General features: G+C 32.6%; 3 protein-coding genes across 7 annotated transcripts; 1 reads left to right on the top strand and 2 right to left on the bottom strand.

Moving 5' to 3' along the window:
• Positions 1-35,056: 35,056 nt before the first annotated feature.
• LOC143065245 (ADP-ribosylation factor 2) lies at positions 35,057-47,479 on the bottom strand. Of its 2 annotated transcripts, none has more exons than XM_076238698.1 (5): positions 47,321-47,479; positions 43,109-43,310; positions 39,557-39,667; positions 37,414-37,538; positions 35,057-36,596 (listed from the first exon to the last, which is right to left on the bottom strand). In XM_076238698.1, the coding sequence occupies exons 2-5, from the start codon at positions 43,254-43,256 to the stop codon at positions 36,435-36,437; spliced, it is 546 nt and encodes a 181-aa protein (XP_076094813.1). In that variant the 5' UTR covers positions 43,257-43,310; positions 47,321-47,479; the 3' UTR covers positions 35,057-36,434. The 2 variants fall into 2 exon arrangements, with proteins under 2 accessions (XP_076094813.1, XP_076094814.1); XM_076238699.1 differs by having other exon boundaries at positions 47,334-47,476.
• A 6,811-nt stretch (positions 47,480-54,290) lies between these two features.
• LOC143065241 (RING finger protein nhl-1-like) lies at positions 54,291-71,655 on the bottom strand. 2 transcript variants are annotated; one of them, XM_076238693.1, is made up of 3 exons: positions 71,548-71,655; positions 58,418-58,519; positions 54,291-57,759 (listed from the first exon to the last, which is right to left on the bottom strand). In XM_076238693.1, the coding sequence occupies exon 3, from the start codon at positions 57,748-57,750 to the stop codon at positions 55,120-55,122; it is 2,631 nt and encodes an 876-aa protein (XP_076094808.1). In that variant the 5' UTR covers positions 57,751-57,759; positions 58,418-58,519; positions 71,548-71,655; the 3' UTR covers positions 54,291-55,119. The 2 variants fall into 2 exon arrangements, with proteins under 2 accessions (XP_076094808.1, XP_076094809.1); XM_076238694.1 differs by lacking the exon at positions 71,548-71,655 and adding an exon at positions 61,630-61,923.
• A 221-nt stretch (positions 71,656-71,876) lies between these two features.
• LOC143065239 (mitogen-activated protein kinase kinase kinase 20-like) lies at positions 71,877-125,801 on the top strand. Of its 3 annotated transcripts, none has more exons than XM_076238691.1 (21): positions 71,877-71,922; positions 76,655-76,828; positions 77,086-77,173; positions 82,507-82,605; positions 83,111-83,176; positions 84,707-84,735; positions 85,612-85,695; positions 86,157-86,210; positions 89,114-89,200; positions 89,709-89,838; positions 91,772-91,823; positions 92,403-92,538; positions 92,930-92,974; positions 93,487-93,514; positions 94,227-94,363; positions 95,656-95,718; positions 96,174-96,272; positions 107,361-107,486; positions 108,715-108,789; positions 118,291-118,534; positions 119,391-125,801. In XM_076238691.1, the coding sequence occupies exons 2-21, from the start codon at positions 76,682-76,684 to the stop codon at positions 120,578-120,580; spliced, it is 2,979 nt and encodes a 992-aa protein (XP_076094806.1). In that variant the 5' UTR covers positions 71,877-71,922; positions 76,655-76,681; the 3' UTR covers positions 120,581-125,801. The 3 variants fall into 3 exon arrangements, with proteins under 3 accessions (XP_076094806.1, XP_076094805.1, XP_076094807.1); XM_076238690.1 differs by having other exon boundaries at positions 71,895-71,979; XM_076238692.1 differs by lacking the exon at positions 71,877-71,922 and adding an exon at positions 72,569-72,653.
• The last annotated feature ends 18,378 nt before the right edge of the window (positions 125,802-144,179 follow it).

The following is a 144,179-nucleotide window of genomic DNA, read 5'->3' as shown; positions in this document are numbered from 1 at the left end:
AAAACCTTGCACGTGATTTTATACGATAAAATGTATTTTGTGCACAAGAGAATGAATCAAACAGTCCTTACTGGAACTGAGTTGCCTCGACCTTTATATTCTAAAAATAGATTTGCGTTTTTGTATGGCTATGTTTTTGTTTTCTGTATATATTGAGAAAAGGATTAGAATAAAGAATGTTTTCTAATACTCAAATATAAATTGGAATAATTAGAAATTACTTATTAATAATATCTTACTTGTACCTTACTGGTGTCGTTAATGACTAGATAAAATGATCCAGGAGGAGGGGGCTTGCCCCCCCCCTTTCGTGGCAAAAATTTGTTTGATTATATAGGGAATCACTGAATGCATGGATGGAGCGCCCCCCTTTTATGAAAAGTTCTAGATGCGTCACTAAACTAGTACACGTGCTTATGGCAAAAATGAGTTCAAAATTGTGTTGATTTCTCATTAAAATAATTTTTTATTAATTAAACTATCTTTTCGATCATTGGAGCAAAATTTTTTCATAAAACGCAACACACATTGTAAAACCATCGATCTATCTTTTTCCTTATATTTTGTCACTGAACTTTTTAATAAAATTGTTGATTATATTAATTACTTAAAGAATAAATATAAATTTTATGACACTAACGAAAACCATTTTTTGAGTCGAAATATTTATCATCACGATGTTACTTCATCGTGTTCGCTTATTATTATCATTATGTCACTAGATATTGTTATTACATTAATATTTGTAAATATTGTCGCGAGTAAAATTGTGTATTGCACATGCCTGGGAGTAGTATAATATAATCTACGAGGAGTAATGTTAAACCAATATCCATCCATTAATCCTTTTGTCGTACAGCATTGCCAAAAAAACTTCATACAACACAGCGCATTTTGTTCACTGATAACGGCAATAACTTGACGCTATATTTACACTTAGTCTAATGCAATATGAATATGTCTTTCTAACTCTTCGTAATGTTGTACGGAAAATACTATGTTGCTATATAATGTCTTTTCCACCATTGAAAACTGATTTATGGACTCAAAATTAAGGATTATTTTCATCGGTTGGTAAAGGTTTCTATGTAATTTGTTCAGGTTTATATGTACTAGTATCATGAATACGATACTACTTAAAATAGATAGCTTCAGTTTTTCTGAGTTTTCTCTCTCGGCTAACTGCGAATAAGATATATGAACAGTTGTGTTGTTTCTAAAATTCATATAGTATATTGATTTTATGAGGGTTTTTTTTTATAAAGAAAAACTTTAAGCCCGACGGTAAAGATATCCATTGACTTAGGTTTTAGACCTCACGCGTACAGACTGAACAACGATTTGGTTTTATATTAGTTTTGTCATTTTTCTTTTGTTATTAAGGTCAATTTATTTTGTTCAAATTCATTTTATTTGATCATGTTTTCTAAAAACTAACCAAAATGAATACAAAACTTTAACATTTTACAATGATACATAAAGTTATTACAAACAAAATTTATAAAGTTTTAAATTTGTTTTGTAATTTAGCTTCTTTGTATCTATGTAGTTTCACGGGGAAATAACTCTTAACTATAAACCTTTCGTATCAACGGTTACTTGCAACGGTTGCTTGAAAGCATAATCGAGTGCACACACTATTGTTTCCTACGAATACAAGAAGAAACCACATGAAATTAGTCCCAAATTACAGCTAAAAATTCTCAAAACAGTTCTGCATATGATTCCTAAAACATGTGTTGATATAAAGTGTATGCATCAATAATTTTCAAAAGTTAAATGACGGCTCCCACTTCGTACTACGGTTGGTACGGTCGCAAATCTGGAAACCTCTAGTAAGAGCGTACTAAGATCGTAGTAAGATCGAAAAGGTCGCTGTACCATCGTAGCGAGAGCGTAGCGAAAGCGTGATTCTATTCGGAGAGACTGAGCTACGATCTCACAGCGACGTTATTACGACCTCACTACGACCATCACGTTCTCACCACGACCAAACTACGCTTCCACTACGACTATACCACGCTGTTTACGACAATAGTACGTAACATCCCGCATAGCCAGAAGCTCCCTAGATTTTGTTAGTCTGTATGTAATTATCCATTTGCTCTAACGGACCAACCATGCTTCTCGTTTTTATATAGATTAGACCGTTGTTTTTCCGGTTTAGATGGTTTTAAACTAGTATTTTTGGGGGCCTTTATATAATGATAGCTTGCTGTTCGATGTGAGCCAAGGCTCTGTGTTGAAGGCCGTAACTGGCCTATAATGGTTTACTTTTATACTTGGATGGAGAGTTGTCTCATTGGAAATCATACCACATCCCCCTATATCTATTGACACATCTGTTTCATCTCTGCTATCGTTCACTAAAATATCGTCATTTGAGCTTTATGGACAACCAATAGATTGTAATTAGGTTGAATTGATCAGGATTCGTTACCTTGCTCTCTCTGCCTCTACATCAACCTCTAGCAACACGCCCACGTGTTCTAGTAGATTTTGGTGGCATAACTGTATTGTTTCCGAGAAATCTACGTATTTTAAATCAGAAATGAAGGAATTAAGCTGTATTGATATGGAACACGAATCGATATTGACGTTATTGCTGGGAATGTAGTAAGATCGCGGTATGAACGTAGTATAATCGTGGTAAGATCGTGCTGCAATCGGATAACTCGTGGTATGGTCGTAGTAAGAACGTGAAGAGCGTAGAACGATCTTGATAAGCGTAGTACGTCGCAGAATAAGCGCGGTGAGAACGTGGTATAATCGTAACGGGATCGTTGTGGAAACGTAATGAGGACGTCGTAGCATCGGGAAATCAACGAACATTTGCATTTTCATGCCGCTCATACCGCGACCTTATTTTAGATCGAGGTGAGTGTGGTGCGATCATGGTCTAGTGGGAGACCATATTTCTATTCCCTGTCACCCTCGTGAGCGATTTGAAATAAAAAAAAAATGCCATACGATAAGGTTTATAAGTATGAAGAATGGTACTAAATTTTAAGAAGCTTTATACTAGTATTCAATTGCTGAGAACGTGCGAAAGGTATATGATACACACAGACAAAGAGATAAATGTAAAACAGAGGTAAACTAGTATCTCCCTCTTTTGGGGCAGAGGTATCAATAATTGATTAACAGCTTCCGGAAAGTGAATAAGTTATTTTATTGTCACCATATATACTTGTAAAACCAGAAATGACGCAATTATATGCAGCCCTCTGTCTTTTAACTACGGAATTTTCTGTCATAATCATTCATATTACACTTTTCGTTGTATAACGATATGCAGGTAAAATCCGACATCATATTAAAATAGATTTCTTTTATGAATCATACCTTTTAAAATCAACTAGTTAATTTTAACAAATATCAAACAAGAATCTATGTTAAAATCCTGTTGATCTATAAACATTTTCTACAAAATTCACGAACGTTTACTGTTCGTGTTTTCATGTTGGCACGACTTCCTAGCAACGAATGTCAACATATTCAAATGACTGACAAGTTTACCTAACTTTTTAATTCTTGGTGACGTCTTGAACCCACCAATCGAAAGGTGGCGCCCCCTTGTGCGTTGCTGACAAATGAATACTGATGCGCTATTGATTAGAATGCTTTTGAGGTTACAATAACAATATTAACGAGTAATCGTATTCAATTAGCTAGTTTATAAATAAACATTACATTAAAACATTTGTCTTTCTGTTTTGAGGTGGTTTGCACAACAGACAATTTGACGAGAGTGTGTATATTTCAATTTATATAGATATTGTTTTAATGTATATATTTTACAGACTGACCGTTTTAGAATATGGACTATGTATACATCTCTGGGAGTAGCGTTTGATTAAGAAGTAGGAGAATGACTTTGCAGATTGGTGTATGCATCAAATTGTCAACCCTAATATATATATTTATGCATACTTATGAAATTGCATCATAAAAAGTCCCGTAAAGCGAGGGAAAAAAATCTTCATATGAACATTTATAGATAAAGGACGAAAGCGCTAGAAATATGAACACGCTAATTCTGTTAACTAGATTTGAATTTTTTTTAAATATATATAACCCTTCGGGAACACACACTACGACGGATGCCACTGATAGAAAAGAAACTGGTTACCCTTCGGGAACACAATACGTCGGAGGCCACTACTCAAGCATGAACGGGTGACCCTTCATGAACACACAAAACGACGGAAGCCACTAATAGAACAGAAACTGGTTACTCTTCGGGAACACAATACGACGGAGGCCACTACTCAAGCATAAACGGGTGACCCTTTAGGAACACACAAAACGACGGAAGCCACTAATAGAACAGGAAGGGATTACCCTTCAGGAACACACAATACGACGGACGCCACTTATAGAACAGAAACTGGTTACCCTTCGGGAACTCAAAACGACGGAGGCCACTACTCGAGAAGGAACAGGTTGCCCTTCAGGAACACACAATACGACGGATGCCACTAATAGAAAGAAACTGGTTACCCTTAGGGAACACAATACGACGGAGGCCACTACTCGAGAAGGAACGGGTTACCCTTCAGGAACACACAATACGACGGAGGCCACTAATAGAACAGAAACTGGTTACCCTTCGGGAACACAATACGACGGAGATCACTACTCAAGCAGGAACGGGTTACCCTTCGGGACACAATACGACGGAGGCCACTACTCAAGCATGAAAAGGTTACCCTTCTTGAACTTCGGAGTATTTCACATTTTTTATAGTGTTTCACTGAATTTATATTTGGTCCAAGCCAGTTTTCTTTTTTTTTTTTTTGTCATGGTGTTGTTCATTTTTCTTCGACTTTTGATTTTCCATTGCCCATTTTATATATCTTATCTCATTTTTATCAAAATCCATGTTTCTTCATGCGTTTACACACTTTTTATGAACGTGTGCATAGATATTAAAAGATGTTTTACTTATATATATATTTCTAACGACAAATCATTTTCATATTATTAATTTATGTTCTAAAAAAATATTTTAGGAGTATCCATTGGAAAAATGAATTTATAACAAGCGATAATGAATGTTATTTTGCACTCGATAATGTCCGCGTATTTATCATGTTTATAGATCGGTTACAATCCCAACACGAAAGTTACGTAATGGAAATATGGGCAACAGCAATACACCGGAATGCCATCACGGTCATCCGATGTAAAAATTAGTTTTACGGGTGCAAAAAAGTATTGCACTGGTTTTGATAGATTATTGTTGTTTTGACAGTGCTCATTGGCAATAAGTTTATGCACAATCAGTACGAGAACAAACGAATAAGAGTGAAATAAAAATGAAGGGTAGGAATTCCGACTGTAACTGAAAAAAGAGGACATTCCGATCGGACGTGGCAGCGTATTTATACATCCCGTACAGCAGATAGAGGGTATATTTTGGATACATGGACAGACATAATAACCTGCTACAGATCTGCTTGCAAAGTAATCGAAAAGTTCTTGAAATCAATCTTTGACGTGCAGAAAGCCTTCATTTAGCATACATCTGAACTAAATTGGTTTCTCATAGTGCAAATATTGAGTGCATGTTCAGGACGAGAACAAATTAACAATAAAGATACAATAGATATGTCCGGTAATATAGGGGTCGTTCGGGATGAAGGTCGGGGAAATTTATACTACACCTGGTAAATGAGAGTATATTGGATATTTACAAAAAGATGCAAGGGTTTTTAAGGTGCAGAGAGCGTGGCAGTCTTTCTACACGATACATCGGATTTACCGTCCCCATTATGACCGGACGTAGCTGCGTACTTATATATCCCGCAAGCCAAACTAACGCGCCACTTTGGTAAGCATTTTACAGCCGATCGGAAGAAGACTTGTAGTTACCATATATTTATTCCTCACTCACAATTGGGAAATATTCTACGTTGTAACAAGTATAGTTGCTGCACGTTATTTGTTATTGGTAACATATATGTTTCATTGTAATAAGTGGTTGTTGTACGTTACTTAAACTGGTATACTGGGTAAAATATATAATACATTATAATAATTAGTTGCTGTACGTTATTTGGTATTGGTGACACATATATGTTACATTGTAACAAGAAGTTGCTGTACGTTATTTAGTATTGGTGACACATATATATATGTTACATTGTAACAAGTATTTGTTGTACGTTATTTGGTATTGGTGACATATATATGTTACATTGTAACAAGTAGTTGCTGTACGTTATTTAGTATTGGTGACACACATATATGTTACATTGTAGCAAGTAGTTGCTGTACGTTATTTGGTATTGGTGACATATATGTTACATTGTAACAAGTAGTTGCTGTACGTTATTTGGTATTGGTGACACATATATGTTTCATTGTAACAAGTAGTTGCTGTACGTTATTTGGTATTGGTGACACATATATGTTACATTGTAACAAGTAGTTGCTGTACGTTATTTGATATTGGTAACATATATATGTTACATTGTAACAAGTAGTTGCTGTACGTTATTTGGTATTGGTGACACATATATATGTTACATTGTAACAAGTAGTTGCTGTACGTTATTTGGTATTGGTGACATATATATTACATTGTAACAAGTAGTTGCTGTACGTTATTTGGTATTGGTGACATATGTTACATTGTAACAAGTAGTTGCTGTACGTTATTTGGTATTGGTGACACACATATATGTTACATTGTAACAAGTAGTTGCTGTACGTTATTTGGTATTGGTGACACACATATATGTTACATTGTAACAAGTAGTTGCTGTACGTTATTTGGTATTGGTGACATATATGTTACATTGTAACAAGTAGTTGCTGTACATTATTTGGTATTGGTGACACATATATATGTTACATTGTTACAAGTAGTTGATGTACGTTATTTGGTATTGGTGACACATATATATGTTACATTGTAACAAGTAGTTGCTGTACGTTATTTTGTATTGGTGACACCTATATGTGTGATAAGCTTTTATTTAAAAAGAATAATAAGCGATTACAGACCATTCTTTATAAGTTTTCGATAATGGGTGGCATTTCTTTTTGGGTTAATAGATCTATGATTAGCTCTCAGTGACTACACGGATCCAGTGATATTTAAGTGTTACATAATGTTGATATTCTTCTCCGTTTTTTTAATACTTATTTTGTACAAAAACATTGGTCTGGTTATACGTACGTCATGAGAGACTGTATATGGCGGATCCGTATGTCCTTTATAATAATTGTTTCTCTGTGCTTGATACGGCACTTCTTAAACAATTACAGAACATGGATACACAAAATAGTAATTATAAATTACCAGTGATTTACTAGTAAAATTTTACAAGGTACACTTGATAGAAAAGAAGAAATTGGATTTTAATCTTTTTGTTTTAGACAAAGCATTTTATGCAGACATCAGTTTAAACACTGGAGTCATTTTAAGTATTTTAAATTGGGTTTTCAATTGCTGTGAAGAGCTGTTACTTAAATATTGGTTGGATGTAGGCCCCCTTGTGTCTATCTATTTTCATATGTGACATTACTGTTTACATTTTGTAAATTTAAACTTTTATTTGATTATGTAAAGGTAGTTTAAAACATAACAATATATTATATATCGTTTTTCAAGTCCTTAGAATTGAATCCAAATTAAATTTATCACTTGACTTTTTTTATCAAGCTGCTTTCACATCATGCATGTATTTGTTCTTTTGAGGACCATTACAATTGTCAAGTTGTTTACAGCAAATACTTCAATTAGAAATAAATTGATTGGTTTGATTAATTGCTGTTGCTTAATTTCTAGTGGCAAATATTTTAAGCATGAATATTCAATTCGAGAGTAAATTAACAATAGATCCAAAAGATAAGTTTTACAAATTTGAATTTCATGGAACTACGAGTGTCACTGAAAAAACAGGGATTTGTTAGATAGGGTCAGAAATTTTGTTTTGCAACCAATCACCAACGGACCTTCAACGAAATATTGCAGGGGTTCCTGAACGTGAAGAGAAGAGAATGCCTTACATTACACGGTTCTTTGAAATCAACATTCCCATTCTGATTTGAAGTAGATGGGTATTTATACACCTCACTCAGCCAAATTGAAGCAACCTTTAGCATGGGGTTTAAACAAAAATCGTTAATGTGCGACTATAAAGAAGATGTCCACACGTACATCATGTGTTCCCTCTAACAGCGTTTTCTCTTGACACTTTGTTGAATGTTAAAACAATGCTATAATTAATTTTCCTTTATTCTATATAATTCATTCTGTAAGTTAAAACGAATATTATCGTGATATTCAAATGCTCTACAATATTTTGATACCTGTATCTTGCATGGACACGGTCATGTTTTTCTCTGACTGTTTATGATGTCTTTACACTAAATCCATTAAATGTTGGATGTGTTACTGATAAATAATTTAGTCTTAGATGCATGAATTTTCATTAGTTGTTATTGTCCTTAAACTAGCTGCCAGTAACTGCAAATACTCTCAGATCTGTCTTTTAGTTGTTTGGATGTACAAGTACACGGGTACTTCCACTCTGTGTTTTTGTTAGAATAATTCTATTTGTATCCATCTGATAAGTTAAGCCTTTTTCAACTTATTTTTATAGTTTTTTCTTTTGTTGTACTGTTAAAACCAATGTCTTGGGTTAGGAGAGGGTTTGCGCCCACTAACATATTTAACCCTTCCACATTCTTGTTTTATGTGCCTGTCCCAAGTCAGAAGCCTGTAATGCAGTGATACTCGTTTGTTGCTGTGTACATATTTGTTTTTTGTTCAGTTTTGTACATTTATTAGACCATTAGATTTTTCTTTTTAATTTTTTTTACATTTGTCATTTCGGTATGGGCTTTGCTCATTTTTGAAGGCCGTAGGGTAGCTTATAGTTGTCAAATGTCACGTGGTCCCTTTCCAATTGGCATTCAAACCACATCTTCTTTTTTTTTATAAATACTGTCATATTTCTTCCAGTGGCATTAATATTTTATGGCAAAGGAACTTCTTTTTCATGACAAAGACACAGGAAAATATCCCACATTCTCTACACACTACAATATAAATGTTACAATATAACAATAAGCTACAATATAACAATAAGCGACAATATAAATGTTACAATATAACAATAAGTTACAATATAAATGTTACAATATAACAATAAGCTACAATATAAATGTTACTAAGTAGCAAATATCGGCAATAGAAATGTCACACTATAACAATAAGCTACAATATAAATGTTACAATATAACAATAAGCTTCAATATAAATATTACTATATAGCAAATATCGGCAATAGAAATGTTACAATATAACAATATGCTACAATATAAATGTTACTTTTAGGCAAATATCGGCAATAGAAATGTTACAATATGACAATAAGCTACAATATAAATGTTACTTTATTGCAAATATCGGCAGTAGAAATGTTACAATATAACAATAAGCTACAATATTAATGTAACTATATAGCAAAAATAGACCACAGAAATATAACATTATAACCATAAGGCAGCAACCATTTGATTTTCTGGGGTGGGGGGAGGGGGGGCTATGGTTTTTTTTGGAAAAAAAAGTTTGTTTCCAGTTTTTGGAGAAAAAATAATTTGTTTTTGATTCTGAGAAAAAAAAAATGTTTGTTTCACCCTCAGCTGCCACTATATGTAATGCTAAAATTGAAAGAAAAAAATTGTTTTCGACTTGTCGTGAAAAAAAATAGATTGTTTTTCGCCGCAGGCGAAAAAAAAAATTTGTCCAGAAAAAAAACCATAGCCCCCCCCCCCCCCCCCCCCCAGAAAATCAAATGGTTGCTGCCTAAGCTACAATATAAGTGTTACTATTTAGCAAACATCGACCACAGAAATGTTACAATATAACTATAAGTTACAATATAAATGTTACTGTATAGCAAAAATTGACCACAGAAATGTACAAAATAACAATAAGCTACAAGATAAATGTTACTGTATAGCAAACATCGACCACAGACATGTTACAATATAACAATAAACTACAATATAAATATTACAATATAACAATAAGATACAATATAAATGTAACAATATAATAATTAAAGAACCTTAGTGAGCACGCTCACATACCCCATGTCCCCACATTGTCATTGGAGAAATTAAATAAGTATAAGAAAAAAAAATTGTATAAGAAAAAATACTGAATAATAATTTCCTGTTAATATACACATCTACATAGTATGTCCTAATTATCTACAAAATTTCAAGAAATTCTGTTGTGTGTTTTCAGAGGAGTTGAGATGACAAACTGTTGCAGAAGTACATTGAAGCAAATAAGTTCAAAGGGGCATAACTCCTAGAAAAAAAATTGAATCGTAATTTCCTGTTGATATGCACATCTACGTAGTATGTCCTTATTATCTACAAAGTTTCATGAAATTCTGTTCTGTGGTTTCAGAAGAGTTGAGATGACAAACTGTTGAAGTAGTACCTTAAAGCAAATAAGTTCAAAGAGGCGTAACTCCTAGAAAAAAAATTGAATCGTGATTTCCTGTCGATATGCACATCTACATAGTATGTCCTTATTATCTGAAAAGGTTTCATGAAATTCTGTTAGGTAGTTTCAGAGGAGTTGCGATGACAAACTGTTGCAGTAGTACATTGATGCAAATAAGTTCAAAGGGGCGTAACTCCTAGAAATAAAATAGAATCGTAATTTCCTGTCGATATGCACAACTACATAATATGTCCTTTTCATATAAAAACATTTCGTGAAATTCTGTTGTGTGGTTTGAGAGGAGTTGCGATGACAAACTGTTGCAGTAGTACATTAAAGTAAATAAGTTCAAAGGGGCGTAACTCCTAGAAAAAAAATTGAATCGTAATTTCCTGTTTATATGCACATCTACATAGTATGTCCTTATTATCTGAAAAGGTTTCATGAAATTCTGTTGTGTGGTTTGAGAGGACTTGCGATGACAAACTGTTGCAGTAGTACATTGAAGCAAATAAGTTCAAAGGGGCGTAACTCCTAGAAAAAAAATGAATCGCAATTTCCCGTCGATATGCACAACTACATAGTATGTCCTTAATATCTGAAAAGGTTTCGTGAAATTCTGTTGTGTGGTTTGAGAGGAGTTGCGATGACAAGAAACAGGACTGACGGACTGACGGACGGACGGACTGACGGATGGACGGACGGGTCAAAAACATTATACCCTCCGCAACTTCGTTGCGTGGGGTATAATAAGCAACAATGTAAATATTACAATATAACAATAAGCCACAATATAAATGTTACAATATAACAATAGGGTTACAATATAAATGTTACTAAATAGCAAAAATCGACCACAGAAATGTTACAATATAACAATAAGCTACACTATAAATGTTACAATATATAAAAAATCGACCACAGAAATGTTACAATAGAACAATAAGCTACAATATAAAATGTTACTATGTAGCAAAAATCGACTACAGAAATGTTGAAATATAACAATAAGCTACAATATAAAATGTACTATATAGCAAAAATCGACCACAGAAATGTTACAATATAACAATTAGTTACAATAAATGTTACTATATAGCAAAAATCAACCACAGAAATGTTACAATATAACAATAAATTACAATATAAATGTTACTATATAGCAAACATCGGCATTAGAAATGTTACAATATAACAATAAATTACAATATAAATGTTACTATATAGCAAACATCGGCATTAGAAATGTTACAATATTACAACAAGCTACAATGTAAAATGTTACTATATAGCAAAAATCGACCACAGAAATGTTACAATATAACAATAAGCTACACTATAAATGTTACAATATATAAAAAAAATCGACCTCAGAAATGTTGCAATAGAACAATAAGCTACAATATAAATGTAACTATATAGCTATAAAATAGTTTGATAAATCTAGATATTTTTCTTTAACACCAAAACATAAATTGTGACAAGCGCATATGGTTTTTTTGAAAGAATGACTTGTACAAATTATAGTACTTTAGAATGAAGGACACGATTAAAATGGTATATCATTTAAAAGAAAAAAATGACGAATGTTTTGTCTTTTTCACTTACATATCAATCTATATAATATATTGATATTCTAAATACATGGTTCGTTTGGTACGAATCACTTTGATTAATTTATTGTTTTTGAAACTTCTATTTCCCCTTGCACTTTTTAACACGTTATATATTTATAATTGTCACCGAAGTGAACCAATTTACATAACTTCCTGAAGTAAACTTAGTGTGAGAAACGATACAAATTTTCTGTAAATGGCTTTAAATCTTTGCCTTGTTTTCGGATGTTCTGTTGTTTTTTTCTTGACATACAACCAGTGCTAACTCCAACATCCTGCTTTTTTATCAAAAAACAATCAGTTGTAGAACTTCAACATATTAATAATCATTGAATAGGTTTAAACCAGGACCTGAATCATAATTTGATCATTTTTTTCTGGAATGATGTATCTATCCTCCTCAATACAGCAATAAACATATATTTCCTAAACTAATCCATTCTTTTTAAAATGTTCGATTTACGTTACTGTATGTGTCTCATAATCTAGTACAAAAAACTAGTAAAATATCAGCGTCCGATTAAATGAAAAGGATCAAGTTACCATATCCTTTTACTTCGGGTGCATATCAAGTTAACAAAAAAAATTAAATTGAGTATGGAAATGGTGAATGTGTCAATGAGTCAACAAACCTTGATTGTAAGTATCTATATCTGAGTTGACAATAGTCGAGGCTATGCGTTTCCGATGAGGACTTCCTACAGATGGAAGTCATCTTATCTAAATTTGTAAGGACTAGTAAATTAAAAAAATTACTATGAGGAAATATGATGTGATCTGATTATTAAGACTGTAAATTGATTCCTATTTATATAAATGTCTAAATAGTGTTAATATTCGCATTTCACATTTCGATAATAATGTGTTTTTGTTAGTTGTTTGGATTTGAACCAGCTGTCAAGTTACTGCGAGTACTCTCAGATCCGTAATTTGTGTCTTTTTTATGTAAGGGATGTATAAGTACGCTGCCACGTCCTGTCTGTTAACTGTTTTAATGCTTTGAATAGATATTATGAGTTGAGCCTTTTTTAACTTATTTTTATAGTGTGTTCTCATGTTGTGCTGTAACACCTTTGTCCAAGGTTAGGGAAGAGTTGGGAACTCACAAACATGTTTAACCCCGCCACACTCCGTACGTGTCTGTCACAAGACAGAAGCCTGTAGTAAAGTGGTTGTCGTTGGTTTATGTCTGTCATATTTGTTTATCGTAAAATGCTTTGTTATAATTAGGCTGTTAGTTTTTCTCAATTTTTTTTTATGTCGGTGTCTTTCATAGCCGATTATACGGTATGTTTTTCCTCATTGTTGAAGGCCGTACGGTTAATAAATAGCTTACATCCACATCATTTTACCTATTGTGAATAGGTGTCTCATTAAATATGGTTAATCGTACCATATCTCCATATCTTTATATGATTGGGATTTCCTCTTTACTAGGAAGCTTTCAGTATAGTTTTTGTCTTTTTTGGTCTATGACTTCCTATTTTGATTATATTCTTGAAACCTCTTTTCCTCTGTTTATTACAGTAACAAAATGTATCCATTTACTGTAAGAATCACTTAAGTTGTTTTTACCCAACGCGTATTCTTATGAAATGCCTGTAAGAGTTTGGTTTACTTGAACCTTTCCTCCTATGTTTAACCTTTTAGCCGAATAAAGTAGAATATGACCATTCCTATTTCATTATGTATCCATAGCGCTCAAATACATTTTGTGTTGGCTCTTTTATTTTGAAATGCCATCCAAGTGCACATTTTATGTCAGCAATGTGCAACGTCATTAAGTGTATGAAACTATGAAGATATGTAGTGCTGAATAAATAATTTCCTCATCGAATTAACTTTTAATGGACAAATAAAAGAGTCTGACGTTTTTCAACAAATATCTTTTCTTAACACAATATTTTCCCGACGGATTATGTAAGAACATATCAGCTATTAACGCAAAAAATGACGACGTTTGATCACCAATCACAGGAAAATAAATCAGACGAGGTTTCTGATAATTATATTCGGCGTCAAGAAGATCAAATTGTACAAAACCTACACGAAAAAATATAATTGCCATAGCCAACGTTTGACAGCATTCTGATAAACACAGCCAAAATTATGACAAGAGTATTATGACAAAATTACAGATATAATGAGTGTAGCAGAAATTAAGTAATTAAGATTATTCACATGGCGACTTAATATGTTTGTAAACCATTGCATTGTGAAGTTCACATGCACGATTTACCCTTTTAAATGCTTTACATTAAAACACGAAGAAAGAAGAAGAAAGACCGTCGATGTAAAATTAAAGGGAATTTTATTTGCATTCATAATCATTCAAGATGTGAAGATAAACGGTTCAACGATGAAAAAAAAATACTATGACACACTAATAATCTACAGTATAGATATCTTGATTACCAAGCATTACCTATGAACTAAAATAAGATATATAGCTAACTCTAAAAGTTTCAGGGTACGAACTGCAAAACTTTTTATTATTATTCCATAATGCTTCGCTGTTGACTAAGTGCCTCTAATACACGAATGTCGATAGGTCTGATATTACGTTGTACTACAAACCACTAATCTGTCCACGATTATTTTTATAAGTGGATACTTTGCATGTATTATACATGTATATTGATTTATTTATATTTATTGGATACCAATAACCTGGATTTCGTATATAGATGATACCTCATGTTTTGATACCAGAAGAAATACACAAGTGACGCAACCACAAAAATCAAATTACCTCGAAGTAGCACGAAAAATTATAGCAAATGAAAAAAATAATCCTCGGTTGATAATAATTTTTTTTAAATAGGTAGCTTTTCTACATTTGCAATAAAGTGTCTGCCATACAACCTAAGTAACTAAGACTATACTATACTATATATATTCCGACCACCAATAAGTCAGTACTAAAATATTTGCAGGATTCAAATAATAGATTTTCTCGTAAATAAATGGAATTGAATGAGTAAGGAAATCATGATAGGAAATACAAGTCCGTTAATATTGTATCGATTGGGAGATATATACTCCGTTTGCAGGCGCTGCTGGAATGTTTCTACATTGAAATGGAAAGTTCATAATTAGGAAACTGAAATCAAATCTTTTGTCGTAAAGTTTTATTTTCAACCGACCCTCATTGTCAATTTCTAGATGTAAGTCAAGATATGAGGTTGACTTAACTGTATCTGTTGTATCCTTTATCTCTATTTCGATGGGGTAGATTCGTTCAACATAGTCACTTATTTCCGAATTATTTAGTGAGAGATCATCATCTATATAGCGGAAAGTAAAGTTAAAGAATATTGCAAACTTCATACTTTCTTCCTAAGAAGTTCCTATATGAAGTCAGCCTCATAATAAAAAAGAAACAAGTCGGCAAGAAGAGGGCACAATTGGTTCCCATTGGAATTCCAACAGTCTGTTGAAAAACACGTCCTCCAACGTAACAACTATGTTATCAATCAAGAAATCAAGCATCTTGATAATGTCAATTTCAGGGAATCTTGTTTGAATCAGAGTGATTCTTAACAAAGTAGGATTTACCCCTCCCTAAGGCAAGATACTTTTATATACGTTTGCCATTTTTTTTTATGAAACAAAGCAACACCAACTCTTTCAAGTTGTCTTTTAGTTTGGATTGGGGAATACTTGTGTCAAGTGTAGACAAGTCAAATGTTTTAATACTATTGCAAGATAAAAGAGTCTTAGATTGTATGTACTCTAACAGATCTTTTGAATTTTTAAGCATCCATTTGATTCACGCCACCTCTAGTATAGGCAGTTTAACAATAACTTTAAAGCCCAGCTTTGATTGCTAATAAAATTGATGTTAATAATTTAGAAACAGGTTTCGTGGAGCATTTGGAAGACCTAGCAATATACCGTTGTTTGTAAGGACACTGATGTAGTTTAGGAATTCAATAAAGTGATGGAAGATCCAGTTCTTCATCTTTGGTTGAAATTCAAAAGGAACATAGAACAGACCTATGATTATCCAGGATTTCCTCCTTGGTAAGTGTGGTGAGGGTAAATGTTGAGTTTCCAAGTGCATTGTCAATACCTAATTCATTTATCAATCAGTTTATGTAATGAGATTTACACACAAAAACGATGTTGTTTGGGGCTTTATCTGCGGGGACAACATATTTGTCATGGAGGTAGGATAAGTGTTTTGCAACGTGTGGGTCCTTAAAGATTTACGTAGCATGGGTATTGATAGACCCATTCAGTTTCTGATTTGTATCAACGAACTCACAGCCTTTGTCCTTTCGGAAAGAGTATTTACGTCATCTTTTCTGCGTTTAGCCCATTGCCTAGCACAATCCTCGACTGAACCCATCAGTGTTTTGAAGTTGTATTTCCAATTGACGGATTTTGGCTTATGATATTTCAGACCTTTGGATAACACATTTCGCAGGGAAGTGGTATTGAAAATGTTGAGGTCACCGGTAATAACGTGACAAGTCGTGTTATATGTGAATTGGGAACTAGCACAGGTGCAATCAGGAGGTTTAGACTTGAAGTCGTCAATACTAAAATCCTGCAAAACGTGTTTGTAGTTGAAAATTTTAGTTGCAATAAGTTTGGTATAGGAATAAGAAATGATTGTTACATACTGATCTTTAAAATATGGACGTATTTTCGACAGAACTTGTTTATGATGAAGGATATTGCTTAAGTTGACGCCATCGATACCTTTGTTGGCAAAGGAAATTTTTAGAAAAGATCGTTTCATCTTTTCCAATGCGAACTGGTTCAAATAGTCTGTGACTTGCAATATCCGAAATGATAGCTTTAAGTTTGTATTGATTTGAATGAGGGTTCGTAACAGTGGTTTTCAAACATAAATTGAACAATTAATAGAGTTGTGAAAGGGTAAATGAATAAAGTTTCGTGCGAATGTGGTGAATACCTTTTTAACGGCTTTTGTTTAAATGGCAGCAACTCATCAATAGAGACATCATGCAGAGTAGGTGATGTACAATGACGATGACCATAAAAAGGAAGATGTGGTATGATTGCAAATGAGACAACAATCCACAAAAGACCGAAATGACACAGACATTAACAACTATAGGTCACCGCACGGCCTTCAACAATGAGCAAAGCCCATATACATGACTGCATCTACGTCGTCATTGAAACCATATATGGTGTCGCAGTTCCCAATTGTCAAATCCAGTAGTCCTCTTTTTGTCTACGGAGAGGTGTTGCAAGATGAGAATAGTTAGTCCTGTGGTATATTTTTTTCGATAATGCAAGATTGTCGCATGCATTCGGGTTGATGTCTGATCTATGCCTATCTATACGTTTGTTTAGCCTTCCATTCGTTTCAGCGACGTATACCAAATCCACATACACTTTTCGTGACATATAAAACGTGTTCCTAAAGTAATTAGGTCCTTACTCATATTTGGCTTTCATTTTTTTTGTGTAGGTGTTTCTTGTGAATCTAGAAAGACGCATTGGACGAAACAAATTTATATTGTGTTATTCTTTATAAGTCTTAAAACTGTAATGTACAATTTACTTAGGAGATGTAAAGAAATTTCTATTAAGTAATGACCAAAATACAAATTAAATTGAGAATGGAAATGGGGAATGTGTCAAGGAGACAACAACCGGACCAAAGAGCAGAAATCAGCCGAAGGTCAGTAATGGGTCTTCAACACAGCGAGAAAATCCCGCTGAATATTCAGTGCAATTAATGAACAGAAGTGTATCCGAATCATATACTCAAGCGCCTGTGGATATAACATTCCTAAAATGTATTATTTTATGAATACCACTGAACGCCTCATGTAGTATTCAAATAACAGCTCGAACAACATTGAAAATACAGGAGGACAAGTATAGTAATAATTCGTCTTAATTTTTTTTCAACGACGAAAAAAGTAAGTAACTATCGAATCAATGCAATACTTTGGAATGCCTTAGTTTGCCACAAGATGTTTACATGCACATCGTAGTCGTTGCAGTAAAACTGTTCAACCAATTCGAATATTTAATTGATGAAGATTGATCTATATCACAAAATCATTATCAATTTGACATTCTAATGTTGTATTGTCGTCATTAAAATAAAATTAGTCTACCACAATGAACCATCCTTTCATGATTTTATTTCCGCCTCCTTCAACTGAGAAACTGTTTTTGTCCGCCGGGGTAGCGCAAGTAGCAATAGAAGAAGATTCAGTTTCCCTTTTTTCGGTATGACAATTCAAATCAGGTCCGTAATATAACTATCCTTGCAAACATAGATGGTTATAATGTTAATGACGTTATTGATTTAGATATTTCGGTTTTAAACGGGAAACTGCACACTAAAATTTACGACAAAAGAGACGATTTTTCGTTCCCTATTGTTAATTTTCCATTTTTAGATGGTGATGTTCCTTTGGCACCATCTTACGGTGTTTATATTTCACAACTTGTTCGCTTTGCCCGTGTCTGTTGTGATGTTTTTGATTTTAACGAACGCAACCTATGTATTACTGATAAATTATTAAACCAGGGATATCGTTACCATAAATTACTTAAAACCTTTACTAAATTTTTCCATAGATATAAAGATTTGGTTTTGAAGTTTGGTTGTACCTGTAGAAAACTTATTTCAAACGGGAGAGCACATCCTCATTTTTACGGAAATGTTGTTAACCGTGCCCGGAAATTTAGAAATGATCCATGTAAACTTGTCGCTCCTTTAAATAAACTTATTCTAAAAGGTGACCTATTCAACACTGTAATAAGATCATTGAATATTGTTTTTATTGGTATAAATATTGATTTTGTTTTCAGTAAATCAAAAGCCAACTAAATATTACTAGTATGTTATATACATATACATATTCATGGATCTACAATCTGCCGATACCTGTAACTTGGCATTGCACAAGGTCATGTTTTTCTCTGGCTGTTTATGACGTCTTTACACTAAATCCATTGGATGTTAGATGTGTACGGATTGATAGTTTAGTCTTAGATGCATGATTTTTTTATTAGTTGTTAGTGGCTTTGAACTTGCTGTCCGATAACTGCGAGAACTCTCATATCTGTTCTTTGTGTCTTTTTGTGTCGGGATATATAAGTACCCGGCCACGTCCACTTGTATTTTTTGTCCATCTGATGAGTTAAGCCTTTTTCAACTGATTTTTATAGCTCGTTCTTATGTTGTACTGTTATACTACTGTCCCAGGTTAGGGAGAGGGTTGGGATCCCGCTAACATGTTTAACCCCGCCACATCATTTATGTATGTGCATGTCCGTCATTATGTTCAGGAGCCTGTAATTCAGTGATTGTCGTTTGTTTATGTGTTACATATTTGTTTTTCGTTCATTTTTTGACATAAATAAGTCCGTTAGTTTTCTTGTTTGAATTAATTTACATTGTCTTATCGGGGTCTTTTATAGCTGGCTATGCGGTATGGGCTTTGCTCATTGTTGAAGGCCGTACGGTGACCTATAGTTGTTAATGTCTGTGTCATTTTGGTCTTTTGTGGATAGTTGTCTCATTGGCAATCATACCACATCTTCTTTTTTATATATTATTGATGCGGACAGAACAATTTTATACATCATATTCTTACACATTCATTTCTTTTCGTTTCCTATATTGTCAAAACACTATTGGTATGAATGAATTAATCTGCGTCTCTTTTAAATATAGTTTTTATCTGATATGAATATTACAGGCCACGTTGATTTTGAAGTGTATATAATATCTGGATTTTTTTTAAGTATATCAAAAATTTAAAATGCTTGTTGCTAATGGTCAAAGGGAGATAAGACATGGAACCATTTCCGAGAAATGGTTGCATTATACCATTTAGTCAATCTTTAATTAAACTGCAATGTTGTCTTTTTCTTCTTTCTATATTTAGTTTTAACATGAGTATAATCAGTCATAAAATTCAATGAAATAGCATTTCTCAAAACAGTTAGATACACAGTTTAAGCCGAGACAAAAAACAAAACACTTTAATGTTTAAGCAAAAAAAACAAAACACAATTAAAAACAAGTCCATTTACTGGTGGTTTAACATTGTGTGATATTGACTTTAATCTAACTTTTTCTATCCCTCGATGATTGACTGGAGTATAGAAATATGGTCATCCTTGCACATTTCTCATCCGACATTAAAACTAAAAGAGGTGTATCTTTAACTGTGCGGGGTGTATGAATACGCAGTCACATCAGATCGGAATTTAAACGTCTAATCCGATGCCTCGGAAAGGGAGTGTGTCACATTTTCTGTGTTTTTGAAAACCTATGAAGCCACACTTTCAGGGGTCCGTATATTACCTGTTGAAATGAGGAATGCCTTCCTCCATTCATCATATCATATTCACTCCTTTTGTAAAGAATAGGGGATCGGATCGTAACCTTTGTCCATCGAAGATATCCCCAATGCAGCATGCCCTCTTCATATTGCAAAACCTACTTTTCTATCAATTTACACCCGAACTGAATGCACAATAATTGACCCAGAATAGAAACATGAACATGTTGGGAAGTAATATCTGTTAGTTATATAATTCAACCCTCATCCTTTTAATCTCGACCAGGAGAATACTAAGCAAGAAAGGGTACATAAAACAACCATGTTGATTCGGTTCTGTATTGTTTGCATTTTTTCGTTGTCGATTTTCTTGTTTCTATAGGTCAATGTTTGTTTGTCCAATTTATGAAAAGGTTTTCATCTTCGGTTCGTATTAACCTCTCTTAACGATAATGTTATTACCAATTATAAATATTTGTATTGTAATGACCTATAATGACTTTACTAGTATGTCATGTCTAAAGGTTGAGCACCTTGAGTAAGTATTTGAAAGACATTTTATGGTAAAATAATTTTGTTGAATAAAGTCTCGTCTTCACATATGAATACGTAAGAATTATTTATGGCGTGCCAAGAGTTTCTGAAGTTCTTAAGTTGATTTTGTTTCAATGAACAATTTCAAAGGAAATTTTAGTGTTATATCACTTTTTAGCATGTTTTACCAATTGACCTTCAATTTGTATTATTTTCAAGAAAGATTTAATTGCATTATTCTTTTATCCGGTACACACGGACGTATTTGCTAAACTGAATGAATAGTGTACCCATCATTTTTGTATCTTTGTATACTTTTGTCAAGACATTCCTATTTTAATCTCATACAGATACACATATTTTGCTTTGTTCGCTTGATTACTAGAGGATTTTTTCACCAACTTCAGACATGATGCTACAATACCTTAAACTGATTCAATGTAACATTGAAAGTAGCTATAGTTCATCTTTGTCAAGATTTTGTATGTCTGATGGTTATAGTGTTTTTTTAATTAAATCACTACACACAAATGTTGTTATTAAATTGTATGCAACAATATAACAATATACGTTGCCGTTTTAGGTTCTTAGTCAACAAAATGATTAGGGTTAAGATGATTGAGTGAATATTTTTAAGGTCTTTCCCCTTCGTGAGGAAAGACCTTATTGTTTTTCTTCCGTTTTTTTTTCTTTTTCTTTTTTTCTTCCAACATTTGTTTGACATGCCCGCCTCTTGTTTCTGTTGAAGTTATTAAGACCAAATATGAACCATCGCTAGACCTCACCAAGATGTATTACCAAATGACCCTGTTAAGGATTTCATCATCCCCTTTAGGAGTTATCTCCCTGTTATTGATTTTTTTCAACATGACCCCCCCCCCCCCCCTCGTTGGTTTTAAAGATATCATGACCTTAATGGAACATAATGTAGATCTCATCATGATGTATTACCATGTGAGGCTGAATAGGATTTCATCGTCCCCTATGAGAGTTATATCCCCTTGAAACAATATCTTTCCTTTGCATTTTTCTCAAAAAGTATAAGAGATAGAATCGATTTGAAAACGGCAACATGTACAGGAACAGATGGCAATGTTAATGAACATGTACAATAATTTTGTTATTAACCCTTATAAGGAGTTATTCCCCTTGAAAAATTGTACATAATTTAAGAAAAATTGTATTTCGAGAACCAGAAGTCGTAGAGACTTGGGACCTTCACCAATAATCTTTGATTCATGTGACCTTTAATATGCGGTCAAGGTCAAAGGTCACTGAGTGCAAAAAAAAAATTACTCTGCAATTTCAAGCTTACATATTAGGAAAACGATAAGACTTTGCTGCATACATACAGCGTATAAATTGTTCCTCTCGACGAGCTCTACATTTTATATGATAAGTTCAAAAATGTCCGACTGTCTGTTCAAAAGTTACAACGGGATGATTCTTAAAAGTATAGTATTTTGTGTATATCTTTTTAAAGGTAACAGATATCAACCTACTATAAACTGCAAAGATGATCAGTAATTCAAGACCGTCAATTTGAGGTCAATGTCAGGTCATGATGACATTTCTCCTTGACCTTAACAGCATACTATGACCTTGACCTTGTGATATTTGAAAGGTCAAGTGGTCCAGAGTTGAATGGTGCTAGTCCCATGTCTCCACGACTTCCGGTTCTCAAGTTTGGTATTGCATCATATATTTGACGATTAATTATGACCTTGTTAAACTTTGGAATTGTCCCAATTCTTTTTCTATAATGTTGTTTTTTAACTGTAGATCATTTACCATTTAACAGATTTGAGATATCTATTGTCGTTTTAGAGATAATGCAGTTTGAAATTTTGCGAGCGGCGGGATGTATTTCTGAATCGACAACAGCTGACCACTTAAAATGTTTAAGAAATTGAAGAGGTTAACATAGTTATATGTTTGACCAAATACCAAAAACATTCCATTTAAAAAAACACCAAAAAATAATTTTGAAATTTTCATGTTTTGCATTGACTTTGTAAGTTTCATAACTTCTATCTATATCGTTGATATTGCATCATTTTTGGCACTTTGTCAAATGGGGTCATCTGATATATCAAATTGAAGGTCTCAATAAACTCTACTTAAAAATGAAAATTTTAAACCTCTTTTTCATCCCAGGGGAAAGGGTGACCGTGAGGTCATTTAGTGCAAAAATTCAAATTTCTCAGATGGTAAGGTTGTCGCATATCAAATGAAAGAACATAAAGCGTACATTTCAAATTTCAAATTGACGTCCCCAAAAAAATGGTTGGATGGGGTCATTGAGTGCAAAAAATAAATTTTCTTTTACGATAGGGTTGTTGTATATCAAATGAAAGGTCATGATGTGTACATTTGAAATATGAAATTCCCGACCTCCAAAAATTAGTTGGATAGGGTTATTAAGTGCAAAAATCAAACTTTCTAAAACATGGCGTTGTCGCATATCAAATGAAAGCTCATCTACTCTATGTTACATATATCATAATTCCGATCTCAAAAATGTAGGCGGATGAGGTCATTAAGTGTTAAAGCGAAAAGTTTCAGAAGGTATGCTTGTCGTATATCAAACGAAAGGTCGTTCAAAGTACATTACAAAAACATCACTTTTACAGGAAAGACCTTTCAATTGTTTTACAAACAATTGAGATACTAGTTATATTTTAAGTTATTAATGATTGTGCAAAGAGGAGTAACTCAATATTGATTGATGAAAACCAAAATAATGGAAAATTTTACTGTATTTATACGACTGAAGAAAGTACACACCAATTGAAAAAAAACAGTCGATTTTTTTTCTAATCTTTATCTTACAATCAAATGAAGATATTTAAGGCATGGAATATACCTACATATTACACTAAAATCCACCTCAATTAAATCTAACACGTCTCTTGTTGTGTTGTAATTTGCCAGTTTTGACAAAACTGTGGACGTTTATTTGGCATAATGCATAAATATGTTAATAACAAGTTGGCATCTTCCTAAATAGTATAAACATAAATTTTATTCTCGTTTCAGTTCGAGGGTTTACTTTTCAATTTGGATAATTTCAGTTGTGAAGTATTATATTGGCCATCTATTTACAGTCTGAAAGACTAGGTCTTAGATGCGTGATTATTTATATGAGTTGTTAGTATATTTTAACTAGCATTCAGTAACTGACGAGTACTCTCAGATCTGTACTTGTTGTTGGGATGTACAAGAACCCGTCAACGTCCGCTCTACGTTTTTGTAAGATGTATATCTATGTGTATCTGAGGAGTTTTAAGCCTTTTCAACTGATTTTTAAAGTTTGTACTTATGGTGTATTGTTACACCGCCACATTCTGTATGCATGTTCATGTTCCAATTAAGTCAGGAGCCTGTCATACTGTAGTTGTCGTTTGTTATTGTTTGAATACAAGTATTTGTTTTTTGTTCATCTTATGTACATAAATCAACCGAAAACACGACAAGACAGGCATAGTAGTGTAAAGGGTTTGGTATAAAATTAGAAAATTAAATTTTCACAGCAATTAATGATCAAAAGTATATCTAAATTCTGTACTCAAGCGCCTGTGGATATGATATTCTCAATATATTCTATTATGAATACCACTTAATTAATTCCTCGTGCATTGCTTAAATAAAACATTGAAAATGCGACATAAGTCAAGCATAGTAACAATTTGTATCTATTTTTTTATAAACCACAAAACAGGAAGTAACTATCGAAACAATGCAACGCTTTGGAAAGCATCGGCACGCCACATGATGTTTGCATGCATCGCAGACGTTGCAGTAACACTTTTTAACCAATTCGAGTATTTGATTGAATAAGATTGATCTCAATCACAGAAACAGTATCAATTTGACACTATAATCTTGTACTCATCATAGATATAAAAATCAGTCCATCACAATGGACCATCCTTACACAATTTCATTTCCGACTCCTGTACTTTTAAACTGAGTTTCGAACATGTGTAGCACATGCAGTAGTCGAACAAGACTCCCTTTTTTAATATTGTATTTATCTTGAATGAATATCAACATCCACTTTTATTTTGAAATACTTATAACATCTGGTTGGTTTTTTAAGAAGTACTTGTTGTTAATAGTCTAAGGGAGACAAGCCATGGATCACATTTCTGAGGAATGGTTGCATAATACCATTCAGTTAAGGTATGTCCTGTCTTTTACGCTCCGTATATAGTTTTGAAATAAAGGTTATGCTCACGTTCCCTCCTTCAATAAATAAAAGGGGAACGTACCAATTGTCAGTGAAAATATCCCCTATCCAATATGCCATATCCACATTGCAGAACCTACTAATTGTATTACTAGAAGTTGATGATTTGTTATCGTACCAAATGTGCATGATAATTTGCAACTAACGTAAAGAAAATATCAATTAATCAATTTATGTTCCTCTAATTCAGATTTGATCCTTGTTGTAAGTGTGTAAAGTAAGATGATTATTAACTGATGTTAGTCGAGTTTCATAAGTCACGGTATAACACGATACACACAGAGAAAATATTGATAATCTTTCCGAGGCCTGAGTTTGAAAAGATTTGTCGACAGAGAAAGTATGAACAAAGGTCGATTTTGATATTTCATTGCGACAGCAACCAAACTTCTCAGAAAGGTTAATTAAAGCATCTAAATATCAACAATAAAAATTCTTACAATAGAAAACGGTTGTTCATACCATATACGAAGCTCTAAATTGTCCCGAGTCTATTTAGCACAATGTGAGACTATCCTTGATAGTCATCAATACCAAAAAACAGCAGATGAAAACATGATGCATTCTTAACATGTAATAGAAGACAATATTTTCCTCGGAACATATATACACGTGATTATTTAACATTATGGACAGTGAGACTGGTTATTTATTTATTTCAACCCTCAGCCTTTTAATGTCGATCAGTAGAATTAGAAAGGGAACATAAAAAAAAAACAAGTTGATTCTATTCTATATCATTTGCATGTTTGCGTTTTCAATTTTCTTTATTCTATAGTTATAAGGTTTGTTTGTCCAATATATGAAAAGTTTTTCATCTCTGCTTCATATTAACCTTCTTAAAGATAATGTTATTACGAACAATAAATACGTGTGTTACAATGACCTAGAATGACATTACTAGTATGTCATGTCTAAAGGTTAAGTACCTTGAGCAGGTATGTAAAAGTAATTTTATGGTAAAATAATAAAGTACGAGGTGGAAGGGCATTGAGGACCAAAAATTCCAAAAGGTTTTGCCAAATACAGCTAAGGTAATCTATTCCTGAAAAGCCTTAGTAGTTCAAAAATTCAAAGTTTTGTAAACAGTCAATTTTAGTTATAAACATATCAATGTCAATGATAACATGCCACGATAGCTTAAATTGATTAGTTATAACATTACAAGTAGCTGTATTTCATCAAGCTTTTCTATGTCTGATGGTAATATTGTTTTCGAATAAAATTACAACATAGATCGTTATTAAATTGTATGCAACAATCTTAGAATATGCCATGCCGTTGTATGTTTTTAGTCAAAAACTGATTAGAATTAAGATGAGTGTATTAACTTTTTTTTTATTTGTAAAATGTATGTACAAATGTTGTTAAATTTTGTTTGGACTCGAATATGCTCTCTAGATGTGTAACAATTGTGTATAAAAAAAACACGCCTCATTATAAGCATTTTAAGGTTGAATTTTCAAAGTTATTGGTGACTAAATGATTATTTGTTTACAGATTGGTATCTACAACTGTTGTAAGATTTTGTGAAAATTGAACATGTAACAATTAGGTATCCAAATATACGGTGCCTCCTTATAATCAGTTTTTAAAAACTACTTTTTTAGATTCAAATGTTTTACCAGTGTGTTGTCAAACTTTCAAAGACATAAATGATTTTACAAAGCGGAATAACTCAATATTGATTGATGCAAACAAAAATAATAGAAAATTTCCAAGATTTATAAAATGTAAAAAACAATTGATTTTTCCATTGCCGACAATAGTAATGTTTCTTGCTGTACTGATTTTATTGAGTTGGTTTTTATTATAAAACCTTTTTTAAAATAAAGAATATTTATTGTGGTAACATATTTCATAAAAAAAAAATGATATGGACGCGTTGCTTTTCTAGGTGTAATTTACAGTTGTCAAGGGTGGCCGTCAATCTCGCACAAAAATAACAATAAAATTTATGCATTCAACAACAGGAAGAAAAACAATTCTCAACTATTTCTGAAGGAGGAATCAAATTTTATTTTTGTCATTGCTACAACCAAGAATCAATAAGGTTTCAGGGAAAAAAGTATTAGTTGTGGCATACTCCACCCAATCAAAATCTGCCATGTTTTTGTTTCTGAATACTATGTAAAGCTCATTTTCGACTGGTCACAAAAGAGCTAATGGTAGATTATAACCTAAAATTATACGAATGAAGACATTACAAACTAATTGAAAAAAGTCAACATTTTCTTTTAATCTTTATGTACACACAATCAAATGAAGATATAAAAGGAATGAAACCTACATATCACACTAAATCCATCCCAATTAAATATTAGTGGAGTGACCAAGCCAACGAATTTTCAACTTTAATGGACCACCCTTCCTGCAGGCTAAATTATGACTTTTTGGAAAGAGAAATGTTTATTCTTTAAATTTTGCCTGGTCGTAGATTTGAAATATGGTGCAATTTTTTTTTTAATTTTAGGTCAAAGGTTAGTGATTGAGTTTTTCACCATTGTCAATTTATTTCACAAGAGGTTATAAAAAGTCTCAAAATAATATCTGAATTGTTACTAAACAAAAAACGTATAATGAAGTAAACTGTGACACTTCTTTTTCCATTTAATTTAAAAAAAAATAATAAACCACCAAATGCACCTTTTAAAGAGAATTCAGACTAGCAACAATAAGAAAATAGAAAATGGAACAACCGACTCTAAATTCATTTTTTTTAAATCGCATGTACTGCTAAAGATATATTTCTGAATTTTACGGCTTGTTAATAAAGAATCGAAGTCAATTTGGTTTTTGCTTTGATGTATATTTATTGCCAATCACAAATATTTCACAAAGCAATCGAATCAAATGAGTTTAATGATGGACTACAGTTTCAGCGTATATTATATCTCTATGAACTTTTTAGGTTTTATATGCCTTTGCCTTACTGAAATACAAATGGGCCTATCAGAAATCAGTATGGGATATTTTAACAACCAAAGAGCATGACAGCTTTCGAAAACTCCGACATAAGTCATCGTTTTCATCGTCGTTTTCTTCCAATATTGCTCGGTGAATTTAATAATTTCTACAACCATTAGACCCTTCACATGAAAAAATGTTGGTATACGTTGATTTCTGTTGGTTGCATACACAGTTGTTATTGCAAGCTGTTTTTCACTGCCCGTACGGATACGTATAAACAAAGTTGTGAAAGGAAATCCACTGAAAAGGTCCCTCGAAGAAAACCGAGAGCAAACCGTGTTTGCCTTCTTGCGAACCAGATTCTTAATACTTGTGTTGCAATGACCTAGAATGACATTACTAGTATATCATGTCTAAAGGTTAAGCACCTTGAGCATGTATGTAAAAGACATTTCATGGCAAAATAACTTTGTTGAATAAAACCTCATCTTCAGATATGAATACGTAATAATTAGTTATTACATTCAAGACCTAGACTTTCCTGTTTTTGGTAACACAGAGAATTTTTGTCCCAGGAATGGAAAACCTTACCCGTAATTGGCACAACGTTTTGGAATTTTGGGTCCTCATTGCTCTTCAAGTTTGTACATGTTTGCCTTTATAACTATTTAGATCTGAGCGTCACTGATGAGTCTTATGAAGACGAAACTGGCGTATTGTTATTTATAATCCTGGTACCTTTGATAACTAATTAGAGGTTATAAGTTGAATTGTCTGAATCAACAGTTCCAGATAAAACGTTCATGTTCTATCACTGAAATTGTCACTGTTTTAAATGTTTCAGATCGATCTGTAGAATGTTGATGTTGCATTAATGATGAAGTTAGGTTTCAAGAAGGTTTGAATTGCATTACGCATTTTATTCGATACTTCTTTGAAGTTTTACATAGTTTGCTTTCTTCGCTTGCGCACTAAAAAAATCATCAATTTTAGACATGATGCCACGATAGCTTAAATTGATTCCATATAACATTGCAAGTAGCTGTATTTCATCTTTGTCAAGCTTTTTGTTATGTTTCAAGTGTTTTTGAATCAGTTGACAACATACATATTGTCATTAAATTGTGTGTGACAATCTTACAATATGCCATTCCACTATTGTTTTACTCAACAATATGATTTTAGTAAAGATGAGTGTACTTTTTGTTAAAGATAAGTATGTACAAATGTTGTTACATTTTGTGAGAATTGAACATGCTCTCTGTCAAAAATGCGACGCCTCATTTTAATCAGTTCAAATGTCTTATCAATGTTATGTCTAACTTTTCAAAGTGATAAATGATTGTACAAAGCGGAATAACTCAATACTGATTGATGAAAACTAAAATAATAGAAAATTTCACTATTTTTCAAAGATTCTAAAAATTATACGACTGAAGAAATTGCACACAGTGTATATGTTCAAATGAAGATAGTAAAGGAATGAAATATACCTACATATTACACTAATATCGATCTCAATAAAATCTAACACGGTTGTATACCTTTCTTCGGAATTTTGAATAGATATGTTAAGAACAAGGTTGCAACTTTCAAGATACTAGTAATTCAAACATAAGTTTTATTCACTTTGCATTTCGAGGTATTTACTATGCTCAACCTATTGTATGATAATTTCAGATGTGATGTATCATATTGGTCATTTATTTACAGTCTGACATGCTTGCAAATGTTTAGTTTTGTATTTGTTAACGTAAAATTGATATCGTCCTGTCGCAATTTACATGTGCCTAAATTGTCTTGTCTTGACTTATAAATATTGATAAATAACATCATTCATATTAAAAGTGTTATTTGCAGTATTTCATTTATAAGATCACAATAGTCGCAGACAAAAGTATTTAGCAGTATATAGTATATAAACTCATCATGAATTGAAGATTTTACTTTATAAAATATTTTGGTTGATAACCCATATATGTTTTTTTTGTTTTATATCAGTGTATGTAAACTATCTTGTTGAAATTAAGCTCTTGCTCATATATTATTTGACAAGAATCTATGTGTAGAACAACCTTGACTATACACATGCTGGTCTTGCGCGGCTCTAATCATATCTCCTCCTTTTATGTCATTAAAACGGAAGTGATAAAAGCAATTATATTTCAATTTCAAATAAAATTAAGTGCCAGGACAGGTTTTCGGGGATGACTATTTAAGTTTGAAATGCATTATTGGTCAGTTCTACTTTATTACTTAATATTATGATATACATAAGGAATATAGTAACGATACTGTTGTCAAGTGATTAAAGATGGCATTTAAAGAAAAATATTGATTCGCTCATAGTCTTTGAATCTGAAACAAACATATTTATTCTAAAGCAAGTTGTCGGCAAGATACAGGTTATGTTATTCTCATATAATTTTGATGGCATGATACTAAACTCCAAACGGGAAGGATTGAAGTTAATTTATATATGATAAAGGCATAATCTTTCGATCAGTTAAATTAGGGCTGAAGCTTGCATGTAAGTAACTGCTGGCAGTTAGGTTGTGTTGATCATTTTTCTTAGTTACTTCTGTAACAAATGAGCAGAATCGGCTTTAGAGGGGAGCCTAGCGAACCGTCCTTTCTTTAGTGGAAAAATTTGATTGATTATTTAGGAATCACTGATACATGACCGGAGCGGGGCCCCTCTAAGGCATACTAATAGAATATGGTAACTTTTTTTCAATAGATATGCTCAAAAAACTATACTCAACCAAAACTTTAACCTAACCTTAATCAAAACTTGAACATATCCCATACCAAAGCTCCAGCCCTATACAAGATTGACGGAATAATGCACATAACAGAAAAGCATAATGACCCTCTACTATTGATGGCCGGTTGATCGCTCATGATACCCCCACTTTTGAAGTATTCGAAAAACAGAAAATTTGAACTAGAAAATTGGGTCTGAAACGCTGTACACGGGAAAGCATGTTCACATGAAGCCTGAAAATTTTTTTTATGTTTGGCTTTTTTTAATATTTTGATTTGAACGTCACTGGTGAGTCTTACATAGACGAAACGCACGTATGGTGTATTAAATTATAAGCCTGGTACATTTGATAACTATTAGACTGTCGAAATGTCCTATTGTAATGTTTATTTGTGGATTTATTTGTCCTGAATGTTCTTGGATTTATTTGTACTGTAATCCTGTCATGTAATGTTGTCATTTTAATATTATACTTAACATTGCCATAAAAGCGCGAGGTTTGGCTAGACGCAAAACCAGATTCAACCCACCTTTTTTTTTAATCGAGCATCACTGATGAGTCTTTTGTAGACGAAACGCGCGTCTGGCGAAAATATAAAATTTCAATCCTGGTATCCATGTTGAGTTTATTTCTTAAAATGTCCTGTACCAAGTCAGGAAAGTGGCCATTGTTATATTATAGTTCGTTTCTCTGTGTGTTACATTTTAGTGTTGTGTTTCTGTTGTGTTGTAGTTCTTCTCTTATATTTGATGTGTTTCCTTCAGTTTCAGTTTGAAACCCGGATTTGTTTTTTTCTCAATCGATTTATGAATTTCTAACAGCGGTATACTACTGTTGCCTTTATTTATGGCGCTCATATTTGTAGGTCCGTAGAAAAGTATAACAAAAGTTGCATCAATGGCCATCATGTGTTAGCATGTATTCAGTTATTCAGAAAACGGAAGTTGATAAGAAATGAAACTGAAAACTGTCTCACACAGTGTAGCATATTAACATGAAGATTGATAACAATTTTCCGGAAGCTACTATTTTGTTCTTTCCTGGGGAAATGCGACAAACATCTCATACATAGCCATAATATATAGAATTTGAGTATATGTAAACAGAGGTCAAGGTAAGATAAACCAAGCCAGACAGACAAATGCAACTAACAATCATTATGTTGACCTGTTACCAGTAAACTTAATAATGGTCAAGGAACCCTTAAAATGAGGTCAAATTTAGTTGAACCCTGCCATACAGATATGTACACCTTATAGTCGGCAATCTGATGGACAGCAATACTGATCCATAAAATGAGATTGAGGTCAGATGGAACCTGACGGACATGTTGACCTTGCAAAATAAACTTATACACCAATCTAATTATCGCACAACTCATAAATGAAAGATGACGAAGTAACTGCACACAATAGTTTAACTAAAATTAAGCCACTGCTGCTGAATTGTAGGGTAGACAAATGGAATTTAAAAAAGAGAGACGAAAGATACCAGGGGATAGTCAAACTCATAGATTGAAAATAAACTGACAATGCCATGGCTAAAAATAATAAGACAAACAGACAAATAATAGTACAGAAGACACAACATAGAAAACTAAAGACTAAGCAACACGAAACCCACCGAAACATGGGGAGGGGGTGATCTCATGTGCTCCGGTAAGATAAGCAGATCCTGCTACACATGTGGCGCCTGTCGTGTTGCTTATGCTATTACAAATCCGGTAAATAGTCTAATTCGGTAGGTCACATTCATGAAAAGGAGACTATTGTAGTTACGACATAAGGAACATATCATATCTGATATCATCTGTGAAACGGTTATTCCGTAACGGTCAACCAACTCGTGATGGTGTTCATAAAATTTACGAAGGAATGATTTCAACTTCACCATTTGGAACTCTTGGTTTAATAACTTCCTTGTGAGCAGCAATCCTCTATCAAGGAAATCATGATAGGAAATACAAGCCGGCGGGAATATCGTATCAATAGGGAGGTTTTTACTCCGTATGCAGGCGCTGCTGGAATGTTGCTACATAGAAATGTAAAGTTCTCTATTGGGAAGCTGAAATCATTTATTTTGTTTTCAACCGACCCTCATTGTCAATTTCTAGATGTATTCAAGATATGAGGCAGACTTAACTGTATCAGTAGTATCCTTTTTCTCCAGTTCGATGGGATGGTTCGTTCAACAGTCACCAAATTGTGTATTATTTAGTGAGAGAACATCATCTATATAGCGGAACGTAAAGATAAAGGATATTGCTAACTTCTTGTCTATCTTCCTAAGAAGTTCCTTATGAGGTCAGCCCCATAATAATAAAGAAACAAGTCGGCAAGAAGAGGGGCACAATTGGTTCCCATTGGAATTCCAACAGTCTGTTGAAAAACACGTCCTCAAAACGTAACAAATATGTTGTCAATCAAGAAATCAAGCATCTTGATAATGTCAGTTTCAGAGAATTTTTTGTTTGAAGGAGTGATTCTTTACAAAATAGGATTTATCCCTCCCCAAGACAAGATACTTGTATCTAAGTTCGCCATTTTTTAAATGAAACAAAGTAATACCAACTCTTTCATTTTGTTTTTTAGTTTGGAACCAATGGGTAATACTTGTGTATAGTGTAGGAAAGTCAAATGTTTTAATACTATGGCAAGATGAGAAAGTCTTAGATAGTATGTTCTCTAAAAGATCTTTGGAATTTTTTAATATTCACATCCGATTCACGCCACCTCTAGAATAGGCAGTTCCACAATAACTTTGGAGCCCGGCTTTGTTTGCTGATAAAATAGATATTAATAATTTAGAAAGAGGTTTCGTGGAGCACTTGAAAGACCCAGCAATATACCGTTGGTTGCAAGGACATTGATGTAGTTTGGGTATCCAATACAGTGATGGAAGATCCAGTTCTTCATCTTTGGTTGAAATTCCAAAGGAACATAGAACAGACCTATGATTATCCCGGATTTCCTCTTTGGTAAGTGTTGTGAGGGTATAGGTTGAGTTTCAAAGTGAATTGTCAATAAAAACTTAGTTGATGACCAACTCATTGTTGAAGGCTGCAGTCACTTTGACCTTTAGTTACTTACATCTACATCATTTGCTCTCTTTTAGATACTGTGGATTCATTATGATTTGTTGGATAACAATTTTCTTGGATTTCGCTGGTACAGGTGAATCACAAATGTTCTACAAGGTTTACTTTATGGTTAATAAAGATATCACAGTACTGTATTCGTTTGATGATACTACTTTTTTAAATCAGTTTTCCGTCTAGGTACAGTAAATGCACAAGGAATGAAGTCTAACCTAAAATCTTGTATTAGTAATGTTAATTATGTTAACACAAAGTTTGACAAAGTTAGATTAAAAGGTGTTTGAAATTTCCTGAAGTTTTGTCAATGGGGGACACATATTCACCGTTTTTACACATCTATTTAAAACCAAATAACTGCAGCTTTATATAATATTTATCAAATAAATTACATTATAGATGAACAGCAGACATTTCAAAGGTGTAAATACAGAAATTTAGGCCAATCAGTCAAAAAAATGCTAAGAAAAATATCTATGAAAATCCTGTTTTTTATTCAGGAAATTGACCGAAAATCGTTGTCCGTTTTTCGATCTTTTGCAGTAAGTGCCGTAATTTTATTCAAGTTTAAAAAATAATCATTTGTTAAAAAATTATAATTTATTGGCATATTTCTTCCATTTCAGCCATCCTTTGAAGTGTTTACACCTCAAAATCATAAAACGGCGAAATTGTGTCCACGGCGAATATGGGCCCCCACTCTAGGTCAAATATTTTACATTTTATCCCAAATATAGACATACAAATTGCGACTTGGATGGGGAGTTGTCTCATTGGTATTCATACCACATCTTCTTATATCTATATACATGTACTGTTTAGAATGACAGAAATAATTCCATTACTATTTACTTTTACAGCAGATATATCAACATCTTCCATTGGTGAAAAATGTCTTCTTTTTATCACAAACTTCAACTTACTTAGGTGGAAGAAAAGTTAAGTAGCAAAATATGTTGGTTGGGGAAGGGAACATAATATTTGGGCATCACATTTTCAAGAGAAATGATTTAAATGATGTTTGCCTGAGAGGTGTGGCAGTATAACACCATTTACACTAATGGCCAATGATGTAGGATGGCCATAAAATTTAATATAAATGTCTGTATTGGTATCCATGTTTATTTTCTACAAAATACATAAACAGTTAACATATCTATGAGATTTCCACTGTGATATTAGTAGAAGTTTCATGGATATTACATATCTGATCAGTGAAATATCCACCATTGATGACTGTGGTGGAAACACCACTAATTCTACATAACATTCACTAGATAAATATACAAAACTCCCATCAGAAAATCTCATCATTACAGCTTCATGACAAGCAGTGTTATTAACATTGTAGATTAATGTAGGCTAAATAAGAAGACATCTTTTATTAGAACATACTCAAAATGACAATTCAATTTTTAAATACAACTGTATCTGGTCTGATATTGACTTCTATTATTTGAATTCTGCAGTGTATATTCTCAACTAGACATGTGCTTGATGGAAGTGAGGCTATCAATCAAATTGTATTTCCATTTACAGTTCTAAAACAATTAATGGGAACAATGGCAGTATATTCAATCCATCCTTTGTAAAAATGTTAACTATAGAGTTCAAAGTTTTACATCAAATTAGAAATTAAATGCATGCTATGTTCTTAATTCATATAACCTTTACAAAAAATATTTTGACTTTTTAACAATTTATCTAATTAATAAGTTGAAAGAAAATATTCCCAAATGGATTAAGCAAATTATATGAAATATAAGGGATAAATAGTTTCACTTTAATACAGTTGTGTATTAACATACATCATTCATCCACTTGTAAAATGAAAACAAAAACAAAATGATAAATAAATGAATAATACAATATAAATCAATTTCAAAACTCAGTGAATAATGTCACAATACAGTATGTACATGTTTAACACTTCAGGTCCAGAACATGAAAGATTTTGTTCACAAATACTATCATTTGACTATCTCAAGGTAAAATAAACATATGTTTTGTTTTTTGCTGAATGATAATGTACATGAGGAAAAATTGCACACATCCAACAATTGTTTGTTAAGAATTATATCCACTAGCAATAACAAATCATTGGATTTCCTTTATCTTAGTGTCCTGTATTTTATTCTGTTCTTGTACATATTTGCTGTGTGAGAAATATTTAATATTTGATATAAGCAAATCAAAGTAGCAAACAACATTTTAATAGTAAGTGAAAGGGCATCCTGAAAAACTTTTCAGTACAATTAGGAACACTGAAAAGTAAGGGCCAACACCAATATTCCTTGGAATGTTAAATCTTTGAGGCTGAAAAATATTTCAGTTGGTTCTAGTAGAATATTGATAAGTGATAAAAACAAGATTCTTAGTGACCCTTCATCAAAACAATTCTGTCCATAAAAACACCTTGAAACATACTTATTATTTTATCCTCAACAAAAACTGATAATAAATTATATTATTCCCGACTGTTCATTTTACATATTTTTTTTTAGTGTATTTGATAACCAATCAAGTCCTTCGTATAGTCCGTCACCACTTGTAGCACAGGTTGCCTGGATGTACCATCCCCGTTGACGCAGACTATGGAGACCTAGTTTATCTGTCACTTCGGCAGCATTCATTGCATTAGGTAAATCCTGAAGAAAAAATGTTAATATGATATTTAAATGATCCTTTGTATTTCAACAAGACCTTTCAGGTCAGGTGAGCTAAAAAGCAAATTTACCTGTGTGTAATGTGAGTTATCTTTAAGGTCTTCAGATCTTTTAATTACATAAATTTGTTGTCAAGCTAAATACCTTTGACATCAGAAATTATTTTTCATGAAAAATTAGTTAAACCGCCAAAACATGACTTTCAATTCATCGGGCTTTGCATTAGCAAAAGCCAATTTTGTCCGGTATGGAACCAGTCTATGATTGACAAAGGGAAGTTTTTTGTTTAAAAAGTGTGTAATAACAGAATCCAATTGGTAATTGTTAAATGGACCATTTTAAACGACAATCACATTCAGATATATATAATATATATATATCAATATCAGACAAAATTATTGATTCTGACCTTTATATGGATTTTTTTTAACCTTACAAAGCTAAACAAGAGTTGTGTCCCTTTGTCAAACTTCTGGTAATTGTTTGATTAATTTAAAAGGATCTTAAAATATTTCTATGATATGATGAGAGTGGACTATAATAGTGTTTAGAAAATATATAATGGTGGCCGCAGCAAACTCATCAACAACAATGCAGAACTAAACATTACAAAATCTGTTTTTTTCCCCTTTAAATTCTTGATCTATATTGTATAATCGGCATCCCTGTCTGGGTATTTATTTTTATTAAGAGGTGACATTGAGGAATTTTACTGAAAATCAAGGTTGACATTAAAGCTTCTTTATACAATGTCTGCATAACTAAGAGGATAATACCTCTACCTTTGAATATTACCCACCTGTTTGTTACAGAAGACTAATAAAACAGCATCCCTAAGTTCATCTTCTTGTAACATTCTGTGTAATTCTTCCCTAGCTTCATTAATTCTTTCCCTGTCATTACTATCTACTACAAATATCAAACCTGAAAGAAGAAAAAAACAGGTTTCAATTCATTCTGATTTTTTTGCAATTATATATCGATTTTCTTGCACACATTTAAATTGATTTAAATTAGTGATCTGAAATTGCATGTTTGTGTACATGTATATAATGTCTGCAGATGTTAAGCTAACAAACAACTATCAAATGTTAGCTTGTAGTAGCACGTACAACCAGGTGCTCTGCAGGGCGCAGCTTTATACGACCGCAGAAGTTGACCCTGAACAGTTGGGGCAAGTATTGACACAACATTCAAGCTTGATAGTTGATACAGCCCTGAATTTGGATTGCGACCAAATTTTTGACCTTATATGAGTTTCTGACACAAAACAAATGTCAAGATCTTACAAATATATTGCGCAATATTGTGCAATTAAAGATTTCTTCTTTTAACTTTTCAAAAATTTGGAATTTGAGAAATTTGAAGAAAAAAAATTGAACACAACTACCCCCCCCCCTTTTTTTTGCAACTAGTTCAAAACCTGATATTTCTTTATACATAATATACAAGTAGTGTAAGGGAGATAAATCCAAAAATACCCAACATTGTATGTTAAATGTTTTAGAATTACCTCCCTTACACTGCTTTTTAAATTGTCTTATATTAATTGTCCATTGACCAGAAATACCTAGTTTTTCCCCTTTTTTGCCCCTAATACCTAAACACTTTGAGCCATAACCTCCCAAATTCAATACTAACCATCCCTTCATGGTATGGAAACTTGTGGTTTAATTTCAAAGAGATTCATACACTTAAACATAAGTTATTGTTTGAAAACTACAAAAAATATTATTTAATGCCCCCAATTCCTAAACTATTGGGACCATAAACCCCAACATCAATCCCAAACTTCCTTTAGTGGTATTGAACCTTCATGAACATATTTATAGAGATCCATACACTTAAACAGAAGTTACTGTCTGTAAACTAGAAAAATGCTTCTTTTTGGCTCCTTATTCCTACATATTCGGGAAAACAAACCCCAAACTATATCCCAGCCTTCCCTGTGTTATATGGAAAATTGTGGTACAATGTCAGAGAGATCCGTACAGTTACACAAAAGTTATTGTCTTGAAACTAGAAAAATGCTTGTTTTTGAACCCTTTTTGGCCCTCAATTCCTAAACTGTTTGCCCAATAACCCCTTAAAATAAATCCCAACCTTCTATTTATGGTATTAAACACTGTGCTACAATTTCAAAACAATGGAAATACTAATACACAACTTTTTATCCTGAAAGTAGATAAATGCTGTTTTGGCCCCTTTGGGCCCCTAATTCCTAAACCTTTGGGACCATAACCCACAAAATCAATCCCAAGCTTTCTTTTGTAGTTATAAACATTGTGTTTAACTTTTATTGATTTCTTTTTACTTATACAAAAGTTATTATCCGGAATTCTAATATGACGTTCTTCTTCAGGTTTGGATACAAAGCCATGTTCTAATTCCAATAAAACACGGGCTGCACGTGATTGACGTCACAATCGAAATTGCAACGTCAGATGCATTTATAACAACAACGGAGATCAAATTTGACACTTTTGTTAGTGTTGCTCGCTAGGAAATTAAATAAAAACATTTCTAAAAGGAAGTTTGAATGTTTCTGTTCTTATTTTTTATTGTTACTGTTGATTTTCTATAAGGTTTTTGGTTCATCAAATCAAAATGGCCAACGCTCGGTATTAAGATACATGTATTGACAAATATAATGACTACCAATGTTAAAATGAGCATAGAGCATGGCATGAAAGAATTATTTCTTAAACCATCTGTCTTCGGACAACGCTGACTACAACGCAGACGAGGACATGAAACCAATATATGACCGAATTTTTTAAAATTTTTGCGGTCGTATAAAAAGTAGGAATAGAAAAGGGGGATAATTTTTCATATTTTAGGGATATCATATTTTAATTCACACAAAATTGTATGAGCTGAAACCTATTTACTTTTTAATGTCATCCCAAATGATATCTTATTCACACGTTAGTTGTACATACCTTGTGTATTTTGGAAATAATGTCTCCATAAAGGTCTGATTTTGTCCTGCCCACCTACATCCCACACTGTAAAACTTATATTCTTATATTCTACCGTTTCTACATTAAAACCTGAAAAATATACACTTTTATATTATACATAGATTTTAAAAATAAACTAGAGGCTCTAAAGAGCCTGTGTCGCTCACCTTGGTCTATGTGAATATTAAACAAAGCAAGAAGATGGATTCATGACAAAATTGTGTTTTGGTGATGATGTGTTTGTACATCTTACTTTACTGAACATTCTTGCTGCTTACAATTATCTCTATCTATAATGAACTTGGCCCAGTAGTAAAAAATGTTTGTAAAAATTTACAAATTTTATGAAAATTGTTAAAAATTGACTATAAAGGACAATAACTCCTTAGGGGGTCAATTGACCATTTCAGTCATGTTGACTTATTTGTAAATCTTACTTTGCTGTACATTATTGCTGTTTAAAGTTTATCTCTATCTATAATAATATTCAAGATAATAACCCAAAACAGTAAAATTTCCTTAAAATTACCAATTTAGGGGCAGCAACCCAACAACGGGTTGTCCGATTCATCCGAAATTTCAGGGCAGATAGATTTTGACCTGATAAACAATTCAACCCAATGTCAGATTGCTCTAAATGCTTTGGTTTTTGAGTTATAAGCCAAAAACTGCATTTTACCCCTATGTTTTATTTTTAGCTATGGCAGCCATCTTGGTTGGATGGCCAGGTCACCGGACACATTTTTTAAACTACATACCCCAAAGATGATTGTGGCCAAGTTTGGATTAATTTGGCCCAGTAGTTTCAGAGAAGAAGATTTTTGTAAAAGATTACTAAGATTTACGAAAAATGGTTAAAAATTGACTATAAAGGGCAATAACTCCTAAAGGGGTCAACTGACCATTTCGGTCAAGTTCACTTATTTGTAAATCTTACTTTGCTGAACATTATTGCTGTTTACAGTTTATCTCTATCTATAATAATATTCAAGATAATAACCAAAAACAGTAAAATTTCCTTAAAATTACCAATTTAGGGGCAGCAACCCAACAACGGGTTGTCGGATTCATCTGAAAATTTGAGGGCAGATAGATCTTGATCTGATAAACACTTTTACCCATTGTCAGATTTGCTCTAAATGCTTTGATTTTTGAGTTATAAGCCAAAAACTGCATTTTACCCCTATGTTCTATTTTTAGCCATGGCGGCCATCTTGGTTGGTTGGCCGGGTCACGCCATACATTTTTTAAACAAGTTACCCCTATGATGATTGTGGCCAAGTTTAGTTTAATTTGGCCCAGTAGTTTCAGAGAAGAAGATTTTTGTAAAAGATTACTAAGATTTACAAAAAAATGGTTAAAAATTAACTATAAAGGGCAATAACTCCTTCAGGGGTCAACTGACCATTTTGGTCATGCTGACTTATTTGTAAATCTTACTTTGCTGAACATTATTGCTGTTTACAGTTTATCTCTATCTATAATAATATTCAAGATAATAACCAAAAACAGCAAAATTTCCTTAAAATTACCAATTCAGGGGCAGCAACCCAACAACAGGTTGTCCGATTCATCTGAAAATTTCAGGACAGATAGATCTTGACCTGATAAACACTTTTACCGCTGTTAGATTTGCTCTAAATGCTTTGGTTTTTGAGTTATAAGCCAAAAACTGCATTTTACCACTATGTTCTATTTTTAGCCATGGCGGCCATCTTGGTTGGTTTGCCGGGTCACGCCACACATTTTTTAAACTAGATATCCCAAAGATGATTATGGCCAAGTTTGGATTAATTTGGCCCAGTAGTTTCAGAGGAGAAGATTTTTGTAAAAGATTACTAAGATTTACGAAAAATGGTTAAAAATTGACTATAAAGGTCAATAACTCCTAAAGGGGTCAACTGACCATTTTGGTCATGTTGACTTATTTGTAAATCTTATTTTGCTGAACATTATTGCTGTTTACAGTTTATCTCTATCTATAATAATATTCAAGATAATAGCCAAAAACAGCAAAAATTCCCAAAAATTACCAGTTCAGGGGCAGCAACCCAATAACGGGTTGTCGCATTCATTTGAAAATTTGAGGGCAGATAGATCTTGACCTGATAAACAATTTTACCCCATGTCAGATTTGCTCTAAATGCTTTGGTTTTTGAGTTATAAGCCAAAAACTGCATTTTACCCCTATGTTCTATTTTTAGCCATGGCGGCCATCTTGGTTGGTTGGCCGGGTCCTGCCACACATTTTTTAAACTAGATACCCCAATGATGATTGTAACCAAGTTTGGTGTAATTTGGCCCAGTAGTTTCAGAGGAGAAGATTTTTGTAAAAGTTAACGACGACGGACGACGACGACGGACGCCAAGTGATGGGAAAAGCTCACTTGGCCCTTCGGTCCAGGTGAGCTAAAAATAAACATGCAATCATTCCATACACCTTAATAAAGTTGACCTACAATATATTGGTTAAAGTATCTGACACACAGACCAATTCTGACAAATAATTATAAACCAATGAACCATAAAAATATGTTGAAGTCAAGTTTAATCAGCAAGTCAAGATGCAGGGGTCGAATTTAAGCTTTTTTGTTAACTGGCCAGTCTGACCAATGGACTGAAAAATCTACTGGTCTTGCAAAAATGACATTCATTTGACAAACATTAAATTACATAAATGATAGATAATTTACTTTTATTGTCATGCTATCTTTTACATATGTTAGACAAGAAAGTGCTTTCCTCTCCTTAATTCCCGTAGATTTGTTGTGCTGTTCTTATTGTTCATGAGCAAGTACAGAATTGAACTTAAAACTTATTCTGTTACAAAAAATACATTTTTTATCTAGGTCTGTCACTGCAAATTTTTCACATGTTATACAATTCATTACATTGCGATCTGAGGTACAACAAAATGTATGGACTTGACTGCTTAAACTAAACCATCATCATTGATCCATGAAATAAGGTCAGCTTATATTATAAGATATACATATTACATATATCTCAAATTCTTGGACTTTTGTCACAGATGAAGACAAAAACCTTAATCACCTTTAACAATACTGTTTAGTTTTATATTAATTATACAAATATGAAATTTAGGGTAAAATAAGCATATGAACCAATTAAATATGCTCTTTCAGCATGGTCAGCTGCAGTCATTTATTTGGAGAGGGTTTTCTGAGAGTAAAAAATATGTCTATCGTCAGTCTTCTTTCACAAAATTAATGCATATCAATACTAGTTTGTATCAACCAAAGACAAGAGAGGAACATCGTTAACACTTGCCCTATGGCCAAAAGGTTTAATGAGTTAATGTTGAACCCTGTGTGTGCTGTACATGTACACAACATACATGTAGATTTGAGCACACATCACAAAAACAATGTTAGCAAAATGACAAAATACAATTATAGTATAGGACACAGTCACAGAAGTGACAGAACATTTCTCACTACATTGGTATTGATAAGGACACAAAATTCTTGGAAATATTTAAGGATTCATTTGCATGAATGCTATTCTTACCTATAGTTGGTATAGTTGTTACAATTTCTCCTAACTTCAACTTGTAAAGGATAGTAGTTTTACCAGCAGCATCCAATCCTACCATTAATATTCTCATTTCCTTTTTACCAAATAACGAAGAGAAAAGTTTTCCAAAAACTGACCCCATGTTGATGAATTATTTATATTAAAGCGTCTATATAGATTTCCAATGCTGTGTTAACTGTAATACAAATGTCATTATGAAATTACCATCTTAATTCTGAAAATTATAGCATCACATCCATAACATGCATTACAAAATCTATAAGAAAACCACTTCCGATAGCATCACATTTAAGATAATAGCATCACATCACCATGATGTTAAAAAGACCTGGGGAGAACACTGATATTACTGTCATAAATATCAAAAGGACATTGCTCGAGTATCCTACCGTAGTCTAAAATCGTTCATCTTGTCAGTTCGTTAGGTATTTGTGTTTGAACTTAACACACGGGGAAACTCCACATTGACGTCACTACGCTACTTCCGGCGTAGAAAAACAATGTAGAATACGTTTTTTCTGCACTTTTGAATAAAAAAACATTTCTGAAGGTAAGTTTTCATTGTTGTTCTCAATTATTGCTAAAAAATGCCAAATTTCTAATGCCTGTTTCAATCCTGACTTCCGAATGTCTAAAAACATTCTAGAACTTCACAAAATCCCACTTCCAGCCTCCATTGCTTTGTGTACATTCCATTCAGCGTCATCAATCTTGTGGCAGGCAATACAGGTCAAGCAAATCGTATTTTTAGGAATTTTAAAATGACATGCTCCTTACGTCTTTCGCGATTTTCCCGCGAAAAAAGCCCAACCAAAATGAAAGGAAAACTAATTGAAAAAACGATGCCCATGCCATTATTTTGTACAGGAATATAGAGTAGGTTAATGAAAAATAATTTACATTTATTTTTCGTAGAATTTTCTTTTTATTCATTATAAAAAGATCGATATTCTGACCATCATGACTGTAGATAAATATTCATACAGAATTCCATTGATGTCAAAAGGGATGGCAAAAAAAGAGTTTTCCTGTTGAATAAAATCCAAAATTATTGCAAACTATTTTGAAGCAATATCCCACAAAGAAATAACGTAATTGCCGTAGACTGGAAAATCCCCTAATTGACAGTAGAGCAATTTGATTGGGTAGAACGAATTGACATCACGTGATTTTGACGCCATTGAAATTTAAATGTAAACAAACAAGGTCAGAAGGTTCAGTATAGGACAGCATCGTACATTTAGTTACTGACAAATAATTATGAGTTACCAAGCTTGACAATGCATGGTAATAAAAAATGAAAGCTAAGTGTACAGAAAAAATAAGAAGAAAATAGCCTTAGGATAACGACTTATCATTACACCTGGATATAAATATATCTTGAACATGTACATTGTACCTATGTACATATAAAATGTACATGAGATACTTGACAAACACTAAAATGGTTGAAAAATACTCATTAATTAGAATTAAAAGTTGTAGTAAAGACATAATTGTGTACTGTAGATCCTATAAGGATTTACATTTTTACTGGTTATACTTAATAAAATCTTCTTAAGACACAATGTAAGATGATGCTCTTGTGTCATGAACAAATACACATGTACATGTACTTCAAAAGTCTACTCTGTATTCCCGCAACTATTGAACTGTTGTACTATGTACAGTATAACAATTATTTCGATCTTGAAATGAAAAAATTTTGCTTCCTACAGTCCCTGTCCAATATTTTTTTCCAGATAATATTGCTAATACAAAAATACAACTGTTAAATATTACATCTGATAAAACATGTACAGCATTCAGTGTTTTGGTTAAGAACCGGCCGCCGGCCCAATTCGATTTCCGGCCGGTTCAGTTGTCCTTATAAAAAAAAAAAAGTCCCATTTTTTTTATAAGATCTTTTTATATTAAAATTATGACAACGGAGTTTGAAGATTTGTGTTTATACTTTAAACCGACATGCGGTTGCAACGACGATTTTCATTGGCTGTTATTTCAGACTTCCTGTTTGACACACGTGTTTATCTTGTTATGATTGAATGAATAGTAATGAAGAGAACACTACATGATTTTTTTCACTTCAACAACTACCACGTCAAAGAGTAGAAAAGGTTTGGATTACTATGTATTTTGACAAGATTTGGAACAGTTTGAATGACGTTATAGTTTTACTGTTTAATTAATCTACAACGGGCCCCGTCGATCTGCCGGCAACTACAGAGCATCCGAAAAGGGGGCAGGGTACATCGATTGAAAAGTTGCATTGGCAGAACTTCTGGTCCCGTTCCAAATCATAGATATATTTCTGGTGATTATACTTTCAGTTGTGAGGTATGTAACCCTTTTAAAAGCTATCAAATGAAATTTAGAAGTGGAAGCTCATGTTTTCTTATAAATGAGCCTGGCCAGCACTTCTTCTTTTTCTTTCTTTACACATCTTTTCATACCACCGGGATAATGGGAAGGGGGATATTTAAAACTGCTGCGTGCAGGGGAAGTGCTGTCCAAATTTTTTTGGGGTCCCCAAAGGAAGGACAAAAGAATCTGGTTTTAAATGTAAATAGCACCATAATTTTCGTATTGTCCCAAGTCCCTATCTAAATTTTAGGTTGCCTACATTAACAGTAGTACTGTAAAAGTGACATTTTTGGAACAATAATAATTTGATGCCATGGCCAGAATTCAGGATTTTGTTTCTAATTTTTTTTTTGAAATCTTTGAGGGTGGGGGGAGTGGTAGAAATGACATTTTCAGAACTATAGTTTTATGCCAGGAATGCAGCCTTTTTGTTTAAATCTTGGGGGGGCTAGTGGTGAAAGTGACATTTTCAGAACTATAATTTAATGCCCAGAATGCGCCAGAATGCAGGATTTTGCGTCTAATTTCAAAAAAATCTGGGGGGGCAAGCCCCGCCAAACCCCCCCTTTTAGGATTGGGCTTGCTTAAATCTCTAAATGGCCCCTTCAAACAAAATGAAGTGAAACCCCTGAGCATTTGCAATCATACCACTAAATAATATGTGACGTTTACAGTTCAGCATCATGTAGTCATGGTTTTAAGAAATGACAGAAGAGTGTTCATGTTTAAAATGTTGAGGAAAGTTTTACATCATGTCTAAAACTTGTATGACAGCCTCAGAGCCTCCCCATAACGAATCATGTTAAACCAACCAGGCTAGTTGATTCATAAAAAAAAAGTTCCCTTTGCCTTCTTTTAAAATATTCACAAAAAAAATATTCTGCAGTCAATTTATAGCCAATATTTCAGGATTTGTTTGGTCCAATCTCAAGGGGGTCTCATTGGGGGGTTCTGATCCCGGATCCCGCTTACTGTTTTGTCAGATTACTGTATCCCGCTCACACTATGTATGCATGCAATTCTCTTTTTTTTGTATTTTCCCGTGTCCCGCTAGACTTCATTTCCTGTTTTCACGGCACAAATTATAATTTGACTTTCACCTGTAACGCTTACAAAAAATCGGCAATCCTGCGTCACTTTTACACCCAATGAGACCCACTCTCAAGCTCTCCTATCTTACTCGCTCCCAGTGACAGTATGTGTGCCCACAAGATTTAAGATTGATCACTTTTCTCAACCTTCACTGGTTTCTGTATTATTGATAAACTTCTGTCTCACAAATAATTTCCTTTAACATGTTTAAAGCAAATGCAATCGGTGAACAGCCAACTGTGTACACACCTTAATAATTCTAAAATTGTAGCAAAAATTGACGGATTTTAATCTAAACAGGAACAAACATGATGGAGATGCTGAAAGTCTATCAGGAGAGTTTTGAATGATTTTATGAAAGGAAATAATAGGAACAGATTTTAAACCTTGTCTTCAAACAGGTTCTAATTTCTGCCAACTCTAAAGTGTTACTTTGAAGCCGGTAACCTCTAATTTAACAAAAATGTTGATGGGCGGATAGTAGAATTTTATATAATTTATCAATGTTTAATATCGCCACTTCGACAAATTGTTTCACAAAAACAACCTTCATACTTGCACTGTTAGTATTTCGATTAAAAAGTAAGTCCCAGCTTAGAATTGTCTCTTAACAAATAAACTTACTAAATGTCATTTTTTCCTTTATAAACCGGAAGTTCACATTTTCTTTAGTTTTTCTGTGATATTTAAGTGATATTGTACATAAATATATTATTTTCATCAACAAACCTGTTTAATGTACCTGTCTGCCCAAACTGTTGCAATGAAAGAGTTTTAGTGACAATATATGCTTGATTTCGTATCTAAGACCTGTCAAAACAATGTAAAATGGCGGACGTGGAGAATATTTCGTTGCACATGCCACGTCAATATCCCGCATTTGGGTTATAACAATTGGTCAATACAAAGTACCCTGTCATGTGATCATTACCGTGATATATCAAAGTACTAAAAGTCCTTTAAATCAGTTCATGTAGTGAATAACTTAGGCCAATTTTTCATTCATTGATTTAGTTGATAAATTAAGTGGCCCCATGGCATTGCTAAATTTAATAAGGATGCCAGAGGGCCACCATGAGTGCATGGTTTGATAAAAAGCGTATCCTGTTGTTGCGTAAGAGGCATTGTCTTTAATACCTCCTATACATTTCTAGGAATATGATTGGTTAAAATCGTCCTCGTGGAAACCGTGTATATTTAATATTAGGTTAGTTGGGAGGCGGGGATTATTTCATACACGGTTAGTAGTGGAGTTGCGTCCCTTTATATTCCATATTAGATAATAAGGAGGCGGGGCTTATTTCATACACGGTTAGTAGCAATTGGAACAACTCGGCCTTTCTGGTTGCACGAAGAAATAATTATTGTACTGCATAGCGAGAGTGACCGAGTAGTTACGATTGGGTTAGTAGTGGTGTTACCTCCCTTTAGAAAAACAAAACAGTACTGAGAAAAAATCTCAAAGGTTTCAACAGACGAAGAAAGTGATGATAAAGTGAAATAAATTCATAAAACACATTTAAATCTAACAAGTTGTCATTGTTGGCATCTGTTTTTGCAGATCAAAGGAAGTAGTTTCTTAATCATGTTAATGCTAACTGTATTGAAAACTTGCTCATTTTGATAGGTCACTAGTATAAATTTTACACGTTAAGATAGTCGGTAAGATAAATTCGTTACATAGTATGCTAGTGACGTAAGACGGTATATATGGGGTCAGTAAATTCCATATAGGGATTCGAGCTTCGCTCTCGCCCCATATGGAATTTACTGACCCCATATATACCGTATTAGGTCACTAGTACACTATGTAACTAATATTTTATTTGAGAACATTTTGAAATTACTTCGTATTTATACAATGTTTTATATTGCAATGTTTGTCAGTTTGAAATAGGACACTGCTGTAAATTCGAGACTAAAATAGATGAATCATCTTTTACATTTCATACTATAAACTAAACAGAATCTACGAACCGCACACCCATGAAATCTCGTTTGAATCTGTGTCAGGCCAAGACTAAAAGCAAAAAACCACAAGATTAAACAGTTCTAGGAGCAGCAAAAGAAGAAGAACACAAAGTAACAAAATATTAAACTTAAACCAAAAAAGAAAGCACAGAGTACGAACAGTCAATTGCAGAAGCAATAAAGACAAGAATTCAAAGAGCAGTAAACTACATCAAATTTGACAAAATCTGTGGAACATTGTTCAATGAAGACAATAACAGGATTAAATCCAGCGAAGTAATTCGAGATGATTACAGGAACGACAGGAGAGAAGTTGAAGTTGGAATCTTCAACTAGTTCACAAAGACATCATACCAGTAGAACAAAATAGCATAGTCACAAAACAAATTGTGAAATAGAATGTGTAATCATGTGTCATTTGGTCTCTTGTGGAGAGTTGTCTCATTGGCAATTATACCACATCTTCTCTTTTTATATGTACAGTAAATAAAAACAAAAGTAGAAACCATACAATGAGTCATTCTACATGCCACATAGAAGGATGCAATGCCTCGATCGATGTACTAGAAAGATCTTTACAAATAACAATAAAGTAAAAACACCCATATCATGCAAACTGAAGATTTTTACTGCCCAGATAAATATAAGCTGGGAATCAATGTCTGAACCAAACAAATCTATTGAAAAGGATATTCGAAGCGTCTGGACCAATCTGATTAAAATTCGGATATATCTTATATCGCGTGCTCGTTTATATAAAGACATATGAGGATAACGAAATCGTAGATCTATATTTTAATTAGGTTGCATCTGGACAAGACAGTATACCAAATAGAATACTTAAAGAATTACATATGTAACTTCGTTGTCCAACAGAAATAGCTTTTTTTTTAAAGGAGAGACTAAAGATACCAATAGATATCCAAACTCATACGTCGTAAATAAACTGACAACCCAATGCAAAAAAAAAAACGAAAAGAACCAAAAGAAAAACCAAACAAAACACAAAACTAAAGACTGAGCATGACAAACCTCACCAAAATCCGGGAATAATCTCCGGTGCTCCGGAAGGGTAAGCAAATATTGCTCCACATGTGTCACCCATTATGTTCAAACCTTGATGATATATAGGTCTAATTTGTTAGGTCACATTTGAGGAAAAGGGGACAGGATTGTAAAGTTACAAAACTGGAACATGTCCGTCGTCATCTATGAAACTGATATTCAATAGCAGCCAACCAACTCCTATACTGTATAATGGCGTCCGTACAATTTTCGGACGGATGATTTCAGCTTCAATATGTACTAAGTACTTGGAAATCTAGGATAAAGTGCAGTCTTTCAAACTTTGTATACACTGGAATAATGCTAAAAGACTGACTTAATGCAAACATCTCGTTTGTATTTTAAAAAGCAGATAACTCGCAAGTGAAAATGCCTGTTTCATTGACGTCGGTAAACCTTGCAAACTGAAAAACATATGACATGCAGGCACGTCTCAAAACATATTAAAAACACTGAGTATTAACACTACTCAACCATGGATTGTGAAACAAAAATACTCCCACAAGGAACGGTACTTAGACATTTGAATTGTGAAACAAAAATACTCTCACAAGGAACGGTACTTGGGCATTTAGTATTTTATGTAACATTAATATAACGACCTCTCAGACGCCGTCAAATCTTAAGACCGGTCGTTTGTCGATTGTGGGGATGCTACATCATTAGTATCAATAACAAAAGCCATAGATTTATGCGTTCAATGGTAACAAGTATAGATCAATTAATCCATACCTCGGAGCGGAAGAGTAGAAGATATGAGGTAAACTATATGCATACAACAAATGTAGCAAACAATTTGGTCCAAGATGTTCTCGTATGGAACCTGAGGTAAAGCCCAAAGTTATCCGAGTAAACTGCATACATTTTACTATAGTACAAGCACTAATGGAATATACAGAAACAACAGTATGAAACACATGAAGTGTAGCAGATACCAGCAAGATAGAAAGAATACAATTACAAGCGGCAGACTCACAAGTCGCGACACAAAACAATATGGAAAAGACTTAAAAAACTTTCATTGTGGGACCCCCCCCCCCCCAATAATTTTTTTTTTTGATAGCAACCCCCCAGCTGTGTGATATTTTTGGTAATGACCTCCCTCATAGATATATATATATATATATATATATATACGTAGGTTTATAATTATAAGAACATTCAATTTCATTTCAATGTGGAAATGTTTTACAAATAACCCCGAGTGTATTGTTTTGTTTGTGTGAATGCCATGCTGCCCAAAAAATTAAAGGCCCTTAATTGAAACATTAAATTATCTTTTTCTTAATCGATAACTTTGTAATAATTTAATAAATTATAATACCTATTTACAAATGATTCTAGAATGTACACATCTTTTACAGTCCTGCTTCTATCATGTCTATCCTAAGAAATATCATCAAAATGATTTTAACACTTTAGAAAATTGAAATACACATGTTCCACTGCATGTTCAGAAATTTTTCATGTTTTATACCTTTGTTAATCTTAAGAATTTAAGATAAGTCCGGTTGTAACTTTTCACATCCTATGGATAATGAACCATAACAAATGAGTGATTATATATACTACCCTTGAGAGATTGGACATCCTGCTGGTGCTGTACATTATCAAAAGATTTAAAATTGACAGAAATTATACAAGCACACTTTCTTCAATATCGTCAACAATTTATAAATGACAGACATAAAAACTTTCATTGTGGGACCCCCCCCCCCCCCAATAATTTTTTTTTTGATAGCAACCCCCCAGCTGTGTGATATTTTTGGTAATGACCTCCCTCATAGGCGGATTTAGGGGGGGCCCAGGTCAGTCAGTGGGCCCCCACTTATGAAAATTTCTGGATCCGCCACTGCCCCTCCTACAATGCACCGACCCCCTCAGCTGATAAATAATGACTGTTCCCTAAATAGTAGTTGTCTGAATCATAATTCTATTACATCACATTATTTTTATTTATAGTAGTGCAGCACCAGTAATTCATCTTTTGTTTCGTATTCATCCTTCCCTAAGTTCACTTATTTACAAATATTGCTGGCCCCAAAAGTGGCTGTGAATGCGAACTTGCAAGCAGATAATCGTCCAATGACCATTGGTATATTGCCCCCTATCTCCTCTCACTTCAATCTGACAGACCACAGAATAACGATAACACATCATAATTTAATAACAAAAACAAAAATAACACACAAAAAAAAATACATCTGATTAGCATTTTAAGAATTGGCACAGAATAGACATAGTTTAATATAATACTGTATAATGACAAACGTGTATGTCAATATGTCTTCACAATAACCGTTACAGATATAGAGCAACAGAAAAGTGAAAAATCTTAATTAATGTTTCTTGTTAGACAAATTATATCAAAACCAATACCTAAATAAGAAAATCGCAAGGGTTCTGCCTTTCCAGTGTCTCGCCTACTTTTGCTGTTGTCTAAGTTTTCATAAACAAGCTTCTCTCCAAGTTTGATTTTAATAACTTTCTCGAACTATCCTGAATTTTTAACAGGAGCTTGTTAATGATCATAAGATTGTATCGAAATAGCATATCATAAACAGCTTAACCATATTGTTGAGTTCTAAAAAAGCAATCCTTATGTCTTGACCTTTGCGACTTTCGACGCATTGTATACGCAACACGGTGAGCACTATATCTTGATTAAATAAAATGTCCACATGAAGAAATATTCCAATTTAAACATAACAAATAATTATTCCATTGGTTGTTCTTTTTTTTTTGAAAATACACAAACTGTTAACTAGTGTACTAAAATAAAGTTATCTATACTGATTCAGTGCTAATGTTCTTAATTAAATAATTTCAATAAATGGTGAGCACGTTCAATAAAACTAATTCTACATTGCATATAAAAAACATATCAATACATAAACTTAAATCATAAAACATCTATTGTAAAACATTGCACAAGAGGAACGTGACTTGTGGCCAGGTATTCTTTTCAACCCAAATGTAGAAGTACTGGGCATATTTAAAAGGATTCAAACAGCACATTGCTGACAACTCCTATATACCGCTTAATATATACAAAATATTGTAGAACAGAAAAACCGAGTAAAAAGGAATATAAAAAGAGAAAAAAACTGAGGAAAAAAACTCAAAGACGTAGTAGGATCCGTTTAAAAAGCTTGTTATATATAGACCGTGGTTTGGTTAACACTCGGTGGCAAAATAACTAATACATTGTCAGGACAATATTATAGTATTAATGAATGGGTGTTTTTATAATGGCCCTGTTATATGTCCAAGGTCTGTAATAATGGTCGAGGAAGTCTGTAATGGCCCGAGGCAACGCCGAGGGCTATTACAGACATCCGAGGCCATTATTACTAACCGAGGACATATAACAGGGCCATTATAAAAACACCCATTTCTTAATACATTTATTAACCAACTGAACAAAAGTGTACTTAGTATGTGTTGCTGCTAACTTGATGTACTGTCTTACTCTTTTAATGACAGTTTAGTTTGAACAAAATAATTTGTACTTCACCATTATAAAGCTTTAAATATACCAAATATCCAAGATATTAAGTTGAAAGAGATATGTGTTAAAAAACAGGATGAACAGTGATCCCTTTATATGGTTCTTTAATGTTGGTTGCTGGTTACTAAATTAAATAAAATACAAAAAGGTAGTATACTCTTTAAAACTTAGTTTTATTAACTTTATTAAAAACCCTAACAGGGCTTAATACAGACAAACTGGGCATTAATACAGGGCCATTACAGAAAAACAGGGTCATTACAGAAAAAACAGGGCCATTACAGAAAAACAGGGCCATTACAGAAAAAACAGGGCCATTACAGAAAAACAGGGCCATTACAGAAAAAAACAGGGCCATTACAGAAAAACAGGGCCATTACAGAAAATATGTAATTTTTAATAAACGGTCACTTTTGGCAATAATGCACTTAGTTGGTTAATAAACAACGACAATGCTACTTTCAGTGTAGTAGAAACAAAAGTTCGAACGAAATTTATGTCCCGAATGCTAAGATTTGATTTATAGGCCTCTTAAGGGCATACGATACAGTTTTGATCCTGTATTTACAAGTTCGTAAAAATTTGCAAACAGGCCATTTTATATCTGATTAAATCAAATATGTAATAAAAAATATACCTTCGTGTGCTACTTTTTGAGTAAAATGAGGTAGAAATTTTGTATATTTGCTCAAAATTCAGATTTGTGGCCGTAATTTCTTTTTCGAAAGAAAGACATAACTTTTTTGTTATAAAAGATAAACACAAATTGTTTTTTGTTAAATAATCGGTAATATCTGTATTTTATAAGTATCTTAAAAATTATGCATTTTTTATTCAGAAATAACTCATATTTATCAAATGTTCATGAATTGAGGAAAATACGTCATTTTTTACTGCATGTTTATCAAAATTAAAAAAAATCCTCTATTTACAGTTTTATAAAATTTGGGTCACATAATCTCCCTGCAAAATGAAACAAATTGCTGTTTTGAAAAATAGGGGTCCATGAACTCGTTTTCAAATTAAATCAGTTTGAATGATAAAAATCAGTCGAAAAATGCATCTTTTCCCGATATGTCACAGTTTGACGTCGCGAAAATAACATTTTACGTTAGCAACGTCATTACCTCCCCTGTAACTGTATCGTATGCCCTTAATTACTATATATGCATACCGTTTGATATGGTACAATTTCCTACATATAAATTTCCTACAAATGATTTTCCCAGACCCTTTGTTTTATAAATTTTACATAGGCGAATCATAAATTAATAAATGAAAAAGAAAAACACAAATGTGAATGGAATGGATATTTCTATATTCATAATTTACTATTCAAATTATTAGTATTTAAATGCATGTATGAATGTACGGGAAACAATAAACTATTTGGAAATATGTTTATTGCACTTGAAAAATAGCTACTGAGGGTTTATTACTACAGTTTTTGTATAATGCATCCCAGCTTCGAAATCACTTGAACTATTATTTATGTGATGGTAATTCAAAAGGGTATAGAAAGTTGTTTGCCGAACTGTAGAAAGGGATTTTTAAGTTTCTATATCTATTTTTAGCTAACTCGTGAAAGAAACACATAACAAACCTTCGCTAAAGAGTGTACAATCGACGACGCTGATAGTCTATAAATAACGTGCATATTGTAGCGAGAAATAAAGTATAGCTGTATATGGACGGACAATTGTGATCCTTTATCCCTATTCTAGAAATACAACATTATGTACGTATCTGTGTGATCTAATGTATCAATACAGATATCACAATGAATTAATAATAATTTTGTAAAATTCAATAAATGGATTCAGATAGCACTATATATATGACAATTTTTTAAAAGGATAATGCTTTCAGGACCAACTGGTCGTACAACTCATACCTCATTGTGGTCTAACGAGCTGTTCACATAATTTGTATGATAAGTCTTTTTTCTGATAACAAACTTAATATTTACAAGCTGTATACGTTAAAAAATTTGTATTCTATGGTTTTCTCGATCGCTAACAACCACATTCCCGTTTGCTAAGATGGCGACACCTTCTAACCCTTTGAATTGACCATTTCCACTTCCATAAGTTCCAAACATACAATAGAACCGTCCGTCGCCATGGAAAACTTGAATACGGTTATTGCCACTATCTGCCACCACAACAAAGCCTTGATCATCAATAGCAATTCCCTTGGGGAACTTGACTTGTCCTTGCATTGTGCCTGGCGATCCAAAGCTAAACAAGAAGTCACCATACATACTAAAGATTTGTATCCGGTGGTTACTACTATCGCTTACGTATATGCGATTGTCGGGGCTTATCGCTAGATAGTGAGGGTTTTCCATTTGACCAAACCTATGCCCAAGCCCGCCTAACTTACGAACAAAACTACCATTCGCTTGAAATACTTGTACCCTGTGATTTTCTTTGTCACATATATAAATGAAACCCATTTTATCACATGCAACGCCCCAAGGATACAGAAGTTGACCATTGTCTACACCTTCCTCCCCGAACATATGCTGAAACGTACCATTGTGATCAAATACTTGGATTCTATGGTTATAGCGATCAGATGTGATTATTTGTCCAAAAGTGTTCACAGCTACACCAGCTAAGCAATCGAACTCGCCATCACTTTGACCGTAAGATCCAAAAGTTTTAATGAAGCGTCCTACTGAATCGAAAACGTGCACTCTGTGGTTGCTGCTGTCTGCAACAAGAATTGTATTATCACGACCCGAAACTGCAACACCACGTGGCCATGTGAACTGCATTTCATCACTACCTCTTGTTCCAAACCTTATAATAGCCCGACCTTTGTCCTGATAATTATTTATCGCTTCAGAAACCATTGTACTTTCATTTCCTTGAAAAGACACACGTTGCAAATTCATAATTGGTTCTTCTCCGGAATCCGAATCTCCAGAGCCATTAATATCAAATCTTACTGCAGGCCTTGATCTAAGTCTCGCTTCAGCCGAATTAACACGAGACAATTGATGTCCTGGCTCTTGACCTTCCTCTTCTTCAAAAGTCCGACTACGTGCATTAGCATAAACGTGCGCGGGTTCCTCTTCTTCAATTGAGTGTTGTATGGGCCTTTGGTAAAATCCAGATGCTCCTTGAATATCCATCAATGTCGCACCTGTGGTTAAACTTCTTTGTCTTCTTGGCTGAGTGGCTGTTCGATGATAAACGGAAGGAGCACTGCCACTCAACAAACCTGCTATTCTGCTATCAGTCATGTGGTGTCGCCTGCGCTCTTGTAAACTTCGACGATGTGTTGTGCCACCATTTGGTGGAAGGGGTCTGAATTCTGGAGTCAGAGAGCGCCCAGGACTTGGTGTTTGAAAATTATCTCGGCCTCCAGATCGTATCAAAGCGATTGCGCGATCTACCGCCTCCATTGAAGGCGCCCATGACGTCGAAATCGATGAAGGCGTTGAGGTCATGACAGATGTTATTGTCGAAGAAACTGGTATTGCTGGTGACGAAGTGACGATAGGTGTTGACTGTGACGCTGGTGCATCTTGGGGCGATTCTTCTCTTGACGGAGTAGCAGATTCTGGTGGAACATTAGAAATAACCACCTCTCCGTAGTTAGTTATTGCATTTAAAAGCCTGTTTTCTTCAACAATGAACTGTAGATATCGCTCTCTGGGAACCTCGAAATTGCCATTCTCGTAACCTCTTAGGGCTTCCATGTATTCGACACATTGTCTTCGTATATCGACTAAATCCTGAATAGGAATGTTTGCCTGCGACCGAGCGAGAGAAGAATCCGTCGTATCACTGAAACTCGAAATACTCGCTATTTCAACTTCAAGATTTTCAACATGCATTGACAATGATCTGGTCTCTCCTTGCAAAAACATTTCAACCTCACCATGAAGAAGACGTTGTCTGTTTCTAATTTCATTCATGTAACGTTCGGTTGCTTCTGAAATATCGGATTTGATAGCTTCCGTTCTCTGCCGAATTTGTGTAGATTTTCTCTCAATACTACTAATAGCGTTAGATATAGTAGGGAGACCGCGTCTTATCTGTCCCGTCAGACGGACAATATCTAGTTTAATTTGTTCAGTGTGAGAATTTTGACACGAAACACAGACAATCATGTCACAGTGATCACATCGAGCCAAAAACGCTTCGCGGCCACAAACTGCGCAACCACTTCGTGATGCCGCAGCTACTGCGGGTGTCTGCTCATCAACGACGGCATTGATATATGCACTTGCGGCATCTGCTGCCGCTTCCGCTGTGGTATTCACCCTGTGATATCCCTGATCTACTTGTCCAATTGCTCCTCCCGTTTGTTCTTGGTGCCTGTTTTGGTTTCTTTGGGAGCGCAGATCAAGAAATCCTTGAATGGTAATGTTATTCGGAAATCCTCTTATTCCTTCGTACGGTACACGATGCTCTGCACGGCATTCTGGACATTTGATGTATCTCGTGATCGGATGGACGAGTCCTTCTAAGCATGGGGTAGAACAAAAAGTATGTTGACATGGTAATATTTTTGGATTGGTAAATCTATCGAGACATACTGCACATTTTAACAGTTGTTCTATTTGTCCAGCAGAGTATAAAAGTTCGTCATCCATGTTTTAAGTCTGAAACAAAAAGCAAAGTGTGTTATATGTAGGAATCTGTCACAAAGATGGCAGCTCGTCTCTTTCTGCGGATTAATTGCCGACACTGAAAACACACAAACTGTACTCCATGAAAAAGTCGGTTACTTCAAGTTAGAGATTATGTTTGTCAAGGAACTATTTCATAATTTAGCAAAATATACATGCAATACATATACACAAAAATCAGAAAAATTAATAACAAATTTATGATGTTTTATTTGTTTATCTGACTTCGTAGTTTGACAAACGATAACAACAAAATATATACCAAACACAATTGTTTAGAAGGAAATGCATTCCAATGATAAATAGTTCAGTAACATACTTTATATAATAAATACATTCTGTAGTATAGACGAAGAATTGGCGTGTTACAAGTGCAACTGTCATGTCACATTCCCCTTTGCTAACCGTAATGCACGTGTAGGCGTCGAATGATAAATAGTTGACTTGTATTATAAATCTAAGTAAAAGTATCAACCATCCATGTGCTTTTTCATAGCGTCTTAGATATAATGTCTTATTTACAACGAATAAAGTGTGTTGGTAAAGCAATAGAAAGCTTATACTTTCCTACCAAATATTTTATGATGAAAAAGTATCGGCAATAATTATTTTATTTAAAAATATATCTCACATTTTAGTAATGTTCCTCATATGTAAAGATGACGAACACGTGACCATGGAGTTGCGTTGCTTTATAATAGATCCTCTTCACGTCTTTGCACGTGGTTTGTTTCTGAAATGAGATCTGTAAGTCATAAAAAAATAACGCATAATTCAAAGGAGTTTTACTAGTATTCCAAACAATTTATACCTTACATAAAGCATTGGTTGTGCTCATTATATCAGTGAAGGCCGTATGGTGACCTGCAATTCTTCACATCGTTCTATTTGCTTAATGACAATCAATTCACATTTCCTTATTTTTTAATGATGTTATAACAGCAACATTTAAGGCTTCAGTACTGTAGGAACATCACATGATCATGCACATGAAAGTTCTGACAGAAAAAAAAAATGAATGAACCCGTCATGGTATGGTATCAAATAAATTAAAATTGTCTTCATTTCTATTTCATATTTATTTTATGCTAAACTGTGAGTCTGACTGCTATTGTTTTCTTTTCTTTTTGTTTGCACTTATGGTTGTAACGAAAGAACCGACAGACAGCCTGACGAACCTTACACATAGGAAGCTGTACACACATTATGACACACCCTCTAGTGTTTGTTAACATAAAGGTCAAGTGTAAACTTTAAAAAGAACACACCCGCGAAATCGCGGGCATATACAGCTTGTGAACTGTTGTAGGATGATTTTTTGTAAAAGATATTATGTATGGAGAATTTCATAAAAGCCCTCTCCCCTTTTCCAAAGTCCGATATGTGTTTCTATTCTGTTAAATTCAATTATTTTCGTGTTTCTGGCCTCAGTCCTTCATTTGCTACAACGCATCTTTTGGTAAAAGTCAAATTAAATTATTAAAATTTGTACCACTTCAAACATGAAATAAATGTTACTGCTTACATTTGTATATATAGACCATTATTAGTCTAATAAAATATGCTTCTAGGACAATCCATCGGTGCTTTTGTTCTTTTGAAAGCCTTATTAACGTGCTAATGGTAGGATGTGAATCTTGTATTATAAATGACTAAGACTGACTAAAGCTGATTTGAGGGGTGGTCGGAGGGGTCCTGATTTCGAAATCCCGGGCTTAAAAACATGAAATCCCGAGATGCAGAATTTAAAGAAATTCATATCCCGAAATCGAGAAATATATTCCCGGATCCCGTAAGGACCAATCCCCAAATCCCGAGCTTAAAAACACCCGATTCCGACGTCCCTACATTTATTTTTGCAAAATCACTACTTTCACTTTCAACACTAAATTTTTATACCTCATTTATGGGCATTGTGTTTTCTAGTGTGTGCATCCATGCGTTCGTTCGTTCGTCCGTCCGTCTGTCCCGCTTCAGGTTAACTTTGGGTTTTTGGTCGAGGTAGTTTTTGATGAAGTTGAAGTCCAATCAACTCGAAACTTAGTAAATATAGTGCCGATGTGGCATCCGTGTACTATGGACACATTCTTGTTTACACATGTTTTACTTATTTTAATATATAATGCAACTGGCATGACCCCTTAAATAGTAAAACATTTTAAAGAAAGCAGTAGACAGAATACAGAGAGTCTCTATATATTAAAGTAGTATATAATCGTAGTTTACATGTAGATAAACGCGAAAAATAATTGTCCTTTCTAAGGAGGTATAATAGTTGTGGTTCTTGCGACCTAAACACCATGATATGGAGAACGCTCTGGTTGGCTTATTTATTTTTCATTCTTGTTATCTATCATACGATTGGTTGTACTTGTACATGTTTCAAACCGGAAGTCTTATCTATGACTAAAAGTCAGTCTGGTGACAGAATCAATATCCGGGCTCCTTTTTGTCGTTTTTCTCCCAAAATAACTTAATCTGAATAATCATAAGAGTGGATGACAAATGCGACTATGCATCTTACCTATAGAACACAGAGGCATGATGATTAATTTATCGTGGAAGGAAGAGAAGCGACACACAAAATGAGGTCTTCTCGTTTAATAGTATAGATAACGGGTCTCAAGATATAGAGATCAGATCTTTACCATAGGACATGGGGTTGTCAACTGAAAGATGTTTTCCTTGAACTTTATGAGTCGACACACCCTCTGGTGTTGGTTAATATACATGTCAAGTATAAAGTATAAAATATAACGATTCTCTAGATTAATCATTAAGAGCGGACACAAATTGAAACGGACAGAGGGACAGATTGATCACTATTGGGCGACCTGCCATTAGGCGGGCCCTATCTTAAAGAACATTTCCTGTCAAATTCGTGATCCCCAATTAAAATCAATTTTCATATTCGATTTATAACATACTAAAACGTATATCAAATTTATAAAAAGTCTTAAATAAACAATTTACGATGAATGGACTCGCTTATATCTATCAGCCTTTCGTGTGTAGTTTAGTCTAGATGTCATTTAATTAACCTATATTTTCATTTGTTTAAGGTGTAGAAATCAACTTTGAAACAAACCAAAGAATTAAAAACAGATTTGATTCAACCTCGTGTACATCAATCTAGCAACTATAACTGGCTTAATTTCAAACATTCTGCAAATGATGGTTTAGTGTGTACATGGTTTCAAGTGTTTCGTTGCGTTCTATTGTCCATGTAGACGCAATGGAATTGACCTTTTGATATTTTTAAAGCAGATCAAATATTTCATTGATGCAGAATTATTACGCAATCATTAATGATTCCTGCACGTGCTTACACGTCATATCAAGATATATGTAACTGTAGTCTATGGTAACAGAAGGATATACGTCTTTGTTGTGAAAATGTCAATTATAATCAATCCAATTAGTGAAAATTTATAATAAAGGAATGACTCATGTAGGCTTTCTTCTGGGTGTAAAAAATACTGCCAAAATATTGCGGGCTTTGCATCAATATAGAAAAGAGCACACAGAAACCAAAACGCAATTAGCAAACTTCCAGAATTGGTATAATTTCTGCATTCAAACAATAAATATTAAAAATAATTAACTCGCCTAGTCATTAATAAAATCCAAATTATGTTTTATAGTTATAGTTTCATAATAAAAAAAAGTTGCGTTTTAAAAATATATTAGCAAGGAACATTGATATAAAGTTGAAATCTTGGAAGGATGTAAAATTGAAAAAATAGGATAAATCATAATTTATCATTGTTAATATCATCAGTGAATTAATATTAATTTGATGCAGGAAGAAAACATATTTATCTCATGCATAATCAAACATACCTGAACCTAGTTTTGTTAATGTATGTACTGTCCTATTTAACAATACACACTTATCACCATTTGCATCTTTTGATAAAGCATACACACACATACAAAAATACAGTTTACAATCTTCAGGTAACAAAGGAATTCCTATTCACTGATTTCAAAATATATTTTTTTTATTAGACTAATTCCATGCCGGCAGCACACGTGTATCTTTGTTAAACTGACCAGGTCTTCAGACTTAATTAGCAGGTTTATATTCAAACTAATTAGAAAACTACAACTGAAATGTATACGGATGAGGATAAAGACTATACTACTGTGTTAGTAAACAATTGAGATATATATAAACGCACATCATATGATCATACGCAGTTGCTTTTTTTGGCATCACTGCTATACTTAAGTCTTTGAGGCTCTACATGCAACGGGGTAGTCACATGCAATGTTAAGGTTGATACACAAAACAATCGAAACAACTAATTAAAAAATAGACACCCAAATGTTACTGGAATTAAATGTGTCAAACATATTTGAACTTGACGACAAACCAAACCCCCAAAAAGGTTTATCTTTTCTAAAATGCAGCTGGAAAGAAACAACTTGAAATGGAGTACCACCTTTAAAACACCAACGAATCACATCAAATGAGGCAGTTGACAAGGCAAACAAACTCAACCATCAATTACAATCAGTGTTTATTGAAGACAATAAAAAAGAAATACCAGATATTGGAAATAACTTTCAACTCTATGTGAATAATTGTTATATAAATATAAATGGAGTAGAGCTGAATAAAAGAAAAAAAACTTAACCCTATCAAAACAGTATGTCAGAAAATTCTACCACGAAAACTAAAAGAAATTAGCCATTAACTAGCTGCAACAGTCACTTTTCTGTTCCATAAATCAGCATGGCTTTAGAAGTAAGAGATCGTGCAATACATGACATTTACACAGTACAATAAATTGTAAACCGATATGATAGCATTAGATTTTGCATAAGCCTTTGACAACTTTACGTAGCCACCAAAAACAAAATGTTTAGAGATGGTCTAAACATATTGTTACCAGTGAAAAAAAAGCATAAGGGATGTTGAAAGAAATCTCCAGGAAAGCTCCTCAGCAAACTTAAACCAATGCTGCCAACGCACTAGTAAGACCAAGAGCGCAGCCACGTGGATTCCCTAGTACGAAGGAAAATATAGATAGAAAAGCGAGTACATAGAAGAGTAGATCGCTATATATATTTTCAACAATTACAATATCCAATATTGTGTCACTAGCATGATGTTACTGGATAACTATGACTCTATAGCAACGTACAGAGATGGTAGAACGAGAGTACATTGTAATGGCTTCTAACAGCAAGCCTAAATTCATGTAATTCATTCTCTGAAACTCCTTTAAATACTTGCAAACTAGTATCAGTATCCCATTCAAATAATTAATTGATTCAAATTTCAATGAGCATGCCTTATTTTGAAATAAAAAAAATACAGCAACAGTTTATTTTTGTACAATTATAGAAGGGGGGCAAGGGGTTTAGCTGTTATGCTGTTATGGGGCATTTTAATTCTTTGTTATCTGTTATTCTGAAAATATATTTGCTGTTAGCTGTTACTGTCTTATTCTTTGTTAGCTGTTATTGGGTTTTTAGTTTTTTTGTTATCTGTTATTGTGATAATGTATTTGCTGTTAACTGTTATTGACAATTGGGATGTTAACATTTTTTGGACAGCCAAAATTCGGTAGAAATTGAAGATCATTGGACATTGGAGTCAACCACATCAACATGTTGGTCCCGTATTAGGAGAAGGATTCCATTAACATATACTCATCACAAAAGTGAGGTCCAGGACAATTCCATTACATCTTATGATTATCCTTCGTAAAAGCTTTTATGTTATATGGTACATAGACTCTGCCCCTTTCAAGCAGAACCAAATACATTGTACAATGAAAGTTCCCACCATGTACTGGGTTCCGAAGCTGCACATAACTCATTACAATTAAAGATGTATTTCAACTTCAAGCCATAGTTCCCCTATTAAACTATGTATTCTACTTACTAGTAGACATGGTACAATCAAAAACCTGATAAAAATTTGTTCAAATAAGGACTTTGAAAATAGTGGAATAAATTACTTTTGGTCCTACTTGATAAATTGCATGCTTATAATTGGTGCTTTTGATTTTTCTACCCTATATACAACTTTGCCTCATAGTCTTATTCAGAAAAATTCACACACCTCATTAAATGGGCATTTAAAAGAGTCAGAATGCAAATATATATATTCAAACTCTTTTAGGTAATTTTTTAATAGCAACAAACACAAGAACTATGTCAATTGGACCTACTTAAGTCTTTGATACCCTAACTGCCCTTGAATTTTTACTAGATATGATTTTTGTCTCTTTGACATATTCCTCATTTCCATTCTCAATTTTATTACACATTATTTAAATTACAAACATGTGTGAGTTTCGATATTTGTACAAAAATAAATGCTGAAAAAAGTATTCCATAACAAATAAACAGCTACGCCATGAGTGCATGATTCGCCCGTTACCTTTTTGAAATATTCGATAAATTCTCAATGTCATATCAGATATTTATAAAAATCAGTCAATATATATCATGTATATAAACAATACATCAAAGATTCATGAGAACTGCAGAAAACATTTTTGAGTTATTGTCCGAAAACTGGAAAATACCATCTTTTTTAATGAATAAACCCCTGAACTGAATAACATTAAATCAGAATAAAAAAAATTCGAAAGGGCGCTTACAACAATAGATATAAACAATTCAGCAAAGTTTCATGAGAACTGCTGAAAATGTTTTTGTGTTCATGTCCGAAAACTAGAAAATCCCCCTTTTAATTAATAAAAATCCTTAACACGGAAACGTAAAATCTAAAATTTATAAAAATTGAAAGGGAGCTCATGTCAATAGATATAAACAATTCACCAAAATTCCTTGCAAATTTGTGAAAGGATTTTTGAGATATCAGAAAGCTGGAAAAAAACACCATTTTTATTGAATCAAACCCCATTACTCAGAAACTTATAATCTAAAATTTACAAAAAAAAACCGACAGGGAGCTCACGTCAATAGATATAAACAATTTCCCAAAATTTTATGTAAATTGGTTAAAGAATGTTTGAGTCAATGTCCGACATGTTGACGATGGACGGACAAGAATATACCAAATACATACATGTATATCTAGATACATAATTCTGAAAACCATGTTCATAGAAAATGGAATTCATTACAAAGGATTAAACCCGTAATAAGAAATACTGGATTTGTCAAGGACCCGACTTATTTTAATATTTCATTTACTGTTATCTGTTTTTGTCCATTTTAATTCCTTGTTATCTGTTATAAGCCAAATCAATTTACTGTTTTGCTGTTATTGGGACCCCCCTTGCCCCCCTCATTATAATGCCAGCATATAGATAAACTAACGAATACAAAATCTTTCCCTCATAGCCTCATCAACATATGCTTAGCAAAGTAAGGTTATCCACATTTAAACATTAATAATACAAAGTTCAAATAAGAAAAGATAGGTCACTATGTTACTAGCTTGTTTCGCTATTTTTAGAAACTATCTCTGAAGTGAGTTTTTTTTATCAAAGCATGTCTTGTGCATAAATCTCTAAATAGATGTAACGAGTTACGACCACACACACACACAATTATAAGTTTATCAAGCATGCAAGGCAATATACATTTGCATTATACTAGCTATTATATAATTTACATTACACAGATGTTCTGATAAAGGCCATCCATCCATGACACAAAATCAATGCATGCACAACACAAAACACAAAGAGCAAAGGAACAAAGTTTTATTGCTGTTCTTCATACCAATACAACTGAGTCTGTAACAAAGAACAAACTTAAGATCATTAAGAAAACCCTAGTAGTAGTAGGAAACCTCTCAGCAAAGTTCAGTTATTTTATTCCTCCCAATCAACCAAAATGGCTATAATATATGAAAATTTATATAATACTATGATAAGGTAAAATGCAAGCAAGCAAGTGTTTAATATTTAATTCTTAATTAAAAATTATACTATAAAAATCTGACACATGCAAATATGCCATGAATATGAAATTCTTTAAACTTTCAATTTCCATCAAAATTCAAGAGGCTTCTTGTCGGAATTTTTCAACCTTACATTTTTATCTTTTTGATTTTGCCATTGGATTATTTTTGCAGCTGTAACTATGGACCAATTATAATAACAATAATATTGATACATGCATTTCTACTTTTAAACACAGTACACCACAAAAACTACCAGTCAACTTCTTGTGGGATTTATTGTCCAGCTTAATTGACATTTGTTTGCCAATTTTTTGTGTTTTTTGTTTTGTTTTGCCTACTACTATCTTAAAAACTATGAAAGAAACTGTATTGAGCTAAAATCAAGATCTCCAAAAGTTGTCATTCAAAGGGAATGACTTCTACAATGAGTCCACCAATGATTTTGGACATGTTGACTTATTTGAATATCTTGTCTAATTTTTGTACTCTTCTACCATAGTTTACAATAATTCAAAAGTTTGATCAAATACTATTCAGGGTTAATTTCTTCTAAATTGGGTCTATTGTCGATTTTGCCAATGATTACATTTCAGTAAATTTCATTATTATATTATTACAGTGTTCTCCCTGGATATTTCATTTAGCATCCTGGTAAACAGAGAAAATTGAAATACATGAAGGTACCTACCAACTTGTTTCTGAAAATTATAGCATCACATCCATAAGGTAATCTATAGGAAAACCAACCCAGATAGCATCTCATTCAAAAAATATAACATCACATTCCATGGCGCTAAAAGGCCTACCTAAGGGAGAACACTTATATAGAGGGTTGTTTTACTATTTTAATTATTACTATCCATGCCAGTTTTCAAGAAGTTTATCCAAATTTGCTAAAATTGACATTTTGGGTGGAATAAATTAAATCAGGAATGTCAATTTTTTCTGAACATTTCAAGGTAGATACTGTCCATCAAAGATACCTGTTTGTCCATCTGATGAATTAAGCCTTTTTCAACTGATTTTTATAGTTTATTCTTATGTTGTACTGTTATACCACTGTCCCAGGTTAGGGGGAGGGGTTGGGATCCTGCTAACATGTTTAACCCCGCCACATTATTTAGGTATGTGCCTGTACCGTCAGGAGCCTGTAATTCAGTGGTTGTCGTTTGTTTATGTGTTCCAAATTTGTTTTTCGTTCATTTTTTTATATAAATAAGGCCGTTAGTTTTCTCGTTTGAATTGTTTTACATTGTCTTATCAGGGCCTTTTATAGCTGACTATGCGGTATGGGCTTTACTCATTGTTGAAGGCCGTACAGTGACCTATAGTTGTTAATGTCTGTGTCATTTTGGTCTCTTGTGGACAGTTGTCTCATTGGCAATCATACCACATCTTCTTTTTTATATGATAATTTTCACTCAGTCAGTTTTGTTCTAACTGCTTTAGTTATTGGGATATAAGGCAAAACCTACAGTTATATGCCTAATGCCAGCTGTCTTATTTTTACATGGATCACATCTCTGAATGAATTTTATCAACTAGAAACCCTAACAAAACATTCAGGAAAGTTTGGCCCAGTATTTCTAGGGGAGAATTTTGTTTAAAGTTTAGAATGATGTGTGGTGACCCCATAGTAATACAAATAGCTCACATGACCAGGTGAGGGAAAAAATGTGCATTCTAGATCTAAATACTGAATCTGCAATGAAAATTTAAATTTTAACATCAGGACAATGTTGATATTTTCTAAAAGAATCTTTAATAATGATGCATAGGTAAAAAAAGTTTTCTTTAATGAAACATATACAGGAGCTTTTCAATACTGGCAAATGAAACTGGTGAAGTGGTAAAAAAAATCAGCTATTTGCAAGCAGACCAAATCTTCTTATTTTGCCTCATATATCATGACATTTCATCTCTATTTTTTATGGAGATTAATGTCATGATATCTAAGGCAAAAACAAGAAGATGTGGTTCATTTTTGTGTAGATTAAATGTCATGATATATAAGCAAAATTAAATTGTTGATTAATTTTTGTGGATTAAAAATGTCAAGATATCTAGGGCAAAATAAGGAGGTGTGGTTCATTTTTGTGGAGATTAAATGTCAAGATATCTAGGGCAAAATAAGAAGATGTAGTTAATTTTTATGGAGCTAAATTTCATGATATCTAGGTCAAAATAAGTAGATGTGGTTCATTGTTCTGGAGATAAAAACATTAACGGTACCAATTTTCCTGCACCAAATGCGCATTTCAACAATACATGTCTCTTCAGTGATTCTCGTGGCCAAAATATTTGAAATCCAAAGCTTATATAAAGGATGAAGAGCTATAATCCAAAAGGTCCAAAAAGTATAGCCAAATCTGTGAAAGGAATCAGAGCTTTGCATGAGGGAGATACATTCCTTAATTTATAATAATTTCTAACATTCTGTAACAGCAAATTTAATAACACAAAAAAATCCGTATTTTCATGCCAGTACTGAAGTACTGAAGTACTGGCTACTGGGCTGGTGATACCCTCGGGGACTAACAGTCCACCAGCAGAGGCATCTACCCAGTGGTAGTAATAACATTAACGGTACCAATTTTCCTGCACCAGATGGGCATTTCGACAATACATGTCTCTTCAGTGATGCTTGTGGCCAAAATATTTGAAATCCAAAGCTTATATAAAAGATGAAGAGCTATAATCCAAAAGGTCCAAAAAGTATAGATAAATGTCATGATATCTAGGCCAAAATAAGTTGATGGTGTTTATTTTTGTTGAGATTAAATGTCATGATATCTAGGCCAAAATAAGTTGATGTGATTCATTTTTGCAGAGATCAAATGTCATGATATCTAGGTCAAAATAAATTGATGGTGTTCATTTTTGTTGAGATTAAATGTCATGATATCTAGGCCAAAATAAGTAGATGGTGTTCATTTTTGTAGAGATAAAAAAATGTCATGATATCTAGGCCAAAATAAGTTGATGTGATTCATTTTTGCAGAGATCAAATGTCATGATATCTAGGCCAAAATAAGTAGATGTGATTCATTTTTGCAGAGATCAAATGTCATGATATCTAGGCCAAAATAAATTGATGGTGTTCATTTTTGTTGAGATTAAATGTCAAGATATCTAGGCCAAAATAAGTAGATTGTGTTCATTTTTGTAGAGATAAAAAAAATGTCAAGATATCTAGGCCAAAATAAGTAGATGTGGTTCATTGTTGTGGAGCTAAAGGTCATGATATCTTGGCCAAAATAAGTTGATGTGATTCATTTTTGCAAGAGATCAAATGTCATGATATCTAGGCCAAAATAAGTAGATGGTGTTCATTTTTGTAGAGATAAAAAAATGTCAAGATATCTAGGCCAAAATAAGTAGATATGATTCATTTTTGTAGAGATAAAAAAAATGTCAAGATATCTAGGCCAAAATAAGTAGATGTGGTTCATATTGACAGAATTTAAATGCCAATATATATATGACAAAATAAGTAGATGTGATAAAATTTTGTAGAGATTAAATGTCAAGATATCTACGCCAAAATAAGTAGATATGATTCATTTTTGTAGAGATAAAAAAAATGTCAAGATATCTAGGTCAAAATAAGTAGATGTGGTTCATTGTTGTGGAGCTAAAGGTCGTGATATCTAGGCCAAAATAAGTTGATGTGATTCATTTTTGCAGAGATCAAATGTCATGATATCTAAGCCAAAATAAGTAGATGGTGTTCATTTTTGTAGAGATAAAAAAAATGTCAAGATATCTAGGCCAAAATAAGTAGATGTGATCAATTTCTGTAGAGATTAAATTTTATGACATCTAGGCCAAAATAAGTAGATGTGCTTCATATTGACAGAATTTAAATGCCAATATATATACGACAAAATAAGTAGATGTGATAAAATTTTGTTGAGATTAAATGTCATGATATCTAGGCCAAAATAAGTAGATGTGGTTCATTTTTGTGGAGATTAAATGTCAAGATATCTAGGCCAAAAGAAGAGGATGTGGTCCGTTTTTTGTTGAAATAAAATGTCAAGATATCTAGGTTAAAATAAGTAGATGTGATTGATTTTTTTTGAGATTAAATGTCATGTTATCTAGACCAAAATAAGTAAATGGGGATTATTTTTGTAGAGATTAAATATCAAGATAGTTAGGTCAAAATAAGTAGATGTGGTTAATTTGTGTAGAGATTAACTTTCAAGATATCTAGACCAAATTAAGTAAATGTGGTTCATTTTTGTAGAGATTAAATATCAAGATAATTAGGCCAAAATAAGCAGATGTGGTTCATTTTTGTTGAGATTGAATGTCATGTTATCTAGGCCAAAATAAGAAGATGACTGAGATGTGCTTCATTTTTGTTGAAATGAAATGTCAAGATATCTAGGTTAAAATAAGTAGATGTGGTTCATTTTTGTTGAGACTAATTGTCAAGATATCTAGGCCAAATTAAGTAGATGGGATTAATTTTTGTAGAAATTAAATGTCATGATATCTAGGGCAAAAATATAAGTTCATGTGGTTAATTTTTGTGGAGATTAAATTTTATGATATCTAGGTCATAATAAGTAGATGTGGTTCATTTTTGTAGAGATTAAATGCTAAGGTATCTAGGTCATAATAAGTAGATTGATGTGGTTCATTTTTGTTGAGACTACAGTAAATGTCAAGATATCTAGGCCAAAATAAGTAGATATGATTATTTTTGATCGAGATTAAATGTCATGATATCTAGTGCAAAAACATAAGTTGATGTGATTAATTTTAGTTGATATTAAATGTCATAATATCTAGGCCAAAATAAGTAAATGTGGTTCATTTTTGTTGAGATAAAATGTTGAGGCATCTAGGCCAGAATAAGTAAATCTGGTTAATTTTTGTTGAAATCAATTGTCATGATATCTAGGCCAAAATAAGTAGATGTGGTTCATTTTTGTAGAGATTAACTGTCATGCAATTTAGCTAGTAATAAGTAATTTGATGATAAAATGTTGACTTTCTTTTTAGATGATAAATAAATTAACCAATTTTGACGAAATACATGTATGTTAATTTTTTTTCAAAAATAACAGTCAGGATATACATATGAGACGTATGACAAATCATGTTAAGAATATTTTCTTACTGCAAGGTAAAATTTTAAATTTTAACCAATTTGATGCTGAAAATGAACCTTTGATGCCTGACAGTAAAGAGCATTACTACAGGAGCTCATTAGGTATAGAATCAATCAACCTCATAACATTAAAGGTATGCAGTTTGCATAGTTGGAAAGTGTGTGGGACAGTAGACTAATTAAAATATGCCATCTGGTTGATTGTGTTATTGAGTTGTGTCATTGCATATTATATCTTCATTTTTCATTTTTATATACTATTAAGGTTGTACTTAGATGAAATTTAAAAAATCAAGAAATTAAAATTGATACTACATTTTGAAAGAGTACCAGTTAAGGAACAAAATAAGCTAAAAATATTGATAGGTCATGGACCTCCTTTTCGAGATATTTGAGTTTTTAAAAAAGCAGGAAAAGGCTGCATGACTCGGACTTTTACCTTACATTTGCATTGGTATTATTTGGGTCTCAAATCCAAAGAACAAAAATTAAGAAATTGCTCAAATTTTGGAAAATGGATTTTTATGAGCTATTGAAGTCTTTTATACAAAGAAAAAGGGGTGTTATGGGGCAAAATATTTTACAATGTATTGATGGAAAAATACCAAGGAGTCCGAACATTTGACACCAATTTCCAAAACCTCACCTATTAAGTACATCCCTAAGTAGATTTACTTTCTGAAATATGGAAACGTATACATCCATTTTCCACAAACACTTATGAAAACACATTTACCAGTATTTTACTGTTTGTAAATGAACTGTCATCTTCCTCAGTGAACTGTTAAATGTCCTCACATAGGCATGCCATATGGATCCTGTTTGTTTACATTGGTTGCAATCGGTACCGTAAATAAATTTTACGACTTGTGGAAGGAATTCTTTGATAAAATAAATCAATAAAAATGCTTTTAATTTTTTTTGGATGTTTAAGAAAGAATAAAAAGTTATAATTTTTTTGAAAAATGTTAATTTTTAGTGTTGCAAAAGTTTGTTTTATTTCTAAATCAAATGAACGCTTAAGAATATAGTAGAAATTTCTATTGTTGAAAGCGCCATAAATACACTGATTTACGAAGACATTAAGGTGCGAGGGTAAAAACTTTCTTTGGTAAGCTGGCAAACATTTTTTTGTGCATGTAATACATGTGGAGATCAGTGTAAAATGGTAAAATTTACAAATATGCTTGAGCTATAGAACTCACAAAGCCATACCTTTATATAGAAACCAAAACGTTCACGTTGTCTACAGCCCTAACAACTGACATAACAAATCTGGAATAACCTGGCTTATAAATTAGGAGATAACTGTATTGTATTTTAAGCTCTGACGGCATCAATTGGGGATTTGATGGTCGCAATTAGCGGAGACAGTAAACAGGTATTTGCCACCATAAAATCCGAAATTGATGCCGTCGGAGCTTAAAATACAATATTGTTATCTCCATTCTAATGAAACTGACAGAAAACAACGTTAAAACATGTATTTAAAATCTGTCATATGCCGCCTGCGCTTGCGCGTAGGTCCCATAGCATCAATTGTCAGTTGATGCCATGTAAGAAAGTGACGTTATCCAATTAAAATGAACATTACAAACGTTGTTGCATTAGAATACACCTTATCGCTAATCCCGACTGACCCGGCCGCTTGAACTTTTGATGCATACAACAATCACTAATCCATTGTGGCATCAAAAATTTACGGGAACCTGTGTGATATCCAGTAATGGCGGACAAATAGCAATAAGGTGTATTATCAGATTATCTTGCATTTGCAGGTTGACAACCAGATTGTTTAATGAGGGTGTACTGCAGAAAACAGAATATATACTGATGAGTGTAGTGAGTTGATAAATTTAATGCCAAAAAAAATATAATTCCTGACCGAAGTCACCAAAGGGTGGCATCTGAAATGGCCCTGGAATGCATTTTGAGTTGTTTTGGCCATACATCCAGTTCATCCACAGGTGGTTTTGGCCACAGTATCTTCAACCCTCCTTTTTCACTTCGTTCATATGCAATAACTGGTTTGACAGAAGTTTGTTTTGAGAAAAAGTTGTACAATGTACATGTAGGTATTCCTGTGGGCACCATTTGTGCTCCTTGAAATAGCAGACTTATTCCTGTAATGTTATGAATCACATTTTATGGCCAAACTCAGTAAACACCTGTCTAAAAACCATTTAATTGATATTCAACAACTCTTATACTGTTATCTTGATGATCTTCAGGGCTCGCCATAGCGCTTGTCTGATTGTCTGTACCAGAGGGAAAAAGGTCGGATAAGTAAAAGCCATATCAATCTTGTCCAGCAGAACAAGTAAAATCATTCTGTAGAAAACAAATCTACTTCAACTTTGATTATCAAAGTACATTTAATAAGCAAAATCATAGGATCATAGGCAAGGATCCGGAAATTTTTTCACCTAATTTCGGTCATTTTCATATAATTTAAATGCTGGTGCCCTTTTCAAAAAGGATTGTCAAAATCTCATAACTGCAAGAGTATGCTCATACTCGTAGCATCATCAAACTTGTTTCACTGTTGCATCTATAGCAATTACTTCAAGATTTATCCTTCCATTTTCCTAAAATCGATCAAGAGCATTTAAGGGAAGGCAACACTTTAAAAATAATATGATTTTAATGACTCAAAATGATAATTTTCTCAGTCATGGCTTACGTTTCTTTCGATTCTGAAGTCGAAATTCAAACCGGATGTAATGCGACAATACTAATACGAACAATTCCGGACTCATTTCCGGGATTAGTTTTGTTTATCAAATTCACAGGTCATCAGCTTTTTAATATTTTACCTTTAATAGTGTGAGAATATTAATGAAAATATTTGCACTTGCTTTATTTAGCATGAAATCATTTTAAATTTACGATTTAGTGTCTAATCTGCGGAAGAGAATTTCAATCATGCGTATTACATAGTAAACAAAGCACGTGTATTATTACTGAAAAAAATACTTTTTTCTACGTAAATTAAATCAAGTTTTAATTTAATTTTAAATCATAATTGGGCCAAAAATAAAATATTGTTTGTTTCCCCTCACACGACCGACCCGGTAAAATCACCGCTACCCGAAAAATTTTATTGGCCATTCTTGTCCACTATTTTGTTTTTTGCTATGTTGGTTATTGGTGATATCTTTCCGATGCTGAAGTCAACGATCGTTGGGATTTGGGGATACCTTTCCGATGCTGTAGTCAACGAGCGTTTTAAATCAAGGTATTTTTGCATTGAAGCGTCTACATGATTCGGAATCAAGGAAAACAAACAAAATGCTTTCCCACACGACTTGTTTGTTTGCAAGGGTGATCTTTTTTTGAAAATAAAAAAAAAAATGAAGCATCTTTCAATCCGCTGAGTGCATCTTGATTTGCTTTGTGTCTAAGTTCTAACCTCTGTTCCTGTTTAAAGGATAAAATCTTAAAGACTTTGAGTAAAAATGGTCTGACTCGTGCTTTAAAATCTATCTACTTTGTCTTTGAACAGGTTGGTCACAAGTCAGGAAATGTGGGATACATGTATTCCCTGCTTTCAGGGAACGTCCCTGTTTTCTGGTGTAAAAAAAACCAGTTTAAATGGGATTTCCTTTTTCAATTTATGGCATGAAAATTACAAAAGGACACGTTTTAACGTTAAACCTGCATCAGTAGAATTCGTAAATACTTATTAAAAGTATTTTAGGAAATACAAAACATGAATATAAAGGGAAGCCTTGTTTCTTCTAGAACTCGAAAAAAACATACAAATCTTTGTTTAGGAATCAATTGACCAAGCTGCATGATCCAGGTGTAACTGAACATGACTGAATTATGTTCACTTCTATTGAAAATTTTTATTCATTGAATTTTAATTCCCAAGTGATTAACATACATGTATCTTTTTGTCATCTCATAATTGATGATCAAGGTATGAATTGGTGAACAAAGGAATTGTTTTGTTGTGAGTTATGCATCAAATTAGACTTGAAATAAGCTTGATTTTTTTAACTTAAAAAACACTTGCTATCAATAGGCATTAGTATCACAAGTAGAATGTGCGCTTTTGTAGATTTCATTAAATTAAATGAATAGGAAAAAAAAGAAGGTCCCTGTATACTGTTTTTTTTTAACACCAGAAAACTGTGGTGTACACTGAATTAGAATACAGGGAATACCCCACTATTCTTGACTTGAGCCTTACCTGTTGAATTTTGTACAAATTCAATATAGAAAACCATATCAAGGAATAAAATAAAATAATTTGCCTACCTACCTACCCATACCCTAACAACCTCAGTCGGGAGAGGGGAAACAAAGATATTTTTAATGTTGGCCTTGACAATTGTCTTAGCTGAAAAGTAATTAAATTATGAAGACAGTTGGTATGGAATTTTAATTTCTTTATAATATTAGTTCGGAGCTTGTGATTAATAGCCAGGTGTGAATTAAAAACCACAGGTAAAGAGATTAGCGATCATTAGCCAATAGCTCCCCGAGGCTTTAATATAGTTATTAGGAAGGCCCTCAGGATTATAACACTTTACTGAAGTGACAGTTTAATTACATAAAATCGATAACAAAACAAAAATATGTTCAAAATGGCGATTTTGAAACTCGATCTTAAAGAAATGACCGAAATTATTTCTGTTGAAAAATAAAATTTGACCTAAATCCCAATGAATCATTTAGGACTTTTGTGTTTCCAAATCAGTCATGTCTGGCATATTTGACCGTTTCCGGACCCTTGATCATAGGTCTATATGTACATTTTTTGTAAACATGATGGATAAATCGCAGAAAAGTGTTTTTGACATTTTTTCGTAAAAAGTCTATGTCATAGCGCATCTACGGCAAGCGTAGAGGATGATGATACGCAGACATGTTTGATGTGAAACCTTTTTATTTATATCTCATGAGAATTAAAAGCTAAAAGAGCTATTGCAATGGGGTTTCCATTATAATTTATTTTTCCTAGGGGCATACATTAGTGTAACTGGTTAAAAATTTAAGATCTGGACTTATTAGGTGTAAAAGACATTGCTGATGACATAAGTTTCACAAAAATGGGCATTTCAGTTCCTATGTTTTAAAGTTCCATATTCAAAAGTTGTGCTGTAATGGGTCCGTTTTTTGGGGATGTCAAATTTAAGATTGGATGTGAAACTTTTACACCAAATAAATCTGAATTGAATTATGGAAAATACAAAATGTATATATAAATTGGTTGGTATTTTGAAATTAAATAAAAATCTAATTATTGTCGGATTCCAGGGAGATACAAATGCATATAGGGGAAATGTCAAAAAAAAACCCAAAAAATTGCAACGCTTCGCACAGCCACAGTTTCTCATTCACATCATTTCATCCCTGGCTAAGCCACTGATAGCACATCCAAAATTTTAAGGTGATGTTGTTTACCACAAGAAATAAGACATTTGCTTTTTTTCTACAACAACAATAATAAGTCCCAATTCAGTATTAAAGATATTTAGAATATAAAACTACAATGTAAAATGTTCTCTTAATAAATTGAACACATTTTTAATTAATCTAATTTTGTTATTCTTGCGGCATGCATGTAGCTAATATTTTATTTTATAAGAAACGAATGCTCAGCATGCTCAGTATTTATATTGTTGAATTCTTAATACTGAGATGGAGTCAATATTTCCCATAACTTTTAAATGAATCTGGCTCTGTGGTGACTCTACATGTAGATAACAATTTTTGTTCATATTCTTAGGACCATATATATTCAAAATGTATTAAAATTACCATACAATGATATTTTGACTTATGTTATACATTTTTGTACTGACAAAACTACATAGTGTTTTGTTTTACAGATGACTATGTGAGGAGGTTCACTGGATATGGCAGCATTTTATGAAATAGATTTTGAAGATCTAGAATTCTATGAAAGGTGTGGTGGCGGTACTTTTGGAAGTGTATACAGAGCGAAATGGAAGTCAGAGAACTTGATTGTGGCAGTTAAAAAGTTATTAGTACTTGATAAAGAGGTAGTACACTATTTAAAGTCTATTTTAAAACACATAGTCACCATAGTGTATAGATTTGTTAATGTACAAAAATATTTACTCACAGTAACAACCCATAAAAGATTTGCCAAACGAAAACTTTCATCCATGGACATTCATTGATTTTGTGCAAAAAATTAGTTATGGACATTGATGAAATCTTTGTCAGTAGTTTATTACATATATATAGGTTCATTGTTATAATCTGTGGCGTTATGATAAATTTGTTATATTTATAGGCACAAGTACTAAGTGTATTGAGTCACAGAAACATTATCCAGTTTTATGGAGCTGTGGATGAAGAACCAAACTTCTGTCTTGTTACAGGTTTGTATGAGTTAACTCTAGGTCAATCATTTAACATATCAGTAATGAAGAACCAAACTTCTGTCTTGTTACTGGTTTGTATGAGTTACTCTAGGTCAATCATTTAACATATCAGTAATGAAGAACCAAACTTCTGTCTTGTTACAGGTTTGTATGAGTTTACTCTAGGTCAATCATTTAACCTATAAGTAATGAAGAACCAAACTTCTGTCTTGTTACAAACTTGTATGAGTTACTCTAGGTCAATCATTTAACATATCAGTAATGAAGAACCAAACTTCTGTCTTGTTACTGGTTTGTATGAGTTACTCTAGGTCAATCATTTAACCTATAAGTAATGAAGGACCAAACTTCTGTCTTGTTACAAGTTTGTATGAGTTACTCTAGGTCAATCATTTAACATATCAGTAATGAAGAACCAAACTTCTGTCTTGTTACAAGTTTGTATGAGTTTACTCTAGGTCAATCATTTAACATATCAGTAATGAAGAACCAAACTTCTGTCTTGTTACTGGTTTGTATGAGTTACTCTAGGTCAATCATTTAACATATCAGTAATGAAGAACCAAACTTCTGTCTTGTTACAGGTTTGTATGAGTTTACTCTAGGTCAATCATTTAACATATCAGTAATGAAGAACCAAACTTCTGTCTTGTTACAAGTTTGTATGAGATACTCTAGGTCAATCATTTAACATATCAGTAATGAAGAACCAAACTTCTGTCTTGTTACAAGTTTGTATGAGTTACTCTAGGTCAATCATTTAACATATCAGTAATGAAGAACCAAACTTCTGTCTTGTTACTGGTTTGTATGAGTTTACTCTAGGTCAATCATTTAACATATCAGTAATGAAGAACCAAACTTCTGTCTTGTTACAAGTTTGTATGAGTTACTCTAGGTCAATCATTTAACATATGTCTTGTTACTGGTTTGTCTGAGTTTACTCTAGGTCAATCATTTAACATATCAGTAATGAAGGACCAAACTTCTGTCTTGTTACAAGTTTGTATGAGTTACTCTAGGTCAATCATTTAACATATCAGTAATGAAGAACCAAACTTCTGTCTTGTTACAAGTTTGTATGAGTTTACTCTAGGTCAATCATTTAACATATCAGTAATGAAGAACCAAACTTCTGTCTTGTTACAGGTTTGTATGAGTTAACTCTAGGTCAATCATTTAACATATCAGTAATGAAGAACCAAACTTCTGTCTTGTTACTGGTTTGTATGAGTTACTCTAGGTCAATCATTTAACATATCAGTAATGAAGAACCAAACTTCTGTCTTGTTACAGGTTTGTATGAGTTTACTCTAGGTCAATCATTTAACCTATAAGTAATGAAGAACCAAACTTCTGTCTTGTTACAAGTTTGTATGAGTTACTCTAGGTCAATCATTTAACATATCAGTAATGAAGAACCAAACTTCTGTCTTGTTACAAGTTTGTATGAGTTACTCTAGGTCAATCATTTAACATATCAGTAATGAAGAACCAAACTTCTGTCTTGTTACAAGTTTGTATGAGTTTACTCTAGGTCAATCATTTAACATATCAGTAATGAAGAACCAAACTTCTGTCTTGTTACTGGTTTGTATGAGTTACTTTAGGTCAATCATTTAACATATCAGTAATGAAGAACCAAACTTCTGTCTTGTTACAGGTTTGTATGAGTTTACTCTAGGTCAATCATTTAACATATCAGTAATAAAGAACCAAACTTCTGTCTTGTTACTGGTTTGTATGAGTTACTCTAGGTCAATCATTTAACATATCAGTAATGAAGAACCAAACTTCTGTCTTGTTACTGGTTTGTATGAGTTTACTCTAGGTCAATCATTGAACATATCAGTAATGAAGAACCAAACTTCTGTCTTGTTACAGGTTTGTATGAGTTACTCTAGGTCAATCATTTAACATATGTCTTGTTACAGGTTTGTATGAGTTTACTCTAGGTCAATCATTTAACATAAAAGTAATGAAGAACCAAACTTCTGTCTTGTTACAAGTTTGTATGAGTTACTCTAGGTCAATCATTTAACATATCAGTAATGAAGAACCAAACTTCTGTCTTGTTACAAGTTTGTATGAGTTACTCTAGGTCAATCATTTAACATATCAGTAATGAAGAACCAAACTTCTGTCTTGTTACTGGTTTGTATGAGTTTACTCTAGGTCAATCATTTAACATATCAGTAATGAAGAACCAAACTTCTGTCTTGTTACAAGTTTGTATGAGTTACTCTAGGTCAATCATTTAACATATGTCTTGTTACTGGTTTGTATGAGTTTACTCTAGGTCAATCATTTAACATATCAGTAATGAAGGACCAAACTTCTGTCTTGTTACAAGTTTGTATGAGTTACTCTAGGTCAATCATTTAACATATCAGTAATGAAGAACCAAACTTCTGTCTTGTTACAAGTTTGTATGAGTTACTCTAGGTCAATCATTTAACATATCAGTAATGAAGAACCAAACTTCTGTCTTGTTACAAGTTTGTATGAGTTAACTCTAGGTCAATCATTTAACATATCAGTAATGAAGAACCAAACTTCTGTCTTGTTACTGGTTTGTATGAGTTTACTCTAGGTCAATCATTTAACATATCAGTAATGAAGAACCAAACTTCTGTCTTGTTACTGGTTTGTATGAGTTTACTCTAGGTCAATCATTTAACATATCAGTAATGAAGGACCAAACTTCTGTCTTGTTACTGGTTTGTATGAGTTACTCTAGGTCAATCATTTAACCTATAAGTAATGAAGAACCAAACTTCTGTCTTGTTACAGGTTTGTATGAGTTACTCTAGGTCAATCATTTAACATATCAGTAATAAAGAACCAAACTTCTGTCTTGTTACTGGTTTGTATGAGTTTACTCTAGGTCAATCATTTAACATATCAGTAATGAAGAACCAAACTTCTGTCTTGTTACTGGTTTGTATGAGTTTACTCTAGGTCAATCATTTAACATATCAGTAATGAAGAACCAAACTTCTGTCTTGTAACTGGTTTGTATGAGTTTACTCTAGGTCAATCATTTAACATATCAGTAATGAAGGACCAAACTTCTGTCTTGTTACTGGTTTGTATGAGTTAACTCTAGGTCAATCATTTAACATATCAGTAATGAAGGACCAAACTTCTGTATTGTTACTGGTTTGTATGAGTTAACTCTAGGTCAATTATTTAACATATCAGTAATGAAGAACCAAACTTCTGTCTTGTTACTGGTTTGTATGAGTTTACTCTAGGTCAATCATTTAACATAAAAGTAATGAAGAACCAAACTTCTGTCTTGTTACTGGTTTGTATGAGTTAACTCTAGGTCAATCATTTAACATATCAGTAATGAAGGACCAAACTTCTGTATTGTTACTGGTTTGTATGAGTTAACTCTAGGTCAATTATTTAACATATCAGTAATGAAGAACCAAACTTCTGTCTTGTTACTGGTTTGTATGAGTTTACTCTAGGTCAATCATTTACCTTATCAGTAATGAAGAACCAAACTTCTGTCTTGTTACTGGTTTGTATGAGTTACTCTAGGTCAATCATTTAACATATCAGTAATGAAGAACCAAACTTCTGTCTTGTTACTGGTTTGTATGAGTTTACTCTAGGTCAATCATGTAACATATCAGTAATGAAGAACCAAACTTCTGTCTTGTTACTGGTTTGTATGAGTTTACTCTAGGTCAATCATTTAACATATCAGTAATGAAGAACCAAACTTCTGTCTTGTTACTGGTTTGTATGAGTTTACTCTAAGTCAATCATTTAACATATCAGTAATGAAGAACCAAACTTCTGTCTTGTTACTGGTTTGTATGAGTTTACTCTAGGTCAATCATTTAACATATCAGTAATGAAGAACCAAACTTCTGTCTTGTTACTGGTTTGTATGAGTTTACTCTAGGTCAATCATTTAACATATAAGTAATGAAGAACCAAACTTCTGTCTTGTTACTGGTTTGTATGAGTTTACTCTAAGTCAATCATTTAACATTTGTCTTGTTACTGGTTTGTATGAGTTTACTCTAGGTCAATCATTTAACATAAAAGTAATGAAGAACCAAACTTCTGTCTTGTTACTGGTTTGTATGAGTTAACTCTAGGTCAATCATTTAACCTATAAGTAATGAAGAACCAAACTTCTGTCTTTTTACAGGTTTGTATGAGTTTACTCTAGGTCAATCATTTAACATATCAGTAATGAAGGACCAAACTTCTGTCTTGTTACTGGTTTGTATGAGTTTACTCTAGGTCAATCATTTAACATATAAGTAATGAAGAACCAAACTTCTGTCTTGTTACTGGTTTGTATGAGTTTACTCTAGGTCAATCATTTAACATATCAGTAATGAAGAACCAAACTTCTGTCTTGTTACAAGTTTGTATGAGTTACTCTAGGTCAATCATTTAACATATGTCTTGTTACTGGTTTGTCTGAGTTTACTCTAGGTCAATCATTTAACATATCAGTAATGAAGGACCAAACTTCTGTCTTGTTACAAGTTTGTATGAGTTACTCTAGGTCAATCATTTAACATATCAGTAATGAAGAACCAAACTTCTGTCTTGTTACAAGTTTGTATGAGTTTACTCTAGGTCAATCATTTAACATATCAGTAATGAAGAACCAAACTTCTGTCTTGTTACAGGTTTGTATGAGTTTACTCTAAGTCAATCATTTAACATATAAGTAATGAAGAACCAAACTTCTGTCTTGTTACTGGTTTGTATGAGTTAACTCTAGGTCAATCATTTAACATGTCAGTAATGAAGAACCAAACTTCTGTCTTGTTACTGGTTTGTATGAGTTTACTCTAGGTCAATCATTTAACATATCAGTAATGAAGAACCAAACTTCTGTCTTGTTACTGGTTTGTATGAGTTTACTCTAGGTCAATCATGTAACCTATCAGTAATGAAGAACCAAACTTCTGTCTTGTTACAGGTTTGTATGAGTTTACTCTAGGTCAATCATTTAACATAAAAGTAATGAAGAAGAGAAATATAATTATTAATGCATCATTTCTATAAAAATATATCTGCTTCATGTCGATCTAAAATAGAAAGCTAGTGTGTTAAACCTTAGTGAAAACTTTTATACATTGATTAAAGCCGTACTTGTATTGTGTGTGATAGCAACACACTAGCATCTTTTTATGAACATTTTTACTATTCTGAAAGCCTAAATGTTTTGGTCACTTGACCATTTTTCATCAATAGTTATTTAAGAAGCATTCAATGAAACAAAACAATTCTGTTCTTTTTACATAACATCTTCATGTTGTATGTGCTATTTCTTTTCTTTTTTCCAGAATTCGCTAAGAATGGATCTCTATATGATTATCTGAAGAATGATAAAGATATGTTAGATTTTGCCCACATTGTAAGATGGGCCAGAGAAATTGCACAAGGTAATTAATTATAATATCAAATACTAGTGTTCATTGCTAAAGTTAAATAAAAAAATAATTGAAGATTTTTTTTTTACTGATACTGATAATAGCATTATATCTTCTCATATTTAGAGCAAAATATACAATATTTAGAAACAGAAACATGTCTGATAAAAGCTCTACAGAGCGTATGTTGTATTGTAATTTGTATATTAACCAACTTTAAATATATCTTTTATGCTTTATGTATGATACAAAAGTAGTTAATGTTCTGAGAATTTAGAACAGATGATAATATCTTACTGTTAACATGGTAAATGTGTTTTATAGGTATGAACCATTTATTGTAAATGTATACTCATACCTGCAGGAATTACTTCCAGTAAATTTAAATTGTTATAGGTTCAAAATTACTCTATAAATACTGTCAATGCATACTCTTATATATACATTCATTACTGTAAATATGTTTTATAGCATAAGTACAGGTATAGATTACTAACTATAAATATATACTTTTTAGGCATGAATTACTTACATGAAGAAGCTCCAACCAAAATAATACACAGAGATTTGAAGTCCAAAAATGGTAACTACATATAAGTTTCTATAAAGCTAGAAAGTGTAGGTTATACTTTAATGAGACAGCAATCCAATGACACAAATAAAAAAAAGTCATGTAAATGGCAACATAAAGCCTTCAAAAATAAGACCACTGTACAATATGTCCAAATAATATTAAGATAACCACATGAGAACATGATCTGGGACCAAGGGTCCAGAAACGGTCATATTTGCCAGTCATGTCCTAAACTGAAAGTATTTGTCCTAAATGAGTAATTGGGATTTAGGACAAATTTTATTTTTTAACAGAAATAAATTCGGACATTTCATTGACTCAATGTTTAAAATCGGCTTTCTTAATCGCCATTTTGCAATTGTGATGACTTGTTTTTGTTTAAAATCCTTTTCCTGTAATAAAACTGCCACTCCAGTATAGTTTGGTAATCTTAAGGGCCTTCCTAATAACTACATCACCGGGAAACATTGGCTAATGATCACTAATTACTTTTTACCTGTGTTTTTAATTCACACCTGACATTGATCACAACCTCAGAATAATATCTTAAAGAAATTAAAATTCTCTGACAAGTGTATTCATTATTTAATTACTTTTCAGCAAAGACAATCATCAATTCTTATTTAAAAACTAAACCTTAATTTAATTTATATGTAGAAGAAACGTATTTCACGAGTAACAGTGGCTAACTATTGCTTTATTTACTATGTAATACGCATGCATGAAGTTGTCTTCGGGAAATTAAATATTTAATCGTAAAATCCAAATTGATTTCTTCATGCTACAGTAAACACTTTAAAAGGTAATAAATTAAAAAGCCGGTGATTTCCTGTCAATTTGATAAACAAAACGAATCCTGGAAATGAATCCAGAATTTTCCGTAGTTTAATGTTAACGTAAACTTCCGGTTTTAATTTGGTTAAATTCGAACGAAACAGTAGAATGTCTGAGAAATAAACCATTTTCAGTCATTAAAATCATTTCTATTTTAAACTGTTGCATTCCCTAAACTGTTCTTGAAGGTTTTTAGAAAAAAGGTAAGAAATTTACTTGAAGTAAATGCGATAAAACAGCAATTCAAGTTCGTTGATGCTATGAATCTGGTTTGACAATGTCAGTGACATTGACATTGATGACAACAATTTGAAAAGGGGCACCAACTTTTAAATCATCTCAAAATGACAGAAATTGTGTGAGACATACACAAGAATATGTGACAGGGTAAAAGTAGTGCCTATGTTTCTTCTGCAGTTGCTTAGAGTTATAGTATAGTTAATTTTCTTGCATTCACATGGCATTTATTCTTGATTTGCAGAATGTTCAAAAAACACTTTGTACAGATATTGTATATTTAAGACTTTTATAATTAACTTGATGACGTGTATCAGTAAGATTTAAACATGACTGATAATACATATGAAATGAGAGATTGGTATACAAAATATATAGCTTTATTAACATTGATGATGCACTTTTAAATAAATAGATCATTAGATTTTAAAATGTGTATAAATAGCCTGAGATTACTTTATTTTGCAGTTGTTATCTCCCATGATATGATCTGTAAGGTAAGAGACTTAAACACTACAATGGTAATACTTTACTCATTAAGGACATTATCAAATGATTTTTACACTGTCTTAAAAAACTTATTGTACATGAAAAACAGGCCACTTGAAATAAAGACAAACCTGATTGGGTGCAGACATAAATAAAATATTCAAGATGCCATATTTTGTGTGGTAAAATACAAGTCATATTCATCAACACAAGATGCACAATTAGATCTGGTTATATTATAAATTGAAATCTATTTTTACAGTAATTGAAAAATAAGATCTGTATGAATTAAATATTAATAAAGATGATAAATAGGAATAGCTTGGACTTTTGGTTACTCAATTTATTTATTTTACTTGATGTACAGGAACTTTAAAATCTTTACCAATATTTGTTTTGAACTAGTTCTATTTTATGTAGCCATCAATCATGGACATATGCCATTGTATAAATGTATTTTTGTACTTATATCATAAACAGTACAAAAATTATTACTGGTATGATGATAAAGCTAAAAAAAAAAATTAAAGTATAAAGGACGAGGTCTGATATGGTGCCATTATCTGATACTTGAAAAAAGTGTATGTTAATTGTATTGGTGTTATTGTTATCTGGATAGTTAGCATGGAAATTTCAGCGGAGATCTCTGGCATTGTTGAATCAAAAACATAATTGAACTACAGTGGCCATTCTATTGGCAAGCCTGTCAAGGGGTCAAAAAGGTTGCCTTATCATGCCTCCTCCTTTTAAATATGGTACACATTAGTCACTTTATGATGAAATAGTAATATAAATGGTAACCATTTTAAATTTCAATTCGTTCCTTGTTATTTTTGCAAGTTAAATAACTACCACATATATATTTTGTTCTTGCTTGTGTTTAGATCTGTGATTTTGGAGCATCAAAGTTTATGGGTAGTACAACTAAGATGTCTCTTGCTGGAACATTTCCATGGATGGCACCAGAGGTTAGTTTTGTGATTCATTTTAACTCTTCAGATTTTATAGTGGTAGCTGAAAAAAAAAATATGAATCCAGGATTATAACTATATTCCAACAAGGCTATAAAGCCAATACATTTTTGCCTAATTCTACATAAAAGTCTATAGAAAGTTTGTACTTAAATGCATATTTGATAAATTGTTCAGCTTTACCCTCAACAAGGAAATGGTATATTTCCAATAATAATGAAACCACAGTAAAGGATAAAATATCTTAATTTTTCACATTTTGTCTGCCATCTGTCAACAATTTACATTTAATTATCTTTAATCACATGAATTTTGAGGACGGTTATTGTTCCTCATTCTTTATTTACAAAGGGCCACAAATGTATCTTTTTTAGATAACCAGTGAAACCAATTATTACTATATGTTGATAGATTTGTTATCTATAAATATATCACAAGATAATTTGTTGTTATTGCAGGTTATACAAAGTCATCCTGTTTCAGAGTCCTGTGATACTTGGTCATATGGTGTGGTAAGTCCTATATACTCCTAGTTATTAGGAGAAAAATAGCTCTGTGATACTTGGTCATATGGTGTGGTAAGTCCTATATACTCCTAGTTATTAGGAGAAAAATAGCTCTGTGATACTTGGTCATATGGTGTGGTAAGTCCTATATACTCAGGCCTCTACAATAACTTTTTTTTCAACTTGTCCTGTAGGACAAGTACATACCAAATTTAACTTGTCCGAATAAAATTGTTACTTGTCCAAAAAATTTCTATTAAAAATAACCTTTTTACATTTTTGTTGATTAGAGGAGCAAAACGAATTTAATCAATATAACAGAATTTGATGTATTTCTTTTGAAATACTTTTCAAAAATATGTGTCAAGCACAACTGCGAAATTAGTCATGTCACAGGAATTATGTTCTATTTTTCATCAAATGCCAGTCTCATTAGACTCTAAACATGAGACACCATCTGTTAGGCCTGTAAATTCATTTTATTTGTATTCTGTTTTTTTTTTAAGTTGAACAAAGTTTATTCAAATGCAATCAATAAAAAGAAGAAGATAATCCATCATAAGGTCTGATTGCCAATGAGACAACTCTCTGCAAGAGACCAAATGACACAGAAATTAACAACTATAGGTCACTATATTGCAAGTATTGTTTTTTTCTACTTATAATCAAATATGATTTTGTGAATTTTATGGAAAATAAAAAAAAAAATTGTGAAAAAATTACCAGTCTGGTATTTATTATAAGGAACAGAATAAGGTAGCAAAATTAGGTACTGATTTGTCTCTGGTCCCCAAATGTCTCCTGCCTTATCAAACTGACTATCAATCATGTCTACTAAATATGTCTCCTACGATGCCAAACTGTCTATTAAACTTGGAGCTTAATCTTTCGAGGTGACGAACTGTCCTGTAAAGTTACTTTATCTACAAAGCGTATCATTGATTCGGATCAGTAAGACTGGTTTCCGAGAATAGTATACCTTTTACCTGTTAAAAAGTACCTGACAAAGAACCAGTTAAAAATTATCGATTATAGGTAAACACGTTGAAGAAAAAGGATTTGCATTTGAATAAACAGAATACAGAAACATGTCAAATTAATATTTGTTTTCTTGTTTTATGTTTATAATTACTTTGTTCATCAAAGTTGGATTAAATTTATTTCCTGCAGAATATTTGTACTTGTCCCGACGGACAAGCTTGATACAGTTTTTACTTGTCCGACCTTTTTTCCCTCTGGTACCGGACAATCGGACAATCGTTATTGTCGAGGCCTGATACTCCTAGTTATTAGGAGAAACATAGCTCTGTGACACTTGGTCATATGGTGTGGTAAGTCCTATATACTCCTAGTTATTAGGAGAAAAATAGCTCTGTGACACTTGGTCATATGGTGTGGTAAGTCCTATATACTCCTAGTTATTAGGAGAAAAATAGCTCTGTGACACTTGGTCATATGGTGTGGTAAGTCCTATATACTCCTAGTTATTAGGAGAAAAATAGCTCTGTGACACTTGGTCATATGGTGTGGTAAGTCCTATATACTCTTAGTTATTAGGAGAAAAATAGCTCTGTGATACTTGGTCATATGGTGTGGTAAGTCCTATATACTCCTAGTTATTAGGAGAAACATAGTCCTGTGATACTTGGTCATATGGTGTGGTAAGTCCTATATACTCCTAGTTATTAGGAGAAAAATAGCTCTGTGACACTTGGTCATATGGTGTGGTAAGTCCTATATACTCCTAGTTATTAGGAGAAAAATAGTCCTGTGATACTTCGTCATATGGTGTGGTAAGTCCTATATACTCTTAGTTATTAGGAGAAACATAGCTCTGTGACACTTGGTCATATGGTGTGGTAAGTCCTATATACTCTTAGTTATTAGGAGAAAAATAGCTCTGTGATACTTGGTCATATGGTGTGGTAAGTCCTATATACTCTTAGTTATTAGGAGAAAAATAGCTCTGTGACACTTGGTAATATGGTGTGGTAAGTCCTATATACTCTTAGTTATTAGGAGAAAAATAGCTCTGTGACACTTGGTCATATGGTGTGGTAAGTCCTATATACTCTTAGTTATTAGGAGAAAAATAGTCCTGTGATACTTCGTCATATGGTGTGGTAAGTCCTATATACTCCTAGTTATTAGGAGAAACATAGCTCTGTGATACTTGGTCATATGGTGTGGTAAGTCCTATATACTCTTAGTTATTAGGAGAAAAATAGTCCTGTGATACTTGGTCATATGGTGTGGTAAGTCCTATATACTCCTAGTTATTAGGAGAAAAATAGTCCTGTGATACTTGGTCATATGGTGTGGTAAGTCCTATATACTCTTAGTTATTAGGAGAAACATAGTCCTGTGATACTTCGTCATATGGTGTGGTAAGTCCTATATACTCTTAGTTATTAGGAGAAACATAGCTCATTATCTGACTGCTGCTGTTAGCTACAGATCACTTTGCACCTCTAAATGATTTAGTAACAAAAGTAATTTAGAAAGGCATTTGATTTTTACATTGATGAAAAATAATTCAAAAACAAGTCATTATTTAGATTATCTTGGATAGCTTGGGCATGAGTCGGCTATACATGAAAAAAAACTTTGATAAAGCTTTGATAATTGCCAAAATGTCAAAGAATTGTATTGTTTATTATTCACCTCTTAAACATGTAGTACTGTCCAATATTTTTGACAATCTCCATCATTGTCAGATTGCATTATTAAACATTGCTTGAAACCATTCAGTAAATAGTGGTAAAGCTCACATCAGATTCATTTTCAAGATGGTCTCTTAGGTTACATAAGCAGCCTGTGTATGAATTGTACTAATTGTTTTAACCTAGCATTGACATCTGTTGTAATGTAGACATGTCCATCAACATTTGTGATGTAATCTTTTTCAGGTTTTATGGGAGTTATTGACACATGAGGTGCCATTCAAAGGTATAGAAGGATTCCAGGTTGCATGGCTAGTTGTAGAAAGAGGGGAGGTAAGTTATCAATTTTTGTATCCAATATAATTATTTTCATGAAGTGTAGATCCTCTGTTGCCTTCTTTAAATAGTAATTAAATGCTATTATATGATAGGTTCTTAGATCAGAAAGACAAGTATTTGGTCTATTTTATCACTTAGTATCCATGTTGACTATTGTTCTTCTGTCATTCATTATAAACACTGAAACTTTCTATAATGGTTACTGTGGCCAAAAACCAGACTTTTGATTGGCTGAGACATCAGATATTTGTCTTGAGAGAAATATCTAATAAAATCTATGCTGGTTGAGAATTACTGTCAATGAGAGAAATATGTATGACATATAGAGTATGAATAGAGTATTATAACTTCAGTGTTAATTTGCGAGGACCAGTAATGCCATTATGGTTAATGTCTAGTTAAAAATATTTTTGAAAATATTTGAAACACACAACTCATTATCAAATTGATTTCACTATAAAAGTATTTTTATTTGATAAAATCTAACCTTTGTTGATTTCAGAGATTAACAATACCAAGTACATGTCCAGCATGTTTTTCCCATTTGATGAGGCAATGTTGGGAGCTGGAGCCAAAGAAACGTCCCTCATTCAGAGATATACTAACCAAGCTACATACTATATCACATGATGGTTTGTTTATTATTTATTGTGAAAATCTGAGAAGTTTTGAAATTTTATTATTGGTTTTGTCTTATTATTGGTTGCCATTTTATATTCAAGTTTTCTCAAGGGAAGCTTGGTGGTTGTATAAGGATATTTTGGAGTTCCCTTTCTACCCTCCCACATTCATTTCAATGGAATAGTCCTAAATATGAAGATACTATATATAGATGTTTTTGATTTAGCCTATGCTCTCATCTAAATCTTGATTACAAGATCACAATGAGACTTTTTTGGAAGTTCTTGTGGAATAAGTATGAAGTTGGAAGGCCTTATATCTCAAACTAATGTCTAGAAATAATTTGATAAATATATTATACCTTCAGATTTTTTGGGATACGATTGCTTTTAAGCAATCTGTAGACTTATACCATTGACTCAGGGCCATGCCCTCACTTCAACCATTTTATTCTTAACATCAATGAACATCTCAGATTCTTGAGATTATCTTGCATTAAATGGTAAAACAAACAAAAGGGTTGAATTTAAACAACTGTCCTATAATGTTCTTCTCATAATCTTCATGTTTCGATATTTCCCTTGACTTGTTTGCATGTTTTTAACAACACGGAAAATCAGAATTAAGCAATATTTATGTTTAGTGTTTTTATAAATTTAGAAACACGTCAGAAGGAATTCCCTAGTTTTGATAACATGGGAGAGTTCTCTGAATTCCCATCGATAAATCTATTTCTGTCATATAAGAACTGAAGTGGAGTTTTTTTATATGTCACTGTTATGAAACTGATATTTGATATTGTACTTCCATAAAGAAATGGAGGTCGTTTAATTAACATTTAATATATGTCCTTGCTACAAATCACAAGTCTAGGGTTTGTTTATATAAGTATGTGCATGCGTATAGTTTTCTTGACTTGAAGGGGTATCAGATTGAATGGTTGCTCTGGATTCCCCACTGGATTGATTAATTTATAACTCATAGGATCCTTTCTATGTCTGTCTGCTATTGAGGGTAATTGTTGTTGCATAATTTTTAATCATATGCATCATTTAAATTAAAATAAATGTAGTCCACAATGTAAAGGTGTAACTAGAAAACCCCTTCAGCCAAAATGGAGTCTTCCATATTATCGCCTCGAGTTGTCTCCCTTTCGTAAGTAACTTTCGTCAACGAAGATACGTCGATAAAAATAAACTGGTACTGTCGATAGACGTTGTATTATATTTAAACCGATCGCAATTTAGACAGAGAAATGTGTACAGAAAGGAGTCATGCCCACTGACCCAAAGGAAATAAAATATTTAAAGAGTTAGGAATTGTGTTCCACCTAGAATTCATATAGGAAAATAGGTGATAAGGTATGAAGTGAAATACCTTCTCTCACTCTCAGTGACTGTTGTGGAAAGTACATGTACACTTTGAATTGATAGTACAAAAATAAAACACATTGTTCATACTCTTGTATCAAGAATTGGCTATTTTTAAAGTTGAATAACTATTCAGATTATGTAAATTACATTTTACGAGCATTTTACACGTGGAGTTGAATTCTTTTTGAAAATAATAGTAATACATGTATCAATGAAAACATTGGCAATCGTATCCCTCAGAGCAATCTGCTCTTTGATTAATTCATGGGACAAACAAGTTCATCAAAACATATTTTTATGCCCCACTTACGATAGTAGAGGGGCATTATGTTTTCTGGTCTGTGCTTCTGTTTGTCCATTCGTTTGTTCCTCTGTTTTTCCGTTCTGTTCCGCTTCAGGTTAAAGATTTGGTCAATGTAGTTTTTGATGAAGTTGAAGTCCACTTTTACTTCGTTAGTTTATATGAAGTTGTGCATCTGATTTCTTATCTTAAATACTGACTGATCTACATTTTGATTTAACTGTGCATGATTTCACTATTGATATGAACTGCATTATTCTTTTCTAAAAGATTGTATACCTGACCAGACCAATTCATTTCTACAGCACAGAGAAGATTGGAAGTAAGTTGTCATTGATGTCTGGTTACATTGTACTGTCTATTTATTGTCATTAAAACATTAATAGAATGATACTTGAAATGATTTCTATAATCTCTATTCCAAAGTCAAAAGTTAGATTTCTTATACAATCAGTTGTTTTCATTTTTTACTTATCACCTACCACCCAATCTCTATCAGAGTACCTTGACACTTTCATAGAATCTTTAATACCTAATAACATTGTGCACAACAGATTGATGTTTGAGGTATATGATAACATTCATGCAATCTAAGCCCTTATTTTAAACTTTTATCACTAGAAAGTAAAAATATATTGTGCATTGAGGTGAACTTTCTTTTCTTATTATCTATAAACATATCAAGAAATTTATGATGATATGATACTATGATATTCAAGTTAAAAAATAATATGAATGCGTCAAGAAAATGACAGTATTGATATCACTGTGAAAGGTTATATTTAGAATTGCAGTTGTCCTACTTTGTTCTTCCTTATTTTGCTTAAATAATTAAATTATTAAGGTTGAAATCCAATTAAGGCTTGTGTGCAGTTCAAATTCTTTATTATTTTTTTTATAGAAAAGAGATTCAGGCAACCTTGGAAAGATTGAAGAGAGCAGAGAGAAATCTGACAGCAAAAGAACAGGAGTTAAGAGAAAGAGAGATGAAACTTAAAGAAAGAGAAAGGAGCTTGGAGCAACAGTTTAAAGTTGTAGTGAGTCCTTTAAGTTATTTTACTAGTGAAAAAAAGTTTTAAAAATTCTTTTCACTTGTTCTGTTCCTTAAAGCATACCAGGGAAGGTACCTAACAATCTTACTTATGGGTGTGGGGTATTGTGCAGCAAAGGTGTAAGATAAATTCCAAGTGTCATACCTGGGTACTATATATAGTTTAATAGAACATTCAAGATAATAGAAAGTTCAAGTAAAACACAATTCACTGCACAAATTAAACTTGTTTAAAAAAAATATGGGGAACATTCAGTAATTTTACAAGGGTATATGTTAATGTAATAACCAGAAAATGATTATTAAACTCACTGTTTGAGAAATAGGTTGCATAATGATGTCAAAAGGACATAATCAATATTTCATGTTTTTTGCAGCATTTGGAATCATTTGATGTGAACACTTGGAGAGAAGTAGATGTGGTAAGTACGTACGATAGATTCTGTTAGTTTTCCCCCTGATATTAGAAGGTATCTAAAGTAAGCTTGGATAATCTTTAATTTGAATATATTTATTTGCTGTTTCAGAATCTAATGCATTCTGGGTGGTATTTTCAAAAGGAAACATCAAAATGGTGTAGTTGACTACTAATTATAAATAACGTTGAATTAATTTCAAGATGTACATGTTTCAGTCTGGCTTTAAAGCAGATTAATTTGGATGAAATACCAAATATAACTAAACATGCAATACAATTTCATCAAAAGTTACAGTAGACGTGTAGATTTTCAATAATGCACTTATTTCTGTACATTGTTGGCATCTTTGAAGTATTTGTCAGAATGTCTAGGACCATTATGATGCTAGCTAAGAAACAGTTTTCTACTGGTTCTTTAGCTAAGAAACAGTTTTCTACTGGTTCTTGAATGTAACTTTTAGAATGTTGAGTTCTACACCAATCAGTCTGTATCTAATTCTGTCTATATATTTTCAGTTCCAATGGATATTACAGATCAGTAACAGTAAGTATATTTCTTGGAGGTAAAGATTTATTTAACCAAAATTATATTGCATGCATTGAATACATAAAATTGAGAATGGAAATAAGGAATTTGTCAAAGAGACAACAACCAACCAAGGAGCAGAAAACAGCTGAAGGCCACCAATGGGTCTTCAACACAGCAATAAAATCCTGCATGCAGAGGCAGGCTTCATGTGGCCGCTAAACAATAATTTGGGTCAGTTCATTAAAAATGAATGTCATACTAAACTCCAAAACATATAAATGAACTAAAATTAAATATCATACAAGACTAACAAAAGAAAATGTATTAAGATGATTCATTAGAATATATAAATTGAAGTTTCTTGGTGAAAAAAACATCAACAACACAAACAAATCGGCATGCAGTCCTCAAAAATATATATCTCATCTTAAAAAGCGTAATACATTCCATTTAGCTTTTAACAAACAGTGATTAGTCAATCAGATGTTTTTACATTCTCATTCATTGTAAGGATTTCCTGCACATTACATTATCTTAACTTTATTTGGCAGTACCTTTCACGATTTTTAGCCCTAATTCTCTAAAACTTTGCACTTTTTTTATGCCTTTTTAAACCACAGAACATTATAATACAAGTATTAAATAGTATCATAGACAACAAAATATATTTCTTGTATACTATTAGTGTAAACATAAATGTTATATATATCATTAATTGCAATTTCAGATTACTCTGATGACCTAGAACAGTATGCAGATTTATTTTTACAGCACAATATAACAGGAAAAAGGCTGTTGAGAATGACTCATGCTGATATTGAAAAGTTAGGAATTTCATCCTACGGGCATATCTTAGATTTATCAGTAAGTTATGAATATCATCTTATGGGCATATCTTGTATTTTTCTGTAAGTTAGAGATATCATCATACTGACATATCTAATATTTATAGATAAGTGATCATAGAACTAGAAAGGTTTATTTCTTATTAAACCAAGTTAATGGTACATAGAAAGATCTTTTTACATTTACATACAGATTCTGCACATAACAAGTCTGCACAAAACAAGCAAAGAGGAGGAGAGATTGATTATCAACATGGACAAAATACTTCAATATGGATAATTCTGATTAATTTATAATTTTTTTTTCAATATCTGAATATTTTTTTAAATAAATAAAATGTCAAACTTCAAATATTTACTGGGCTTGCATAGTAAGGTTTAAGAAAAACTTTTCTACTTTCTGTTAGAGCTGTACAGTTTAGAACATAGTGACATTCATCACCTATCTCTTGAAAATTACAGTATCTTTCCTTTTTAATAATCCCACACCATCTACCGGATTCTATGGGTAACTGATGATTTCCAGTTGTAAACCTACATAAAGTTATTTTATCTTTATAAGGTAATAAGTCTAAATATTCTTCAAATTCAAAGTTTTTTTTAAACAGTTTATAACATAATGCTTTTGGAGAATTTTCCATTTCTGATTTCCAAATCTGCTGAAATTGGTCAATAATTTTCTGTTAAATGCTCAACTTTAACTATTTTAGATTAAAATTATTTGAAAATCCATATTTATTCAAGATATTTTTTTATACAAACCAACCATTCAAAAGTATATCAACTAGCTTGGTTGAGTTTATAAATATATCTATATAGAATATTTGTCAATTTTCTATCAGAACTATTTACAATGTTAGATCAAAAGGTTACCATACGATGTTCCACATATAATCAGAGTATTCTTTTATTGAAAGTGAAATATTTTCACATCTTTTTTTCCCCTTTATTTAAGTTGTATTATGAAATGACTGGACACTAACTAATTAATCATTTAGCTGAAATCCAAGAATTGCTGTTGTTCGTATTACCCAATATTAACATAACTCATAAAAAGAATGAAGTGGGATTTTGATATTTGTTTCTAAAAACAATATGCAACACAAAAACAAAATATGTTTACAATATTGGATAATATGAACAGAAAATATTTGAATTGCTAAAAACTGCTAAATGAAGTGGTATTGTAAAATTAATATACTTACAAACTTGTTTCAAAAAATCAAATTCAGTGTACAAAATGACTGAAATGAAATAGAGTTATCTCCCATTTGCTATTTTGTCTTACATTTTACACTTCTTTCATTTCAGACAGAGATAGAGTTATTGAAAGCTCATAATCACAGACTGCTTAATTTCCCTCCTTTAGCAAAGGTAAGAAACTGTAAACCAGCTTATTGTGTCAAAGCTATTTCATTACACCAAACATGGTCACAATCATCAATATCAAGTTTTAAAAATGTGTCTGATGAGCCTGTCTGCAGACAAATATAGCCAACATTCTAACAAAATATAAAAAAACAAGCCTGCATGTAATGTGATATTTTCGTGATGATCTGGATCCTATTGCTTATATTATACGAAGTAAGTGTTATTATTTCTCATTTAAAATTGGACAAATATTGATAAAACCGAACTAGGATATAGTTCAGGATTACAAATATATTAAAAGAATTTACCTGAAATGCTAGTTTTACGCAGACTTCAAGTTGTCCACAAGCTTTACGGACAATCCTTGTATATATAAGAATGTAATAAAAGAAAGTATAAGAACTGCATATGAGAAAAATAGAAATTAAACATGTTCATATTTTGATATATTATTTTAGGATGCCTCTCCCAATACAAAAGATACCTCACCTTTATATAAGAAAGTGACCTTGACCTTTATATTTGGACATCACCATAGATTGTCACCATCAACAGGGGTATGTACTTTAACTTTTTATTGTCTGGCTTGGGACAAAAGTCACAGAATGCAAGATATAGAAACACAAGCCTTTTATTTCAGAAGGTTGAAGACCTGGATACTTAAAATCTTGTAAACAAATGTGGAATGTTTTGAAGTTTCTGTCTCATACATTCATAGTTCTCAACCTCATTTTAGAGACTGTTTTAAAAATGAGAAATTTTGTCACATAAATTTCAACCTGTTATGAGTAAATGATACTTTTATTTAGTATATTTAATCCTTGCAAGCTATACATGCCTGTTGGTCATTGTTCACTTGACATTGACCACATTTCACTCAAATACTATAAGCAATATTTGAACTATATTTTGTGCATATGAATATTTTAGGTGGCATGTTTCCTCCTTATTTGATCTTATTTTCATGGTTGAATTGGCTTATGTTAAGTTTTCATAGTGTGTTGATCAGTTTCTTAGCAATAGATCAACTGTAAGCAGTGTAAGAAATATATTGAATTGTACATTTTAGTCTGGCAGGTTTGATCTGCATTACTAGGATCTCATTTCAAACCTTACCAAACCTAACCATAATGTCGTCAAGTTTTTCTGGGTTTTTCTTCAGTTTTTCAAAAACTATTAGCAATAGGTCAACTATATTTGGTGCTTTTATTGACTGTAATTTGAACATGTCTGTCAGTCAGGAATCATCTAACCATGAAACTATTTTCATTTGTCAATTGTTACTGTTAGTTTTTGTGTTTTGACCTTTTTCAATTACCATAAGCAAAAGGTCAAGTTTGTTTGATGTATGAAATAAATGTAAGGTGTACTTGTCTGTCTAATAGAATTTATCTGACCTTGACCTCATTGTCATGTATCTTTTAAAATGTTCAGTTTTTGTGATTCTTGTACTAAAACAAATGTATGTAAAACTTGTAATAACAAAAGTTTGTATTAGTTGTTAGTTGTTAGCTGTCCATGAGATTCCCTGGTTTAAGATATCTGAACATAGCAGATAGAGTTTTACCATTATATTTGCAACAGATTCCATTGATATTTATAGATCCAACCCATAACTCATTATGACATCTTTTGACCTACTTTACTCCATAATGAGGCCTGTAAGTGGCACCACTGTCGAAATATTTACCTTTGATCTGTATCAGACCATTGGAGACTTGATTAAATTTGTATTCAATATAAAAAAAATATATATTCTCTTTCTTTAGTTTGCCTCATCCAATATTATAAAAATTATAAGCAATGCATATTAACACATAATTGGGTGTTGTCACTGTAACTGTTCATGAGTTTCCTTTCTATCTATCTAGTTTACCTTAACCAAATAATATAAAACTTATTAACAGTGTATATTACCACAAAACACAGATCAGGTTCAAAATGGAGTGTTGTCCATTCAAGAGTTCTGCCCCTTTAGTAACGTAACAATTTCAGAATTTTTTGTTTCAGTTCTCTTACTTTACTTTGCCTCAACCAAATGTTATGAAACTTGTACACAATGCTTATAATCATAAAACAATCTTAAGGATGCTCTTGGGCCAGATTGAGGAATTTGTGTCAGATTTTCAGACTCACAGTTTTTTTCCCCTAAGATACAGGGTAAAATATTTTGCCCAAAAAACACCCATTTTCCTTTCAAAAGTTATCCTTTTCCTGCCATTTAAAAAAATATCTATCAAAGGAGCTCCATAACCAATTAAATGTTTTGTTGTTTTGCTCTTCCGACTTATAGTATCAATTTAAAATCTTAGTTAATTTAATTCCTTAATCAACAAATTTAACTAATTCCTTTATTTTTGCCTATTGTCAAGATGGGCAGAAACTTAAAATAGCAAATATGATCACCAAAACAAGATCTTCAAAGATGACAATATGATGGGAATTATCAGTCACCACAGCACCTTATTGAAGTTATTGCCCTTTAATGACAATTTTTACCATTTTTGGCATTTTTGCCTAGTATCTTGAAAACTTTAATAGATAGATTGAAACTCTAAATAGCATAAATGATTGGCCAGAAATGCCCTTCTCATAAGTCAGCATGATTGAAATTATTAGTTGATAACTTATTGAAGTTATTGACCTCGAAAGATGATTTTTTTGCCTATTATATATATATACATGTAGATAGGTGATAGATTAATGTAGTTATTGCCCTTTAATGATGTTTTTCTACCATTTTATTTGGGTGATCTTTGTGTATTAAATTGATAACTATAATAGATAAATTGAAATTTTAATAAAGAAAATGATCAGCAGGATCAAATCTTTAAATTTTCAGATAGCATATAATGATGATTTTGACTAAAAAGTAGCCAATGTTGAAGATGCAGGTGAGCAACACCTGCTCTTTCGGGCCTCTAGTTCTACTAGCTTGCGTCAAACCTATTTGAATTCCATCTTTGGCTTCTAAAACTAATTATTGGACTAAGTTTTTTTTTTATGCTAACATTTCAATGCAATCTTTGGTGTTAGTTTTTAAATCTAAAGAATTTTGGACATTTATCTTTTTCATGATAAGAGAGCTGAGTTTTGGAAAAAAAATTATGGTATTTAATTGATAGGTGGGACTTCAAATTTTGCAGTTTATGTTTACTTCAGTCTGGGTTTTAATTTTTTTTTTTTAATCAAAAACTGTGCCAGACATTTATGGAATTTTACAACCCAAAAAGTATTTAGTGTGAATGGAAACTTTTGTTATTCAGGAAACTTATTATTGTGCTACACAAGATGAAACTAACATATTTGTTATCTAACTTTTGTATTTAATTCTGTTACAAAATTTTTAGTTTAATAAACTAAAAAAATATTCATCTTTCATTTCATAAAGTCCTTTAATTTTAACAGGGTTAGAAAGTGCAATCTTTTTAAACTGTCAGACTTTACTGTAGACCTGTTATTGTAATAGGGTAGTGTTGCACTTTATTTAATTGCTGGTATTTTACCTGTGTTTGTTTAAGGTAACATTGAAGGTCAGTTAGGGTTAATACCTGTCCATCAACATAATGGGGTTGTCAATTTCTTATCCATTTTACTTTGAAGCCTAAAACGAAAGTGACAGTGTTGAATTGATTTTTAAGAGTTGTTCAAATAGAGGGTGGGATGGAGGGAGGAGTAGTTATTTGAACAAGATTTTTTTAATAAAAATTATCAATCACTTTAGTAAAATAATTACTTTACATATGGAATTTTAATAACATATTTCAGATGTTTAGAAAATTTATTTACAAATTACATAATTCTGTGTGTAGGTAAAGTGGTTAAATGTTAACATTTGACTTTAAATGAAGTATAATGATTGGTTTTAATGCACTAAGCTTCAAAGTTTTGTGGGGGGAAGAAGTAGTTTTGTAATTAACACATTTTATGCTACTTAATTATAATACTAAACATGGATGTTTCTAAAAATAGGACTGATCTATTGATTACTTCGGAATAGTGGTATTTTGTTTTTGATACCAACTTAATTCAGCAAAAATATCAAGTTAGCCTTTAAGAGTGAGCTGATGTTCTAGATGATACCAATTATGTTTTTTTATTATTATTTTTATAGGCCCTTTTACAGGAAGTATTATGGTATACCATTGTCCGTCTGTCCAGTAGTTGTTAGATTGTAGGATTGAATATGGGTGCATTTCATTGATAAATTTACATGAATAGATATGCATGAGTAATGTTGTTTCACTGATATGTGACATTGTTACCTAATAATTCTGAGTATCAGGACTAAAAATTTCCAAATATGTTTGTCATACTCAGACTCAGAAATCAACCCATCAAAATACTGCATTTGATGTTTCTAGCTCAAATTTTGTATACTGAGTACTGAGTAATGAGAAAGTCTTGGTCCTGTTGAAGATCTAGAAAAATATTAGACAGTAAGATTAATGAGAAAAAAGTACAGACAGGTGATTTATAAGAGGAAGTATTAGGATCGCAGACAAGACATTGATTGGTTGATTGATTGGTGTCTAAGGTCACTTTCAACACTGTTGTGCAATTTCATGGTGGTCAAGTTTATTGGCGGAGGAGGCCAGTGCCCTGAGAGACCCACCACTTTTGTAGGAAAACTGACAATCCTTTTTATGTAGCCCATCATTACAACAATAGCTTTTGACATTTCTTTGAAAATTTGTGTAGAGATATAGACCTAAACTTGCTATGACATGTATGAGGCAGCCAACTGGTCCTGTCAACCTGCATTTTATTCAATGAAATTACTATGACCTATATTTCAGTCCTTTTAAATAATTTTACAACTTTTGTGTCAATTAAAGGATAGAACTGATAGATAATTTAAAGAACAAGGTAATTGTAATTTTGAATCATGGCCTATGTTCTTTATGAACTGTTACATGATAAGTGTGATCATTTGCCCAAAATAGAGGCCATAATTGAAAATTAAAGATTTTTTTGGTACATTTATTTTAGCAATCATGAGATTTACAGGATATAGTTGTATATAGTTGTGAAGAAACACTTTTCTAAAAAAAAAATCTCTAACATCCTTTTCATGTATGATGTGATGAGGTCTGTCTCTTTTCCACCCTCATGCTTGTTTTTTTATGAACCCAACATTTCATGGGATTATTAGCTTAATCAAACATAAGTGAATGTTGTCAGACATAATACATGTCAAACCAGAGGGAAATTAACTTGTCCTCTTTGTTTATATATCATTATCTGCCAAACATGACATTCAAATTTAAATTTTAAGGACTTTTTAATGGAGTTATGTTTGTTTTTCAATATTGTTTTACACTAATTGAAACTTTAGGCATCCATTATATATAGAAAATCCTGGTAATGATAGAGGATATATTGGATGCTGTAAACTCTATAACATTAGTTTAAAGGATGCCATCAATGTACACTTATTATTTTTACTTTCTAAAGTTTGCCAACGAAATCCTGGTTTATGTTAAAAAGTCTAATTATACACTTAAATTAATATTCTCCTTCATTGAAAAATCCTTTAAGTTTGACGGCATTTACTTTGCGTAACTTTTATCAGTAACTTTTTTCTTCTACAACAGCTCATATATATAATAAGCTGTATCATATAGCCTTTAGATTTTCTACATTTGAAATGCCTGTACCAAGTCAGGAATATGACAGTTGTTGTCCATTCTTTTGATATGTTTTAACATTTGATTTTGCCATTTGCTTATGGACTTTCCGTTTTGAATTTTCCTCAGAGTTCAGTATTTTTGTGATTTTACTTTTTTCTAGATAAGTCTGTTGCAAGTATTGTTTTGTTTTTGACATTGCTTATTAAGACTCATAAGAAATTTTACATTTGAATTGGACTGCTCTCTTGTTTTAAAGTGAAATATTCTAATTTTAAAACTGGTATAATTTTGGTTAATTTTAGTGTTGTCTGATTTGTTTATTTTCTATATTTTCTGATATTCATTTGTATTACATCAAAACATCAATTATCTACCTTGCTTGGTTTTTATGATAATAAACAGCATACAATAATTGTTATGCTGAAAGAAAATACATTTTATTTTTATACCAGCTCTTTAGAATGCAACTGAAGATAAAAAGGGTGTCTACTAAAACTAGGAATGGATATTTAAATTGGCTTGAGCTCTTAATCAAATATACTTCCTTTTTTGTGTTTCGTTCTATTATAAATTAACTTATATTTTGTATACCATAAATTCGGAAACTATTGTGTGCATTTCTCATGCGATTTTGTCATTTTAGACCAAAATGCAATATTTATTTTTTTCCATACAGAAAAAAATTCTACATCATTCAAATGAAAAAAAATCAAAAATGCTAGTTTGAATTATAAGGATTACAACCTTGTCACATTTTCAACAAATAATAAAACATGACAATAATTTCTGAATTTACAGTAGTAGCCTTTCCTTGCTATCTAGTTAACATCCTTTTAATCAATGAACAACTGTGTAATGCATCAGTCATGGAATACTTTTCCCGGGGAATTCTTTTGATATTTTGTTTAAAATTACAATAACATCATTAAGATATAACAAAATGTACATCTTTGGTAATTTCATTTGTTTAATATGCTTACATTTTGTTAACATAACATTAAATGAAACAAACTTATGGGATAATAGAACGACTAGACAGCTTCCTATGCATAGTAGATTGTATTCAGGATGCATTTGTAGAGTATAAACATTACACAAGTGTTCGTGAATCTAAGACTGACATAACTTAATCTCTATATATATAAGATACACCCATGTCAATGTTAACCCGGTTGGCTGTATCTGATATTTACAAAGATATTGTGGTAAAGCAAAATGATAGAGTTCAGTAATTTAGGAGAGTTGACTTTCCAGTTCCACTTTTTTTATGGATGAGTATGAGAAAGACAGGATGTCAAATGACATTTGATAACATCTTGTTGTAAATATAATACAATGTAGTTCTCCCTTCAGTATTTTTAGTTCCATGTTTTAATGTATACCTTGTTGATAAAGAGAAATGGTGTCATTACTAATTATACTTGTAAAGACACAGAGATGTAAGAAATGTACACTACATAGGTTTTAATTTGCCTTTTCAGATGTAGAATTTCTACTGGATTGGAAACATGAATTCTAGCAATTATTTTAGACATCAAAAGTCAGGCTTAATAGGAAGAGAAGATGTTCCTAAGTCTGCCACTTTCATAAGTAATTATTATGAAGGTTAAACTGTGTGATCACAATATATAATACTTACGTTCTCATAGTAATTCATATTCATCTAGTACTTTTCAGAGATTGAAACCTGTTTCAACAAGTTCTTACATTTTAAAGTTATATGAAAACAGATATACTTTATTTGAACGATCTGAAAAAATTGAAAATTCCTCTGAATATGAATTATCCCATTAAGAATACATCTTATTGCTATTTTTCCACCATTACTGGGCATCACAAAGATTCCTGTAAAATTTTAACAATTTTGTATAAAATATCTGATGCCACAATGGAAAAGTGATTGTTGTAGGACATCAATAGTTTGAGAGACTCAGATTCTTAGGTCAAAAGATTCAGATTCTCAGGTCAACCGTGTATAGATTTGCCAATATTAATAAGGTCTATAGGAACTATTTTTTATATGTGGAAACAATCCCAAAATTGACCTCAATAGTTCTTCACCTGTAAAAAATATTTTTGAATTGATGAAATATTCTCACAACTGTATGAGAGACTATTTCCAGTGGAACAATATTAAAATAAGATAAGACCATGTTTTAGTTGTACATTGATCACTAAAAAATAATGCATTAAAATATCCCAAACGACAAATTTGATATATTTTGTCAGAAGGAGTATTTAGACCAAAAAACTATATAAGGACATTCTTAACCCAATCTAAAAGTCTACCATGATTTGGGGCTATATTGCAATCATCTTGTATTTTTGTTAGTATCTCCATTTTACAGCAATATTTGTGTTGCAATTCTCTCAGGAACTTCTAAACAAAAAGACTTCTTATTTGGTCTTTAAATTGATGATTTATATTGTGTCTGTGCTTTTCAAATCTGTCAGACTACTACTTCTGGTTAGCTATTACGTTTAATTAGGAGTGGTGGTATACCACTTTTAAAACAGAGTTGTTGAAAGGGTTTGTTATATGTTGAGAGTGTTTTAGTCCATCAATGTTGGACATCAAATGTAAATATCTCCGTAAAAACATGCTGCTCAGAAAATAGGACAGTTTTTATGCCCCACCTATGATAGTAGAGGGGCATTATGTTTTCTGGTCTGTGGCTCCGTTCGTCCGTCCGTCCATCTGTGGTTCCCTTCATCCATCCAGGTTAAAGTTTTTGGTCAAGGTAGTTTTTGATGAAGCTGAAGTCCAATCAACTTGAAACTTAGTACACTTGTTGCTTATGAGATGATCTTTCTAATTTTTAAGCCAAATTAGACTTTTGACCCCAATTTCACGGTCCACTGAACATAGAAAATGAAAGTGGGAGTTTCAGGTTAAAGTTTTTGGTCAAGGTAGTTTTTGATGAAGCTGAAGTCCAATCAACTTGAAACTTAGTACACTTGTTGCTTATGATATGATCTTTCTAATTTTAATGCCAAATAAGATAATTACCCAATTTCACGGTCCATGGAACATGGAAAAGGATAGTGCGAGTGGGGCATCCGTGTACTTTGGACACATTCTTGTTCTTCTCAATTTTATTTCTTAGCTATGAAACATAAAGTTTAGGAAGACCGTATATAATGAATTCTTGTGGAGAGTTGTCCTATCGGCAATCATACCACATCTTCTTTTTAATAACCATATTTCTATGCCCAATATATCCAGGGATGGTACTTTGATTTTTATGCCCCACCTACGATAGTAGAGGGGCATTATGTTTTCTGGTCTGTGCATCCGTTTGTCCGTCCGTTCGTCCGTTCGTCCGTCTTTACCGCTTCAGGTTAAAGTTTTTGGTCAAGGTAGTTTTTGATGAAGTTGACGTCCAATTTACTTCAAACTTGGTACACATGTTCCCTACGATATGATCTTTCTAATTTTAATGCCAAATTAGAGATTTTACCCGAATTTCACGGTCCACTGAACATAGAAAATGATAGTGCGAGTGGGGCATTCATGTACTGAGGACACATTCTTGTTTATAGTCTAAAAGAAGTAGATACTCATACCAGTAAGAAAGAAGGGACTATAATTAATGGATTTATATAAAAAATATCTACTGCAGAAGTTAGTTCCTAAAAAAAATGGTTTAAATAGTCTAAAGAAACTAGGATTTTTATGCCCCATTTATGGTCATTATGTTTTCTGGTCTGTAAGTCCGTCCATTTGTTTGTCTGTCCGTCCATTTGTTTGTCTGTCCGTCCGTTTGTCCCGTTTCAGGTTAAAGTTTTGGTCGAGGTAGTTTTTGATGAAGTTGAATTCCGATCAAATTGAAACTTAGTAAACATGTCCCTATGATATGATCTTTCTAATTGTAATGCCAATTTGCCAAATTAAATATTTTATCCCATTTTCACGGTCCACTAAACATAGAAAATGATAGTGCAGATGGGGCATCCGTGTACTTGGGACATGTACTTGGGACACGTTCTTGTTATGTCTGCAATGAATTGTAAAATAAGTTTTTTTCTTTCTTTTTTTCCCCCTCTTTTATTAAAAGATATGATTGAATGCCATACTTTATGGCAGTTTTCTGTTTAAAAGTTAAGTTGTAGATTACAGATGAAGTGAAGTAATGTGTTTTTAATAAGCTGGTAGATTAATGTAGTTATGAATTGTTTTGACAAAGATCTATGAGCAGTAAAATTGAGCATGTCAAGAAATGAAGAAAAAAGTCAGATTTATTAATGGGATGGAACTAGAAATAAACATACACAATTTCTTTATCTTTTGATTTAGTTAACAGGGAGCACTTCTTTTATGTCAAGGCTGCTGCATGTTTTATTAAATGGTTGAAAGAAAACTTTGATGCATTATGTTAGCAAGATGAGATTACATTAAACAAGTCTTCAAAATCTTCCTGCATTAGTGTATTAGGATTAATAAAGATCTTTTGTAGACAGTTTTCACTTAATGATGATGTTTCAAAGATTTGAGCTTTACTGCCAAAGATTTCTGACTACAGTTTTATTTGATTATAGTTTTTCTTGTTGTTTTGATCTGATGGCTTGGGGACATATAATTATGTGCAGCTGCTCAGTAATTAGTGTGTACATTTTGTTTATGTGAAATAATTACTTCTCCTGCACTATAAAATATGAATTTCCTGTTAACTGAAATAAACAAAATCCAATAAAGAGTAGTTTTGTATTAGTACATGTTATAATAGATGTCAGATATATTGGACACATATTATTGCTGTAAAAGAAGATATATTCTGGTCCATTGGAATGACATAATTTGCTGTGTATGTAGTATGCAGTTATCTGTCTTCCATGTTTACAAGCCCCAACCAAGGATTTGTATACAAATGCCACTTCATTCAATGTATACCATTTGGTCTCAGGTGAATAGTTGCCATGCTACATCTTCGAATTTTACATCTATATTAGCTGTGAATTGATATATACTTAATTCAATTTGGCAAAATTGTTCTTAAAAATACACTACCTCTCTAGTTTGCTGAACTAAATTAAATGTTATGAAACATAAAATACAGGTCAGGTTCAATATAGATTTTGGTTTTACCATTTTCTGTTGAAGAGTTTCTGCAAGTAGGGGTCTATTAATCTTTGAATTCATGTTGAGCATACAAGACTGTACCTGTTATCTTATTTATACACTTCTACATTTTGCAAATATCCATGAATTGAATCATTTATTAAAAAGCATATTATATTATTAACTTTACATGAAAATGCTATAAAAACTTTCTTCATCAAAAGTCTAGTGACTGCAGAGTTTAATTAACATTTATAACAATATTAGCTTTTACATATTTAATACAAAAATTGATTAAATTAATCCTCACTATCAGAAGACTCAGAGGAATTCTTCAATTAACTAAATTGAGTCACTGCATGAAACCAGTAAACTTTGTTTTTATGTGAAGACTTAAACATCACATGAAATACATCCAGGGCTTTGACAGAATCTAAAAATATTCATTTCATGCAGTGCAAAGTTTTTTCTGCTATCCTGCTAATTCCCATATCTGCAGGATACAGAGGAAATAAATTCTTCCACAAATCTGTTTACGGCTTTAGAAAGCAGTTAGTTTGATCCCTGTGGCTTAGTTTTACATCATGGTATAATTTCATTATCTTTCTTGTAAGTAGTAAGTATATTGAAAATATGAGGATCTTTGCAGGTTTCCTTAAATATTAAAGTAAATTGGCGTGTCAAGAAAAAAATAAACAAAGAAGTTGTCAGAAAAGCAATGGTAGATTCACTTCCACTATATATATGTGTTTCCCTGTAAAGTGTATTTTGATGCTGTATGTACCAGTATCTATTCGAATGAATGAATCATAGAATGTAGCACTTTTTGGTATTTCACTGACTAACAACTACCAAAAAGGGGTTACAAAAGAATATTTCAGCCAAGTATTTATTATTCTTTCAATTAACCCATATGAATTTCATATATACATGGTATATGTTATATATTCCAGGACTTTAAATGGAAGATGTACATGGAGATAGATGAAGATGAAGAAATAGAAGAATTCAATGCAGTGACATGTGTAAAAGATGTAACATTCTCATGTTCTAATGGAACCTCATATAAAATCTCACATGTAAGTAATCACATGTGTAAAAGATGTAACTGTCCCAAGTCAGGAGCCTCTGGCCTATATTAGTCTTGTATTATTTTAATTTTAGTTTCTTGTGTACAATTTGGAAATTAGTATGGCGTTCATTATCACTGAATTAGTATATATTTGTTTAGGGGCCAGCTGAAGGACGCCTCCGGGTGCGGGAATTTCTCGCTACATTGAAGACCTGTTGGTGACCTTCTGCTGTTGTTTTTTTCTATGGTCGGGTTGTTGTCTCTTTGTCACATTCCCCATTTCCATTCTCAATTTTAACATTTATATGTTCTTATGGAACTTCATATACAATCTCACATGTAAGTAATCACATGTGTAAAAGATGAAACATTTATATGTTCTAATAGAACTTCATATAAAATCTCACATGTAAGTATTCTCATGCATGATATGTACATCATATAAAATATCATACATAAGTCAACTCATGTATTAATTTAATATTCTCATGTTCTGATGGAACTTCATATAACATTGTGTTTTTCTTATGTTAATCATCATTTATTTATATTTCAATTTGGAAGAGACTACATGCAGATCTCCACATCATTGTTGCCATGTATCAAACAAGCACAAACTTAAATGTAATCCAAGTTATCTATATGTAGATAGGAAGCATGGCAGACAATATAAATCAGTATCAACTTCAATTAAAATTACAGACTGTGCTTTTTTTTATATAAAGATTTAAATATAAGAGCCATTTATTCGGTGATGGTTAAGTCCTTGAGGGTTAAGTGACTGATCCATCCCATACATTTTCTTGTTATATTCCTAACTCATCTTCAGGTTCGGCAATACTTTGAATTTTTAAAATGTTGAATGAACTTCAACATTTTTGTCACACTTTGCCCCAATATTACTGAGCAGAATGACTTCACATTTGGTCAGCAGATCAACAGTGATGAGATGTTACATGATTTTGGAATCTGTCTTGACACCTACCTCCTGTTTTCTAAAACTTTGAACTACAAGTGGGATATGCTTATAGGAGGACAAGACTGTAATCTTATTCAAATATATTATTCCACCAAGTTTGTGATAGAAATTTTTCTTATTATTATTTAGGGATAGATACTGGTAGATCATTTTATGTGTTGCGCTTTAACTGGTTGATTGCAAATGGCCAACAACAGTTTTTTGGGGAAAGTGTATTAAAAATTTCACATTAATATTTTTTCTCTTTTCTTTTCAGCCACCATTTATAATGGAGAAGTGGGTTACAGGCTCCCCACTAGATATGAATATTGATTGCCAAGTTAATTTTGAGGTACAGATTTCTTTTTTAAAACAAATTATAATTGTTGTTTATCCAGTTATTTTTAGTCGAAATTATTTTTATTATAACTATTTAATTGATGAATATTACTGTAAATGTCACATAATCTTGTAAAAAATGTCAACATGCAAACGTACATTTTATAATGTAAGTATCTGTTAGTGAGACAGACACCCAATGACACAACACAATACAAGATATCTAGAGTCAAGGTCAACATGAAGTCTTCAATAGACAGAAACCCAATGACACAACACAATACAAGATATCTAGAGTCAAGGTCAACATGAAGTCTTCAATAGACAGAAACCCAATGACACAACACAATACAAGATATCTAGAGTCAAGATCAACATGAAGTCTTCAATAGACAGAAACCCAATGACACAACACAATACAAGATATCTAGAGTCAAGATCAACATGAAGTCTTCAATAGACAGAAACCCAATGACACAACACAATACAAAATATCTAGAGTCAAGATCAACATGAAGTCTTCAATAGACAGAAACCCAATGACACAACACAATACAAGATATCTAGAGTCAAGATCAACATGAAGTCTTCAATAGACAGAAACCCAATGACACAACACAATACAAGATATCTAGAGTCAAGATCAACATGAAGTCTTCAATAGACAGAAACCCAATGACACAACACAATACAAGATATCTAGAGTCAAGGTCAACATGAAGTCTTCAATAGACAGAAACCCAATGACACAACACAATACAAGATATCTAGAGTCAAGGTCAACATGAAGTCTTCAATAGACAGAAACCCAATGACACAACACAATACAAAATATCTAGAGTCAAGATCAACATGAAGTCTTCAATAGACAGAAACCCAATGACACAACACAATACAAAATATCTAGAGTCAAGATCAACATGAAGTCTTCAATAGACAGAAACCCAATGACACAACACAATACAAGATATCTAGAGTCAAGATCAACATGAAGTCTTCAATAGACAGAAACCCAATGACACAACACAATACAAGATATCTAGAGTCAAGATCAACATGAAGTCTTCAATAGACAGAAACCCAATGACACAACACAATACAAGATATCTAGAGTCAAGATCAACATGAAGTCTTCAATAGACAGAAACCCAATGACACAACACAATACAAAATATCTAAAGTCAAGATCAACATGAAGTCTTCAATAGACAGACACCCAATGACACAACACAATACAAAATATCTAGAGTAAAGATCAACATGAAGTCTTCAATAGACAGAAACCCAATGACACAACACAATACAAGATATCTAGAGTCAAGATCAACATGAAGTCTTCAATAGACAGACACCCAATGACACAACACAATACAAGATATCTAGAGTCAAGATCAACATGAAGTCTTCAATAGACAGACACCCAATGACACAACACAATACAAAATATCTAAAGTCAAGATCAACATGAAGTCTTCAATAGACAGACACCCAATGACACAACACAATACAAAATATCTAGAGTAAAGATCAACATGAAGTCTTCAATAGACAGAAACCTAATGACACAACACAATACAAGATATCTAGAGTCAAGGTCAACATGAAGTCTTCAATAGACAGAAACCCAATGACACAACACAATACAAGATATCTAGAGTCAAGGTCAACATGAAGTCTTCAATAGACAGAAACCCAATGACACAACACAATACAAGATATCTAGAGTCAAGGTCAACATGAAGTCTTCAATAGACAGAAACCCAATGACACAACACAATACAAAATATCTAGAGTCAAGGTCAACATGAAGTCTTCAATAGACAGAAACCCAATGACACAACACAATACAAGATATCTAGAGTCAAGGTCAACATGAAGTCTTCAATAGACAGACACCCAATGACACAACACAATACAAGATATCTAGAGTCAAGATCAACATGAAGTCTTCAATAGACAGAAACCCAATGACACATCACAATACAAAATATCTAGAGTCAAGGTCAACATGAAGTCTTCAATAGACAGAAACCCAATGACACAACACAATACAAAATATCTAGAGTCAAGGTCAACATGAAGTCTTCAATAGACAGAAACCCAATGACACAACACAATACAAGATATCTAGAGTCAAGATCAACATGAAGTCTTCAATAGACAGAAACCCAATGACACAACACAATACAAGATATCTAGAGTCAAGGTCAACATGAAGTCTTCAATAGACAGAAACCCAATGACACAACACAATACAAGATATCTAGAGTCAAGGTCAACATGAAGTCTTCAATAGACAGAAACCCAATGACACAACACAATACAAAATATCTAGAGTCAAGGTCAACATGAAGTCTTCAATAGACAGAAACCCAATGACACAACACAATACAAGATATCTAGAGTCAAGATCAACATGAAGTCTTCAATAGACAGAAACCCAATGACACAACACAATACAAAATATCTAGAGTCAAGGTCAACATGAAGTCTTCAATAGACAGAAACCCAATGACACAACACAATACAAGATATCTAGAGTCAAGATCAACATGAAGTCTTCAATAGACAGAAACCCAATGACACAACACAATACAAAATATCTAGAGTCAAGATCAACATGAAGTCTTCAATAGACAGAAACCCAATGACACAACACAATACAAGATATCTAGAGTCAAGATCAACATGAAGTCTTCAATAGACAAGTGTCAATACAATATGTACAGAAACCCAATGACACAACACAATACAAAATATCTAGAGTCAAGGTCAACATGAAGTCTTCAATAGACAGAAACCCAATGACACAACACAATACAAGATATCTAGAGTCAAGATCAACATGAAGTCTTCAATAGACAGAAACCCAATGACACAACACAATACAAAATATCTAGAGTCAAGATCAACATGAAGTCTTCAATAGACAAGTGTCAATACAATATGTACAGAAACCCAATGACACAACACAATACAAAATATCTAGAGTCAAGGTCAACATGAAGTCTTCAATAGACAGAAACCCAATGACACAACACAATACAAAATATCTAGAGTCAAGGTCAACATGAAGTCTTCAATAGACAGAAACCCAATGACACAACACAATACAAAATATCTAGAGTCAAGGTCAACATGAAGTCTTCAATAGACAAAAACCCAATGACACAACACAATACAAAATATCTAGAGTCAAGATCAACATGAAGTCTTCAATAGACAGAAACCCAATGACACAACACAATACAAAATATCTAGAGTCAAGATCAACATGAAGTCTTCAATAGACAGAAACCCAATGACACAACACAATACAAAATATCTAGAGTCAAGATCAACATCAAGTCTTCAATAGACAAGTGTCAATATGATATGTACAGAAACCCAATGACACAACACAATACAAAATATCTAGAGTCAAGGTCAACATGAAGTCTTCAATAGACAGAAACCCAATGACACAACACAATACAAGATATCTAGAGTCAAGATCAACATGAAGTCTTCAATAGACAGAAACCCAATGACACAACACAATACAAAATATCTAGAGTCAAGATCAACATGAAGTCTTCAATAGACAGACACCCAATGACACAACACAATACAAAATATCTAGAGTCAAGGTCAACATGAAGTCTTCAATAGACAGAAACCCAATGACACAACACAATACAAAATATCTAGAGTCAAGATCAACATGAAGTCTTCAATAGACAGAAACCCAATGACACAACACAATACAAAATATCTAGAGTCAAGATCAACATGAAGTCTTCAATAGACAGAAACCCAATGACACAACACAATACAAGATATCTAGAGTCAAGGTCAACATGAAGTCTTCAATACACAGAAACCCAATGACACAACACAATACAAGATATCTAGAGTCAAGATCAACATGAAGTCTTCAATAGACAGAAACCCAATGACACAACACAATACAAAATATCTAGAGTCAAGGTCAACATGAAGTCTTCAATAGACAGAAACCCAATGACACAACACAATACAAAATATCTAGAGTCAAGATCAACATGAAGTCTTCAATAGACAGAAACCCAATGACACAACACAATACAAAATATCTAGAGTCAAGATCAACATGAAGTTTTCAATAGACAGACACCCAATGACACAACACAATACAAAATATCTAGAGTCAAGGTCAACATGAAGTCTTCAATAGACAGAAACCCAATGACACAACACAATACAAAATATCTAGAGTCAAGATCAACATGAAGTCTTCAATAGACAGAAACCCAATGACACAACACAATACAAAATATCTAGAGTAAAGATCAACATGAAGTCTTCAATAGACAGAAACCCAATGACACAACACAATACAAGATATCTAGAGTCAAGATCAACATGAAGTCTTCAATAGACAGAAACCCAATGACACAATACAAAATATCTAGAGTCAAGATCAACATGAAGTCTTCAATAGACAGAAACCCAATGACACAACACAATACAAAATATCTAGAGTAAAGATCAACATGAAGTCTTCAATAGACAGAAACCCAATGACACAACACAATACAAGATATCTAGAGTCAAGATCAACATGAAGTCTTCAATAGACAGAAACCCAATGACACAACACAATACAAAATATCTAGAGTCAAGATCAACATGAAGTCTTCAATAGACAGAAACCCAATGACACAACACAATACAAAATATCTAGAGTCAAGATCAACATGAAGTCTTCAATAGACAGAAACCCAATGACACAACACAATACAAAATATCTAGAGTCAAGGTCAACATGAAGTCTTCAATAGACAGAAACCCAATGACACAACACAATACAAAATATCTAGAGTCAAGATCAACATGAAGTCTTCAATAGACAGAAACCCAATGACACAACACAATACAAAATATCTAGAGTCAAGATCAACATGAAGTCTTCAATAGACAGAAACCCAATGACACAACACAATACAAGATATCTAGAGTCAAGGTCAACATGAAGTCTTCAATAGACAGAAACCCAATGACACAACACAATACAAAATATCTAGAGTCAAGATCAACATGAAGTCTTCAATAGACAGAAACCCAATGACACAACACAATACAAAATATCTAGAGTCAAGATCAACATGAAGTCTTCAATAGACAGAAACCCAATGACACAACACAATACAAAATATCTAGAGTCAAGATCAACATGAAGTCTTCAATAGACAGAAACCCAATGACACAACACAATACAAAATATCTAGAGTCAAGATCAACATGAAGTCTTCAATAGACAATTGTCAATACAATATGTTAAGCCGTAAAGTCTAGACCAGTTTTTGAATCTATTTAACAAAGACCCCAAAAGATCTGATTTTTTTATGTTGGACAGAACCATGAGCATGAAGAAGGGTTCTATACCATTTTTATATGACTGCAAAAATTAAAATTTTTTGGTCGTATATTGGTATCACCTTGTCGTCGTCGGCGTCTTCCAAAGACAGATGGTTTCCGAATGATAACTTTAGAATAAGTAAATAGAAATCAATAAAATTTTAAGACAAGGTTTATAACTACCAAAGGAAGGTTGGGATTGATTTTGGGGGTTATGATCATAACTGTTTAGGAGTTAGGGTCCAAAAAAGGGACCCAAAATAAGCATGTTTGTAGTTTCCAGACAATAACTTGTGTTAAAGTGTATGAATCTCTCAGAAATTAAACCACAAGTTTCCATACTACAAAGGTATGGTTAGGACTGACTTTGGGAGGGGGGGCTATGCCTCAAACCAGCTAGGAATTAAGGGCGAAAAAAAAGGAAAAGCAAAGGTTTTTTAATTTTTAATTGAGACAATTTTAAAGCAGTGTAAGGGAGGTAATCCAAATCAATTTAAAAAACAATTTTTAATTACCTCCCTGATGCTTCTGCTGGTGGACTATTAGTCCCCGAGGGTATCACCAGCCCAGTAGCCACTTCTGTACTGGCATGAAAATACGGATTTTTTGTGTTATTAAAATTTGCTGTTACAAAATGATAGAAATTATTATGAATTAAGGAATGTATCTCCCTCATGCAAAGCTCTGATTCCTTTCACGGATTTGGCTATACCTTTGGACCTTTTGGATTATAGCTCTTCATCTTTTATATAAGCTTTGGATTTCAAATATTTTGGCCACAAGCATCACTGAAGAGACATGTATTGTCGAAATGCGCATCTGGTGCAAGAAAATTGGTAACATTAATTTTATTACACTGCTTGTAAACTATGTATTAAGAAATGATGATTGTCTTTTGGTTATTAGATTCCAATTTATTTTTGGAAAATGACGCTTTCAGCGGCATGTTTCCAATACTATTGACCTGAACTTCCATTACATTTCTCTGCCTACCTTGGTTTCGTATTTACTTTCCATTACATTTCTCCACCTACCGCGCTTGGTTACATATTTACTATTTTACATACAAACTGGAATCTGCTTGTATTATCAATGATCCTTATTGTGTAGTAATCAACCGGGAACCAGTTTACATACTTTATTTACAGAATAAAACATTTCATATTTATTCAAGCTTTCGCTTTTATCTACGTAATAAACAAATAGATCCATTTTGACATAGTTCTGGACTTTTCACACACCAATGATCAGCAATCGCTAGACAAAATAGTTCTCCTAAATAATGCCAGCCTTTCTTACCATTTCAACTTAACAACCATTAAAAAAGTATTAATCGGAATCATCTTGACATCCATTGGATAGATACTGGTTTTTATCCAGATTTATGAAATTTTGAATAATCGGAAATTAATACCACTGCGGTGCTTATGAATCGTCTGATGACACATGGTCTCCGGTTCTTCTTATTACCAAAAAGATCGAAGTGTACCAACACGGTGTTGCTAAGATACTCATAAATCTATTTTTATAATTTTATTGATTATGTGAAGTAAAACTTAAACATTGTTAAAACATTAAAGATATATAATTAATCGGAGGAAAACTTGATAGTCTTTTCGTTTTTACAAACAACTGCCTTTATTATAAGAAAATATAAAATGTCCGTGTTGGTCCACTTTCTATTGGTTAAAGTAGATCGAAGTACCAGAAATATTTCGACTGGTTTACGTTTCTGTTTCACTTTTTCAGTATAAATGTATAATTATTGATATCGATAGTTTAGACTTCATTACTTTCGTACACATTAATTTGACAATCTTTTCTGCATTACTTGTCAATCTAAACTTCAAATATGTTCAAATAACATAGATGGGAATTTACATTTCTTACTAGTTCAGTCGGGCTAGCGATAATTAAAATTTTCTAGTCCGAGCTGAAAATTTAATACTTGTCTGGGGCATTGGGCTTGTGGTTAATGATGCAGACTAAGCCTGACTCAATCTCTGTTTACAAAGTCTGTAACAGACAGTATCTGTATGACATGTGAATAAATTGTCGATAACGATGTTGGCTTTAATACAACCGTTTGAGAGAGCGCCACCGATTTATTGGCGGGGCGTCAGAACAGATTTGTAGCTCTCTACGTTTGGTGCGTGCACAACAGTGTTGTCTAGCTGATTCGATGCGATCACTGTCTTACAAAGGATGAGGATGAATATTGTACGGTGTTTAACATGTATCCTTTCAAGCTTGTTTATTTTTGTTATCGGGCAGGGGTTGCATACTATGGCTCCATATTAAATTATGTGATTCATTCCTAAAGGTCTAGTTCATTGTTCTAATCCGACACAAAGGAGTAGGGGCAATAAGGCCCTTATTTGGCCCAAAAATTACTGCAAATTTAAAAGTTTTCATACATATTTTAAAATTACTGAAAAGTATCTCAGCTAGAAGGTATTCAGAAAAACAAAATAATTTTGGACATTAAACAAGTTACCATGGCAACAAATCATGCCTTAATTTGCATATTTTGTAAAATTTTGTGATTTTCCTTGTTTTTCATCAAATTGTTAAGTATATTTTCGATTGGAAAAGTATGTGCACACCCAAGAAACAACTTTATATTTGGTGAGATTTTGTCAATAGTAATGATAAAGCTTCAGTTAAATTATTTTGTTGTTTCTTGGCTGCGCACGATGTTTCCACAACAGAAATAAAGATAGAAAACTGCATAAATTCTGAATTTTCATCGTTTTTGTGAAAACAGTATATATTATGACGTAATTGTGACGTCATCACATAAGAATCTTAATGTTTTTCATTTATATTTCTTGACCCTATGCATTTCTAAAGATTATGTTCCAATTTGAAAAAGTTATCAAACATTTTATTTTCTTGGGCCAAAACCAGGCCTTAATGCCCCTACTCCTTTCAATAACTGGAATGCCACCCAAGTTGAATATATGGTGACCCACTATAACAGCATAATTACTTGGAATTGTGTTTAATACCATGATGGTTCAATGGCATAAACTTAAATGGAGACAGAAATTTGACATGAAAGATGGTGGGTTAGTGCAAAAAAAACAAACTAGCTTACTATGATATATGGTTAAAGAATGAATATCCATTATATGGGTCATGGGCAAAGTTGTTATAAAATATCAATATGGCAGAGAAGTGGTTTCAAGTTTCATATTTATTAGTACAAAAGAACAGCTAATAGTCATTGAATATTGTATATCATTCCAGTATTCTTGACCTATTTATTGGTACAAAAAAACAGCCAGTAGTCATTGGATACTGTAGATCATTCAGGTAGTCTTGACTCTTGACCTATTCATTTGTACTAAAAATAACAGTCAGTTGTCATCTTCACTTCACACACACATATACGAATATCAATTATATGCTTACGAGACATGTTGCAATGTTAAACTTATTACGGTATGTGAAAATCAAGACTTGCATAAAAAATATCCCAATATTAGAGGCAGTGGCGTCTTTTTTCCTCAGAGCTTTCAGCTCTTTGATTAGCAGTTACTATTTATTAATATTAATTTTAGCCATGACTATGTATGTCATTTTATATTTTAAAACTTTTATGGTGTATTTAAATGGGTAATTATGGTTGCAAACTCAATTATAAATTTGAATTGAGATACTGAGCATATCTTGATGGAAAGAAATTCTTTTTGGAAAGGAGGGGGGGGGGGGAATTTTTCTCATTTCAAATTTCAGAAATTAAAAGAGAATTTGTTTTTTTTTGGGTTAATATTCAACATCATAGTGTATTGCACATATGCAAATCACAGGGTAAAAAATTGGCACTCATACCACATCTTCCTATATCCATATAACCAATTTGATTTCTTTGACTACAGTTATTCTGTGTCAGAAACCTATTACGTGACAAAAATTTAATTACAATCCGAATTCAGATCTGTATCAAGCATAAATATTGTGTCCATTTTGGCCCAAACTTTTCAGGGTTGGAAATTTGTAAAGCAATTTATTATAATAAATTAAACGTATGTTTGTTGAAGACAAAAACTACATTCTCCTTCTATTGATTAAACATTTAGTGCTAGGAATCCATTTTAGTTAATTATTTTATCTTTGTGTGTATTTCCAGAAATCTGTAAGGAAGCCTAAAATGATACGGTACCAACACACTCTGGAGCCACAGGGAACCAGTTCTGGTCAACATGTTGTGACTCTCACCTTGCAACAATTAGAAGGAACAGAACTATTAGAAATTAATACCTCACCAAGCCATAAAGTTGTACCGGTACATCAGAGTCAAAGCTCTCCTGATTTACAGGGTGTGTGGTCTCAAAGAAGTTTATTTCCAACTCAGACTTTACCTGAAAGCAAAGGTTAGTCAAAGTCAAAGTCATACTGATTTATAAGGTGTATGACACAGAATAGTTTATTTACATTTAGGACATTTCCGGAGAAAAAAGGTTTGAGTTTTACATCTGTTACAAAGAATATTTTTGCAGATACTCCATTTATGTCTGTTTTTGGAGAAATGTCATGAGTCATAAAAAATATCTTTACCATACTTGAGGGGCATAAAGGGGAGTATTTGCACGGAAGAATGCCAAATGAAATTGCCATTTCATAATGAACGAACATTTAAAAATTTCTTGCACGTCAATGTTTTTACTGATTCCACGAAACACAGAGAATAACCAACCTTTTTCAAGGCTGCACGTGAAATAAAAATGGCAAAACATGTTGCACGAAAACAACCCTTTACCACCCTCATACATGTACTTGATTTATGTGTTTCAAGATATTGTTGTTTACCATGCTTAATTTAATAAGTCCCATGCAGAGAATGAGGAGAAAACTTATTGATTTTAGGGTCAATATGTCAAAGTTCAAGTTCAAAGTAGCAATGAATAGACTGAAATTTGTGAACAACAACCAAACTTGGTTTGACAATGCCTTTCTAGCCCATTTTTCAGCAATGTAATTTAGTGATCTTCCTATTAGCTTGATATAGTAAAATAAGGAAAGAGCCGAGTATTACAGATTAGGGAAAATAAATTGCTTGCAGTTCATAGTTGCTCTACAGGTTGCTGCATGTCAATTAATTTCTTTTCTAGAAAATGTGCACTATAAGTTTTAGTTGATTAGTGAGGGGACCCCAGTTTGTGTTTCATTGCCTATGAACATTTTATTTTAGCTGCAATCCTTTATATTTATGTTTACTTTCTGTTATAGGAACAGTATCCAATTGGTCATCAGTAGTGACTGGTAGGAAATCCTCTAATGCAGACTTATTTTCTGTTCCAAATATTATATATCCTTCACCCAAGCCTATTCCTGGAACTCCTCACCAGTTATACCCGTCCCCAGGGTCTCCATCGCTCCAACGGTTTGCTTCCTCATCTCAGCAGAGTTCTCCAGGAATGACGTCTTCAGGATCAGGATCTAGTTCCTTGTCCAGTCACATATCTCCATGGTTCTCAGCTAAACCCAAATCAACTAACCAAAAATCACGTAGGGCGTCAGGCTCTAGTGCTGAATCTGCTAGAAACGCTCCAACTCAGCCATCAGACAAGAAAGAACAGGGGAAACAGGGCTCATCAAAGAAAAGATTTCCATCAGGGGAACATCAGAAAGAGAGCAAGGTAACCTTTGCCCTTTCAGGGTCAGAATCATCAGTTAATAGTGGCAGTGCAGAGTCAGGATTTAGTGAGAAACCTGAAAAACCAGAGGGAACATCCTATGCTGATGTTTGTAACAAATGTTTGGAATCCATGGAAACGAAGCCACACAGTGAGTCACATAGAGGTAGAGGTCATCACTATAGTTACCAGACTAATCGAGGTCATCATCACCAAGTAACACATCAGCCACGTCCCTATGGAGGACCATATAGGGGTAACCAAAGACCTCAAAGTGCAGATGTATATAGGAGAGGTAATCAAGACTATCATCAGAATGAGAGTTACCGTGGTTATAGAGGTCGAGGTCAAAGTCAGAGGAGTGATAGAGGTTATAGAGGTAGAAACAGAGGTAATTTGAGAATAAATAGTGGGCCAAGGGATAGACGATTCAGATCAGGAAATGACTATCATAGAAGTTTCAGTGATCCAAAACCAGACATTGATAAAATGACAAATAGTTTAAGTTTAGAGGACAGGGCAAGGACAAGTAGTGCTAATCTGAGACATTCTAGTGGACAACAAGATAATAGTAACAATCAAAGACATTTAAGACATTCTAGTGGACAACAAGATAATAGTAACAATGAAAGACATTTAAGACATTCTAGTGGACAAAGAGCTACTAGTATAAATGAAAGACATATGAGACATTCTAGTGGACAACAAGATAATAGTATCAATCAAAGACATGCAAGATATTATGGTGCAAACCAAGACGACAGTGATAAACAAGAAAAGTAGTTTGTAGTAAAACAAGAAAAGTAGTTCTTAGTTAAAATTAGGATGTGGATGATTTTATTTGGTTATAACTTGATGAAGAACTCCTCTATTGGTACAGCTCTAATTAAGTTTTTCCCTGTGAGATTTCTGTAGACCTATATATAGCCAAATCAAGAAATCCAGTCTTCTCAGGACATATGCTTTACTAGTTGTAAATGGATTCTGTTGTATACTATCTTTATTCCTTTAAGAGGCCACTTTAAGTTAAGTGACTGAAATATGTAAGTTATATAAATATCATTTTATATCAAATTGTGAAACATTTTATGAAATCGTTCATTAATTCAAATGCATTTTTTTCTTTCAAACTAAGTCAATATGTTACTGTACATCTTTAAAAAAAAAAATAAATAAATAGATTTAGTTCTATATATATTGATGAAATTTTAAACATGATCATAATAATTAGGGTCCCGCCAAAGGCGGTCCCCTATAGTGATCAGTCTGTCCGTCCGTCTGTCCGTAACACTTTGTGTCCGCTCCATATCTAGAGAACCATTATGATTTCATACTTTATACTTTACATGTTTATTAACCACCACCAGAGGGCGTGTCATGATGTATGTACAACTTCCTAGGTCAAAGGTCAAGGTCAAAAAACTTTGGTTTCAGTTGACAACCCTGTGTCCTGTGGTGAAGATCGTGTCCGCTCTATATCTTATGATTTCAAAGTTTATACTTGACATGTATATGAACCAACACCAGAGGGTGTGTCATAATTTATGAACGACTGCCTAGGGCATAGTTCAAGGTCAAAAACTTTGGTTTCAGTTGACAACCCCATGTCCTATGGTAAAGATTGGGTCCGCTCTATATCTTGAGAACCGTTATCATTTCAAAGTTTATACTTGACATGTATATAAACCAACACCAAAGGGTGTGTCATAATTTATGTGCAACTTCCTAGGTCAAAGGTCAAGGTCAAAAACTTTGGTTTCAGTTGACAACCCCATGTCCTATGGTAAAGATCGTGTCCGCTCTATATCTTGAGAACCTTTATCATTTCAAAGTTTATACTTGACATGTTTATTAACCAACACCAAAGGGTGTGTCATAATTTATTTACAACTTCATAGGTCAAAGGTCAAGGTCAAAAACTTTGATTTCAGTTGACAAACCCATGTCCTATGGTAAAGATACAATTTTTTAATGCACATTATTCGCAGCGGGGCCCACAGAGATGGCTCCCATCTCAATGATATCTAGTTATTACATATTTGTATGTGCCATTGAAATTTTTGTTTGAAACATATAGCCTCCACTTTTTCTGTCCCAATGAAACATGCCAAACAAAAGGTCTACAGTTGCTTTGAAGGGTAATAACTTCAAATCCATAATTTTTATCTTGAATCTTGAAAGTCAGTTCTTGCTGCTGCCCCATTTTCCGTTTCATGTTCATGGTACTGGAATTGTCTCCAAATGGTAGAAACCAAACTATGAGCCAGGACCTTATAATATTGCTGTATTAAGTTTGATTATCACTTATCACATCTACTGTTTTAGACTGATTCCCTGTATATTGTCTGGACATGGTACAATTGATTCTTTAAATGCTAAATTGTTTTGTTTTGAGATCTCAAAGGCTTTATCCTTAAGGGGGCTCGCGGGTATAAATCATTTATTTTTTCTGTAATATAGGATTTCGCTATATTTTTTTTATAAATGAACTTTCATATACTCAATAGAAAAATGAAATAAAAAAAGGGGTCACCGTTCATTTAAGCTCACAATCTGCGTCCGAAAGAAGCATACAATTTTTGTTAATGTCCTTTTTTTCTGTTTAATAAATAGGAGAAATAGAGGTAATATCGAAATAAAAAAAGAACTAAATTACAGAAATCTCTTAAATTTTACAATTATTTAGTTTATGTACAGCTTATTTGAAAACAATAATAAAAAATATAGGTCACTGATGAGTTTAAAAAGATATTTCAATTTTAATGCCAAAAAATGGCATTTTTGCACAAAAGGGAGATAATTTGGAGCTTTTTCAATGACATCAACATTTTAAAAGTCATCTGGGGCCAAACCGAATCAATTTTTTTGGTTGATTTTTGTACCATATAATAAAGTTTTACCTAATAGTGTAATAAATAAAATTTGTAATGAAAAAACAATTGGGTTTCTGTCAGAATGTGGCACGGAGAGCACCTGTTGTCTTTACCAATAGATTATAGTTCACTAATTTACCATGCTACAGAAACTGTTCAACTTAAATGTATTAATTTTCCTAAAGTTTCCCACTTCTGTATGCAAATTGATATTATGCTGGGTCTAAAGAGGAAGTAATTTGAATAAGAAATATTAAACCCTTGATTTGACAATCATTAATGGAGAATAATCATTTGTCACAAAGATTAGTTAGTACCAGAAAACTTTTCCACTGGATGAAGAATTGATATGAAAAGCTGTAATTATTGATTGAATAATTAAAACCCTGAATTTTGACAATCCTTTAACTCCTGAGATCACTTGTCAGATAAGTTTTGTCACCACAATCGGTTTTTGACAAATTAATCAGTTTTTGTAATGATTTGTATAATTATTTGTGTTCAACGTAGAGGCTTTTACAGGGGTATTAAGGGTATTTAAGGAAACAATTTTAAGAAATATACTAGTAAAAAAAAGCTTGTTCTTTAAAATTCCATTTGATTAAAATTTATTATAATTGTATTAGTTTTTTATTATGTTAAATTGAATTACAACATATTAAATACATCAACATTAATATGTGAATAATTTGTGAGTTAGAATTAAAAGGTGTAATTTCAAAGTAATAAATAATGATTTTATTCTCCATTTCTTAACAATCAAATTAGGTTTTCCACTAATTTTGTGACTATTTTCCCTCTGGACCTCCTTTCATTCCACTTAAGTGATAGAATAACAAAAAGATTATGGTGCACTGATAAAATTTGTGTTTTATTCCTAATAATTACACAGGAAACCAACCTGCTTGGAGACATGGTGTCTTTTGCTTCATTTGATTACAGACATGTTCAGTGGTTCTGAAAGATGCACTGATAATTCCGTAAGAAGATAATTTATTGAATCATAATTTTATGAAATTGACAGACTTTTAAAATTTTCTTTTAAAAGACTTTGTAAGAGCTGTATTCCCTTTTAAGATCTATGATAAAGACACATAGAATTATATATTTCTTTGTTAAAACATTTTTTACCATCTGATTTTTTGTTACGAACAATGTAGAAATGGCATTTACATATACCTTATATCTATTTGTCAACGTTTATTGAATCCTCATAAATGAAGTTCTCCATGTCGTTATAAACAATGCTATGATTCTGTTTCTGTTGGAACAAATATTACATATCCTTTATTCTGTAAGGAACAAATACTGTAATATTTGTTCCAGTAGAAATAAAACTGCAGAATATATCATGAAGTCCTGAGTTAATTAGCAGAAAATTTTACTTTGGCTAACCTGTTTTACCTTTCATTTTTTTAGGGGGTGGGGGAGGGTATGGCTGCATGGTGTTTCCTGGTCTTCTTTGAAATATGATTATTGACCAACTCTAGTAAATTTTTGTTGTTGTGAGGAGTGTGGGATATTTTGTTGTTGTTGTCTTCTTCACAAAATACCGTACTAATTGTTATGATTTTGAATATTTATTTTATCTGTTGATTATTTTAATTTGTATATGGAATATATATATTTGTGAAGATAATTTTTGAAGATGATATTTTATATATGTATACATTATTTTAAATCTAGTCTTTATATTGCATTCTGAATATTATGTATCTTTATTTTGTTTTATATACATTTCAGGGCTATACAAAGGGTATTTAAATTATGAGCCTGCTACTAAGTCGTAGGGCATATAGTGTACCCCTGTCTGTTCTTCTAAAATCAAGTAATGTTTTTGAAATGTTATTAAAACTACCTCCATTTTATTTTTATTTCTAAGCTTTCATATAAATTTCAGAGAAATGTACATATAGCAAAAGGCTGCAGACAAATGAGTTTGTGTCTTACCTCAAATCTTTTCTCTCTTTCTTTTCTCTGCTTGCTACAAGAACAGATTTAGTTAGGTCTGGCAGTGTTCCCATGCCACCTTTATAGAGCTACAATGTACACTTTGTTAATGCAGACTTTAAACTGTGCCACTCCAAAGTTGGTTCCTGTTTAACTTAACCTAAGATTGAAGAAATGTTTTCAAATACACAAAAGTTGAATTTTTCTGTAATGATTTTTTATGTGTTCTTTATTCAAATGTTGGCAATTATTTTGTTTAAACTCCTAAATGAAATCTTCTATGTAGAAACTTGTATGGGATAAGTTATAAACATACTTTTGTTCAACCATAATTCTAGCCTCAAGCTCTTTTTTGTAAAGTATCTTTATCATTTGTTAGTATTGATTCATTTGGTCTATAGCACTATGATCCAATATGTTTTGTACTAATTTTAAATGTAAAGGAGTCAGAATCTAGAATGGACCACACTGAATGATGGTTCTTATATAAACATTTCAGTGGCGGATCCAGAACTTTTCATAATGGGGAGCCCATTGACTGACCTAAGGGGTTGGGGGGGGGGGGGGGGGGCTCCAGTCATGCTTCAGTGATTCCCTATATAATCAATCAAATTTTTCCCATGAAAGGGAAGGGCCTGGCCCCTCTGGATCCGCCTATGCATTCCAACAATCAGTACTTTAGATATTTGGTTAAATTTCATGTAGTCTACATATTGTGATAACCGATAACCAGGATCACAGATGTTTGGTGAATTAAACTAGTCGTTATAATTTAACATGAATAAAAAAAATATATAGTTATCACTCTTAATCAACAAGAATTTTCAGTTTTCCTGCCAAGTGTTTGCAGTTCTCTTCAGATTCCATGGCTTCTTCTGACCACAAAAACTGACCATCATTTAACCAAGGGTGCTAGAAGTACCTTTAAACTCAAACAAACCAACCAACATTTAATGTTGTTTTTTTTTTGTTATACTCAAATCACCTGTATTAATATCCATTTGATGCCAGATGTACATGTATATGTTTTTTAAAAAGACATTCAAGTTTGTTTCAATTTAAGACAATGTAAGGTTCAGAATTATGCTATTGACCATGTTGACTACTTAAAAGATATGTACTTTCAGAAAACCATGTCACATGTGGGTTTTTTTAAAAATGAGAATTAAAAGTTAAAAGACTTCTATGTTCTTTCTAATGCCAATTGAAATAAATCTGCTACACAAAAACAGCACAGAAAATCTAACCATAGACTTTCATGATGTTGGTGTCCTGTTTTGATGAAAATGTTCATAATGTGACTGCAGTGAGACATCAAAAATTGTCTTGTACAATTGTTTAAGACATGTGTAATTACTAGCAGAGGAATAAACCAGTGATCTATATTGTCCTTAGCACAGCTTGAAAAAAGTAAACATTACGGAACAGGATCTGTGTTGATACAATAAAACACAATGTAATGGAAGAAAGATGGAAGATATTTGTGGAGGTAAAATTAAGTATTTAAAAAAAAGCATTGAATAAGAAATAGCATATGCAAATCAACACAATTATACCTTTTTTCGTCCAGTGACTGTTTTTATGCATAAAACATCAAATAAATAATTATTGTGGTTTTTATACATAAATAATAAGATTTAAACTTTTTGAGTTACGGCACTTTGTAACTAAAACAGGGGTGTGTTTTTTTCACATGTCACACCGTATCTCAAAAACGATTCTTGATTATGGCTTAAAACTTTAAAGACTTTTTAGTTATATTAATCTTAATATCTGTATACCTTTTGGTGATGATTCGAAATTTCATTTTTGAGTTATTGACTATTTTGTAGAAAAGGGGGAGGGTTTTTTTTTACATGTCGCACCATATCTCAAAAACGATTTATGATTATTGCTTAAAACTTTACACATGTCTTTGTTATATTAATCTAAAGATCTGTATACTTTTTGGTGATGATTTAAAATTTCATTTTTGAGTTATTGAGTATTTTGTAAAAAAGGGGGAGGGTTTTTTTACATGTTGTGCCGTTTCTCAAAAACAATTTATGATTATTGCTTAAAACTTTACACACTTCTTTGTTATATTAATCTAAAGATCTGTATACTTTTTGGTGATGATTTAAAATTTTTATTTTTGTGTTATTGAGTATTTTGTTAAACAGGGGAGGTTTTTTTTTACATGTCACGCCATATCTCAAAAATGATTTATGATTTTTGCTTAAAACTTTACACACTTCTTTGTTATATTAATCGAAAGATCTGTATACTTTTTGGTTTTGATTCAAAATTTTATTTTAGTGATATTTAGTTTTTTGTAAAAAAAAAAAAACAGGGTTGGGGGTTTCACATGTCCCGCTGTGTCTAAAAAACAATATATGGTTATTGCTTAAAACTTTCTCAGAAACTATTTATGATTATTGCATAAAACTTCCACACAAGATGTCGGGCGTATCATGCGCTCATGGCACAGCTGTTTATTTTTTATATCAGATAATTGTATTTTAAAATTATAAAGTAATAATTCATAGTTTGAGAGTTTCCTGTGAGAAAGGGAAACCACAGTACAATTTTATTATGAACACTAAAGTTATCTTAGTTTTATTTAGAATAATCAGATTGTTTTATTTTCCATGAAGGACAATAATTCACTTTTGTGGGGGATAACTTAATAGATTTTAAAAAGTAAAATCAATTTAAAATCCTAAATTTAAAGATGTTAATTGAATGATAAACTTTTAAACTTTCAAAAAGCTTTTTATAAGGAATTTCATTAGAGGATTATAAAAGCAATTTATCTTCAAGTGAATAAAAACTATATCTTCCAAAACAAAAAAGGTTTCAACAAACAAAATTAAATTAAAGCTTGAAATGACTGTTAAAAGGAAATGATATGGAAATTATAAATTAGCAAATGTTTAAGAAATCCCACTTACATTACTTTGATAAATTTGAAATCAATTTAAGCCAGTGATAAAACGAAATAAGTTACTTCAAATACATTAAGTGATTTTTGTCAGATCTTTGATGTTGTTGCAAATTGTCCTTAGATTTGAATGAAATAGAAAATTTATAGCATTTGTTTAGCCAGCATGGTGTAAAGGAAAGATTTTAGGTTAATGCTTTTCGTTGTTTATGCATAGAAGTATTATACAGATAACTTGATAGTTAATACCATTTAATTTTTAAGTAACACCAAACATAAGGAAAACTATCCTCTGATGTATTGTAAAACTGACAGATATTACACTTGTGGTTTCACCACTTGTAAATGCTGATGAAATAGATGCAACAGAAAACAATGTTTTGTGGTAGTATTCTCAAATATTGGTAAAAAATTAATGGAACTTTTTACATCACGTAAACTACATTTAAGCATATGAATCACTTGAATATTACATGTATTATTTAGTGAGGACTGTCTTTCTGCTCTCTTGTTGATTTTCCATATTGATCAGATAATGTTGTGAAAAGGGATGTTTACATTGTATGCTGTCTGTTTCTTGCTGCCACATCTTCTGTATTGACACATTTCAATGTTTTATGCCACACCTATGATTGTAAAGGAGCTGGATGTTTTATTTGCTAGATTATATGTATCTGTTTTTGTTTCAGGTTGGTTGTCATGTGGTCACATCTATGTGAACATTGGTACACAAGTTTATTTTGAAGTGAACTGTATACTATAGATGCCAAATTAGGGTTTAACTATACTTGGTGTATGGAATAATGTTTATAAATCCGTCTGGTATGGTGAATCTGACCTTACACTCATTTATAGTTCATTTATCAATGTTAAGATTTCGTAGTTTGGCAATTCCTTATGATACTTTAAGCAATAGGTCAGCCATATTTGGTGTGAAAAATGATTATAACGTGGGCATGTTCATGTTACCTTGACCTCATCTATTGTTCATTTGTGAACATTAAGTTTTCGTGATATGCCAGATTGTGTGATATTCTGAGCAATATGTCGCCATAATTTGTAATAATACAATTACCAAAAGATTGAGCAGAACAAACCGTCTATACTCTATAGTTTAGACATAAAAAGTAACATCTATCTGGCGTTATTATCACCCAAATTGGAGAGACTCTATGTCCCACACATGTGGTGATATATCACATAACTTGGAGACACTGTATGTCCCACACATGTGGTGATATATCACCTAACTTGGAGACACTATGTCCTTCACATGTGGTGATATATCACTTAACTTGGAGACACTGTATGTCCTTCACATGTGGTGATATATCACCTAACTTGGAGACACTGCATGTCCCAAATATGTGGTGATATATCACCTAACTTGGAGACACTGCATGTCCTTCACATGTGGTGATATATCACCTAACTTGGAGACACTATGTCCTTCACATGTAGTGATATATCACCTAACTTGGAGACACTGCATGTCCCACACATGTGGTGATATATTACCTTACTTGGAGACACTGCATGTCCCTCACATATGGTGATATATCACATAACTTAACCACTGTATGTCCTTCACATGTGGTGATATATCACCTAACTTGGAGACACTGTATGTCCTTCACATGGGGTGATATATCACCTAACTTGGAGACACTGCATGTCCTAAATATGTGGTGATATATCACCTAACTTGGAGACACTGCATGTCCGACAAATGTGGTGATATATCATCTAACTTGGAGACACTGCATGTCCCTCACATGCGGTGATACATCACCTAACTTGAAGACAAAGCATGCCCCACACATGTGGTGATATATCACCTGACTTGGAGATACTGCATGTCCCACACATGTGGTATATCACCAAACGTTGTGACACTGCATGTCCCACACATGTGGTGATATATCACCTAACTTGGAGACACTGCAAGTCCCACACATGTGGTGATATATCACCTAACTTGGAGACACTATGTCCCACACATGTGGTGATATATCACCTAACTTGGAGACACTGCATGTCCCTCACATATGGTGATATATCACCTAACTTGGAACCACTGTATGTCCCACACATGTGGTGATATATCATCTAACTTGGAGACACTGCATGCCCCACATATGTGGTTTATCACCAAACTTGGAGACACTGCATGTACCACTATATCACCTAACGTGGAGACCCTGCATGTCCCATACATGTGGTTATATAGTTCCTAATTTGGATAAAACCGTATGTGGTGACTTTCAACACAAATCTGAAAAACTCTTTGTCTCACACATATTGTGATTAATCACATAACTTGGAGACACTGTATGTCATACATATATGGTGATTAATCATCTCACTTGGAGTGACTCTATGTCCCACACATATGGTGATGAATCACATAACTTGGAGAAAGTCTGTCACACAAACATGGTGATTAATTACATAACTTTGAGAAACTTTGTCACACCCATATGGTGACTTATCACTAAGATTGGAGAGACTCTTTGTATCGCACACATGGTGTTTAGTAGCATCACTTGGATAAACATTCTGCCGCCCACATTGGTTATTATCAGGTAACTTGGAGAAACTATATCCCATGCAAATGTTTGTTTATCACCTAACTTGGAGAAACTCCATGTTCAACATTTTGGTGATTAACCATGAAACTTTATGTCACACACATATGGTATTAACTTGGAGACATCATATGCCCACACAAATGGTGATTAATCACATAACTTGGAGAAACTGTATGTCATACATATATGGTGATTAATCACCTAAAACGTGGAGAATTGAAATTGGGCATGTGTCAAACAGACAACAACTCGACCAAATGACAGAAAACAACTAAAGGCCACCAATGGGTCTTCAACACAGCGAGAAAATATCGCATCCGGAGGCCGGATTCAGCTTCCAACTTTATGTAATTCACATATGACGATTTATCTCTTTTCTTAAAGCAACAGATGTTTGGTGATTACTTAACATGGAGAAATTCTATAATAATGATATCTTGTGACGATTAATCTTTGCAGTTTATTTGTTGTCATTTAGCATTGATTCCATTACGTTACCCATGCGACTGTTTTGAAGCTGTCATGATCATCACCCCTCCCACGAATACCAAACGATCAATCCCTTGCAATTTAGAAGATGTAAATAAAACTTATTGTAGTAAGTAAAATGGTCAGACTCTAGCTCTAAAATACCAATACTCGACATTCTGATAAAGCGTACATGGTTAACGTCCTTTACTTTAACATATTAGCACAAGTTAAAGATTGATTTTTTTCTCAGATTTCCTGAGAGAATATTACATGGAGTTGTGCAAATATATCAATCTCCGTTATTGATGATAAATCAAAAAAACTACAACAAAATTTATGTTCTATCGACACAACAATCTGTCAATGTTAAACACACTAAACTAACAAGTTAAATATTATCCGATGTTTTGTCGTCTTACTAATTTCTCAGCATTTATAAATTATTGTATATCCTATTCTTATATATATTACTTGGGTTTGAAACTTTCAATTAGGAGACTAAACATACTATACAGAGGATTATTTATCAAACTAAAACACAATTATAGATCCAGTCTGTGATTCAAAACCAACATGATATGTCTGTGTTGCGATATCGTGTGATTTTGTCTTTTTTCATAACCTTTGCATTTGGTTATGTCCCTTCTATACGGATTTCTCAGTGAAACTATCTATGCTGGTACATTCATTATGAGGGTAGTATTGCAGGATTTGTTTATCCCATCAGGTAATGTTTTTACCTCACGCAAACATGCTGATAAAAACACGTGTTGAGACGTTCTCGTGTTGCGTAATGGTCTTTCATTCAAGTTCGTTTTGTGACATTTTGTACGGGAAACATATTAAAACATTCTGTTTTATCAATCTAGTTAATGATTTCAACATTGACAGGTTACGGAATTGACTTGCATTCTAATTAACAATTTCTAATGTAAAATAAAGCAACTCGAATGACTATGACATTTGTAGACCGAAATGCAAAATAAAAGTCAGTAGATGACATTCTATCGCTTTTTCTATGAATACAATAACAAGAAAATATAACCTTTTTCTTTATGACAACTGGATACTTTACAATTGTCCAAATGAGGACGTTGAAGGAATGTCTTGATTTATACATGCGACACGATGACAGACACAGATTCAATGAAAATGGAGTAAATGGAAAGCAGATATGTTTTATCTTTTGTGACACTACTTTTGTCAGTTGCAAAAAAAACCAACATATTCTATTCGACATGTTATCTTAATATTTTTTCAACATGTCCTACGTTGCTACTAATTAACATGTTTTGTACGTATTAAACTTGTATCTCGTTCATATCATATACACGTTAATTACTGACACCTTTTATTCTCACAGACATCCCACGTTCTTACATATACCCCACATGTATATATCGAGTCGATGCCATCTCAAATATTTATTGCTGTCACTTTTACTTCTTGTTGATACCACATGTGTTTATATCTTACACATCTGAGCGTTTTCCTGATATCCAACATAATTTTTCTCATACGGAAATTACGTTTTTATTGATATTCTATGTTTATATTACTAACACAAAGTTCTTCCTGATAACTAATGTGTTTCATACGAAAATGTCTGACATCGCAGATTTTACTGATATCCAGTATGTTTTTAAAATACTGACACCACGTTATTCATGATAACGAGTATGTTCCATACGAAAATGACTGATACCAACATGTTCATTACTGATAAATGATACCTGCATGAGTATAACTAATTACTGATACCCAGATGTTCATTACTTATAAATAATACCTGCATGAGTATAACTAGTTACTGATACCCAGATGTTCATTACTGACAAATGATACCAGCATGAGTATAACTAATTACTGATACCCAGATGTTCATTACTGATAAATAATACCTGCATAAGTATAACTAGTTACTGATACCCAGATGTTCATTACTAATAAATAATACCTGCATGAGTATAACTAATTACCGATACCCAGATGTTCATTACTGATAAATGATACCTGCATGAGTATAACTAATTACTGATACCCAGATGTTCATTACTTATAAATGATACCTGCATGAGTATAACTAATTACTGATACCCAGATGTTCATTACTTATAAATGATACCAGCATGAGTATAACTAATTACTGATACCAGTATGAGTATAACTGATTACTAAACCCATACGTGTATTATTGTTTACTGATACCCCGACGTGTATAACTGATTACTGATACCAATACGTGTATTACTGATTTCTGATACACCGATGTGTATTAATGATTACTGATACCCTGATGTACATGATTGGTTACTGTTAGAAGCATGTGTATCACTGATAAGCGATAACCAGAAGTACACTAATAATTACTGATACTCAGATGTACATGATTGGTTACTGTTAGCAGCATGTGTATTACTGATTATCGATAGCCAGAAGTACACTAATAATTACTCATAGTAAGATGTACATTACTGATTACTGATACTCAGATGTTTATGACTAAAAACTGATACCATAAGTTGTATCACCGATTGATGATACTTACACGTGTTAAACTGATTAATGGTACACCGAATAGTATTACTGATCACTTATAACCAGATCCGATCACTGATATTCAGATATGTATTACACGTATTCAGATATGTGTTACTGATTTTCAGATATGTATTACACGTATTCAGATAAGTATTACTCATATTCAGATATGTATTACTCATATTCAAATAAGTATTACTGATTACTGATAACCAGATGTGTATTACTGATTACTGAAACCCCTATTTTTATAATTGATTACTAATAGCACGATGTGCATTACTGATTCTTGATACCCCAATTTGTATAACTGATTACTGATAGCACGATGTGTATTACTGATTACTGATACCTCCATATGTATAACTTATTACTGATACCAAGATGTTTATTACTGATTACTGATACCAAGATGTGTATTACTGATAACTGATACCAAGATTTGTATAACTGATTACTGATACCAAGATGGTATAACTGATTACTGATACCCCGATGTGTAAAAATGATTAATGATACCAATATATGTATAACTGATAACTAATACCCCGGTGTATATTACTGATAACTAATACCAAGATATGTATAACTGATAACTGATACCCCGATGTGTATTACTGATTACTAATACCAAGATATGTATAACTGATAACTGATATACAGATGTGTATTAATGATTACTGATACCAAAATGTGTATTACTGATTACTGATACCAAGATATGTATAACTGATAACTGATACCCAGACGTATATCCCTGATTATTGATGCCTAGCTCATATCGATTATTACTGATACCTAGTTGTATATATATAATATATAACTGAATCCAGTTTTATATCATTTATTAATAATACTTGAATATATAATTTAACACGCCTCATATGTCTATATTACACAACAAGTTTATTACTTCTTATGTTGAGAGTGGATGCACGAACTCAAACAAAAATAGATCTTAAATTCATGAATAATTCATAATACAAATATGTTGATTAAACCGAATTGTCTTGTTTTAAACATATGGATGTTGTTCATCACCCTGACCTGGTACAACTTATTTTGATAAACAGACATCTCTATGTTTTCCATTATCCAGTTTTCTGTCTGTCTGTCTGTCTGTCTGTCTGTCTGTCTGTCTGTCTGTCTGAAGGAGTAGGTACAGTAAGACCCCTTTTTGGCCCCAAAATATAGCAGTTTTACAAAATTGTTAAAATGTATACTTTTAGTTATTTAATGGAAAGTAGAATGCTTTTGCTACATAAATATGGGTTGTTTTTGACAATACAACGCACATATATCGGGTACTAGCATTATTAAGTCATGCTAAATTACTGAAATCTTCACAATTTTAGCATTTGAGTTAACTTTTAGACGGTTTCCGTCTGAAATTAAAGAGGCTGCATTCGTGTTCAATGTAAGTTGTATTTGATGATAATACATAACATATATAAAGGTTGAGGATGAACACGGATGCGGCCACTTTCATTTTTGACAAAACCCATCTGGAAAGTGATATTTTTGGGGCATAATTGATAGATTTTCATATTTAAGCTTGAATCGGAGCGTTTTTAATAAGTAAACCAGTTAAAATCTTTCATAGAAACTTATTGAATCAACTGAAATAGACACTTAAGTGTTTAAAAAGTGTCCACAATCTTTCGTCAAATGAAATTGAAATTTGAGGCCAAAATCAGTCCAATCAACTTGAAACGTAGTACATATGTTGCCTATGATATGATTTTTGCTAATTTTAATGCCAAATAATAGATATTATCCCATTTTCACGGTCAACTAAACATAGAAAATGATAGTGCTGATTGGTCATCCGTGTACTATGGACACATTCTTGTTTAAGATCTTGATGCAAAACGTTCGTTAATCTCACTTGGACATTTTCAATTCATTTACCTACTAACAATAAGATATGATATGGTTGTCAACTTTCCACCAAAGATTTAAAGGGGACAGCTCTCTCAGCTGTTTATTTAATCTACGGTACTGCAAAATATAAATGTCTATCGTCGGGTACAGTCTCTCCCTATCAGCAGGCCGAATCACAAAATCTGTTAGTACAGTATAACACTTTCAGTCACTGTTGTATTATATTTCACGTTCGGCCTTCAAACTACTGCTCTGAACAATTCGAAATCTGATTGGGATTTCCTTTTGATTTTATCATGTTTAACGATTTTTCTAATGTAGTTTTCGGTGAATACATCTTAAGAGTCCTTTATTCGGTTTTGGTCAGAGTTTATTTGTTCTTTAAAAGATAAAAACAAACAATGTTTGATGTCACAGACAATAGTAGTTAAGATGTGTAAACTAACACTTATGAATCGTCATATACAACAAAGAACATTAACCGTTGTTGATATCTATCATTATCCTCTAATTTCCGACTTTTGGTGGTTATATTTTATAAGTTCAAAAATAGTTCGTAAATTTAAACTGCTTTTCTGTGGAACGAGTTATATGATTAAACTGATCCATGAAAAAGGTAAAATAACAACCAAAAAAAATCTAAACGGAAAGTCCCAAAGCAAATGGCAAAATCAAAAGCTGAAACACATCAAACGAATGAATATACAACTTTCATATTACTGACTTGGTACAGACATTTTCTTGTGTAGAAAATGGTGGATTGAACCTGGTTTTATAGCTAGCTAAACCTTTCACTTGTACGACAGTCGCATAAAATTCCATTATATTGAAACGATGTGTGAACAAAACAAACAGACATAAAAGGTAAACATATCAAAAATAGGGATACCGCAGCTTTGTTTAATATTTTTACATATATATACTAAACATCTTTTAATTATACTATTTACGATCAATATATTAATTGGTTGCTGTCATATTGATGTAAACCACACTCCTTCTGTTATTCATATATATCCAATTGTATCCGTATGGAGATTTCTTTTTTTCCTGTTATTATGTCGCCGTGTTGTGTAAAACTGTTAATTAGTTACTACTATAGTTCATAATGCCATATTTTACACGCACAAAATAGAAGGCATAAGCCATAGTTTACACAGTGCAAAAACGGTTAATTTTGTGCTATTCGCTTCATACTGTTTACGTTACGCTAATTGCTACATATATAGCAACCTAAATGGTAGTTCTCAAAATGTCAATTTATATATTTGGTATAGAGGTATAACCTTGATACTACTTTTGTAATACTCGACACGGGACATTATACATTAAGTAAAGATATCAACTTTATTTTGTTTTTCTTGAAAGTTTTGACGATAAAATACTCAGGATAAGCAGATCTTGCCTTCTCTGGTGGCAACTGTCGTGTTGCTTATTGCAATTTTACGACAATCTACTTGCGTGTGGCTCATGCTATGCTAAATTTTTCGTATATACCCTAGGTGTACTTAGTATGTAGCTCATACTTTGTAAGCTTGTTCGTAGATCCTCTAGTGGCTTACGGTTAGTAAAATTGTTGTCACCCGTCATGTGACTTGTCCTAAGTAAAATTGATCGTAGATCCGATAGGGTCACCCGTCATGTGACTTTTGGTTAGTAAGATTGTTGTCTCCCGTCATGTGACTTACGGATAGTAATATTGTTATCACCCGTCATGTGACTTACGGGTATTAAGATTGTTCGAAGATCCTCTTGTGTTACCCGCCATGTGACTTTTGGTTAGTAAGATTGTTCGTAGATCCTCTAGTGTCATCGGTCATAGGACGTGTTGTTAGTAAGATTTTTCGAAGATCCTCGTATGTTACCCTCCATATGATTTCTGGTTAGTAAAATTGTTCGTAGATCCGCTAGTGTCGCCCGTCAAGTGACTTGTGGTTAATATTAAATTGTTTCATACGTTCATGCGATTTTGGCAGCTGCAAGTGTAAGTTATTGCGCGTTCTTTTCTGACCTTTTATCTACATATAAAGACTTAGATGTAAAAGAGAATAATCACAACACAACTCCCCTTCCTTATTCTAAACTTAAAACGGTTACTGTTTCACATTCGCATATTCACACCTCTTCCTTAATGAAAACCTTTCTAGTTTCCTGACAACCCATTCCACTGATACACTAAGTAAGCTAACCAGATAATCATTTTGTTTTTCAAGTAAAATGATTTTATCAAAATACTTGAGGTTTCTGGTAAACAACTTCATTAAAGCATATTAACATGTATAGTGAATTACGAATGTAGTAGTCTGTATACCAATGTGTTGTCGTTAACTATCTATTTCCGACCTTTCATTCATTCATTTTTGCGTTGCTTTGTTTTTTAATAAGCTGAATAAACGGTGCAATATGCTTCTAGATAAGCTACAGAAAGATGAGCGAAAAAAAAAATCTCGAACATATGAAATATATCAAGCATAATTGTATTTGTTCTGACAAGATTATTAAGATAATCAGGAGTTCTTTTCTTGTTAAATATTTTTGACAATTATTAGATATACATAGACGATCGGTTATGATAAAAATGTATTTTGGATCAGTGTTGCTGCCAAACACTACTCACAAACATCTCATACTAGCAAGTTAATTTTTCTGCGTGAATATCGTCGTTTTAATGCAAATGCCTGTCGATCGTCGTTTTACTGAAGAGGGAGAATGAAAATAACTGATTTATTAGGTGTGGTTTGTTTTTTATCTTTCATATAAAATGGTTGTTTTAACAATAAGTGTTGCTGTCGGTTAAGTACAATAAGACATTGCTTAACTGTTTTTTATTGGTGGTTCCCTGTGTTTTGCCAGGAATAAATTTTCGGATTGTCCCTTTTTTTTTGGTCCTAATTGATTATTTACTTTTTACGTTACAAGATTGTAAAAGTACACGTATATCTAGTTATCAGACTTAAGAGAAGATGAATTCTTTTTTAAATAACATGTTTTCTTGATAGTATTTCAAGCCTATAATTCATATTTATCCATTTGATCAGATCTTTATGATAAAGTTACATGTCACAGTTGAAACCTCAGACTGCATTTATACAGGGGCAAGTCTAGATTTGTTTTAAAGGAATCGTAATCTCAAAATAGGGAAACTAATTTGCCACGTTTGGGGCAAAGACGCAAATTCTTTTGGACGACTTTCTGCTTAAATTTTCAAAAATAGGGGGGACAATGTCCAATTAAAAGGGGATTAGAGTATGGATATAAAATGTACAACAAAGACAATATAGCACTATAATATATATCATTGTTTCCGTTCACCAATTTATGTCCATTGTTACAGTACAAACACAATCTAGTCTTTATATCATCGTTTCCGTCCGCCAATCCATTACTTTATGCAGGAACATATATATAGTAGTCCATGATTTCAGTAGAAAGGCAATCTAGCGCTATATATCCTTACCTCTGTCCGTCAATCCATAATGATTACTAGTGGTCCATGATTAAAATACAAAGACAATCTAGCGCTAATATATCCTCACTTCCGTCCGTCAATCCATTAGTCCATGGTTTAACTCTGGTATAATGTTCTTGATAACTAACCTTTGTAATATTGATAATAAGTTATTGAATTCTTGGGAGTTTATGATATTGACTGGCTGCCAAAGATCAAAACATCGTACAGACGATGTAGCAAGTCTAGATAAGTCTTTTCGATGCACCAATCTATTATGTATATTAGCTTTTAATCCTTCCTGCCGCCGTTTGATGAATCTATGTATTTTTTAAAACAATTATGGATAATTTTTATATTGCATTGGCGACGGTTTGTCCATACACTACTAATGTTTACTTGGAAGTGCAGAAGTGGTAGCAATTATAAGTGTCTTTCTCATGTAACATCGTTGATGTAATAACAGGTGCTTTGCACTTTATTCCAGAACATTGATTCCCCATTACCAACAGAAAGACAGGATGTACTTCATTTTACGTACACATTGTCGAAAGATTCAACGAGAAACTATTACAATTCTACTATGTACAGTGGCGGATCCAGAACTTTTCATAAAAGGGGGTACTGACTAACCTAAGAGGGTCTCTCCAGTCATGCTTCAGTGATTCCCTATATTAACCGTTTTTCCCCCACAAAGCCCCGCCACCCCTTCGCTTACGAATCCGCCTATTTTGTATCTAGTACTTATATAAATAGTTGAATGGTGTATTCGTAAGCATCGCATATATTTTATCAAAACCGTTTCATTTTAAAATAAGAACACCGCTATTCTTTTGTATATAAACAATGTTTTAGGGATTTTCATAGCAAGTTAGCAATGGCCATCTTTTAACTTATTTTTCTGGTTCAATTGCCGTAGTCTCCAATACACAAAGTATAGAACCAATCAATAATAACATCGATCTGTTATATAATTGTTATCGTATAGAAAATAGATTGCATGTTTATTCTTTATTACCACAACAAACATGAATACGTCCAAACTATCTGCAGACTTGGAACAGTAACAATCCCCTGCAGTTACAAACTCTCTAGATATTTCCTACAATAAATGTTAAAAGAGTTACATTGAAAAATAACGCGTTAGGATTGCAGTCAGTATTACGGATTGCAATGGTATACCTAATGTTTGCCAACGTATTATGTTTGATAATAGAGTAAAGAGCCATGAGAGACAAGTGCCCACCAAAGGTCAAATGACGTGGCTGAATGCAGTTATAGTCAGGACTCCTTGGTGAAAATTGCTTGTAAGATATTGGTAAAAGATTGCAAACCTGCCTGAGAAACCTGCATGTCGTACCAGCATGTTCTACTATATTTACATGTTCAAAAGCAACGGAAATATGTCCTTAAATAACCTGACTGTTTATAAATTCCGAACAGTGTTATGTGCAGGTGTACTGTCACTGAAGACAAAGTGTTAAAGATGACTGTAATTAATTATCTTCTCGTGTAACACGTATATCAAAATGTTTCAAACTGTATAATTTATTGTTCATGTCTTACACGACCTTACACATCATTTTATGTCCTACTTTTGGTTAAATTATACAAAAGCATCAGTATAAAGTATAAAAACAAACGAGGATCCTACGATCTTTGGAAAGTATACCGTTTTAAACATGTCGACGAGAATTAACAACTTTAAAGAGCAAACAACAACAAAAAATACAGAACATAAAAATGTAATCTTCATTTTCGTCAAATTGCATTCTGATTAAATATCTATGTAAAAGAAATATAAGTACTAGTAGATATAAGACGATGTGGTATGAGTGCCAATGAGACAACTCCATCCAAGTGACAATTTATAAAAGTAAACCATTATAGGTTCATTCAAACGGGAAAACCAACGGTCTAATCTATATAAAAAAAAAAACAGAAACGAGAATCAATTATAACCCACATAAACAGACGACAACCACTGAACATCAGATTCCAGAATTTGGACAGGTGCTAACAATTGCAGCGAGATTACACGTTTTAATGGTACCAAACCTTCTTCCTTTTCAGAACCAGTAGTATAATATTACCACATAGATAGGCACACTATAAAATATCAATTGCAAAGGCTGAACTCAATCAAAAAACGTATTAACACAAAGTAAGTACCTTGATATTATGAATGAAGATAAATACAACTGCTTAAACTAGCAATTTCGTTCTGTTCCGATAATATTAAAATTGAAAATTATTTCAAAATTCTTTGGAACATGTAGATGCTAGCCATCAAAAACATATTATTTTGAAAAATGACAGAATTCTGCATGGTGGACATCATTTCTCAATTCTTTATTTACACTCAGACACAAAATATGTGTTACATGAGGACAAATTACAAATCAAATACAATATATGACAGAATAGACAGGTAACTATTAACAAAAGTGTAATTTCTAAAGATAATAAAACTTGTAAGATACATGCATCTTTCTAAATGAAGGTAGATAGTTTCTTGATAAATATAGCTAGATTATACAATAACTGACAGTGACACAATAACAGCATATTCATAGGCGGATCCAGGGGGGGGGGGGGGGGGCCTGGGGGAAAAAAATGGTTGATTATATAGGGAATCACTGAAGCATGACTGGAGCGCCCCCCCCCATTTTTAGTTTACATGTTCTCAATTTTGAATTCCAGATTCTTTAATCCTCTGGTAGACGTAATAGATAATTTTCAAGACCTATTTGAGATTTAAATAACTTATAATATTCGCCACGAGACGCGTTATCGAGAAGAAACTGATCTTGAAGAATCTGTTTTATAACGGGTTTAATAGTTGATTAATCAATGTATTGGTTGAAAAACATATAACCTAATCCTCGGTTGTCAAATATAGATTTTACAAATGACACCCATTAAAATTCACAAATATCATCAGCATGTAATTTGAAAATAAGTTTATACATACAACTACAAAGTTTGTTTTCATTTTTAGCCATTCTGCTCCAAAACGATAACATTCTTAATTTTACTTTAATTTCTAGTGGAAACCTTCCTTATTCTCCATATACCATAACATATAGTACCCTTGCAGTCAATCAAGGAGTGCGTCTACATTGGCGGAATCTCGAGTACATACATACATACATACATACAATAGGTAAATGTAAATTTCTAATCTTTATATAAACAGCAAAGAGTGCTTTTTGCGACTGTTCTACAAGCTTTTTCTTTGCACAAACAAACGACCCATTATAATTAAGTAAAAGACCAAGATATGTTTAGCTATCTACAATTTCAAAAGATGTACCATCAAGTTTAAAATCAAAATCCATTTTCGTTTTTCTTTTGCTAAAAACCATCACTTTAGTTTTACCGATATCCACATTAAGTTTCCACATTATACAATAGTTTTCAGAAACCTTGAGAGCATTTTGCATTTCGTCATAATTATCAGCAAAAATAACAGTGTCATCTGCATACAACAAAACAAAAAATTCTAAAAATACATGTAATTCATTATAACATTTTCTTTAATTAATTCTAGAGGTAAACATGAAGTTCTCTAAAGTAATCTTCTAAGTCATTTAAAAATATGGAAAACAAAAAAGGGGAAAGGTTTTCACCCTGACAAACTCTAATCATACAAGGGAAAATTGTTGTATTGAACACACGATTTGATATTAGTATACATATTATATATGTAACACTCAGAAACGTGTCCTTCCCCCGAAACGTGTCCGATTCCCCCAAACGTGACCACATCGACGTCACTGAACTGCAAAACATGTATGGGCTCCACAGCGTGTCAATTGTATAAACGCCCAAACGTGTCCATTTTTCAACTAACCCCCAAACATGTCCAATCCCCCAAACGTATCCATATCACGCGTTATTTAGTTATTGCTATTTCATTATCGTATAATAATTTTACCATTTCAAGAAAAAAGATAAAGTCGTAAGATCTTTTTTAAACCGGCAGTATAAACTGGGTAAAAGTGGGGGCGTCATTTCGGCTATGTCGTATATAAATTGTACGCAAACATGTTTATCAAAACTGTACATATACCTCGTCAAAATGTCCCTTTCTCTGCGCGTTAAAACTTTTATTTTCTCTCTAAATATGCATGAGACAATTGCAACTGGACAATACGCAATCAACAGTCTAAAGTTAATTTATACACTAGAAATGTAAAATCATTAAAACTTGTATGTTCTCTCTAAATATGCACGAAAAACTTGCAACTGGACAATACGCAATCATCAGTTTAAAGTTAAAGTCATAAGAAACCTCAAATCAAAAAAATGATGCATACGTTTTTTTATAACTCAATGGATAGTTTTCATTGTAAAACTTATGTACATTTACTTTTTTCTGAAGAAAATTCTTTAATTTATTCATATTTAGAAGAAGTTTACTTTATTTTAATTGCTTCCTTTCCTTCCAGGAAGCAATTCCCCCGACATATTTTCCGTATGCAAAGTGACCTAAGACTGACCCATCTCGTAAAAATCCGGTGATCACAATACGCATGGATGTCCTTAAAATAAACTATTATCTGAATTTACATGTTAAACACGTGCTCAATTTCCATGCTTTTTTGTTGATTTTCTGTCGATTGTTGACAAACAGGTGACAATCGTTAAACTTCGGCTTCAAAACACGAACTTTAATTACCTGCCATATTTTCACAACAACACTGACCGATTGAAATTTTTTTTAACGATTATACGAAATTTACACGAAAAAAATGATAAATTCGTGCACAGAAGACTAAGTTTATGATGTTTGTATGCATTGGTTCAAGAATTGGAAGAACATTATTTTTCACCGGTCACTCGTTTCTTATGACTTTAATTTATACAGTACAACTGTAAAAACATTAAAACTTGTATGTGGATGAAATACTAGAAACTTGAAATATGCCATCAACAGTCTAAATCTAATTTATACACTAGAAATGTAAAATCATTAAAACTTGTATGTTCTCTCTAAATATGAATGAAATACTTGCAACTGGACAATACGCAATCATCAGTCAAAAGATTATAGATACAGTACAAAATTAAATTTGCAATTACGGTAAATAACAACCGGTGTGGATCTCATAATAATCATATTGATAAAATGAACCAGTGCTAGTAAAAATACATTTTTATTGTACCATTCTTGTCTGGTGTCTGTTTATATGAAATCAGAAATATATTATATCATCTTTAACAGTGTGAAATGTGCCTCGTCTAGGACACTCATCTATTTGTATTACTACACCTCTTCTCCGGAAACCGCTACTAAAATATTAGTTCCTTTTTTCATAGCAGGATTGTTTTTTGTAATCAACGATATCTCCTTTATTGTAATATTTGTAGCTGGTCATATCGTCCATGCAGGGAGTTTGTACTAAACAATTCCACAGGATACATTTGTTCACTATCAAAGTACTGCGTAATACCAGTGTTAAAAAATGTGGACTGGCTCCCGGTATGATAATACATTTGTAGAACCTACAGATGTATCTACCGTATATGTATTGTTAACATGATGTCGTTCAAATAATGCATGAAATATTTGGCACTGGACGTTATGTTTTTGATCGTGTGAGCTTTGAAAATATCAGAACTGTGGAAAAAATGGAAGTACATTTTGCTGAAAGATCGCCGTCGGATTAATATAAAAGACATTACCGGAGTTTAT

The sequence above is a fragment of the Mytilus galloprovincialis genome, chromosome 2 (genome assembly GCF_965363235.1).
Source record: "Mytilus galloprovincialis chromosome 2, xbMytGall1.hap1.1, whole genome shotgun sequence".
Taxonomy (NCBI): domain Eukaryota; kingdom Metazoa; phylum Mollusca; class Bivalvia; order Mytilida; family Mytilidae; genus Mytilus; species Mytilus galloprovincialis.
Note: the sequence above shows the minus strand (reverse complement) of the source record. Positions and strands in the feature narration are given on the sequence as shown.

Bases quoted from the DNA above. Each gene is read 5' to 3' on its own strand.
- LOC143065245 (XM_076238698.1), bottom strand. From the start codon at position 43,256: ATGGGGTCAGTTTTTGGAAAACTTTTCTCTTCGTTATTTGGTAAAAAG. The intron at 39,668-43,108 runs GTAAGAATAGCA...TATATTTTTCAG, and splicing joins AACAACTATACCAACTATAG to GTTTTAATGTAGAAACGGTA. The intron at 37,539-39,556 runs GTATGTACAACT...TTCTTCTTTCAG, and splicing joins TTATTTCCAAAATACACAAG to GTTTGATATTTGTAGTAGAT.
- LOC143065241 (XM_076238693.1), bottom strand. From the start codon at position 57,750: ATGGATGACGAACTTTTATACTCTGCTGGACAAATAGAACAACTGTTA.
- LOC143065239 (XM_076238691.1), top strand. From the start codon at position 76,682: ATGGCAGCATTTTATGAAATAGATTTTGAAGATCTAGAATTCTATGAA. The intron at 93,515-94,226 runs GTAAGTATATTT...TTGCAATTTCAG, and splicing joins GATATTACAGATCAGTAACA to ATTACTCTGATGACCTAGAA. The intron at 96,273-107,360 runs GTATGTACTTTA...TATATATTCCAG, and splicing joins GATTGTCACCATCAACAGGG to GACTTTAAATGGAAGATGTA.